This window comes from Mesoplodon densirostris, chromosome 3 (assembly GCF_025265405.1).
Source record: "Mesoplodon densirostris isolate mMesDen1 chromosome 3, mMesDen1 primary haplotype, whole genome shotgun sequence".
Classification (NCBI taxonomy): Eukaryota; Metazoa; Chordata; class Mammalia; order Artiodactyla; family Ziphiidae; genus Mesoplodon; species Mesoplodon densirostris.
The window spans coordinates 156,793,255-156,937,433 of record NC_082663.1 but is presented as its reverse complement, the minus strand read 5'-3'; the positions used below and the strand labels follow the sequence as shown (position 1 = coordinate 156,937,433).

General features: G+C 38.2%; 2 protein-coding genes across 4 annotated transcripts; one reads left to right on the top strand and one right to left on the bottom strand.

Moving 5' to 3' along the window:
* The first annotated feature begins 43,875 nt into the window (after window positions 1-43,875).
* On the top strand, window positions 43,876-64,919 carry LOC132485886 (dual specificity protein kinase CLK4-like). Of its 2 annotated transcripts, XM_060092490.1 has the most exons (14): window positions 43,876-43,900; window positions 46,709-46,869; window positions 51,697-51,751; window positions 52,337-52,504; window positions 53,555-53,645; window positions 54,041-54,107; window positions 57,046-57,162; window positions 57,255-57,421; window positions 57,616-57,710; window positions 57,961-58,090; window positions 60,866-60,948; window positions 63,767-63,846; window positions 64,569-64,659; window positions 64,746-64,919. In XM_060092490.1, exons 2-14 carry the CDS (start codon window positions 46,709-46,711, stop codon window positions 64,884-64,886), a joined length of 1,446 nt encoding a protein of 481 aa, XP_059948473.1. In that variant the 5' UTR covers window positions 43,876-43,900; the 3' UTR covers window positions 64,887-64,919. The 2 variants fall into 2 exon arrangements, with proteins under 2 accessions (XP_059948473.1, XP_059948472.1); XM_060092489.1 differs by lacking the exons at window positions 43,876-43,900; window positions 46,709-46,869; window positions 51,697-51,751; window positions 53,555-53,645 and having other exon boundaries at window positions 52,425-52,504.
* A 12,975-nt stretch (window positions 64,920-77,894) lies between these two features.
* On the bottom strand, window positions 77,895-98,894 carry LOC132485885 (dual specificity protein kinase CLK4-like). Of its 2 annotated transcripts, XM_060092488.1 has the most exons (14): window positions 98,870-98,894; window positions 95,901-96,061; window positions 91,019-91,073; window positions 90,311-90,478; window positions 89,170-89,260; window positions 88,708-88,774; window positions 85,653-85,769; window positions 85,394-85,560; window positions 85,105-85,199; window positions 84,725-84,854; window positions 81,867-81,949; window positions 78,969-79,048; window positions 78,156-78,246; window positions 77,895-78,068 (listed from the first exon to the last, which is right to left on the bottom strand). In XM_060092488.1, the coding sequence occupies exons 2-14, from the start codon at window positions 96,059-96,061 to the stop codon at window positions 77,928-77,930; spliced, it is 1,446 nt and encodes a 481-aa protein (XP_059948471.1). In that variant the 5' UTR covers window positions 98,870-98,894; the 3' UTR covers window positions 77,895-77,927. The 2 variants fall into 2 exon arrangements, with proteins under 2 accessions (XP_059948471.1, XP_059948470.1); XM_060092487.1 differs by lacking the exons at window positions 89,170-89,260; window positions 91,019-91,073; window positions 95,901-96,061; window positions 98,870-98,894 and having other exon boundaries at window positions 90,311-90,390.
* Window positions 98,895-144,179: the final 45,285 nt, after the last annotated feature.

The window sequence follows — 144,179 nt, the reverse complement described above, 5'->3', positions numbered from 1 at the left end:
ACTGAACTGAGGGGCTGAGGCCGGTGAGGTTAGCAAGGCATCTCAGCGTCCCTGCGGGTCTTAGAAAGCCCAAGAGGCAGGGAAAGGCGTACCTCGATTCTTTGGGTTCCCCTGTCCTTCCTTCTCGGGATTAGAGATACCCTTACAGTTCAAACTGGCAGAAGTTTGTAATCTTTGCCCCAATTGGGGTTTAAAAAGAAAAAGAACTGCCTCTGAAGCAGCGACATCCCTTCACTCACCCCCGCCAACCAAAGAGGAAATGCAGCCACGTGAGGGTAAAGAAGTCACGAATTCTTCTTTGCGTTGGGAAATCTAAATCCCTGGTTTTTCAGAAAGATCCATTCCCAGCAGGATCCAAATCCGAGTTCAGAAAGCGAAATGACTTGGAGTCCGAAATGGGTGTGCAGGGCGTAAGAGCAGGAGCTCTGGGGTGGCATAGCGGGGTGCACTGCTCCAAGCGACTTTGGAAACAATTAGGGTGCTCCTGCAAGCTACTGAAGACCGTGGGGCTGAACCATGGAGTTTCCGGGCGCTCCTAGAAGGCTGAGAGGTGAGGTCCCGGAGACCCTACTGGTCCGGTCTGGGAACGGGCGGGGCATGCTCAACGCAATGAAAACAACCAGGCCTAAGAAAGCGATGTAAGTCAGAGCACAAGATTGGTAAGATTGTTATATTAAATTCCTCAGCAAATCTGTGAGGATCTTTGGTTACTTTGGGACACTCTTTAACTATGGCTCGCAGTTCAGTTTTAGCCCAAGGAATATTTAAAGTTAAGGGTTTAACCTCTGGATCCTCAGAAAGCTAAATTCTAAAGGGACAGGTTCTGATAGATTCAGAGGAAAATGGGGTGAGGAGATTTTCAGGGGGAAAGGGAAGTTCAGCGAGGGAGTTAGTGTGGAGGAACTGAGGGTACAGAGGAGGAATAGGCAGTATAAAGGGGAAGGAAGAAGATGGCCCTGAAGGCAGGGCCTGAGCACAAGATCCCAGAGGAGGGGAACAAGATGGCGCTAAAGGCAGAGCCTGAGACAAAGAGGCTGCAGAAGAAGAACGTGAGGCTTCAGAAGCTATTTTTTCCTTCTTTAATCATTCGTTTGCCTCAATTAACCTTAAAATCTTATTTTGCAGAGAGGCAATTTTAGGCTCCTGATAACATTTGGAAGCCTCAAAATACCAATAAAAATAAGTGTTTTGTTCAGTTTTAGAAGTTTTATAGGTAAGGTTGTTCAGTTGGGTTTTAAGGAAGGTAAGTTTGGGGATTTCAAAGGTTTCCCGTAATTGCCTTTGGTTAGGTTAGTCTAATTTCAGAGTGCAGTGAGCAGCAGCTGGAAGCAAGACCATGATTGAACCCTGATTGCAGCATTGAGAGTGCCAGATCTTAAGCACTAGATCAGGAGGGCCAGCGGATAAATTCTGAGCCCCATTTCTTGTCTGCCTTGAAAAAAATTTTGACAAGGAGACAGAAGGTAGAGAGGAAAGTAGGCATATATTAGAAAAGCAGAGTACATGCCAACACAGGCAAGGTTGAGTTCAGAGAAAAGTCACGCCTCTGGGAAGTTTAAATCATTTGTAAGGGGGCAGTCTTCCAGGTCTTTGTTTTTCTCTGGCCAATCATCTTGCTTTGTCCTTTGACTCAGGGCCCACCCCTATGTGCACCCCTATGTGCACACGCATACTTTAGCCAAGATGGATTTTAGCACAAGGACCTTTGGGAAGTTAGTAAAACTTAGTATAGTCTGGTGTCCCCTCCCTTTTTGACCCCCGAGGATCCTATCTGCGCATGTGTAGTCAAGATCTCCCTGACCCCAAGGATGAGAAGTATGTGACCTCTTGATCTTTTGCCCAGGCAGTGCTTAGCCTATTCCTGATGTTATTTCTGTCTTGAAGTATAAACAGGAGGCTGGCTGTAAATGTCTAATCTGGAGCCCATCTATACCCTGCCTCAAGAAATATGTACAGGAGGCTAGTTGTAAATGTGTGGCCTGGGGCCCATCTATCTCCTGCCTCAGGTCCACATAGAAATGCACATGAGGAAGGACCACAGATTTTAAACATAGAATAGAAGGATAACTTACAAAAAACCCTAACAGCTCAAACAGCCTGTAGGCCTAACACCAGCCAGTTCCAAGGGCACGGCCTAGCTCTGAAAGACTCAGGCCAACTGCTTAACAGCACAGATCCAACAGAAGAGCCCCTGTTCCAATGGGAATCAGGCTGAAGGCAAGGGAATTCCAGTTGGAGCAGCCTGATTGCAAAAGAGCTGGGTCAATGTGCCAAATAAACAAGGCTTTAATCAGAGAGGACAAAGCCTTAATCTAGATCCTGAATAAAACCTGGAGATCCTCAAAGTAAAGAGGGCAGAAGCTCAGATCCAGGAGAAAGACTTCCCCTCAAACCCCAGGGTCCCAGCAAGCATCAATGAGGTTAGTGTTGGTATCACACTTGTTTGCTTGCCCACCTTCCAGTTGTCGGGGGTCTTCTCTGGGTCCCTGTGTGGGCCAAAATTGTTGACCTAAAATAGACTGCAAGTTATTTCTCCAGCAAAAATGGGTTTACTCCTGATCATCAAAGAACTGCAATTTGGCGTCTGCAACCATGGCAAGTCACATGCAAGTCTTTCACATAAGGAGAGAGGGGGAAAGGAAGTTGGGAGGGTTTTAGTAAACAAAGAGTTCCTTAGAGGAATTGAGAATTAAGAGTCTAGTGGCTTCTCATTTACTGAATTGTGACAATCGTTCGTTGGCTGAGCTCTTGCCAGACAAGAGGAGGAAGTCTTCTTCCTTTGGGGTTCCACTATGGTTGTAGAGTGTGAGAGCTTCCCCTTCTGGCCTCCTGGCTCTATTTTAGTTGAAGTTTCTGTTTATTAATTTTTTTTAAGATTTGCTTATTTTTGGCTACGTCGGGCCTTAGTTGCGGCTCGTGGGATCTTTGCTTGGGGCACGCGGGATCTTTCGACGTGGTGTACGGGCTCTTCGTTGTGGTGCGCGGGTTTCTCTCTAGTTGTGGGGTGCGGGTTTTCTCTCTCTAGTTGGGCTCCAGGGAATGCGGGCTCTGTAGTTTGCGGCATGCTGGCTCTAGTTGAGGTGCACGAGCTCAGTAGTTGTGGCATGCGGGCTTAGTTGCCACGCAGTGTCTGGGATCCCAGTTCCTCCAGCAGGGATCAAACCTGTGTCCCCTTCATTGCAAGGGGGATTCTTTACCACTGGACCATTAGGGAATTCCCCTGTTTATTAATTTTTACAGGCATCATCATCCTTTGATTGAGCATTACTGGGCCTCCTGTCCCTCCTGGCAAAGTTGCAGCAGGTGCTTCTTCCTTCAGTTTCTTTGACCATCATAACATAGATATATGTTATTATCTCTGTGTCTCCTTCATTGCTTTCTGCACATGTCCTAGGAGATATTTGTCAAAAACAAAACACTTCTCCTCTGTGTCGATCCCACTTTCACAAGTCTTCCTCTTAAACAAGTTTTACTGTCATTTGCACTCACACACATGCACACACACAAACATGTCACTTTATTTTCACTTTCCTAACAATAAAGAATATAAGGCAAAAAATATATGAGAATTGTATCACTTTTCCAATATTGCTTTTCAGGGGGGAGATTATGAGCTTTGTGAGAACTTCACTTGAATGTGTGGCCAACTATAGGGCTCCATTCACTAGTCCTGAAGGTGAAAAATCCTTCGAGGAGGTCGAGACTTTGGGCTTGTTTGGGAAATCCCAGGTGATTGCTGGGGCTCTGCCAGGTCCCTTGGGTGTGTACCAAGGACACGTTGATAGGCCACTTAGGAAGGTGTAGTCACTGGCATACCAGGATGTGGTTGTAGCACTCCAACCTGGGCTCAGTGGCCCTTCCCCATGGGACTAACTCTTGGTGCTGAAGGGAGCCATGGTGCCCTGAGGAAGATTCCCAAGAGCTCCAGATCCCCCAAGGATGCCAAGACCTTCAGTGGCTCTCCTCCAGAGAGCAGACAGAAGAAGCAGACCCAGGCTCACCAAGGGCTCTGGGGGCTTCCACTGGGGTTTTCATCTATGGGCAGGGAGCTTCCTGGGACAGAATGACCCTAACCCTCATCCCCCCTCTCCCTGTTCCCCATCTGCCCCAGGATGCTAGCAACAACTTCACCCTGTTTGAGGGCATGGAAGTCTCCAGGAGTCTCAGTGGAATACCATGATGCCCTGTTGGCATGATGACCCAGAAGCCAAGGGCACCTCTTACCCCACATTCCCCCAGAAACCAGTCAGGGGAGTCAAGATGCCCTAGATTCTAGGATGTGTCTCAGGAGCACCTGACTTATTCTCATAATTTCCTCTATCTTGTACAAAGGAAATAGTATATTTATAACTGATATATAAGGCTCTTGTCTAATTTGGTCATCAGTGTCTTCTCTGGATATGCTTCTATTGATTAATTTATTCTTGTTATTGTTGGAACTGAAGTATTTTATTTTTGAACTGGGACAAATGCTGTCAATTTTAATTATTTTTTAAAAATTCATGTATAATAGCTCAGAGGAAGAAGGTTGTCATCATGAACCTTTATATATGGTGAGCCCCCAAAACAACCATTGAACTTGGGGAAATAATTTATTTGTCCATCTTTTAACAGAATTCAGGGAAAAAATAAGACATAACTCTAATTTTTTTAAATCCTCATTGCCCTTTGCCTCTAGGTTTCTTTCTATACATTGAACAGATCATCTTCATACCACTTCAGGACCTAGGCATCACCTGTCCTTGGAATGTTCTCCAACAAGAAACGTTTTTTTGTCAATTTGTTTGTTTTTTTTAAATTTTTTATTGGCGTATAGTTGATGTAAAATGTTGTGTTACTTTCTGCTGTACAGCAAAGTGAATCTGTTACACATATATCTGCTCTTTTTTAGATTCTTTTCCCATATAGGTCATAACAGAGTACTGAGTAGAGTTCTCTGTGCTATATAGTAGGCCCTTATTAGTTATCTATTTTATATATAGTACTATGTATGTGTCAATCCCAATTTCCCAATTTGTCCCCTCCCCCATTTCCCCCTGCTAACCATAAGTTTGTTTTCTACATCTGTGACTCTATTTCTGTTTTGTAAATGAGTTCCTTTGTACCATTTTTTAGATCCACATATAAGCACTATCATGTGATACTTGTCTTTCTCTCTCTGACTTCCTTCACTCAGTATGACAATCTCGAAGTCCATCCATGTTGCTGCAAAAGACATTATTTCATTCTTTTTCATGGCTGAGTAATATTCCGTTGTATATATATATACCCTCTCTTCTTATGCACTCCTCTGTCGATGGACATTTAGATTGCTTCCATGTCTTGGCTATTGTAAATAGTGCTACAATGAATATTGGGGTGCATGTAACATTTCAAATTATGGTTTTCTCCAGATATATGCCCAGGGGTGGGATTTCTGGATCATATGGTAGTTCTATATTTAGTTTTTTAAAGAACCTCCATACTGTTCTCCATAATGGTTGTACCACTTTACATTCCCACCAACAGTGTAGGAGGGTGCCCTTTTCTCCACAACCTTTCCAGCATTTGTTGTTTGTAGACTTTTTGATGATGGCCATTCTGACTGGTGTGAGAGGACACCTCATTGTAGCTTTCTTTTTCAATTGGGGTATAGTTGTTTTACAATGTTGTGTTAGTTTCTACTGTACACAGTAGAAGTGTAGAGTTCCCTGTGCTTTACTGCAGGTTCTCATTAGTTCCTCATTGTAGTTTTGACTTGCATTTCTCTTAGAATTAGTGACCTTGAACATCTTTTCATGTGGTTTTTGGCCACCTGTATGTCTTCTTTGGAGAAATGTCTATTTACATCTTCTGCCTATTTTGTGATTGGGCTGTTTGTTTTTTTGACATAGACCTGCATGAGCTGTTTGTATATTTTGGAGATTAATCCCTTGACAGTCACTTCATTAGCAAATATTTTCTCCCATTCTGTGGGTTATCTTTTCATTTTGTTTATGGTTTCCTTTGCTGTGCTAAAGCTTTTAAGTTTAATTAGGTCCCATTTGTTTATTTTTGTTTTTATTTTCACTACTCTAGGAGGTGGATCAAGAAAGATAGTGCTGCAATTTATGTCAGAGAGTGTTCTGCCTATGTTTTCCTCTAAGAGTTTTATAGCCTTATATTTAGGTCTCTAATCCATTTTGAGTTTATTTTTGGGGATGGTGTGAGAAAATGTTCTAATTCCATTCTTTTACATGTAGCTGTCCAGTTTCCTCAGCACCACTTATTGAAGAGGAGTCTTTTCTCCATTGTATATTCTTGACTCCTTTATCAAAGATAAGGTGACCATATGTGTGTGAGTTTATCTCTGGGCTTTCTATCCTGTTCCATTGATCTATATTTCTGTTTTTGTGCCAGTACCATACTGTCTTGATTACTGTAGCTTTGTAGTATAGTCTGAAGTCAGGGAGCCTGATTCCTCCAGCTCCGTTTTTCTTTCTCAAGATTGTTTTGGCTATTCAGGGTCTTTTGTGTTTCCATTAAAAATTGTAAAAGTTTTTGTTCTAATTCTGTAAAAAATGCCACTGATAATTTGATAGGTATTGCATTCAATCTGTAGATTGCGTTGGGTAGTGTAGTCATTTTCACAATGTTGATTCTTCCGATCCAAAAACATGGTATATCTCTCCATCTGTTTGTGTCATCTTTGATTCCTTTCATCTTATAGTTTTCTGAGTGCAGGTCTTTTGCCTCCTGAGGTAGGTTTATTCCTAGGTATTTTATTCTTTTTGATGCAATGGTAAATAGGATTGTTTCTTTAATTTCTCTTTGTGATCTTTCATTGTTAGTGCGTAAGAATGCAAGAGATTTCTGTATGTTAATTTTGTATCCTGCAACTTTACCGAATTCATTGATGAGCTCTAGTAGTTTTCTGCTGCCTTCTTTAGGATTTTCTATGTTTAGTATCATGTCATCTGCAAACAGTGACAGTTTGACTTCTTCCTTTCCAGTTTGTATTCCTTTTATTTCTTTTTCTTCTCTGATTGCTGTGGCTAGGACTTCCAAAACTATGTTGAATAAAGTGGTGAGAGTGGACATCCTTGTCTTATTCCTGACCTTAGAGGAAATGCTTTCAGTTTTTCACCCTTGAGTAGTATGCTATATCATACATAATTTTTAAGTATGGCCTTTATTATGTTGAATTATATTCCCTCTATACCCACTTTGTGGGGAGTTTTTATAATACACAGATTTTGAATTTTGTCAAAAGCTATACCTGCATCTATTGAGATGATCATGAGTTCTTTATTCTTCAGCTTGTTAATGTGGTACATCACATTGATTTGTGGATGTTAAAAATCCTTGTATCCCTGGGATAAATCCCACTTGATGATGGGGTATGATCCATCTGATGTATTGTTGGATTTAGCTTGCTAATATTTTTTGAGTATTTTTGCATCTATGTTTATCAGTGATACTGGCCTCTAATTTTCTTTTTTTGTGTGTGATACCTTTTTCTGTTTTGGTATAGGGTGATGCTGGCCTCATAGAATAGGTTTGGAAGAATTCCTTTCTCTGCAGTTTTTTGGAATAGTTTGAGAAGGATGGGTGCTAACTCTTCTCTAAATATTTCATAGAATTCACCTGTGAAGCCGTCTGGTCCTAGAATTTGTTTGTCGGAAGTTTTTTGAAAAAAATTAATTAATTAATTAATTTATTTATTTATTTATTTATTTACTTATTTTAGTTGTGTTGGGTCTTCGTTGGTTCACGCAGGCTTTCTCTAGTTGTGACGAGCACGAGCTACTCTTCATTGCAGTGCATGGGCTTCTGATTGCAGTGGCTTCTCTTGTTGCAGAGCATGGGCTCTAGGCACATGGGCTTCAGTAGTTGTGGTACGTGGGCTCAGTAGTTGTGCTTCCCAGGCTCTAGAGCATAAGCTCAGTAGTTGTGGCACACGGGTTTAGTTGCCCTGCGGCATGTGGGATCTTCCTGGACAAGGGCTCAAACCTGTGTCCCCTGCAATGGCAGGTGGATTCTTAACCACTGCACCACCAGGGAAGTCCCTGTTGGGAGTTTTTTAAATTTTTCTTTATTTTTTCAATTTCATTAATAGTAATTTGTCTGTTCACATTTTCTATTTCTTTCTGTTTCACATTGTACATTTTGGTAATTTGTCCATTTCTTCTAGGTTTTCTGTTTTATTGGCATACAGTTTTTCATAGCAGTTAATTATGATCCTTCGTATTTCTGTGGTTTCAGTTTTAACTTCTTTTCTATTTCTGATTTTATTAATTTGAATCCTCTCTCTTTTTTTCTTGATGAGTCTGGCTAAAGGTTTATCAGTTTTGCTTATCTTTTTGAAGAACCAGCTCTCATTTCATTGATTTTTTGTTTTGTTTTGTTCTGGTTTTTTAGTCTCTATTTCATTTATTTCTGCTCTGATCTTTATAATATCTTTGTCTCTGATTACAGTCTTTGTTCTAAATTCTATTTTTATTATATAAGTATTGCTACAACAGCTTTCTTTTCATTTCCATTTGCAAGGAATACTCTTTTCCATCCTCTCACTTTTAGTCTATGTGTGACTTTAGATCTGAAGTGAATGTCTTGTAGGAAGCATATTTATGGGTCTTGTTTTTTTATCCATTCAAGCCACTCTATGTCTTTTGATTGGAGCAAAAATTCATTTACATTTAAAGTAATTATTGATAGGTATATACTCATTGCCATTTCAATTGTTTTGGGGTTGATTTGTAGTCCTTTTTCATTTATTTCTTCTTTTCCTCACTTCCCTTGTGATTTGATGACTATCTTTGGTGTTATGTTTGGATTCCTTTCTCTTTTGTATGTGTGTATCTATTATAGATTCTTGGTTTGTGGTTACCATGAGGTTTATATGTAACAACCTATATACATACATATATATATATATATATATATATATATATATATATATATATGATTATTTTAAGCTTAAAATCTCTTAAATTCGAACACATTTAACAATGCTGAATTTTTACTCCCCTCGTCCATATGTACTGTTTTCTGCATCATATTTTACATCAGTTTGTTTTGTGTATCCCTTAACTACTTATTATAGGTATAGATGATTTTACTACTTTTGTCTTTTAACGTTTCTACTAGCTTTATAAGTGGTTGATCTACACCTTTACTGTATATTGCCTTTACCAATGAGGTTTTTCCTTTCATAATTTTAATATTTCTAGTTGTGATCTTTACTTTTCCACTTAGAGAAATCCCTTTAATAATTCTTATCAGTCAGTTTAGTGGTGCTGAATTCTTTGAGCTTTTGCTCCTCTGTAATATGCTTTATCTTTCCTTCAAATCTAAATGATAGCCTTGCCAAGTAGAGTATTCTTGGTTACAGGTTTTTTCCTTTCATCACCTTAAATATATCATGCCACTCCTTTCTGCCCTGCAAACTTTCTGCTGAAAAGTCAGCTTGTGGTCTTACAGGAGTTCCCTTGTAGATATCTAGTTGCTTTTCTTGATTCTCTCTTCATCTTTAATTTTTGCCATGTTAATTACAGTGTCTTGGTGTGGCTCTCTTTGGGTTCATCTTGTTTGCAACTCTGTGCTTCCTGGACCTGGATGTCTGTTGTCTTTCCAAGGTTAGGGAAGTTTTCAACTATTTTGTCTTCAAATATGTTATCAGTCCCTTTCTCTCTCTCTTCTCCTTCTACGACCCCTATGATGTGAATGTTAGTATATGTGACATTGTTTCAGAGGTCTCTTAAACTATCCTTATTTCTTTTAATTCTTTTTTTCTGTTCAGCTTGGGTGATTTCCACTATTCTGACTTCCAGTTCACTGCTTCATTCTTCTGTATCATCTAATCTATTGTTGCTTCCTTCTAGTGTATTTTTTATTGGTTGTTGTATTATTCAGCTCCATTTGGTTCTTTATATTTTCTAACTCTTTGTTAAATTCTCACTGTGTTCTTCCATTCTTCTCCCAAGTTCGTTGAGCATCTTTATGATTATTTCCTTGAACTCTTTATTGGGTAGACGGCTTATCTCCACCTCACTTAGTTCTTCTTCTGCAGTTTAGCCTTGTTCCTTTGTTTACAACACATTCCTCGATCTCCTCATTTGGCCGAATTCTCTGTGTTTATTTCTGTGTATTAGGCAGTTCAGTTATGTTTCCCATTCTTGAAGAAGTGGCCTTAGGTAGGAGATGTCCTATGGGGTCCAGCAGCACCCTCCCCTCTGGACATCAGATCTATATGCTCTAGGGGTGCCCCCTATGTGGGCTGCATGGGCCTTTCTATTGTAATGGGGCTGACAACTGTGGGCATGCTGGTAGGCAGGGCTAGCCCCTGGGCTTACTTAGCTATTAGGCCCTGCTTTGTGTGTAGGCGCCAGCTTTCTGATGGGTGGCATCAGTTCAGAGTGTGCCTGGCTGCATGGCCTAGGGGACCTAGAGTTGTGGTGACCCACTGGTGGAAGGGGCTGGGTCCCAGCAGCTGGCTGTGAACCTTGGGGGACAAGGCCCAGGACTGGTGCTGGCCCACTGATGAGCAGGGCTGTGTCCCTTAGGGCTGAATTCTGAGCCTGGGGAGTCCTGGGACTGGTGCCAACCAGTTGGTGGACAGGTAAGCTCCCAGCACTATTAGGCCTGAGGGAGGACTCCAAATGGGGTTTGCCTGCACCAGTGTCCTCATGGTAGAAGGAACTTCCATAAATGGCTCTCACCTGTGTCTGTGTCCCCCGAGGGAGTCCCAGTTGCCTCTTGCCTCTCCAGGAGGCTCTCAAATATCAACAAGTGGATTTAACCCAATCTCCTTTCAAATTACTGCCTCCACACTTAGTCTTGAAGCATGTGAGATTTTTCATGTGCTGTATAAGAACAGAGTCTCTGTTTCCTACAGCTCTCCAACTCTTCCATACACAAGCCCCACTGGCCTTCCATGTCAGGCATTCTAGGGGTTCATCATCCTGGTGTAGGACCCCTAGGCTAAAGAGCCTAATGTGGGGCTTGGACCCCTCACTCCTTTGAGAGACCCTCTGCAATTATGATTATCCTCCAGTTTGTTGGTTGTGGATCTCAATTGACCATACCTTGTCTCCACCCCTCCTACCCATCACATCGTGGTTCCTTCTTTATATATTTTGTTATGGAATATCATTTGTGGCTAGTCTTTAGGTCATTCTCATCAATAGATTCTCTGTAAATAGTTGTAATTTGGCCTTTCTGGCAGAATATCTGTCTGGCAGAACATCTTCTGTCCATCTGTCCAAACATCCAGTCATCTGAGGTTTGTCCTTCTGTCTGATCATCCATGTGTCAGAACAGCCATCTGTTAGTATGTCTGTCCACCGTTTGGAACATTCATCTGCCTCAACATAGGTCTCTGTGTCTGAATACAAGCATACTGTGGAGATATTGTAGGTTCAGTTCCAGGCCACCACAATAAAGCAGACAATGCAGGAGAGTCACATGAAGTTTTTGGTTTTCCTGTGCATATAAAATTACATTCACATTGTACTGTAGTATATTAAATGTGTAATAGAATTATGTCTAAAAATAATGTATATACCTTAATTTAAATGTACTTTCTTGCTAAAAATTGCTAACCATCATCTGAGCCTTCAGCAAGTTAGTTGTAATCTTTGTGCTGGTGGAGGGTCTTGCCTCACTGTGGATGGCTGCTGACTGATCAGCATGGTGGTTGCTGAAGGTGACTGGGGTGGCTGTGGCAATTTCTTCAAATAAGATAATAATGAAGTTTGTGGCATCGATTGACTTCCTTTCACGAATGATTTCTCTGTAACATACAATGCTCTTCGGTAGCATTTTACCAAGAGTAGAACTTCTTTCAAAATTGTAGTCAATCCTCTAAACCCTGCCACTGCTTTATCAACTAAGTTTATGAAATATTCTTAATCCTTTGTTTTCATGTCAACAATCTTCATAGCATCTTTACTAGGAGTAGATTCTATCTCAAGAAACCACTTTTCTTGCTCATCTGTATGAAACAACTCCTCCATTAAGTTTTATCATGAGATTGCAGCGATTCAATCACATCTTCAGGCTCCACTTCTAGTGCTAGTTTTCTTGCTATTTCCACCACATCCGCAGTTACTTCTTCCACTGAGGTCTTGAACCTCTCAAAAAGTCATCCACGAGGGTTAGAACCTGCTTCTTCCAAATTCCTGTTAATGTTTATATTTTGACCTCTTCCCATGTATCACGAATGTCCTTAAATTTACTTCGCCAAGATCCATCAGAGGAATCACTACCGATGGCATCTATAGCCTTACAAAATGTGTTTCTTTCTTTCCTTTTTTTTTTTTTTTTTTGCTGTGCTGCATGGCTTGTGGGATTTTAGTTCCCCAAAAAGGGACTGAACCCAGGCCCTTGGCAATGAGAGCATGGAGTCCTAACCACTGACCACCAGGGAATTCCCCAAATGTATTTCTTAAATAAGAAGACTTGAAAGTCAAAATTACTCCTTGACCCAGAATGGATGCAGCCATGAAAACATTAATCTTGTTGTCCATCTCCATCAGAGCTCTTGGGTAATCAGGTGCATTGTCAGTGAGCAGTAATATTTTGAAAGGAGTCTTTTTTTCTGAGTGAAAGATCTGAACAGTGGGCTTAGAATATTCAGTAAACCATTTGAAAACAGATGCACTGTCATCCAGGCTTTGTTGTTTCATTTATAGAACACAGGCAGAGTAGATATAGCATAATTCCTAAGATCCCTAGGATTTTCAGAATGGTAAATAAGCATTGGCTTCAACTTCAAATCTCCAGCTGCATTAACCCCTAATAAGAGAGTCAGCCTGTCATTTGAAGACTTAAAGCCAAGCATCGACTTCTTTCTAGCTATGCAAGTCCTAGATGACATCATCTTCCAGTATGAGGCTATATTAAAAATCTGTTGTTTGATATAGCCACCTTCATTAATTATCTTAGCTAGATGTCCTAGATTACTTGCTGTATCTTCTACATCAGCCCCTGCACTTTGATGTTGTAGAGACAGCTACTTTCCGTAAACTCATGAATCAACCTATGCTAGCTTCAAACTTTTCTTCTGTAGCTTCCTCACTACTGAAAGCCCTCATAGAATTGAAGAGAGTTAGGACCTTGCTCTGGACTAGGCTTTGGCTTAAGGCAAAGTTGTGGCTGGCTTAATCTTCTATCCAGACCACTAACACTCTTTTCATATCAGCAATAAGTTTGTTTCACTTTCTTATCATTCATGTGTTCAAAGGAGTAGCACTTTTACTTTCCTTCAAGAACTTTTCCTTTGCATTCACTACTTGGCTAATTGTTTGGCATAAGAGGCCTAGATTTTGGCCTATTTGAGCTTTTGCTAGGCCTTCCTCCCTAAGTTTAATCATTTCTAGCTTTTGATTTAAAGTGAGACACATGTGATTCTTCCTTTCACTCGAATATTTAGAGGTCATTGTAGGCCTCTAGGTTGACCTAATTTAAATATTGTTGTGTCTGAAGGTAGAGAAAGGCCCAAGGAGAGGGAAAGAGATGGGGGAGCAGCCTGTCAGTGAATCCGTCAGAACACACACATTTATTAATTAAGTTCACCATCTTGTATGGGTGCCATTCTTGGCACCCCAAAACAATTACAATAGTAATATCAAAGATCACTGATCACAGATCACCATAACAAATTAAATGATAATGAAAAAGTTTGAAATATTGCAAGAATTACCAAAATGTGATACAGAGACACTGAGTGAGCAACTGGTATTGGAAAAACTGGCATAGATAGACTCACTTCATGCAGGGTTGCCACAAAACATCTGTCAGCACACCTGTCTGCTGAAATGTCTGTCAGAAGAATTGTTTGTCTGAACTTCCCTCTCTGTGAATAACTGTTCATCTGCCTAACTGTCCATTAGTGGGGACATCCATCCATCTGAACACTGGTCTGTCTGAACACCCATCTGTCCACAGGCCCATCTGTCAGAAAGTCTGTCTGCCAGAAAGGTTCTCTGTCAGAATGTGTGTCCATGTGTTTGAATGTCCATCTGTAAAAATGTCTTCCTGAATATGAATCTGTCTAAATATGAATCTATCAGAATATCCATTTTTCAGAAAGTCCATCTCAGAACATCTGTGTGTCAGAACACCCATCTCTAAGAATGCCCATCTGTCTGAATGTGTATCAATCTGTTCCAATGTCCATCTGTTTGTATGTCCATCTTTCTTAACTTATGTCCATCTGTCTGAACACCCACTGTCCGAACATCAGTCTGTCTGTGCGAACATCCATCTGTCTGCATGCTTATCTGCAAAAATGGCTCTCTGTCTGAACATCTATCCATCTGTCTAACCAACCATCTGTCTGAACATCTCTTCATTTTTCTGAATGTGAGTCTGTTTAAACGTCAGTCTGAACCCCTGTCCATGTGTCTGATAATCGTGTTTCTGAATGTCCGTGTGTCCAAAACTTGTCTGTCGGAACATCTGTCAATCTGTTGAAATCAGTCTGAACATCTGTCTGTCTGTTATACCAAGCAGGACTCTTTAGGACCCTCTCAGGTATACAAGCCCACCACCCCGTGCTCCGGCTCTCTTAAGTAAAAGGCTTTGCTTCAGGCTCCCCTGAGTCTCAAAAGCTGGCTCAAGAGTTAATGATTAGGAAAATGTGAACATGTAGAAACAAAGAATAGCTGTCAGGCAGGGAAACTGGTAAAAATTTAAACAATACATCAGCCATATAACAGAGCCACCAGACCTTCCATTTCTCACTGAAAGACATAGATAATAATGTCTGACACACATTCCTAAGTTGTTTTTACAGAAACCAGATTCCCACCAGATGGAAACTGCTGACCACAAGTACACAGACTCTGAACTCATTGGGACCAGAGGTTGATGATTCAGATTCTTGAAACTTCACCCTGTTACCTCACCACCAACCAGTCAGAAGAGTGTCCATGAGCTGATCAGATACCCTGAAACCCACACCCCTAATGTTGCCTTTAAAAACACTTCCCTGAATGCCATTAGGGAGTTCTGGTCTTTTGAGCAAGAACTGTCCTTTGTCTTTGCTTGATGCCTTGCAATAAGCACTTTACTTTCCTTCACTACAACCAGTGTCAGTAGATTGTCTTTGCTACATGAAGGGCATGTAGATCCAAGATTGCCAGTAACATCTGGACATCTGTGTGTCTGAACACCCATGTGTTGGCACACCCACCTGCCAGAAAGTCTGTCAAGGGAGGCATGCCTCATTGGAAGGCCATCTTTGGAGAAGAGCCTCCACACACCTTTATTAACCATTCTGGAGGCAGAATTGTGTGGTCTGCCATTTATTTGGGGCTGTGGACAACTTTCCTATTCTCATACATCAGGCCGCTCCAGGTTTTCAGTTTTTGCCTTAGTTTGTAGTATGTGGCCTCATGGCCAAGAGATGGTACTCAAGTACCCTTTAGATTTAAGGTTTGTTTTACATTTCATGAATCATTACCGTTCCGATTTAAGGTTCTGTTTTACTGGATTCCTTATGCCACTTACAGAGGCTGGCCACTGACAAACAGTTCTGGTTGACAAATCAGCTGAAATATGTCATTACCAGAATTCAAAGCCATGCCTAATGCTGGTCTCTGTGGGCTAAAGTACAGAGATTAGTGCATGGGGAAGCCAACTTTGCTCAGAACCAAGGGTCCAGTTAAAATGCTCATGTGCTGTTCTCCTCAGATTTTTTCCAGCAGACACATAAGAGATTAGGAAAAACAGAAAAATATAGAAGACAACACAAGCAAAACATTCTCTGACATAAATCATAGCAATGTTTTCTTAGATCAGTCTCTCAAGACAATAAAAATAAAAGCAAAAATAAACAAAAGGAACCTGATCAAACTGAAAGCTTTTGCACAGCAAAGGAAACCATAAAACTGGGAGAAAATATTTGCCAGTGATGTGACCAACAAGGGCTTAATTTTCAAAATAGACAAACAGCTCATACAACTCAATAACAAAAAAACAAACAACCCAATCAAAAAATGGGCCTAAATAGACCTAAATAGACATTTCTCCAAAGAAGACATCCAGATGGCCAACAGGCACACAAAAAGATGCTCAATGTTGCTAATTATTAGAGAAATGCAAATCAAAACTTCAGTGAGGTATAACCTCACACCAGTCAGAATGGCCATTATTAAAAAGTCTACAAATAATAAATACTGGAGAGGACTTCCCTGGTGGTGCAGTGGTTAAGAATCTGCCTGCAAATGCATGGGACACAGGTTCAAGCCCTGGTCTGGGAAGATCCCACATGCCACAGAGCAAATAAGCCCACATGCCACAACTACTGAGCCTGTGCTCTAGAGCATGTGAGACACAACTACTGAGCCCACGTGCCACAACTACTGAATCCCATGCACCTAGAACCCATGCTCTGCAACCAGAGAGGCCACTACAATGAGAAGCCTGTGCACCAAACCAAAGAGTAGCACCCACTCACCACAGCTCGAGAAAGCCCGCATGCAGCAACAAAGAACCAACGCAGCCAAAAAGTAAATAAATAAAACAATAAAATAAATCAAAAAATAATTAATTCTTTAAATAAACAAAGAAATAAATACTAGAGAAGGTGTAGAGAAAAGCAAACCCTCCTACACTGTTGTTGGGAATGTAGATTGGTACAGCCACTATGGTAAACAGTATGGATGTTCCTTTAAAAACTAAAAATAGAGTTACCATATAGAGTTACCAGCTATCCCAGTCCTGGGCATATATCTGGAGAAAACTATAATTCAAAAAGATACATGCATCCCAATGTTCATAGCAGCACTATTTACAATAGCCAAGACAAAGAAGCAACCTAAATATCCACCAACAGATGAATGGATAAAGAAGAAAAGAATATGTGATATATATATATAATGTGGACTATTACTCAGCCATTAAAAAGAATGAAATATTGCCATTTGCAACAACATGGACGGACCTAGAGATTATCATACTAAGTGATGTAAGTCAGTCAGAGAAAGACATATATCATATGATATCACTTATATGTGGAATCCAAAATATGATACAAAATGAACTTATTTACAAAACAGAAACAGAATCACAAACATAGAAAGCAAACTTGTGGTTACCAAAGGGGAAAGGGGAGGTGGGGGATAAATTAGGAGTCTGGGTTTAGCAGATACAAACTACTGTACATAAATTAGGTAAACAACAAGGTCCTACTGTATTGCACAGGGAATTATATTCAATATCTTATAATAAACCATAATGGAAAAGAATATATATATATATATATATATATATATATATACACACACACACACACACACACACACACACACATATATAACTGAATCACTTTGCTCTACACCAGAAACTAACACAACATTATAAAGCAACTATACTTCAATTTTTTCAATTAAATTTTTAAAAAAGAAAAGAAAAAGAGTAGACTGGAAATGTAAGGCATTTTTGACTCTAAATTAGAGGATGTTCAAGGATTTATTGTATTTCTTATTGGTGCATATTTGAAGAAAGTTTGTTTTGCTTTTCTCCTAAACATTACTCCTATAATGACATAAAATTAGTATATATGTAAAGGTTATCATCAAAACACTAAATGCTGCGGTACAGAGGCCCTTACAGTCAGCTCTTACTTTAATAGTATTAATGTTGATGATTTATGTACTTTCAGCTAATTCTTCTCTGTGTAAAGCTCACATTTTTGTATCAGTTGTTCCCCCAGGTTCATCACTGTTAGCAAACACGTTGATGTATTGTCATGAAAACAACCGTGCCAACGATAATAATACATACATAAGTGTAGGGTCCTGCGAATAAGAGCAGAGGATTTAGGAGACTGGAAGGTGTTGAGACTTATGGCACATGTCAACAGACACAGAGAAGATGAACTCCATTTAGGAGATGAAAACCAAAGGAGACATTTACAGACAGCAGGAATTACATGTTCTGATGTCTCTAAAAGAGCTCTCATGAGTAACAGAGATTGGATGAAGCCAAGCAAGGGAGTGGGAATTCCGCCAGGCACAAGAAGCTTCCTTCATCTCTCATAAGGTTTTGATCTCCTTCCCCTAGCATCTCTCCTCCACACACAGACATTCATAACTGTTCTCAAGAATGACTATGTGTGTTCACCCTCTCAACAGATATAAAGAAAGGGCACACTACCAAAACACCAGTTAATAAACAAAAGTTTGAACATATCCTGTCTTTAAGAAGAAAGGTACCATTGAGGGTGCCTGGGAGGGGATATATTGTCAAGCAACTGTGAGGACACATATACATATGCATATGTTTGTATGCATACATACAAATCTGTTGCGTGTGCATGTGTGCATTATTCCAGAGAAATAAATTTTTGTCAGAAATTTCATTACCAGAGTTGAGGAATACCCTCTAGAACCTTGCTATATAAAGTGTGGTCCTTGAGCAAGCACCATCATCACCTGGGAGCCTTTTAGAAACTCTCAGGCTCTAACTCAGACCCACTGAATCAGAATCTGCATTAACAAGATCCCTTATGATTCATGTACAGATTAAATGTTGAAAATGCTGATCTACAATACTTTTTTCAAAGAGCCTAATAATCACTCATGAAATCAGTTTAGGCTGTTGGAACCAGCCCTTGAAAGAAAAATCAGGACAGGGGGATGGAAGAAGAGATGGCAGGAGACAGAAAGAGAAATGGAGAGAAGGCGAATCAAAACAAATAGGAGATATGAGAGCATATTGCAGTTAATATGGATAAGTATTATTTCATGAGCATGTGGTTTCCAAGGTCACCATAGCAGAGGAGCAGATATGGAGGCTGCACACTGGCTTTATACAGCCTAAACCAGAAATCTATGAATGCCCACAGTCCGTTGGCCAGATTTAGTCACATGGTTCCAACCTCACTGCAAGGAATGCTGGGAAAAAGAGAGGAGCACATGAATATTCAGTGAACACTGTCTCCTCCACAACCCATGCACTGTTTTACCCCACAAACTTGAATGTGACTTCTATGAGAGATTTATCTGTTAGGCCTCCCTGCTGGATCCCCAGCCATGAGCTCTGTACCTGGCACAGAGTATGCCCTTGTTAAATGTGTAGAGAATGAATAAATGTGCCTTTACCATTAAGTTAACTAGATACTGAGATTACAAAAATAAATCTGATGCCGTTCCTCTTTTCAATGAGCTCCCAGGATTCCTCTCTCACATTTTGGAAAAAAACAGGTTTCAGAAAGTTCACCTTGCCATCTCTATATCTCTTAAGAACTTCCTTTGGCCTTAACTACATCAATCATCACTTCTCTCCCTTGGTCACTACTCTTACTCTACACATACAGGATTCTCCTGCTGCTCTCCAAGCGGCTTCACATCGTCCCAAACCTAAAAATACCTTCTCTCCCTTGGTCACTACTCTTACTCTACACTTACAGGATTCTCCTGCTCCTCTCCAAGTGGCTTCACATCGTCCCAAACCTAAAATAACCTTCTCTCAAAACTGCTTCCCCTACATGGCTCCACACCTCCCATTCACATGCCACAGTCTTCTATCCTCACCTATTTATACTCTATTTAAAATGCTTCCTCAAATGCTATTGGTGACATCCTAATTTTTAAAGCAGATTTACTGATATATAGTTCACATACCATACAATTCACCAACTTAAAGCTCAAAATTCAGTCATTTTTAGCATATTCACAGATATGTGCACTCATCACCACTCAATTTTAGAGCATTTTCATCACCTCAAAAAGAAACCTCATACCCTTTAGCAATCACTCCACATCTTCCCACCATCCCCTACCAGCCCTGAGCCATCATTAATATACTTTCTGTCACTCTATTTTCTTTCATATGAATGGAATCTTATAATATATGGCCTTTTGTGACTGGCTACTTTCCTTAGCATAATGTTTTCAAGGTTCACCCATGTTGCAGTGTGGATTAGTACTTCAATGCTTTGGGGTTTTTTTTGGTGTACATGGCCCTCTCACTGTTGTGGCCTCTCCCGTTGTGGAGCACAGGCTCTGGACCCGCAGGCTCAGCGGCCATGGCTCACGGGCCTAGCCGCTCTGCAGCATGTGGGATCTTCCCGGACCGGGGCATGAACTCATGTCCCCTGCATCAGCAGGCAGAGTCACAACGACTGCGCCACCAGGGATGCCCCCTTCAATGCTTTTTATTGCCAGATAATATTCCATTGTATGGATATGCCACATTTTGTTCATTATTCATCAGCTGATGGACATCTGGATTATTTCCACCTTCTGGGTATTATGAATAACACTGGTGAGAACATTCATGAACAAGTTCTTATGTGAACATGTGTTCATTTCTCTTGGATATATACCTAGCAGTAGAATTACTAGGTCATATGGTCATGTGGTAACTCCATATTTAACATTTAGATGCTATCAGACTGTACCATTTTAATTCTCTCAGCAGTGGACAAGGGTTCCAGTTTCTACATGTCTCACTAGACTAGTTATTCTCTAACTTTTTGATTTTAGCCATCCTAGGGGCTGTGATATCATACCTTATTCTGGTTTTAATTTGCATTTCCTTGAAAATGAAAGACTTCCTAACTTTTTAATTCATTTTTTCCCTCATTCTTTATCCAATGGGTCCTTTCTTTAGCTTTTAACACAATTCTTGACACAACTCAGTTCTCTCCCCTTATATGGTACCTGAGATCTGCTGCTCACCCCAGGTTCTGTTCCTGAATCTCTGGCCTCTTTTTCTCAGTCTCCTTCACTGTCTCTTACACCCACCCCATAAACTCTGCTGCCCCCCAGGGGCAGCATCCTCACCCATACCCATGTCCCTCCATTGTCCGTCCACTGACCCTGTCCATGCCTGTGCCTCCAACCATCACCCAGATGGAACTTTGGAATGTATATACTTCCCAGGTCTTAATACCAAATTTACTTTTAAATTAGTTTTAATAAGAAACCCAATTAAAAGTTCAATCAAATATTAATAAAACGTTCATGGCTAAGATGCACAGAAAATATTATAAACTCTAATTAGTGATATGATCCCTTCATCAAGCTATCAGTTAAAAATAGGTACATAGATAACATTATATATTAAAAGAAATCCCCAGATAAAAGAACATTAAGTTGTAACGTACTGTTTTCTCAGTGTCTTTGTGGTCCAAGAAGGCAATTCATGCTCTAGCCCAGGAGTCAGTAAACTTTGCTTAAAGAGCCAGATATTCGATATTTTAGGCTTTGCTGGCTATATGGTCTCTGTCATAACTTATCACTCCATCTTTGTAATACAAAAGCAGTTATACACAATATGTAAATAAATAAGCAAGGCTGATTTCCAATAAAACCTTGTTTCTAGAACAGGCAGCCAGCCCACGGGTTGTGGATTCCTGCTCTAGCGGATGTGATGACATCTGCATCACAGCCAGCAGGAGGAGGAAGGAGAATAGAAATGTATACCTTCAACATTTAGGAACATTTCTACTTACTTATCATTGCCTGAAATTTGTTCACAAGGCCTTACCAATCTGCAACAGAGTTGGCAAAATAGAGTCTTTAGTCTGACTATCAGCTGCTAAATATTGGGGAAGAGAACTATTACTGAGGAAGTAGGAAAGAGTAGATTTAGGGACAATTAGCATTCCCTGCATCAGTAAGCTATTTTTATGGGAGAAAGACACGTACTATATGATCTCACATGTAGAATGTTTAAAAAAAAACCAAGAGTGTTCATCGATACAGAGAACAGATTGCAGGTTGCCAGAGGTGAAGGTGGGGTGAGAGGTGGGGAGGGGGAAACACAGTGTGGGGGGAAGGCCAACATAGGTGAAGAAGTCAAAAGGCACAAACTTCCAATTATAAAATAGATAGGTCATGGAGATGTAACATACAGCATGGTGACTATAGTTATTAATACTGTATTGCATATTTGAAAGTTGCTAAGAAAATAGATCTTAAAAGTTTTATGACACAAACACAAATGTGTAACAACATATGGTGATGGATGTTAACTAGACTTCTTGTGATCATTTTGCAATATATACAAATATCAAATCATTACATTGTGCACCTGAAACTAATATAATATTATATGTCAATTATACCTCAATAACTTAAAAAATGAATATCAGGTAAAAGGGAAAATGAACCCCTACCATCAGAACATTCCACTATAGCTCCTGAAAATTAATATAATATTACTATTCCTAGGTTCATTTTACATTGGAATAAAATGAGAACATGTATCTTTAATAAAAAAAATCATTATTCTTATGTTGATCTAATTTTTCTGAAAAGTCTCTCTGGTAAACTTTCCCCAGCTTGGGATTGGCTTAAGAAAACAGAAGTTATGGAAACATATGGTCACTGAAGACAACTAATCCCAATCTACATGGCACATGAAGACATGAACAAAAGAATCAGCATTAACAGAATTCTTGGCCAAAAGCAGCCACATTTCTTATTTAAGAAAAATAATATGAAAGTGACATAATGCAACTTCACATTAAGGATGTTAACCAAGAATGGGACCCATCCCTTCACTAGATGCAGATATGGCTCCTAATATTCTAGTTGGGAAGCCTACACGTCATTCTTGCGGTTATATTTTGCAGTTCTATCATCTATTTTTCTCCACAAAATACTCTCTACCCTATAAGAAAGAGAACAAAAATAAGGAAAAGTGAGCTGTTGGCTCAAAAAGGTAGCTTCAACCTGATTGAGACCAAGAAGACCTAAAGTTGTCACCAGCCAGCTCAAAAACTTCTCTCAGGAGCTTCCATTCACTGAATTCCTTAACTCCCCATCTGAAATATCCTATCCCTAAATCTCTCAGAATGCCACCGCTTCCATATGTACCTAAGAGCCTGAGTTCCCTGTGATTCAGCTCAAAATATGACACTACCCTCACCCTCCTTCTCAGCTGTTTAAAAAGGCAATACTTATAACAAAGCAGGGAAGGGGGAAGAGGAGCAGGGAGAAAAAAAGAATATAGATCTACCACAGCAAAAAGGATGCAAAAAAAGGCCAGTTTTCCCATCACCCTTGTAAAATATCTTCATGCATTACCATGACATATCCCTCCCCCTTCATTAAACACACACACACACACACACACACACACACACACACACGGAGGAGGGGGATGTAGCTACCACCTCTTTATCATTCCCCAAAGAATCCACCCCTGTATTAGACACATAACCAGAATTGTGTGTTAGTGAATATGTTCATGCACAAACCTATTCAATCTTCTCATGTCTAGGTAGAGATCTCCAGTGACCCATCTGCTCTTTTACATGCCTACACTCCCATGTTAAAAAGGTATTATGCCCCCGAATGGTAAACACATATCACCTTTCCCTTGAACAAGTCACCTCTGGTAACTCTCCCCAGTGTTGCCCTATTCCCAAGGTCATGTCTCAGATACAGAAAAGAACTTTTCAGATCACTTTTGATGGTCCTCAGACAGCTATCTTGTGGTGCTCCTTGGACTGATGAATTAGCCTGCAGCAATGTGAAAGGGGGTAAGACAGTGAGACAAGATTTGTGAGCTCCATGTTTCTCTAGTATGACTCAAGTAATTCCCAAGACCAAATTATAGTCTATTGTGTGATGTCTCCACCATGAAGGGCATTTGTAAATATTTAGGATGGTTTTATACAACAAAGAATTATTAAGATGAAAGCATAATAATGGCATGTAATATATACATTCTCAGATTATGTAGATAACGGAAAGGTTTTTTTTCATTTTAAATTGTGAGATATAATGCATGCACAGAAAAGAACATATTGAAAAGTAGAAGCAAGGTTTTTGAAATATTTGGGGTTTTTAAGTTGTAACAGATATGTTCATTTTAAAGCAAGGTATATTTTTGTGCCTATTGACTTGGAAAACATTAAAAAATATCATCTTGTGATATAAAGTTTGTGGGGTATGTATCAGAAAGTCTTAAAAAATGTGTACACACTTCTACTGGAATTCCACTTCCAGGAAGTTATCCCAAGGAAATAATCTGACCAATGTATAATTATTTAGTTACAGGGGTTATTGCTATGTTTTTAAAAAATCATATTCCCAAATTGGAAAAAAAAATGTATCACAGAATCAATGAAATAAGTATAAAAGCAAATGTAAGATCTGGGAAGAAAAAAAAAGAAATGTATAGGCAGGGTTGACAAACTTTTTCAGTATAGGGCTAGATAGTAACTATTTTAGTCTTTGTGGATCATTCAGCCTGTCACAGCTTTTCAACTCTGCAGTTATAGTGCAAAAGCCACTATAGAAAATATGTAAGTGAACAAGCATGGCACTGTTGCAATAATACTTTATTTACAAAAAACAGGCTGGATTTGGCCACCCTGGCCATAGTTTGCCCACACCCAGGGTAAAGAAAACTCACAAGACAAATACATAAGCAATCACTAAGTCCAGAAAGAGTGCATAGCCAACATTCACAGGACTTAATTATAAGAGTAGTAGAAATTCAGAGGTTGACTTCTCAACCCCAGTAAGTCTTCTATGCCGTGGTCAGGACCCTATGTGGGAAGGGGTAGGACCTGACACTTGGAATAAGGCTATCTGAGTTGAGGCACTCAAGTATCTTGAATTCTTAGAATGCTCTGAGCCTTCTGGGCATGCAGAAGTAGCCTACTCTTCCCTGTAAAAGGCCAGTGCTTCTCACCATGCTTGAAGATACTGAGACTTCTGCTTCACAAGTCAGCATGCGCCTTACTCAGGGTCCTCCCACACCTCCCCTCAGGTGACCAACAACTAACCTGGCCAGGGAAGTCCTAGGCCTGTTAAGTGAAGAAAGGGACTGTGGGAAAAATAAGCTCCAGGACCTTGCCAACAAATACTGGTGAGAGCTGAAAGAGTATATATGGACCTGGATCCTCCAGGTACTAGATAAAGAGGCCAGGGTGAGCAGGTCGGTGAAACAGAAGCTTGGAGGAGGGAGAGTTTATCAATATGGGAGAACTCACCTGTGACACAGGATTTTAATATCCTGGCAAGGACCCTGAGAGACAAATCTAGTATGCTTCTAGAATTGCTCTTAGAAGCTTAGAAAAAGTGCCAGTCACACTATGTAAAGTACAAATGCTGGAAATGATGTGGAAAATGGTAGAGGAAGGAATCAAAAGACCCAGAAGTGGGCATGCTAGAGGGAACATATTCTATAAGACCAGAAAACTCATCAGCTGACTACGTGTTGTAGGAGGGCCTGGAGGATGCTGCCTTTACTAAAGTGATAAGAGAAGTGCTATTGAGAGGGTCACCAGCATCACCAAGAAGCTCAGTGGTGAATATCCTCCAGTGACAGCACTGCCATAGAAGAAGTTATTCAGAAATGGAGCTCAGAGCAGGAAATGGCTATGTAGTAGGTCTAGGCTTCGGTGTACACAGCCCTGCCACTTGGGCTATCCAAGCTGGCTGACCTATTGGTATTAGAGGTATCTGTGGTGGGGAAAAATATGCTATGAGGGGAATTTGTGCTCTATTTCCCCACAACTCTATGCTCCGTTGTTCCAGAGGTCTTCATTCTCAGAGGGAGAGTGCTCCCACATGGACACAGAAAGAGTCCCATAAAACTTTAAGCTACGACTGCTGCCCATTCCCTTTGTGCTGCTTGTGCCAAAGTCAGAATACTGACCCCGACCATTAGGAGGAGGCAGGATTGCTGTTACACGATGGAGACAAGAAGAACATGTTAGACACTGAGATGATCCACTTGGTGTTCCTGGGACTCTATTTTCCAGTCTTGACAGTAAATGGACAAGTATAACAGCGATGACCTGAGAAGGACACAGTGACTAGGGGCTCAGACCACACAGGGTTGAAGGTCTGACTTACTTCACCAGGTGAGTCACCAAGATCAGTAAAGGGCTAGCCAAAGACGAAGAGAATCTTTCTTTTCCCCTTGGTGAAATCTCTATTTTCCTACCTGGTATGTGAACAATGTGAACATGAGTCATAAAAGTCAGCTGCACTGAAACATTTCAGCCAGTTGTGGAAGAAGGAGAACATGGGTACCAGCTGTGACCTGGGAACCAGCTGTAGTGGAAGGTGCTATATATACTTCATCCCACTAGCCTACCTCTATTCCTCAGGAGAAGAGAACAACCAGAATCCTGGAAGAGTTGTTCTGGATGGAGTGGATTTATATGAAGGAGGTGGATCTGAGTAGTAGAAGAGGATAGAGTGTTACCCAGATCCCACTTCAGGACCAAGGCACTCGTTCCTCCAGCTGCTAGAAAGTCTGGGCTTTGCTGGCTTATAACTCATTCACTCTCCAGAAAACGCCTTCAGCCAAAAGAAGCTTCTTATCTGAAGTTACATGCTTTCCCTGGTGTCAGCCTACTTCTAATGGCTAGTCAATGTGTGAACATAAATATCTGGACTCAACTGGGACAACTGTGAAAGGTGACTTCAGAACTAGATTTCCTAAGAGGATCAGCTGGAGATCACCTCCACCCAACCCTGCTTCTCTTACATTTTTAGAGGTGTTATGCCCCAAAACATTCCTTAATAAACTTCTTACCACAAATCTCAGAGTCTCAGGGTCTGTTTCCTGGGGGACCCAACGTATAGATTTCTGTTTCTGGGCTCTCTATTCTGTTCCATTGGTTTACCTACCTTTGTGCCAATACCATACTCTGTTAATGACTATAGACTTACTATAATATTAGAACATGTCCCCTACCTTATTCTTCTTCAAGTCACTTGGCTATTTGGGCCCTTTGTAGTTTCATAGATCTTTTAGAATCAGCTTGTCAGTGTACAAAAAAAAGTCTCATTCTGATTTTAATTCTGACTGCTTTGAACCTAATGGGTCAATGTTTAAAGAACTGGCAGTTTTTTAAAAAAATATTGAGTCCTTCACCCAGTGAATTTGGTATATCTTTATTTAGGTCTTTCAAAGGTATCTTAGTAAAGTTTTTATCATTTTTGCCATAGAGGTTTTATGCATATTGTGTTAAGTTTACTCTCAGCTATTTGACTTTTTAAAAATATTTACTTATTTTATTTATTTAGGCTGCGCCGGGTCTTGGTTGCGGCATGCAGGATCTTTAGTTGTGGCATTCAGACTTCTTAGTTGTGACAGCATGCGACTCGTAGTTGCAGCATGCAGACTCAGTTGCGGCAGGCATGTGTAATCTAGTTCCCCAACCAGGGATCAAACCCGGGCCCCCTGCATTGGGAGCATGGGGTCTTACCCACTGGACCACCAGGAAGTCCCTCAGCTACCTGATTTTTTATGTTAATGAAAATGGCATCCTTCAAATTTAACTTTCCAACAATTTGTTACTTGCATATAGAAATATTTGATTTTTTTACATGATTTTACATCCATCCGACTTTTTCATAATTTATAGGTTATATTGAATTTTCTACATATATACACTAACATCCACCATTATGATAGTTTGTTTCTTCCTTTGAAATTCATTTATTTCTTTTTCTTGCATTGATGTGCTAGGATCTCCAGAAAAATACTGAGTAGTGTTGAAAAAAGCTTAAGGCAATGGAGAATAGCATAAGATGCAGCCAGATTTTGTAAAGCCTTATAGGTCATAGTAATGAATTTGGATTTGTTTTTAATTAAAATTTAAAATTATTGATAGCCTTATATAGAGTAATCAGTTTAATCTTTTTCAAAGATTACTAGAACTTCTGTGTGGATAATGAATTAAAGGAGAGTAGAGAGAGACCCAATTTATTTCATGGACACAGATACAAAAATCCTTTTAAAAAAAGTTTGCAAACAACCACAATGACCAAAATGTATAGATATGAAAGTTTTATCAGAAATGCAAAGGTAGCTTAAGTTAGAGAATATCTAAATATAATTTTTATGTTACTATAAAAAGCATATGACCATGTCAAAAGAAGCATAAAGAGCAAATTAAATGCCTACCAAGAATGTGTGTGTGTGTTTGTAAATTAAGCAAATTCGAAATAGAAGGCAACCACCTTAATCTAGTGAAAAGTTGCTACCAAAAACCTGTTATACATATCTATCTTAATGGCAAAATCTTAGAAATATTTCCTGTAAAATCAGACAGGACAGTGTTGCCCACTATTACTGCTTCTATTTATAACTGTCTTAGACATCACAGGAACAGAAGAAAAATAAGTGGTGTAATGGTTGGAACAGGTGAAACAAGTCCATTATTATTTGCAGATGATATGGTCTTATATATAGAAAATCTAAAAGAATCCAAAGACAGAAAATTAGACATAACAAGAGAGTTTAACAAAGTGACCAGACATAAGATTGATATTAAAAATCAATTGCTTTTCTCTACTCTAACAAATGTTAGAGCTGCATGCTCAGTATAGTAGCCCCTAGCCAATATGCTATTAGACACTTAAATTGTGACTAATCCAAATTAAGATGAGCTGTAAGTGTAAAATATATATCAGATTGCAAAGACAGTATTTTAAAAAATGTAATGTATTTTATTAATAATATTTATATAACCAAGTCAACATACAAAACTCAGTTGCATTTCTATACACTAGCAATAAACTAGCTAAAAATAATCAAATAAAACACTCCCATTTACAATAACATCAAAAACAATAAAATATTGGGAATTCCCTGGTGGTCCAGTGGTTAGCACTCTGTGCTTTCACTGCCGAGGGTGCGAGTTCAATCCCTGGTTTGGGAGCTAAGATCCCACAAGCCACGAGGCACAGCCAAAATAAATAAATAAATAAATAAATAAATACTTAGAAATAAATTTAACCAAGGAGGTGAAAGATCTCTACACTGAAAACTATAAGACAGTGATGAAAGAAATTGAAGAGAACACAAATAAATGTAAGAATATCCCATGTTCATGGATCAGAAGAATTAATATTGTTAAAATGTCCATACTACCTAAAGCCATATAGATTTGATGCAATTTCTATCAAAATTTCAATAGCATTTTTCACAGAAATAGATAAAAACAATCCTAAAATTCATAGGGAACCACAAAAGACCCCAAATAGCGAAAGCAATCCTGAGAAAGAAGAACAAAGCTGGAGACATCACACTTCCTGATTTCAAACTATACTAATAAGGCTATAGTAATTATGACAGTATGGTACTGGCACAAAAACAGACACAGAGACTCATGGGAACAGAATCAAGAGTCCAGAAATAAACCCACATGTATATGATCAACTAATACTTGACAAGAGAGCCAAGAACACTCATGGGGAAAGGATAGTCTCCTCAATATAGGGTGTTGTGAAAACTGGATATTCACATGCAAAAGAATAAAATCGGACCCCCCTCTTACACTTCTCACAAAAGTTAACACAGAATGAATTAGAGACTTAAGTGTAAGATCTGAAATCATAGGACTTCTAAATGAAATTACAGGAAAAATCTTCCTGGCATGGCTTGGCAATGAGTTTTTGTATTGGACACCAAAGCACCAAGCAACAGAAGCAAAAATAAACCCATAAGACTATATCAAGCTAAAAAGCTTCTGCACCAGACACACAAAAATTAACAAAATAAAAAGGCAACCTACTGAATGGTAGAAAATGTTTGAAGCCATATATCTGATGAGGGGTTAATGTCCAAAATGCATAAGAAGTCATACAATGCAATAGCAAAAAAACAAAAACAAATAATCCACTTTAAAAATTGGAAAAGGGCCTGAATAGACATTTTTTTTCCAAAGAAGATATACATGGTCAACAGGTACATGAAAAGGTACTCAACATCACTAATCATGGAAGTGCAAATCAAAACTACAATGAGATATCACCTTACACTTGTTAGAATGGTTGTTATCAAAAAAAGAGAGTGAGAGAGATAAGTGTTGGCAAGGATATAGAGAAAAGGGAATCCTTGTGCCCTGTTGGTGGGAATGTAAGTTGGTGCAGCCACTATGGAAAACACTATGGATGTTCCTCAAAAAATTAAACACAGAATTACCATATAATCCAGAAATCCAACTTCTGTGTATACATCTGGAGAAAATGAATTCACTGTCTCAAAGAGATATCTGCACCTCCATGTTCATTGCAGCATTATTCAAAATAGCCAAGACATAGAAACAACCTAAGTGTCCTTCAAAATTTAAATGAATAAGGAAAATTTGATATATGTACAGTGGAATATTATTTGGCTGTAATAAAGGAGAAAATCCTGCCATTTGCAACATGGATGAATCTTGAGGGCATTAACTAAGTAAAATAAGTCAGACAGAGAAAAACAAACACTATATGATCTCACTTATATGGACTGTACAAAAGCCAAATTCACAGAAAAAAAAAAAGGTAGCTTGGTGGTTGCCAGGGGCTGGGAAGTAGGGGAAATGGGGAGATGTTTGTCAAATGGTACAAGCTTCTAGTTATAAGGTACATAAGTTCTCTGGACCTAATGTACCGCATGGTGACTGTAGTTAACAATACCATATTGTATACATGAAAGTTGCTAAGAGAGTAGATCTTAGATGTTCTCACTGCACAAAAAATAATGGTAACTATATGAGGTGATGAAAGTGTTAACTAACCTTATTGTGGCAATCATTTCACAATATATACTTGTAGCAATCATCACATTGTACAACGTAAACTTACATGATGTTATATGTCAATTATATCTCAATAAAGCTGGAAAAACTATATAAGTTACATGTTTAAATGATAATTTGATATACTGGATTAAATAAAACAATTTAATATTAATTTTACCTGTTCTTTTTATGTTTTAAACATAAATATTAGAAAAAATTTAATTATACTCATGAAGAGTTTCCAGAAGAACAGATAGAAGACCTTGACAAATCTTTTCTCCCAAAGAAGCAACTAAAAAACTGATGAATTACTAGAAACAACCATTTCAGAACTCTAGAAATTAACTAAAGGTATACAAGTTGAGAAACATTTATTCAAGAAAAACTACTGAGCCTCGGTAAGAACAATAGGGTCTGTGACATTTTAACTTGGAACTTGTTCCATCCTCACTTTCCCCGACTCAGCAACATGGTATTATAGACCTTGCTGGTGCCAGAAGGGATTGATATGACTTGGAGTTCCAAGGAAAAGCCCCATGTCCACAGCTCTGTTAAAAACAATAGTGCTTGGTAGCAAACAGTCAAAGGCCAACACGGAAGCTGCCGAAGGCTGTAATAACAATAGGGGCAAGCAAGAGACCGGCCAAAAGTTTAAAATGAAGGGAATAAGACAGTTCAAATAAGGATATGAAAACTCTGACTTTTTCCTGCTGATTTGGAACGCTGTGCACATGGGTAGGCCTACATTCACACACAGGAAACACCAGAGAGGAGCCCAGTCTACTGTTCATATCTGACTGACATTTAGACCCTGTGCAAGCAAGAAGTGAAAGCCCAGGCAGACTTGTTAACTCCCTGAATTTTGAATGCATTCCCTAACCCATACATAGATCACCTTTGCACTGAATGGAAGCCTAACCAACTCAAAGTGATAGAGTAGGGTAATTAAATGGTTAATTTGAATATCCCACTGGAGGATTGAAGACAGAGAGAGAATTTTAAGGGAGTCTGCAAGACTGTTGTAAGCTAATGACCATGCAAGAAAAGAATCCAGTAACCTAGCAACAATCTACACTACTTGAAGGAAGACCAGGCACATTCAAGCACCAGGCACACTCAAGCCACAAGTCCTGATAATTAAAATGCAAGACAGTAGATATGGGTTCTGAATCTTGTTACATGAATTCAGGGAGTTAATGGTTCTTGAAGAGTAGCATTTCTGCATGTGGCCAAGGCAGGAATATAGGTGAAAGGGGAAAAAAACTAGGTGAAAGGGGACATTATACTGAAACCTGATATGAAGTACCATATTTTAGTATATGTTACCACCCCTCTGCTAATATACGTATGTTTAAATAGTACCATGACAGTCCCATTTAGACCATATAGGGCCAAAGGAGGAACTAATGATGTAAGCCTTGATATCTACCACAAAATGAGGAAGAAGGTGGTCTTCTCCCCTCCCCACTTTTTCTTTGATTATAAAAACATAGCCTGCTTTGTTCTTGGGGCTGCTGTGCTCCCTTGCCTGCCCATTTGTATCTCTTACAAGCATCCTATGCTAATAAGCTCACTCTTTGCCAATCACTTTGCCTCACACTGAATTCTTTCTGCATTGAGAAAAAAGAACCTGAGCTTCAATAAGTCCTGACACCAGGTGAGCAGTTTCAATTAAAAGACAGTGGGTTTGAGTCCTCTCTTCATGGGTTCAAGTCCCAATCTGAATTTTGGCTGAGTTCGAGTCACATTCAAGAAGGAGTGTGGTTTCAGCAACATTCAATCTGACTGACTACTAAGCTATGCTGACCCAAGGTAATCCCTAGGAAGCCAGAAATGACAACAACCCCAGGAGGTGGTATCAGAACAATATATTATCTAAAATGTCCAGTTTTCAACAACAACAAAAATAAGACGTGCAGATAAACTGGAAAGTGTGGCTATACACAGGATAAAAAGGCAGTCAATAGAAACTGTCCCTAAGAAAGCCCAGATATTGGGTGCAATACATAGAGACATCAAATAAGTATTAGAAATATGTTTAAGTGGAACCATATTTAAAGAGTTAAATGAAAGCTTGACAAAAAATTCACACACACACACACACGACCAAATAGAAATTCTGGAGTTGAGAAGTAAAATAACTGAAATGAAAATTTTACTAGAGGGGCTCAACAGCACAATTGAGGCTGCAGAAGAAAGGATCAGCTGAATTTCGTGTAGATCAATGTAGATTATTCAGTCTAAAGAACAGAAAGTTAAGGGATGAAAAAAAAATAATGAATGGAGTCTCAGAGACTTGTAGGATACCATTCAGCATATCAACCAACGTGTAATGAAAGTCCCAGAGGAGAAGCAAGAGAAAAAAGGGCAGAAAAAATATTTGAAGAAATAATGGTTGAAATTTCTCAATCTGATGAAAAACATGAATCTACACACCCAAGAAGTCAATGAAATTCAAATAGGATATAATCAATGTTACAACACTTTGACACATCACTGTCAGACTGCCAAAGGACAAAGAGAGAATCTTGAAAGTATGTGGAGTATCTTTTGATGTGCTTCTCAGTCATTTGTATATCTTCCTTGGAAAAAATGTCTATTCAGATCCTTCACCCATTTTTAAATTGGGTTCTTTGCCTTTTTATTATTGAGTTGTAAGAGTTCTTTACATATTCTATATACAATGCCCTTATCAGATATATGATCTACCAATATTTTCTTCCATTCTGAGATTGCCTTTTCACTTTCTTGATAGTGTCCTTTGAAGCACAAATGCTTTTAGTTTTGATGAAGCCCAATTTATTTTCTTTTATTGCTTATTCTTTTGATGTCATGTCTAAAGATATATTGCCGAATCTGAGATCCTGAAGATATACCACCCATGTTTTCTTTTAAGAGTGTTATAGATTTAGCTCTTAGCATTTAGGTCCTTGATACATTTTGTGTTAATTTTTGTATAAGTTATGAGGTAAAGGTCCAATTTTATTCTTTTACATGTGGTAATCTAGTTGTTCCAACATCACTTATTGAAAAAATTACTCTTTCTCTATTGAATGGCCTTGATGCCCTTGTCAAAAATCAGTTGAGTATGGACCTATGAGTTTCTGAATGCTCAGTTCTATTCTACTGTTTTAGATATCTACCTGTATGCCTTTACCCTTCCCCCATCTTCATTACCATTGCTTTGTAGTAAGCTTTTATATGGAGAAATATGGATCCTCCAACTTTTTTTTCAGGCTTGTTTTGGCTATTCAAGGTCCCTTGCAATTCTACATGAATTATAGGATCAGCCTGTCAGTTTCTACAAAGAAGCCAGCTGGGATTTTGATGCGGATTCCATTGCATCATTAGATTAATTGGGGGAGTACTGTCATCTTAACAATACTGTTCATCTTCTGATGAACATGGGATATTTTTCCATTTATTTAGACCCTCTAATTTCTTTCAATGATATTTTGTTATTTTCAGTATAGAAGTCTTCCAATGTTTTTGTGAAATTTGCACCTAAGAATTTGATTCCTTTCAATGTTATCATAAATTGAATTGTTTTCTTATTTTCATTGTTAGATTATTCATTTAAAGTGCATAGAAATACAATGGATTTTTATTTATTGATCTTGTATCCTATGACCTTGCTGGACTCATTTATTAGTTTTAATAATGCTTTATTGGATTCCTTGAGATTTTCTGTACATAATTTCATGTTATCTGTCAATGGATATAGTTCTACTTCTTCTTATTCAATACAGATGCCTTTTATAACTTTTCCCTGTCTAAATTGCCCTGACTAGAACATTCAGTACAATGTTGAAGGAAAATGATGTGCACAGACATCCTTGTCTTGTTCCTGACATTAGGTAGAAATCATCCAGTCATTTTCCATTCAGGATCATGTTAAACATGAATTTTCATAGGTGCTCTTTATCAGGCTGAGGATGCTTCCCTGTATTCGTAGTTTCCTTCTATTTATTTATTTATTTATTTATTTATTTATTTATTTATTTATGGCTGCATTTGTTCTTCATTGCTGCTCACGGGCTTTCTCTAGTTGTGGTGAGTAGGGGCTACTCTTCGTTGTGGTGTGCAGGCTTCTCATTGCGGTGGCTTCTCTTGCTGTGGAGCATGGGCTCTAGGCACGTGACCTTCAGTAGTTGTGGCTCACGGGCTCTAGAACGCAGGCTCAATAGTTATGGTGCATGGGCTTAGTTGCTCCACAGCATGTGGGATCTTCCCGGACCAGGACTGGAACCCATGTCTCCTGCATTGGCAGGCAGATTTTTAACCACTGCACCACAATGAAAGCCGTATTCATAGATTCTTGAGTGCTTTTATCACACTGAATTTTGTTAAATGCCTGTGTCTACTGAAATGATTAAGTGGTTTTTATCCTTTATTCTATTGATATGATGCATACCATTTTCTCCTCAAATAATTTTAAAAACAACTGCATAAAACAATAATTATAGTGCTCACTTCAGCAGCACGTATCCTGAAACAATTATGAAACATTGTTGGGCTCATAATGTTAAAGATATACTTTACATGAAAATAGCACAAAGGGGGGAGTAGGAAGAGAAACATATTTGAACAGTTTCTGTGTAATATTGGAATTAAGTTAACATTAATCTGAAATTGTTTTTTAACTTAAAATGCATATTTTATTCCTCACTTGAAAATATCTGTTTAACACAAAAGAAGAAAGTAAAAGAGGACAGAGGCACCAAAAAAGATATGAGATATATCCAAAACAAATACCAGGAACACCCCACCCCCACCCCAGTCAAAGCCTCCGCCAGGCAGCACAGGTCCTGGTGGCCTGCGTGCTGCCCCCGACAAAGCCTCCTTTGGCCATGCAGGCCCCAGTGGGCTGTGAGCCATCCCCCTCCAAAGCCTCCTTTGGCCATGCAGGTCCCAGTGGTTTGTGCCATGCCCATGGAAGCCTGCACCCCAGATGGCTTACACTAGCACACATGCTCCAGGCCAGCTTCAGGAGCAGAAGCTGGTGAGAGGAACACACGCAGAGGTGGGTCCGACAAAGCAGGTCCAGAGACCTACCTAGAGGTCTTGCAGGGCCTCCTGGGGAGTCAGGGGTTGACTGTAGCTCTCTGTGGGTGCAAGGACAATAATAGCGGAGGCACCAGGGAAATTTTTACTTTTTAAATTTTTTTTATCTTTTAATTTTATTTTTTACTTTTATTTTTAAAATATATTTATTTCTACTTTTTTGAACATAATCATATAACGCTTTTAATAAAGGCAAATAATATAACACAACAGGAGCAAGATAATTCAAAGGAACATCCAGGAACAAGCTTCACAATGTCCTTATTTGCCTGAAGACATGATTCATCATCTCTGAATGAAACTGCTGTTATTTGTGCTGATGTACATGTGCTTGTAGAAACTTGGTTTCAGGAGAGCTCAGGCAGAAGTTTCCTGCAGAGTCTAGTCACCTAGTGAAGATAGGATATCTAACTGATTACCTCAAGTGAAAATTATCAATAAACAAATTAGTCATACGTTCGACTCAGGAATTCTTTATTTTTTACAACTTTATTACAACTTTATTGGAGTATAATTGCTTCACAATGGTACATTAGATTCTGCTTTATAACAAAGTGAATCAGTTATACATATACATATGTTCCCGTATCCCTTCCCTCTTGCATCTCCCTCCCTCCCCCCTCCCTATCCCACCCCTCCAGGCGGTCACAAGGCACGGAGCTGATCTCCCTGTGCTATGTGGCTGCTTCCCACTAGCTATCTACCTTACTGTTTGGTAGTGTATATATGTCCATGCCACTCTCTCGCTTTGTCCCAGCTTACACTTCCCCCTCCCCATATCCTCAAGTCAAATCTCAAGTAGGTCTGTGTCTTTATTCCTTTCTTACCCCTAGGTTCTTCATGACATTTTTTTTCTTAAATTCCATATATATGTGTTAGCATACGGTATTTGTCTTTCTCTTTCTGACTTACTTCACTCTGTGTGACAGACTCTAGGTCTATCCACCTCATTACAAATAGCGCAATTTCATTTCTTTTTATGTCTGAGTAATATTCCATTGTATATATGTGCCACATCTTCTTTATCCATTCATTGGATGATGGACACTTAGGTTGTTTCCATCTCTGGGCTACTGTAAATAGAGCTGCAATGAACATTTTGGTGCATGACTCTTTTTGAATTATGGTTTTCTCAGGGTATATGCCCAGTAGTGGGATTGCTGGGTCATATGGTAGTTCTATTTGTAGTTTTTTAAGGAACCTCCATACTGTTCTCCATAGTGGCTGTACCAATTCACATTCCCACCAGCAGTGCAAGAGTGTTCCCTCTTCTCCACACCCTCTCCAGCATTTATTGTTTCTAGATGTTTTGATGATGGCCATTCTGACTGGTGTGAGATGATATCCCATTGTAGTTTTGACTTGCATTTCTCTAATGATTAATGGTGTTGAGCATTCTTTCATGTGTTTGTTGGCAATCTGTATATCTTCTTTGGATAAATGTCTATTTAGGTCTTCTGCCCATTTTTGGATTCGGTTGTTTGATTTTCTGTTATTGAGCTGCATGAGCTTCTTATAAATTTTGGAGATTAATCCTTTGTCAGTTGCTTCATTTGCAAATATTTTCTCCCTTTCTGAGGGTTGTCTTTTGGTCTAGTTTATGCTTTCCTTTGCTGTGCAAAAGCTTTGAAGTTCCATTAGGTCCCATTTGTTTATTTTTGTTTTTATTTCCATTTCTCTAGGAGGTGGGTCAAAAAGGATCTTGCTGTGATTTATGTCTTAGAGTGTTCTGCCTATGTTTTCCTCTAAGAGTTTGATAGTTTCTGGCCTTACATTTAGATCTTTAATCCATTTTGAGCTTACTTTTGTGTATGGTGTTAGAGAGTTAAGTGTCGACACTTTTTAAGAGGGACCTCATTAAAATGGAAAAGAATTTCTCATTTGACGTAGGTAATTTTTATGAAATTGCCAGGACTATCTTTTGAAATGGATTTTATTAATTGAAAAACTTTATTTTTTTTTTACCTAGAGTTTGATGAAGAGATGCTAAGTAATACTGAAGAATGGAAAGATAGTATTATGCACTTCAACAAATCAAATTGGAAGGTCAATTCTCAGTTACCAATTTTATGCCAACACATGTTCAGTATAGTGGGTCATAATGCTGATGATGAGAGTCTTTTTTCACTAAAGAATAGTAGTGGACAAAAGAATGAAATAAGCGACTTCCCTGGCCGTCCAGTCGTTAAGACTTTCCCTTGCAATAGAGGGGTTGCAAGTTCAATCCTTGGTCGGGGAGCTATGATCCCACATGCCTTGCAGCCAAAAAAAAACAAAAACAGAAGCAGTATTGTAACAAATTCAATAAAGACTTAAAAAATAGTCCACATTAAAAAAACTTTAAAAAAATGAAAGTTTATGTACAATTTAAATGGAACACAGATTATAACTGCATTAAATGTCTAAGCAAATTCAGGAACTGTTGAGATCCAAACCATCAGGAAAACATAATTAAAGAGATGTAATTTAGATATGTAGAGTTTGTTTCAGATAAACAATAAATTATTTTGTAGTAGAAGTATGTCCCATGTAATGTTTCTTTTATTTTAATATATGTAGTTGATTCTCGTTATTTGCAGGAATTAGGTTTTATAATGTTGCTGAAAACACTGAATTGGTGACTAGTTACTCATCACTCCTAGGAGAAATAAGGTTGGGTTTCTGTGAGCCTCTGGTTCACAATACTTTCATCAGCCAATCAGCCCATAATTTTTGAAATGTGGTTTTCTGTTTACAAATACCTCATCTAGGGCTTCCCTCGTGGCGTAGTGGTTGAGAGTCCACCTGCCGATGCTGGGGACACGGGTTCATGCCCCGGTCCAGGAGGATCCCACATGCTGTGGAGCGGCTGGGCCCGTGAGCCGTGGCCGCTGGGTCTGCACGTCCGGCGCCTGTGCTCCACAACGGGAGAGGCCACAACAGTGAGAGGCCGGTGTACCGCAAACACAAACAAACAAACCTTATCTAATAAACCTTGTTGATTCATTAACATTCACCTCATGACCAAAAGCACTATTACTCATGTCTGAATGAAGCTTATCTAACATTCATATTTTCTCCATAAGGTGCATGATAACTTTCTTGCCTTTAGAAACACTACATAGCACTTCAGCACCACACTTAGGGGCCATTTTAAACAGGGAAGCCACCAAGAAAAAGCACAAAAATGTACTATTAAATAGACTGCGGAAAAGGCACTTCTTTTCAGTATGAGAACTGGAAAAGAAGGCAGAGCATTGCCTTGCTTGACTTCAGCTGGGAATGTACACATTGAGAAATTTTTTGCTGCTCTGCTCATGCCCATGAATAAGCATGAAGGCACTATGAGTATTGATTTGGGGGGTTACAAATAAATTTTAATGAGTAGCTGAATCCACCAATAATGAGGATTGGTTATATATAAGTATTAATTGGTATGGACCTATTTCCACAATACATTGAGAAGAAAAGTTACAACATGAAACTTAACTAAAACTTTAGAAGCATTCCCTTTACAAACAGGAATAAGGCAAGGATGTCCCTTATTGTTGCTTCTAAGAGAGAGAAGGTGGTGAAACAGAATAAAGAACATAGCCCTTTGGGTCCAGGAAAAATCTCTCACTGGTGGTGAACTGGGATGAGGTTCAGATGGAGGTGAAACATCAGCTTATGCAATAGCTGGAGGCACGTGAATAGTATGGGGACAATTGCAGTTGTAAGAGTTATTGAGTTGTCTGCCTTTGGTCAGTTGTTTTAAAAGCTCTGAAAAAGGAAACTGAGAAGATCAGGTCAGCCAGCTGTCAACTTAAGGCACACTATTGACTCAGCTGTCTCCTGTAGCCACAGGGAAGACTGTGTTGAAAATTAGACCCAGGGCAACAAAGCTACAAAGTAAACTGAGTGCATAGCCTAAATGGTCTCCTAGGCTAAAGTTCAGAACTCTGAGAAGCACGTCTCTAATGTATTTAATATATTGTCTTTCCAATTCACTCTCTAACCTTTAGTTAAATATATACGTATCCTCGAAAACATGTGGTGTAGTTGCAGTTTTTAAATATCTGCCTAAATGATATTGTTTTATAAATCACATTTTATTCTTCATTCAACATTAACTTTTTAGGTCTATTTATATTGCTATATGTCAGTTTAGCATAAATTTAGCAAAATTGTTCATTGCTTTTAACTAATGTGTAGTATATATCCATTTTACTTATATCCATTCCCCTAGTTGAGTCCTAAGGAGATGAAAGCCAGTAAGAAATTATGTGTGATAAGAAATGATTGGGACCTTCAGAATTGTGAATTCTGATACAAAATTTCAGTTCTTTTTGTTTCTGTGCTGTACCCACCCTCTGGTATTCTCAAAATTTTAAGCCTATTCCTCATAAAAGGTACCTAGTCTTTGGAGAATCAAGGAGAAGTCTGTGTCAATACTTGGTACAAAATGTTCTGAAGCAAAGACAGCAACTGCAGATGAGATGGTATAAGGGAACTGAGGGATAGAGCCAGGAATGGGAATTTAGAGTGAGAGGTGACAGGAAGCCACCAGAGAAGTTAACACCTCTATAGAAATCATCAGAATACTCTGAAGGATACTGTACTTCCTACAATTACATGAAATAGGAGCTTGATATTTATACATTAAAATAAAAGGTAACCCCAGAAGATTTGGAGGCAAATATATATTACATGTTTTCATATGCTTATGTAGGATTCTACAATATTCATAGGAAATTTAGAATTTGGGAATTTAATTAGGCAAATATATTTTCCCTTCAGTGGTTTCACTGAATGGTTGATAGTTGAGACTATTGGTAGCAGGTGTTGAGAAACTAATTTATTAACCTAGTTCCAAAGCCCTTTCATTAGAGGTAGTGAAAATTGACAAGGAGATTGGAAAGATCAGCTTATCCTATTCCCCAAAGAACCTCTGAATTAAATCACTCCTGGCACCCCTCCACTCCCCACCTTTGATACACTGCAAAGTGCACTGTGTATCAGGGAATGTTTCTGGCACTGTTTGATGATTGGATCCTGCTTCATGGTGTGCTGTGTGACTCTCCTCACAACCAGTCTCAGGAAATATTGGAGAAACCTGGGATGTTATCCATCTTAGGCAGCATGGGATGCATGGGAGACCCTTTGTGACTTGCTGTTGAACAGTGAATAAGGCACCCTGGGACCTTTGATGACCTTGATGTGCTGGAGATAAACTGAGTCATTGTTTCATCATGAGGAGCCCTTGATGATATATCACCTTGAAAAGTGATTTTTTTAAGACGAACTCCTTTGATCTTGCTGAAAGATGAACTCAGCCTGGCTTCCCTAATGACTAAGTAAAGTAAGTTGTTTTGTACTTTGCTGTATGAGTTGAAGCAGCCAGTAGAACGGGTTAAACACAAGAGCTTTGGAGCAAGTAAGTCCTGAGATTGAATCTCGGTTCTGGTACTTGATAACTTGACTGCAAGCAAGTAACCAATGATCACTTTACAGTGTTGCTTAGATTATTAAATGAGATCATGTATACAAAGTAGTTAGCACCTAATGAGTATTTAATTGATAGCTAAAAACACAAAAAAATCTAATTAAATACAGATTGGTGATTATCAGTAATAGCAACTTAGAAATTATAAACCCATAAAGGTTTATACCTTTGTAAAGATTTCTCCATATAGCTGACAACTTTTGTTAAACGTAATTTACACAACAATTTAGACTTTTACTCTGGAACTCTGCTTTCAGGGATGACTGTTTCCTATATCTGAACTTAAACTTGTAGAATGTCTGTGCTAGAATATATGATAAGAATATTCCTCTGGTTGCTCTTCAAAGCTAAGATTTTCTTTATATATGGTTTAACTGAAGGATTTCTTAGACATACTTGTTCTTGTGTTAAGAGAAAGTTACCAGATTAGACAGTTTTTAGGGTGTTAGTAGTAGATTCTGAGAAATTAGACAGACTTTTTATTAAATCCTCTGACACAAGGTATTCATTTTCCAGGTAACTGACTTAATAGAAAGGGTTAAGGTGCCAGGTAAGATTATTAAGCCAACTGGCCCAGGGATTCTGGGAGTAAATTTCAACCTTTGATTTAATCCAACTTAACCCAACTGAGCAAAACAACCAAAAGCAGCTTCCATAAACAACCTACAAATATGTACTGGGTTGTACCACTGAGATACCAAAGATAATATAAATCAGGTCCTTGTCTCCAGTCGAAGCACATAAGCCACAGAGAGTAAATAGGAGCACCATACCTGTCGACCTCCTCCTGATCATGACACACTTTCAAATATTAGACCTTAATATTTAAGTGGCAGACAAACTTAAATATTCAAAAAGACACTAAAATAAGATAGCAGCAACTACAAAGCAGACTCCACTACTGGGTAACATTGTTTTGGGATGTCTATAAATCCCTCTGTAGGGGGCCTTTCCACTTGGCTGTCTTTTAACTTTATATTGTTGTTTGAGCAAAACTGTGCACTGTCCTGACCACATTCTCTTTTAGCCTCACAAGACAAAGATCCTTCATGTGCCAGGAAAAAAGGGGAACTTTTCTTTGCTGCCAGCTTAATTTATGCCTCTATATGCCTCAAGCTGAGTCCCACTCTACCTCGCAAGATGGCCCAGTCTACTCAGATAAACATTCCAGCTGATAGATGTCCCTGAAATAGTAGGTGTAATCAATTGTAGAACCAATACATTTCACACTATGGGCAAAATTGGTCATCATATTTTGGTGGTTCCAGGCACACCAGTGTGCCTTGGCCAACTGATTAAGGACCTCATCTCTAACCAGAGTAGTCAAGAGCAGGGAGATGGGTGGGAACTCATGTAGTCAGAGATAGCATCTTAGAGACAGACCTCAAAGGATGGGTAAGATTTACAATTGTAGATGCATAAATGGTGGCTATTCCAGGTGAGGAGAATAACGTCTGTTTCATTTACAGCATAAAGTATTTTCACTTCCAATTTTCCAATTATCTTTTCAACTTCACTTCTTCACTTCTTAACATGGGGTACAATCTCCATAACAATTCAATTTATCCAAAGTAGGTGGCACAAGTTTTCTACAATATTAGATCATGAAATGACAGGGCCCTCCTTTCACCTAACAAGGTACAAGGTACAAACCCACATGCTATTGGATTTATGCCTGCAAGAGTCCAACCGTGCCCTCCCAAATCTGATTTCTGACTTTCTCTTTTATCCATCGAATGTTTGTCAGAACACAAAATCCCCTTGACACTTTTCAGGACCAACCCTACCTGACTCCTTCCCAGCATTTGTCACTGTCAGCCTTTCCCTCATTTAAACCCTTCTCTCGCTTACTCTGACACCAAACTCTTGGTTCTCCTCTCCTTCTGATCATTCCTTCTCAGGCTCTTTTCCTCTGTCCCTTAAGTGCTCCCCAGGGCTCAGATTTTGGCCCTCTTCTCTCTTCTCACTCTACACGCTCACAAAGGGAAACTGTCTGGGGATCCTTAGAACTGTGAAATACCTTATTTGAGGTAAGCAAGCCCCTTAACGGGGCTCACTAGCTCTCAGACATTACTCTGCATTGGTTAAATAAAACTGACTCACAGGAATAAATAATGGGGAAAAGTTTGTTAGGGAAACTTCCAGCTTCCGAATCTGCCCAAGAGGCAGGGACCACAACAGGAAAAATTTTGTAAGGAGTCTCAACTGAAACTTATTTTTTTTGTTTTTATCAGGAACACAGGCCTTAAAAAGATAAGCACCTCTGAGCTTGTTTCCTAAGACATCTTATTTATCAGAATCCATTTTTAGACAGGACGTTCCAAGCGGGCTGGACTACACAATCGCGTTCACTGAGCTAACCCCAGCACCAGCCTGGGCCTAGCACCGAGCCGGTTAGGGGTTTGTCTATTGCACGGTGGCTCTGCCTGACTGTTCAGCCGTGCTGCGGCCCACTGGGGCGGGAGAGCAGGAAACGGAGCCAAGGTTGGCTCTGCTGAGAGGTGCTGCATTCAGAATAACTCCTCGAGTAGCAGCAGACACGTGCCACAGGCTTAAGTCGTCTCCTCCTGACTTCACCCAGGTTCTCCCGCAACGAAAACAATCTAAGGAGTCGCCTCAGCCACGGCACATCTCGGGGCCGGGACTGCTCCGCCCACACAGCAGCGTGGTGGAGGGCCGGGCGCGGCCCCGACGTCACACTTGGCCCCGCCCCTTAGGGGAGGGGCGTGAGCGCGTGAGCTCTGTTACATAGGCGCCTTCCTCCTATATAAGTGGTGCTAGAGGCTGACGGTGGGGTTTTGGGGAGATGGTTTTGCTGCCATTTTGTAGGGTGTTTGTTGCAGCGACAGGGAGAGGAGACGGCGGTTTGGAGACAGTTATTGGCCAAAGGGCCTTTTGCTTTTGAGGAGGTAAGGTTTCGGATAGGGTGTTCTGGGCTGGGCGGTTTCCCAGTCTTTTAGGTCTCGAAAGGCAGGTGTCGGAAAAACGACGGGATTCGGGGCCTCGGTGACCAGGGTTTCTTCGGGGCACAGCTCTGCTCGTGGCATTTGAAACCTAAAGTTGCCCCAGTGTCATGGTAGATTTAAAATCCTAGGGCGGAAAGGCCTCGGCTCTGCCGCTGACTCGTCTCAGAGAGGCCAGGCCACTCATATCACGGCTCCTTAGGCCCGTGACCCGTCCCACCGATCAGAGTGAGACCCTGCGAGAGCCTCCTAGAGCAAGTGTTGTCCTAGATCAAGCCTTACTCTGGGTCCCTGGCCTCGGCCGTTTGTAGCATTCTGGGATTTTCCGAGGTCAGACTTCTGCCTCTGAGTGCGCCAAAGGCCCTGGCCAGGTGCCCTGGTGGAGAGGCGGGGGGTGGGGACTGGGCGTCTGAGGAACTGCTAGTTTGCAAGTCCAGGTGGTGGAATTTAGCTCGTGCTTGTGAGAGGTAAATACGGAGAGGCTCATCCTTTGTGCAAACTGTTTTTGTCCTAAAGTGGAGCATAGTATTATTGCATCAGATGTGCATTTCTGATACTTTTGGATCACCCTGTCCTTGATTACTTAAGTAACCATGAAATGCTTATACTATTCTTAGGAAACAGCGCTCCAAACTGACCACGTCAACCACCTGGTCTTATTTTATAGGTATCTTTGTATGATTGTGCTCCATACATACACCCACAGGCTTCTTGTTATCCATTACATACAGTACTCTTGGAGCCATCTAATCATAACTTTAACCTTTATAGATATTTTTATATAGATAACGTCAAATTGTCGGGTAATATAGGGTGTTAAAGGGCAGTAGAGAATCAGGTTTCTAAGATGGATATAAACATCTGATGTTTATTGTATCTGATGTTTTTATTGAAGGACGTCCAATGATTCTAACATGTAGGATTCTTTGTTAATAAGAAATAGTGTGATAATTCTAGATAGTTTTTCTTTTTTTTTTGTATGCGAAGGAACCTAATCTGTATAACCTGGATCTGGGATTCTTCTCTTGGCCCCCTGAGAAAATATCTCTGAACAGTAGTGGTGGTGGTGGGGGGACGGCTTCCTAACAGCTGAATTAAATTTAAAGTAATGAACTTGGCTAGAGAAATAAAAACCTTTGGCTCTCCCAAGATGCTTATTTTAATATTTGCATATTGATAACTGCGGTTATTTAAGAATTCTGCCTTGGTGAGCTAGTTATGGCCTACTGATAGTAGAAGGAAAAAAACAAAACTGAAGCAGACACACGTGTTTTGCAAAAAATGCATTATAATAATCATAGTAATAAACCTCAGTCATCAGATGTTGTAATTTTGCTTGCTATGATTTAAGAATGCTTGACTAAACAATTTTAAAGAGTTCCTATGTGGTTAAAATATAATTTGGGTAATTGAAGGGTTAGAAGAATTCCACTAGAAGTATAATTTTTTTGATGGCTTTTCTGATGGTCTTTTGGCTCAGGTTAATTTGTAATGTCATTTATTTCAGTTTCCCATATTCAAATGTCTATGTAAATCAGAATGCTCACTTATCAATTTCCAGTGAGAACCCTGACTAGAGTTTTAGGATTTTTGTTGGACCTAAGAATCAACAAGAGAAGTGAGTTGAAAGATCTAAATATTTGGTGGCTTCGGTCCCTGATGGCATGATACCTACATTTTCTTAGGGAATACCTCCCAGGAGATGCCTCATTTTAAAGTCTTTTAATTCATTTGAAATCTTTTAAATTTTTTACTTGAATTTGTTTGCTTGTTACTGAGTCATTTGGGCTAACTGAAGGAGGTTAACTAAGTTGGTTTTGCTCCATTTTACCTGTTTTCAGCTCCTTGCTGAGTTGTGAACTTCACCCTCTTCAACAGTTTGGACATCACTGTTAAAAACTTGACTGCTTTGTGAAAGAATTAAGATTTGAGGAGGCAGAATGGGATGACATTGTTAGAACACAGATCCTGATCCTGAATGGATCCTGAATGGATCCTGAATGGATCCTAGATGGAGCCAAGGAATTGTCACAATTATCTGATTTCAGTGTGACCATATTCATCCTTATAGGTTCATTTCTTTAGTCACCCCAGATCTATAACAAATATGTTTAATTTTAAGAATGGTTGCAGGATGATCTGAAAATAAACAGTCATCTCCTATATTCTATCCCTAAGTGTTTCTCTGACTTCAGTTATTTGTATCACTGTATTTCAACAAAGCTGCATGACACTTGTGATATTTGTTTTAAATTAGTTCACATTTAAAGTTAACATCAATAACTTAATAATTTGATTATATCAATAACTTAAGAGATTAGTAATAATTTACCATAGAAAGAAGGTAATGATAAAAATAAAACGAAAAAAGTTATTAATTTCTAGCTAGATATTGTTGTCTACTGAAGGCTGTAAGCCTGAATCCTGACTCTTTTTTTAAAAATGGCAGTTAGCGAGTGTTAGTTGAAGATATGCACCAAGCTGAGAATATATCCAGAAGAATGGAAAGAAAGTGCATTAAGGTCTCACAGTGTTATCATTTAATACTAGGTGTGTATGCCACTTAGAATCATCTGACATACCAGTGGGATAGTGCCTCCATGCCTTGGGAACCATTACCTACGAAGATTTTAGAACCTGTAGGACCCCATGTGCTGGGGTTTTTCTATTTAATTAATATTAATGTGAAATATTTTATTTACTAAATATAACCATCTGTAAATTCCACAACTCACTTTTCATTTCCATTAACAGATGAGTCATTCCAAAAGAACTCACTGCCCTGACTGGGATAACAGAGAAAGCCTGGGACATGAAAGCTATAGTGGAAGTCACAAACGGAAGAGGAGATCCCACAGTAGTACACAAGAGAACAGACATTGTAAACCACATCACCAGCTTAAAGAATCTTATTGGTAAATTACGCTTGAACTAGTACCATTTTAACACTAATAGTTGTAATGACTTGTCATTAGCTTATATAGCTTTCATCTGTCAGATTGTTTTATAAATCAGTCAACAAATACTCATTCAGAAAATATTTACTGAGTGCCTATTATATGCTAGACACTGCTGTGAATAGAACAGAGTTCCTACTCTCACATATCTGTGTCCATTTGGGAGCTGTAGGAGACAGTTGATGGAGTCCCAGCTGCCAGTAATATAGTTGTGGGAAATGAGACACACGAAAGTTAAGTAAGTGATTAAAGGACCAGTGAGTGCCTTTAACTTGTATGTAGTAGGGAGAGCTGTACGTTGGGGCACTTATTTAGGGTTCCACAAATGAGAGCTAATGAAGGGTCGGGAAGAGTTCATCCAGATGGAAAAATAGCATGTGGTGTGTGAGAATGTTAAAGTGTGTTGGGGATTAGTTGCTTATACTGTATTCTACAGGTTATATTTGTAGATAAGGCCAGTGGATATGTTTGGGATTTTTAGAAGCTTGGCTGTTGTAAGAAGGACCTCATTAAAAATTTCCAATGGCATGTGTCCTGTTCTGTTGTATTCTTACCAGTGTAAAATTTGGAGGTACTACGTTTATATAGAATTGAAGGAATTTTTCAAGTTCCTAAATGATTAAACAAAGCCTAGGTGAATAGAGTTTCTTTCATTCTGTCCTCCGTTAATTTCCCTTTCTCAGTTGTTTTTGTTGGTTCTATGTTTTCTCCTTGTTTTGTGCAGATGTTCCACTGGGACTGTTTGCCAGATTGCTTTCTAAATTAGCCAACTGGCGTTATTTAAAAAACAGTATGCAATGTTTTTCCTTCTCCATGCCAAAACAGACTTGTTCTGTAGAACAGTGAGCTTGTTGTTAATCAGTGCAGACTAATCATTCTTCACACACTATCATATGGAGGGAAGAGGGAGAATCTATGCCAGGATTTCAATGACCTGAGCTAATTAATGTATTATACAAGAATATCTGTACCCTATATTAAGATAACTACAAAATACTCTGTAAGGCTTAACATATAGTACTAACCATTCATGGATTTATTATGCATTGTATGTGTCGAAAGGAAGTGATATGAATGATGAACAGTTATTCATATTCACAATTAACCACATAAAGATGATACTGAGTCAGTGCAATAACCACTAGGCCAATAGTTTCTTCTTTGATATTGGCACCAGAGATGTCTGGTGGTAATTGCTCTCCGTAATCTGGAGTAATCTAATAGTCATTTTCAAAATTCAAATCTTCATAAGAGTTTTTCTATTGTAAAATTATTGGAAAAAAATGAAAAATACAGAAGCATATAAAGAAGGTACTCTTGGTGGGATGCTAGTCCCTCATTTGGATGTAAAGTTATTTCTTCTGAAAAGTATCTTTGTATACAAATCTTTGCCTCTGAATATTTCCTGAAAATAGGTTCTAAGAAGGGACAGTTTCAAGTGAAAGGGTGTGAACTCTTATAAGGCTCTTGCTACATATTCACATATTTTTCCACATATTTTTCTAGAAAGTTTGTACCAAGTTACACTCCCTACGACATGCTGTCACCAGTCTTGTCTATTTTGAAATGCCAAGAATAGTGTTTTCTTTTCATTTGAATGTTTAAATTTCTGCTGAATTTGTCCTCTGTCATGTGCTTATTGAACACTTGAATATTTTTTTAATTGAAGTCTAGTTGATTGTGAACATTATTTTTGTATTCTTAGCCTATTTTTTCTATTAAAGCATATTTTTCTTATGATTTATCAGCGTTTTTATTGTATATCAATTATCTTACCTTTTTCCTATATATTTCAGAGTGTCTTTTCTTTCTGATTTGTAAGTAGCCTGTGAATTGCTCCCTCCCTACAGGCTTAATCAATTAATTCTACACAGGAAGACTGATGTGGCTGTGAACACTGTGAACACATTTTATATCCTTAAATGTCTTGTTGTAACATAGAGTATCAAGCCTTACACCAGTGATTCTCAAACTTTAGTGTGAATAGAATCACTTTGGAGGTATGTTTAAAATGCATATTACCAGATTATTCAGTGAATCTGACCTGGGGTCCAGGGATCTTCATTTTTAAAAATTCAGTATTTCGATATTGTTAATAAACAGACCACCCTTTGAGAAACACTGTTTTAAGCCCTTTAGCCTGGCATGCAAGATTTTGGATGATCTGTTCCCAGCTTATTTATTTGCCTATGTTCCCCTATGTGAAAATTGCTCTTGCTGAAATTGTCTACTTACTATTTCCTAAGTAACATGTAGACAAACTCATCTCTAAACCATTCTGGCTAAAAGTACTCTATAAATGTAAGATGGTAATATGCCATTTTTCTTTCCTGGCACCACTTCTACTTCCTACTTTATCCAAATCCTGATGTCCCTATAAGATGCAACTCTTCCCTTCTTTTTCACGAAATCTTCCCTGACCATTTTAAGCATTATGAGTTTTTTCTCCTAAGCACTCATATCCAGGCTTTTGGCATTTCCTGCATGGTTGAGTTTTGTTTTATTTTTGTGTGAGTAATCTCAAATTGAACAGTTATTTGTTGGCAGGGATTTTGCCTCATATATTTTTTATCTTCCACAGGACCTGTGTGGAAATAAAAACGAATGCCCATAGCCTCATTAGTCTTGGCTGTTTTAAAGAACTACAGTGAAATATTCACTGGACATTCAGTGACTATTTTTAGAAATTCAATCAGTCTGTTCATCCTGTTCACTCTGCCCATATAGCCTTTATAATTCTGTAGACTTTGTTTATATAATCTCTAAGCCTCGGTTGTTGTAGGCTGAAGAGGTCCTCATCTTTTTAGTTTATCCTCATAGTATTACTTCACTCCATGTTTGTTATTCTATAGATTATTTATGGATTATCAGCAGCTCTAATTTCATGCACTAGTCCAGCTAAGGATTATTAGTGTTAGAGTTTTCCGATACATTTTAGACTTTTATGGGAAGGATGCCTTACAGAATTAAACAGATGCCCTTTAGAGTATGGTAATTTCTAGTTTGACGTATTGTAGATCTCTCCCTTAACGGTTCCAAGCAACTGATCAGATCCCTGACTTAGACCCAGATTTAGACCCTAATATCCTGAGTTGTTTCTCCAATGGCTAGAACTTAAGGCTGACACTGGGGAAAGGGGGTTTCTGCATCTCCCCAGCCTGGATTTGATGCCAGCCCTGTTGAGTAGCAGTTTTAGAGATGCTTCTCCTTTATTTTTGCATAAACCAGCCTCCTGAGAAAAAAGAATGACAACATATTCTGGGAAAAAGAACGAGGTTAGTGAGGGCAGTCTAGTTAACATCTGTCACTCCATTGCCTGTCAGGATTATTTTAGCTGGTGTGTCTGACTGGGCAGGTGTCCCCTCTCTCCCTCAGTGCTCCACGTGCATCCCTCTTGAAGCTTCACACTGTTGAAAAGGATACTCATCCCAGGTAGAGAGGGGGTCGGGAAACTGGGTCAGTTGACTCTGTCTTTTTCTTTCCATCAAATCAAGGCTGCTTAACTGGAATCCATTGACTTCCTGAGGTCCATGATCTCTGAAATTCCTTGCCAAGTTTTGTTTACACATTTGTGCGTTTCTTAGGGGAGAGGGTCCATACCTCTCAATTAGATTTTCAAAGGGATCTGTAGATTCAGCAGTTAAGCACTATGGGGCTTACCTGGTGGTGCAGTGGTTGACAGTCCGCCTGCTGATGCAGGGGACGCAGGTTCGTGTCCCGGTCCGGGAGGATCCCACATGCCACGGAGCGGCTAGGCCCATGAGCCATGGATGCTGGGCCTGCGCATCCGGAGCCTGTGCTCCACAACGGGAGAGGCCACAACAGTGAGAGGCCTGCGTACCGCAAAAAAAATTAATAAAAAAAAAGGTAAGCACTATGGCACCAGATGATGCTGTTTTCCCTGAATTCTTGTTTATTTCACAAGCAGGAGTGACAGGAAATTCAAAATGCAAAGGGAAGTAGGGGGTTGGGAAATCCTAAGCAAGCAATTACAAGAACCTTTTCTCATTTGAGGGGCATATATTTTGGATATTTTTGGCACATGAAGCAGCCTTCAAACACTGTGTTGACTATTTCTCAGAAAGATACAGGAAGCTCGAAATAGAGGAGAGGAGATGGAATAGGTGGTGTGTAGAATAATACTGGCACATACAATAGGATTTAGAATGTGCTCTACAACCATGGCAAATCGTTTTCCTTCTAGGGATCTCAGTGTAGTCATCTGTACAATGAAAGGCCTGAAATATATTTAAGATTCCTTTTAGCTCTAATACACCTTTGGTGAAAGAACTCTGTGTGCCAGAGATACCTAACTTACATTAAGAAGGAAAGGAATCCTGTTTTGCCTGCCTCATGTTGTGTGTGGCTCTGCAAAAAGGAAGAGAGCTTAGTTACAGATGCATATATCATAAGATTGATGAATTTCAGAAGAGCAGTTTTGTGAATTTTTGGTCTTAACTTTCACCAGAAGGTAAAGGGACACTTAATCAAGTAAACACTGAATATGTTGAATGATTTGACCCAAGGTTTGTTCCTTCATAGCAGTATATATTAATAGAGATATATGTACCCATTTGCTTGTTGGTTAAAGTAAAATTATTTAAGTTTTGTGAGTTAAGCATAAATTCTAATTCATCAATTTGTATTTTTTTCTTTTATTGAGTTAGCTGTTGAAACCAGGAATTCTTGAGAGAATGTTTTATTTTAACCACGTTAAAATGTGGTTAAAGGTTAAAGCGTTCTAGAATGAAGAGAGTAATTTTAAATCCTTTAATGTGTTTGCAGTCATTATTTAGAAGCAAGGTTCTTGAATGAGAGATATTATCGGGACCAGAGACACATTGATGAATACAGAAATGACTACTGCAAAAGATATGTTCTTAACATTGATGAATACAGAAATGACTACTGCAAAAGATATGTTCCAAACATTGATGAATACAGAAATGACTACTGCAAAAGATATGTTCCTAGCATTGATGAATACAGAAATGACTACTGCAAAAGATATGTTCCTAACATTGATGAATACAGAAATGACTACTGCAAAAGATATGTTCCTAACATTGATGAATACAGAAATGACTACTGCAAAATATATGTTCCTAACATTGATGAATACAGAAATGACTACTGCAAAATATATGTTCCTAACATTCATGAATACAGAAATGACTGCTGCAAAATATATGTTCCTAACATTGATGAATACAGAAATGACTGCTGCAAAATATATGTTCCTAACATTGATGAATACAGAAATGACTGCTGCAAAATATATGTTCCTAACATTGATGAATACAGAAATGACTGCTGCAAAATATATGTTCCTAACATTGATGAATACAGAAATGACTGCTGCAAAATATATGTTCCTAACATTGATGAATACAGAAATGACTGCTGCAAAATATATGTTCCTAACATTGATGAATACAGAAATGACTACTGCAAAAGATATGTTCCTAGACGTTATCACACAGACGTTGAAAGCAGTTATCGAATCCACTGCAGTAAATCTTCAGTCCGAAGCTGGAGAAGCAGTCCTAAAAGGAAGCGTAATAGACAGTGTTCAAGTAATCAGTCACGTTCGGTATGATTGATTTTGTTTTTATTTTGGGGGGATACTTATTTGTGTGTAAAAGCTCTTACTGAGCCAATAAGTTTTAAAAAGTTTATAATACTATTTGAATATAATTGTGTTTATATTACTTGAATCCTTAAAGGAAACTTCCAAATTCTTACAACTAATCTGCATTTATTAGTTAGTCCTCATATGCCCACATTTACTCATTTTCTGCAGACCAGATCATGAGGTTCTTGATTTTAATGTTAAAAATATTTTTATCTTTTATAACATAATCATACGAAAAGATGAAGCACTCATCTTTTCTTTCATCTTAAACATTTTTTACTTTAAAAGAAACCCCTTTCCCAGTACTTGGAGACAAATGTAGAAAGTTGCACTGGCGGATACTTACCCTGTGTATAGCACAATCTGCAATTAGTTCCATTGGAGTTCTGAAAGTGGGTGCTGAAGGGGAAATTATTGTCCAGAAAGCCTGCCCTTTTTTTTACACTCATGAATCTTCACTTGTTTGCAGTAAACTATGAATTATTATTTTCCTCCCCAAGTTTTCTTCACTAGAACTATCATTGATTAGATCAAACATTGACATTAGCCTTTATTTTCCCCTTTTATTTTAATAAGTATGTTTAAAAATATTGCTAAGTATCAATTTGAACTAATCTTGACATTTTAAAACATCTTCTTGCCAAACTAGACATTTCAACTCACAGCATAGGCTATTTTATAACGAGATTAATAGATCATGACATTGCATTCTTTAAATTTCAGACTTCAATTAAGTCAGTATTTTAGAGACAATTGTGTTGTTTTTTCTATTGCCACTTTAAGTAACTTATCTGAAAATCTTGCCATGTTTTTCTTCTGTAACATAAACTGTGTCCTGTGAATTTCTGGGGACTGAATTTGAAATTGCTCCTGCCAACTGTTCGTGGCCTGGTGCTTATCTGAATGCCTGAATATCTCCCCACTGAATGAATTGCGTATTCTGCCCTGAATTCACTCTGCTATATTGATTGGCTGGACGACCTTGGTGCTGCCCACTTGCCGTTCCAGAAGAGCCACCAAAGGAAAAGATCCAGGAGTATAGAAGATGATGAAGAGGGTCACCTGATCTGCCAAAGTGGAGACGTTCTAAAAGCAAGATGTATAGAATATTTTTCAACACTTTTTAAACTTTGCAGACAGAATAATCTTTTTAAGAATAGTTTGTCAGCGGGGGGCTAAAGAACTCTTCATTGCTTTTTTGTTTTGTTTTTTGTGGGTTTGTTTGTTCTTTTGTATTTCTTCTTTTCTATAGAGTTTAAATATTTCTACTCTAAAGTTCCAAAATAATCAGTGGAATTTGAGATTAGAGCAAGAAAGATAGCTCTATCTAAATTATTTTTGTAGCAGCTGAAAATAAAATAATTTGAGGGCTGGAACCTTAATTATGCTTTAATAGAGAGCATTTGAAAAAATTCCACACTTAAGCATTCATTATTTGAATAACTGATAATTTGTACTCATGTACTTACACTTCTTTCTCCCCCCTCACTTTAGATGAAATCGTGAACACTTTGGGAGAAGGGACCTTTGGCAGAGTTGTAGAGTGCATTGATCATGGCATGTAAGTTTGTTGTTTTTCTTTTTTGAACATTCTGATATTTTTGGTGGAGAAGGATCCATAATTTAGATGAAATGGAATTTAAGTGGTAGCTATGTGTTTTCCTGGGAGGTATAAGTATTCAAAAGTTCTTGAACTGTGTATGATTTATTTACCATAAGTATGGATTTTGACCAAGAATGCTGAAAATGTTTATCAGATGGAGTTCATTGAAATTAATGTCAGTGTTCAAGTGAAGACTTTCCCAGAACTTAGGTCCTTAGCTTTCTATAAGAGATTTGGAGTGCTTTACCCTACTTTTGAATTGCAGAGACAATAAATTAGCATGTCTAATCTTCTTGGTTCAAAAACTTTTATTTCCAAAGGATAATATTTGCACGTTAGGGTTAGCTTCTCAAACTATAAATAAATTATATTACTTGAAGCCTACAGAATAAAGTCCAGATTCTTTAATGAGTTATACTAAACTTTTTGTTATTTGACCCTCTCTGCTTCATTTTCATGTTTTCCTCTAGGATCTCTATTCTGCGGTTGCAAATTTTTTTGTAAGTGAACGTCTTACAACAGTTTAGTGGAAACTGCACATTTCTAAATTGACATCTCAACTTTTCATCATAAAATAGTTGAGGATGTAATTTCCAGCTTATTGTAAATGCTGATTTTTAAAAAAACATATTTCTCTTTCTAAATATGTTTGGGGGAATCTAAATACAAAAGCTTGATACCTCCTGTCATCCATGAACAAACTTTGCTTGAATACTTAGAAATGCTTTATCTTGAACTTAACTTTTACTTCACTTTTCATAAAGAATATTATCCTAAGTGTCTTTTATTATCACCCTTTCCTCTCTATGACAAAAATGTGAACATAAAGTAAAATTTTAAGATATTTTGAAATACTTTGACTTAGGCAAGTTGCTAAGAATTCCCATCTATTCTTCACCCAGATTCCACAAATGTTAACATTTTACAGTGTTTAATCATTCTCTATATTTACATGTTATATGTATTTTCAAGTTTTGCCAGCTTATCTACAACCTGATTCACATTTCACTAGTTGTCCCATTTAGGTCTTTTAAAAATTTCTTGAGGTTCCAAGACTTGAGTATTTGAGATATTCCAATGAATAGTATTCAATTGATCAAGTACCAATCTGTTACAAATTTTGATACTTATTAGACCTAAAACATACAATGTAATTGAAAATATATCTTTTATTGAGATGGTTGGGGCCTTTAAAAAATGAGTTCCTGTGTCCATAGATAAATCTTACTGTTTTAACATTAAGTTTCCATTTTTCTTTTTTTTTAATTGACAAGTAATATGAAAGCTTATAAGTTTAAGTTGTATAACGTTGGTTTGAAACATTTATATACTGCAATATGATTACTATAGTAGCATTAGCTAACACCATTATCCATTTTTCATTTTTATAGCTATTAGCACTGTTCATTTTTATAGCATATTAGCAGTTAGAAAACTTGTCCATATGATGAAATAGATGAGACTAGAAGAAGTTTTGTCACAGCAGTTTTATAGTAATTCTTTTAAGTCTTGAGATATATGCTATACATCATAGGGAGATAAATCATTAAAAATTTATTTTGATGATTATATATCAGCCCACAACTTCATTGGGACCTTGTCAAAAGAAATGAGTTCGGAATAGGTTTGCTATCCAGCCACTAGAAAAATTTTTGCCTCAAAGATTTTTTTTTCTTTTTTATAAGCAGCCTAGGGCACAAACCTTGACATATTAATTTCACGTGCATGGGGTTCTCTTTTGTAATGTGGGAAGGCCATAGTGAAAAATGCAGGGTTGACTGCTGGCTTGTATTCAAGAAGATCAGGTTTAGAAAAGAGGACAGAAGGAAGATGACGATTTGGAAATCCTCTTCCTCAAAATCATTTACGGCTTTTTTCTTTGGCCGTGCCACGTGGCTTGCGGGATCTCAGCTCCCTGACCAGGGATTGAACCTGGGCCCACGGCAGTGAAAGCTCATGTCGTAAACCACTGGACCACCAGGGAATTCCCTCTGCACTTTTTAAGAAGTACTACAGATGCCCCGGTCTAAAACACGCTGCCATACATTGTTGCTATTTATACCTATTCGCATCAGTGAATGCACTAAACAGTTTTTTGGCTTGATGACTTATTGATGGTGTCTCCTTTGCCAGAATTATCTAACAAACTGATAGTTGTCTTTCTTCTCTGAAGAAGTCTGAGCTCCCCTAACTCTGATGGTTAGGCTCTTTCTTCTCTCTATTCCTTATACCAGGCACTTCTAACCTAATGATAAGTTGTTCAAGTGTCTGTCTTTTCCATTAGACTGTGAAGTACATGGGACAAGCTCTTTTTAACAGTGATTCCAATGCAACATCTGGCACAGTCGGTCTAGCCTGGTGAATGAGTAAATGTTTTCAGCAGTAGTATATTCAAGGTTTATATTTTTATCCTTTTTAAAAAAAAACTACTTATAAAATCTAGGTAAATTTAAACTTGGAAACAAACATTAACGTTCATAAGTATTAAGAGAAATCATCACTCTGTATAATGTATATTTTGTCAAAATGTTTTGAAAAAATATTTATAGATCTGCTATAATATACCCTGAAAGATTATTTTAGGAAAATAGCATAGAGTGATTGATACTTAACAAGATGATGCTTTAGAGCAGGGGTCCCCAACCCCTGGGCCGTGGACTGGTAGGAACTGGGCCTAACAGCAGGAGGTGAGCAGTGGGCGAGCGAGTGAAACTTCATCTGCTGCTCCCCATAGCTTGCATTACCACCTGAACCATCACACCCTCCCCCCAACCATGGAAAAATTGTCTTCCATGAAAACGGTCCCTGGTGCCAAGAAGGTTGGGGACAGCTGCTTTAGAGGATACATGTCTTCAACGCGCTTCTGTACATTTACCATTTTCATTTTGTTTTTAAGGGGTGGCATACATGTAGCAGTGAAAATCATAAAAAATATGGGACAATATCATGAAGCAGCTCATTCAGAAATCGAAGTATTGGAGCATTTAAATAGTACTGATCCCAATAATGTCTTGTAAGTAATAAACTTGGAACTGTGATCCATTATGTTACATGAAATAATCAGAATTCTGTGAACTGAATTATTTGTATTCTGATCTGTTTCAGCCGATGTGTCCAGATGCTAGAATGGTTTGATCATCATGGTCATATTTGTATTGTGTTCGAACTCCTGGGACTTAGTACCTATGATTTCATTAAAGAAAATAGCTTTCTGCCCTTTCAAATTGACCATATCAGGCAAATGGCATATCAGATCTGTCAGTCAATAAATTGTAAGTATACTTGTTAAATTTTTAAATACCAGTAAATTGGACAAGCAACATATCAAACCATTGTCACTAAAAATGCACGTTGCAAGTAAAGATGAAACCACTTTTGATCCCTACCTCTACTACGAATTCTCCTTTCCTCCGGTACAGATTAAATTTGTAAGTGAAACTAATAATGTCTTTTTGTTCTTTTGTAGTTTTGCATCATAATAAATTAACCCATACAGATCTGAAGCCTGAAAATATTTTATTTGTGGAGTCTGACTATGTAGTCAAGTATAATTCAAAAATGGTAAGTTACACTTGTTTTAATTTTGGTAGTTGTCTTTAAAATTAATTTAGCTTGGTGATCCTTGGATGAGGAATTTTACCTTTGAGGCTTATTATATCCTGACGTTTAACCCAAAAAGGGTAATCCTTTGCCTTTCTCATGGGGTTATTTTGAAAATCAAAAAGAGAATTCATGTGCAAGCCTTTTGGATAGTGCTATAAAATATTTCATATCTTTATTGATCTTTGTGTTTACTTAACTGTATCTCTAGAAACGTGATGAACGCACACTGAAAAACACGGATATCAAAATTGTTGACTTAGGAAGTGCAACATACGATGATGAACATCATAGCACTTTGGTATCTACACGGCATTACAGAGCTCCAGAGGTCATTTTGGGTTAGTAGATACCAGACTTCCTGATATTTTAATTGAAAAAGAGATTTTTTGTTCTCTATAGCTTTTATTGGGGGGCAGGTAGTTGGGGGATAGCTGTAATTTTCTTAGCAGTGTACAGAAAATGTTTTCTGTTTTCATAAAAGCTGTCTGGACATTGCTATAAATATTTTTCCTGAGTGGGAAAAATGTGATATCGTCTGTAAAGATATTCCAGGTGGTGGTTCTTTTTGAACAAGTCAGTCTTACAAGATCATAAGAGAACAAGCAGTATTGGCTAAGTCCATGACAGCAGTGTGATTTTGAAGCGATGTGGGCACCTCTTTTCGTCTCATCACAAAGCATGGTGCTGGGGAAAATGCTAAAGATTTGGCTGGCAGACGTCTAGATGTAGGGTGGATGGAGGTTAAGAGGAGAAGAAAGAGGGGCTAGTCTAAGAGGAGAGCTTCTTTGATCATCTTTGACATGGGAAAGCATGGAAAGGAAAATTAGTTAAGGTGCAGGGTTTTTCAATATTAATAAAAGGGAACTCAGTGAGGGAGAGCGCATCTTATGCCTCAAAATTTACAAGTTCGAGACCGAGTCATGTTGATAGAGCAAGGAAGTCAGAGATGGATTTGGGGGCTTGGAGACAGTGGGAAAAATTCAGATCAGGTGATATTGGGAGATAGTTAAATGGTATAAGCATATTACTTTGCCAAAAGTAAGTTTCAACCGAGGTTGGATAGTAAAACATCTTTGTGGAATCAGTCTTTTCCACTTTTTACCTTTTGTCGAAGAGGACTTGGTAGTTGAGAATATGAGTGTGAAAGCAAACTAATGACGTTTACCTAGAGTAAAGAATTAGTAAAAGGGACAGGAAATTAAGAATAGTATGTAGTGCTGGCTAGTAGAACTTTCCATGATGATAGAAATGTTGTATATCTGCACTATCCAACATGGTAGCCATTAGTAGCCACACGTAGACTACTGTGTACTTTCAGTATAGCCAGTGTGACTGAGGAACTGAATTTTAAATTAATTAGACTTTTAGATTTAAATAACCACATGTGGCTAGTGGCTACCACATAGGATAGCACAGGTTTGGAGCTCATCTTTGAGATTGATGTTACTAGGATTTCTGCTTAGTATGGTCTGAAAGAAGCTGCTGTGTTGCAGTAGTTTAGAAAATGTATTCATGGTTGAGGACTGAAGGCTGCAATGAAGGTAAAAGAATAGAGTGTGGGAAGAGATTGTGGACAGAGAGGTATTTTCAGAGCTTAAAAAGAGATAACTTGCTGTGTTTTATCAATTTTAAGAAGAAGATTTTTCTCCACATTTTAACATGTGAGGAAACATAAGACAAAACGGCATTTTTTCTTGGTTATTGGTTCATAAAACAGTGGTGTATCTTACAGTTAGTTAATGGCCTCCTCCTAGATTGCATAAGATACAGTGATTCTTAGTAATAATACAGTCCCATGTGTGGCCAGGCTGGGGATAGTTGATATAAATCTGAAATTGGGGTTATTGGTCTTTAGGAAAAGAAATGAACAGATGGGAAGATTAGAAGGGTTCTTTGTGTGTTTGTGAAGTGTTACTCCTGAGGATTAAGGCAGAATTAGGTTGAAGAGGAAGATGTTGTCAGGTGCCACCACTGAGGAGGGCAGTTGGTCTCATGTCTTGGGTGTTGGTAGTAAACAGAAGTTGGTAAAAGTGAATGATGTGAAATTCCAAAGAGTATGAGAGCTGAGCCATAAGAGAATGAGGTAGTTTACAGTCACTTGGGAGAAAGCTGGACTGGGAGACAGGAGTGGCTGGAAAAGAAAACTTTCATCTTAGATCCAAGCTCTATCATTTGCAGATTTTGTATGTGTTACTGTAAGTAGAAACCATGCTCCATTATCCTTTTGTTCAAGTGATAAGTACCATGAGGGTTAACAAAAATGGCTAAATCATAGTCAAGTTCCTTGAATATATTGTTTCTTCCTTTGTCTTTAAATTCAGTAATGTTACTGAAAGTAATTGAAATGTCTTTTAAAGTAGGTTTTATTTGTACATTATTTTTTTATTAAAAACTTAATCTATAAAAGGTTAAAACATCTGTATGGTTTAGGTTTACTCTTTTCCTTTCTAAATAGATAGAGACTTAAGGCTAGGTGTTTTTTTCTTTTCTGAATAATGTTACTATTGAGAATTCTGAAGGAGAAAATATATGATCATGTATAGACAACCTGAAAGTACATATATAGATACCTCTCTATGTGAACTTTAAATATCTGTATAATTCTGCTTATGGGTGACACTGCTTATAATATCCATTATAATTCTTACATAATTTATGTGACACTACTAGTTCTTTTAATGGAAGAAATAAACTCAGATATCAAGCTGATGGTAATTGCTAAGGGGTTAGTAATTACACTCTGAGGATAATTATTGACCTATGTTTGCACTAATAAAATGTAAAATTTCATAGAACAACCGTTAAGTGGGTATAACAGTGCTCCTCATTGCACAAGCAATTCAGAGACTATGGAATATTTGCTAACCCCTCTTACTTTCCATAAAATGCCTCCTCCCCCAGGTTAAAATACTGTAAGTTGATACAAGGATATGGAGGACTCTGAAAGCATACTGAATAATGTTTGGTATAAAACTAAAAATGTAAACCCTGAATTTACTCTCATATTCTCCTAAATGTGCTATATAAAGAGAGCACCCACATAGGAAAAGATATTGTGTATTGGCAATTAAAAATTGTTGCATACTAAAATGTTTGGTTTTGTTTTTAAATAGCTTTAGGTTGGTCTCAGCCATGTGATGTTTGGAGCATAGGTTGCATTCTTATTGAATATTACCTTGGTTTCACAGTCTTTCAGGTATGTATTTAGTAAATGTTACTTACTGATTCATAATGAGCTTTAATGTTAAAGGCATGTTAAAGTTTTTGTTTCCATATTGGAAAGTTGCCATAGTGTCATTATTCTTAAGATGTAAACTTCCATGTGCAAAATAGTCAACCTTCTCTAAAACCATAGTTGAATGAAATACTCTCAGTGAATGGTCATAATTCATTCTGCATGTGGAGCTTTTAAACACATGGTTCATATTGACTTCATATGATCCATTTTATTGTGATGCTCCTTCATAAATTTACATTAGTGTTACTATGGTCAGTTTTAATTCAGCTCTGGTTATGTTGCACTTTTATTAAAAGAATTCAGAAACAGTAAGTTGTATTAAGCATGTATGACACCCTAGGCACATTTCTAAGCACTGTGTGTATAAAAATGAAAAGACAGCATCTCTCTCCTCAAGGAAGACATACACAGGATAGACATGGGAAAACGTACAGTACAATATGATACTTGCTATAATGGAACAATGTAGAAGGGAACCCAGAAAAGGTGAACAGTTAAGTTTCCTTCGAGAAGGCATCACTGAGGAATAGGGAGTTTAATCCAAGCTATAAGGAAGAGTAAGGGTTTGTCAGAAAACTAGAGTGTGTGATGGCCATATCAGGAAGAAATGGTATTCATAAATGCAAGAGGCATAAAGGAAGAGCTACTCTAGTTGAGGAAGGATGAATAGTGCTGCCGGAGTGTCTTGGATAAATAGGAAAATGGTGTCAGTAGGCAAGTACTGATTCATAGTGGACTTGTTTGCCATAGAAAGGTATTTGTTTTATCCTCGGAGTCAGTGGTTTCCAAATGTAGACCGGTCTAAAATGAAAATGATTTTGTAGGGTTGCCGTCCTGGCTTTCATTTAGAAATTATCTCTCCTGTTTTTTTTTTTTGGTATTAAAATGTTCTTTCTATGAAATGATAATAGTTATTGGCTTACTTGGCAGAACAAAAAGGAGAAAATGTTATTTAGGTCTCTACTTGTTTTCCTCATAATTTTGCTTATGTCGGAAAACGAAAAGTCTTGAAAGCTTCAAGTGGTGTAACCATTGGAGAACTTTAAGAGGGTTGTGATTTGATCAAGGTGTGTTGTTGGATGGGGTGAGGGTGGTTAGGAAGTTCCTGGCTAATACTGTCAAGGTTGCTTTGAGGTTATGGCAATGCAGGATGAGGAGGGAGGAAGCTGTGATGAATTATAAGTCACTTAGGTGGCTGTTGCAGAATATATGTGTTCACTGCTATGGGGCACCTCACCAAACTTCTGTCTACTCCGTAGAGATCTGTTAAAAGTACTCTGAGTTTGTAGACAAGTTTGATATCTAGAACATAGCTGTCGGACATTTCTAGGGGGTGGTGTCTGGTTTTGTGGTAGTAAGCTATAGGGTCAAGGAAAAAGTTGAGCACAGTGCATGCTTTCTTCATTCTGACACATATAAAATCCTTCAGATGGTTTTATGATTGTAAATCATTCTGAGATCTTAAGCGTCGATGATTAACTTTGGTTTGAGATGTGGTTTATATTTTAATTCCACCCCCCAAAATAGTCTTCAACTAAGGAACTTTTTGAAGATAATGGAGCTTGTATTATTTATTCCTGTCATGACTTAAGAACATTTTGAAAGCAGTGTGCTAGGCACAGTAGTTAATGGATTTAAAAAGCATTGCACATAGACTCTGCTCTTCAGAGCAAGGATTGGCAAACTATATCCTATCTGATGCCTGCTTTAAAAAATGAAAAAGAATATGTGGTGGAGACCATCTGTGACCATCCAAGCCTAAAATATTTACTATCTGGTCCTTTATAGAAGAAGCTTTCCAGCCTCTGCTTAGGAGTGTACCATTTAGTTTAACAATTTATTCTACTTTAGCCAAAGCTCTGTTACTGTGTAATTTAAGAATATGAGTTTTGACTTGGGTTCACAGCTCAGGTTTCCTCATTGATGAGCTATATGAGCTTGAGCTAGTATCTTAACCTCTTTGAAAGTTATGTTCCCACAGTCCTAGCTCAAGGTTGTTGTAAGAATTATTGGGACTGTATTTTTATTGTCTAGGATTAGTGTTACAAAGTTGCTATCCATTGGGTGATGGAGGTTAGTTAAGCAACCGATAAAATGAGTAGCCAGGTTTTTGGTAATCTTCCCAGTCATCCCTCAGTTAAACAGTGCAAGTAATACAAATAAGGAAAAACTGTTCTGTTTTACATTAAACAAATTATTCGAACATTGTAAATCAACTGTACTTCAGTAAAATATACTTAAAAAGTTGTTCCTCAATCAGCTATACAAACCTTACCAATTCATTTCAGAAATCAGACAATCAGTGTAGCTCATTCAGTTTTATTCCATCTTTGAAGTAGAGTGTAATATAAATTGTATAGCTGTCTAATCTAGTCCTTTTATGGAAACACTATTTTCTTTTTTTTTTTTCTTAACATTTATTTATTTACTTTTTTTTTGGTTGCATTGGGTCTTCATTCCAGCACGTGGGCTTCTCTCTTTTTGCGGTACGTGGGTTTTCTCTCTCCACTTGTGGTGTGCAGGTTCCAGAGTGTGTGGGCTCTGTAGTTTGTGGCTCGCGGGCTCTCTTGTTGTGGTGGGCAGGCTTAGTTGCCCCGCAGCGTGTGGGATCTTAGTTCCCCGACCAGGGAGCGAACCCACGTCCCCCGCATTGGAAGGTGTATTCTCTACCACTGGACCACCAGGGAAGTCCCGGACACACTGTTTTCTTGTGTTATCCTTTTATGTGCGTGTAGGGAAATGGAAAGTGCTAAGTTTCTTTTTCCTATTTTTTTAGACTAATGATAATAAAGAACACCTGGCAATGATGGAACGTATATTAGGACCCATACCTACAGACATGATTCAGAAAACAAGGTATGCTTTTTAAGATTAAAGTCCTTATTGGGTACATGCAGTGGCCTATATTCAAACTATAGAAAACCCATCTTTGTTGTTATTGCTTATTCCAAAGACTGTAGATTTTGAATTCTTTTTCATGAAGTCAAGTTTTTGAAAAGTAATGCAATATTTACTTTGTGATCCAGTAAATAAAGTGGTGTTTTTATACTCAGGTTAACCTTTGCATAAATGTTTTCCTAGGTTGATTTAAAAATAATACATAGAGTAGTAAAAAGAGCTTGATTTTGGAGTCCTATCTAAATTTGAATTCCAGACTGTTGCAAACCACATGTACGTCTTTGGACAAGAATACTATAAGTGGTTTCAAAACATAGCTTCACCGCAGAAGTCATCCAGGGAATTGTTAACGATTTCTAGCCCCATTCCAGATCTAGTGAAATCAGAATTTACAGGAATGGATCTAGGAACCTCTGTTTTTGAAGCTGGCATTGTTTCACATATGGTACAACTTAGGTGGGATACTAAAACTTCAGAGGGTACAAGATTAGGAAAAATACCATATAAGGTAGCCGATATAATTATTGCTGAGATTTTTAGAAATTGTATGTTTATGTATATATAGAGAGATGTCTATGGTTCCATCTTTTCCCCCAATCCCCTGTTTGGGGCAGGGTAAGAATGTGGGTTTGGGGTTTCTTTTTTTCTTAAAATTTAATCCAGACTTCTCTTTCCTATAGGAAACAGAAGTATTTTCTTCATAATCATCTAGATTGGGAGGAACATAGTTCTCCTGGTAGATATGTTACGGGACACTGCAAACCATTAAAGGTAAAACAAAAAACAAACAAACAAAAAAAAACCTGTTTTAACTATTTTTTATTGTCTTTCTTAAACAAAGTCATTTTTCCCCTCAGGAATTTATGCTCTGTCATGATGAAGAACATGAGAAACTGTTTGACCTGATTCAAAGAATGTTAGAATATGATCCAGTGAAAAGAATTACCTTGGATGAAGCATTGCAGCATCCTTTCTTTGACTTATTAAAAAAGAAATAAAATGGAAATCAGTGGTCTTACTATACTTCTCTAGAAGAGATTATTTAAGACTGCGTCAGTCAACTCTAAACATTCTAATATTTTTATAAACCTTAAATTATTTTGTACAGTTAAGTGTAAATGCTGTATGTTTTGTATCAATTGCATAATTATCTTGTTAAGCAAATATGGTCTTGATAATGAATGAAATATAAAAGCTAAAATTAATTTTCCTTTTTTGAGATTAATTACCATTTTTAAAGACCTTTGGAATATCCTTTGTGTCCAGTGATTGATCTTGCCTTTTTGTACATGGAGGTTGACTCTTGGAAGTGATTTTTGTGTTTTGTTTTTTGGTTTTTTTTTTTTGAGTAAAAGGAAATCTTGACTACTTCATTCTTAAATGAATATTCTTTATTTACCTCAAACTTTCCTTAACTTTAAAAGATTTTTTCTGTAATTGTTGAACAGGTAATAAGTATTATTAACTTTAGGTAGGCAGGTATTAGAAACCAAAACCCATAGGAACTGTTTGCTGTTGGAATTTCATTAAATTGTAAGTATTGTGTTCTGTTTCATTGGTTGATGTCAGTGGTGGTAAGTAGCATTCATGGAAAGACATCCAACTTGTGCATCGTAATAGATTAATAAAACCACATACACACTTCGTTTAAGATTAAAGTCTAACTGGAAAGTTAGCTTGGAAAGTCCTGTTTTCCAATGGTTATTTATGTAGTTAGTCACAAACGTAGAAATAGGAATTCTGATGACTGAGGTTTTTGTTTTTAATGCCAAATCTTCAGGAGTCTAGAAATTGTCCAATATCTGTCTCCTTACCATATGAAGTATAAATACTTAAACCTCAGCCTATGAGACTTTATGGTTATTATTAAACAATTTGTATTTATGTTACTGTTTACTGGAAAAAAAAAAAAAAAGATGATTTGATCGGAGAACACTTGGGAAGGAAACTGCAGAAGTTTCCAGACCCTGATTGGTTAACATAATGAACTTTTTGTTTGTTTGTAGGTATTTTTTTCTGCTTACCTGTTTACACATGAAAAACTAAGTGGTAGGGGCTTCCCTAGTGGCACAGTGGTTGAGAGTCCGCCTGCCGATGCAGGGGACACGGGTTCGTGCGCCGGTCCAGGAAGATCCCACATGCCGCGGAGCGGCTAGGCCTGTGAGCCATGACCTCTGAGCCTGCGCATCTGAAGCCTGTGCTCCGCAACGGGAGAGGCCACAACAGTGAGAGGCCCGTGTACCACAAAAAAACAAAAAACAAACAAACAAACAAAACTACATGGTAAATATTAATTTAGTAAAAACAAAACAAAACAAAACTATTGATCAGTCTGCCAGGTAAAAATATTTTTTGTTGTAGAATTCATGATCGCTTATCCAGATAAAGTTTTTTGTTAAAAGTATTCCCATTTCTGAAGTGCATTACCAAAGATTTGAGTTTCATCTGTATTCTGAACACAAGATGCATGTAATTTTTTGGTATGACAAATGGTGATACCAAGTGGGTTTCTCTACATGATCCGCTGGTAGCATTTGCACATACAGTAAAGCTATGTTCCTGACATTGACTAGGAATTTAAGAAAGCTGAAATAAGTTTTGCCATAGAATCACTGCCTAAATTATTCTTAGGCCTCTGATGCAGTCCACATATAGTTCAACTATGTTATATGTTATAAGGTTTTTTTTTTAAAGGAGCATTTGATGTAAAGAAAAGGTTTTTCCTTAACACAGCAATCTCGTTATAGAGATTAAGAAGTCAGCCATCCTTTATTTTCCTCTCCATTTCCATACTGCTAGTGCCACTGTACTACCGAAGCCTCCTGACCTTTCCCGACAAGTGCTCCAGGTTCCCAAATTAATGTTTACTTTCTCCCCCATCAGAAACTCATTCCTTTGGAGTAGCTGATCTCAGGATATAGGAGGAAAGAAAACTATCCACACTCTTTCTTACTAAGAAGTTAATGATTGCTAACCCCTTTCCCTGCTGAAAAGTATTTACATTCTTCACTAAGGGTATTTGCTAGTTCCCAGGCCTAATTCATGGAAGTTTAGGAATTAAAGTGAAACTTCAGTGAATTAGGTAGGATAGAAGAAAAGTTTAGTGGTGAGGATGGTACCTCTGGTGTCATATGAGTGTCTCCTGCTAACCTTCCTTCCCATCTTTGGTGAACTCTCAGGTTCCTACTCTTATTTGCCTTTTTCCTTGTACTTCTGGACTCAATTTCTGAAAGCACCAGGTTTTTATTTGACAGTGTTGGGAGCTACAGCACTAACAGGAAAGGTTTAGAATGGCCAGTGTATAAATATGGATCATTTGTAACTGGGTATTTTCCCTCATGATTCGATGTCTCATAGTTTACTATTTCTAGAAATTCCATTGACGTCAAACCTAGTTTTAAAAGTGCAGCTAAATAGGTTATTTCCAGTGTTTTCTGCTACTGCTTATTTGCTCAGGTGTTCTCATCCATGCATTCATCAAAATTTTTGGAGTAGACGAATAAAATTGACTTATGCAGTTGACAGTAGAAAAATAGCCAGTGGAGTTTTGTAGTTCGTACAGCTGAAAACTATTCCTCTGAATAATCTTGAAGGGCTTGATGCTAGAGAAATTAGAAATGACTCAGCCACGACTCCTAATAATTGTGGCTGAATTGTGACTTAAACTCAGGTATCCTAGATTCTAGCATTGTGCCTTCTTGTGATAATACACTTTACTGAGTTAAAAACTTCAGTTTGATTCTTGTTCATGGTTCTGTGAAATGGGATGAAATGAATGTAATGGCTAATAGTTTAATTACTTGGATTCCAGTTTTCTCACGTTTTTCTTTAGTAGTGGATACATAGCTTCAACCATCAAAATGGTTAAAATGGTATGATAATTTGAAAATATACTCTGTTTTAAGTAGATAGGCAGATAACCTATATTTAAACTATCTTGACATCCTGGAATGAAGAAACACTTTGTCAGTTAGTGGCCTGGCTTTTTAACTCATTTCCACTGACTCCCACAAAATTTGGTGCAAGTAAGGTATTTTAAATTTAAACATCCAGGGACTTCCAGGGTGGTGCAGTCGTTAAGAATCCACCTGCCAATGCAGATGACGCAGGTTTGAGCCCCGGTCCGCGAAGATCCCACATGGCGGAAGCACCTAAGTTGGTGTGCCACAACTGCTGAGCCTGAGCTCTAGAGCCCGAGAGCCACAACTACTGAGCCCATGTGCTGCAAGTACTGAAGACCGCATGCCTAGAGCCTGTGCTCCTCAAGAGAAGCCACCGCAATGAGAAGCCTGCGCACCGCAACGAAGAGTAGCCCCCACTCACCGCAACTAGAGAAAGCCCACACACAACAATGAAGACCCAACACAGACAAAAAGAAATAAGTTTTAAAAAATTTGTAAATTTGAACATCTAGTACTTCATTTAACAAGCTGCATTTTCAGGGAATTCCCTAGTGGTCCAGTGGTTAGGACTCTGCTTCCACTGCAGGGGGCACTGGTTCAATCACTGGTCAGGGAACTAAGATCCCACATGCCAAGCAGCCAACAACAAGAAAAGACAACCTTTTCAAATAGAACAGAAGAATTCATGAGTCATTAACAGTATTAATAGCGTCAGTAATTGTTGGCTTAGTAGATTGCACGTTTGCAAATAAATAGGTAGAAACAATTTTAATTCTTAAAAGAGTTGATCAAATTAGTTGGTTAATTGGTTTTATTTTTTCCATATTTTCATAGAGGGAAGGTAAAGTTTTAAGTCAGGTTGGCTTTACAACTCCTTGGCCAGTCTAGCCTTTGCGGACAGTTTTATGTTAGTGATTTTTTAAAATAACATGCAAAAGTTGAATAATGAACCTCTAAATATATATAGCCCAGCTTAAAAAATCAAAAGCATTTTGCAAATTTTGTTTCATCAGTTCCCCAACTTATTTTCCTGTTGCATTTAAGTACAAATGTCAGATACCATTTCATCCATATTTCTGTACTGTATATCTTTTATCATGAGTTTCTAATGCGAGTATCACACCTAACAAAATAATTCCTTATCTGGAAGGGTCTATAAAGTTTCATGATTGTCTAAAGAGTTATTTTAAGTTAGTTTGAATCAGTACCGAGTCAGGGTCCACACATAGCTAATTTGTCTCAGATCTCTTAATCACTATGTGCCTTTTTCTCCTCTTTTTATTTCTTTGCTAATTGAAACTTGGTCATTTGTCTTCAGAGAATTTCCCATATTCAATATTTCATTGGAGTGGTGTCCTTTCCTCTAGTCCCCACTTATCCTGTAAACTGAGAGTTAGTGAAGTTTTTTTTTATAGTATTCCCTCTGATAAATACAGAAGGGATGTTAGAAATACACTGTGTTGCTACTCTTTATGAAATACTATATTTGGGCACCAATCATCAGTGGATGCTAAAAGCATGAGGGGAAAACTGATGGAGAACTTTAAAATGAAGGGATCAGGCTGAACCTCAGGTTGGCAACCAGATAGATGTGTTGATATGCGTCTGAGGTGATGCAATAGGAAATACACAGCACCTGTGGGGTATCACTGCCTTTAAAACAAAAACATTGAATTTGGATCTAGTCAAGCCTGTACATTGAAATTGAAATATAAAGAAGCATCCCGACCCTTTTTGTTCATTTCTTACCTGTCTGTTAAATCTTTGGGGTAGCAGTTGAATGAATTAAAAGAGCTCAGACTTCTTACTAGCATGGTTTCAACTTTAGTCCTAGGTCTTCTCTGTGTTTGGAGGAGTAAGTTACTTTAAAGTAACTGTACTTCCTTACTTGGAATTACTGAGGGATAATATCTGTTATCTAATAGCCAATGCAGGGGACACAGTTTCAATCCCTGGTCCGGGAAAATCCCACATGCCATGGAGCAACTAAGCCCGTGCGCCACAACTACTAAGCCCACGCACTGCAAATACTGAAGCCCATGCACCTAGAGCCCGTGCTCTGCAACAAGAGGAGCCACAACAGTGAGAAGCCCGTGCACCACAACCAGAGAAAGCCCGCACTCAGCAACAAAGACCCAACACAGCCAAAAATTTAATTTTTTTTTAATCTAGCAGATTACCTGGCTTTTAGTAGACCCACTAGTTAATAGCAGTTATGTACTTTGTTTTCTATAATTTTTTTAACCCCTAGTAAATAGCAGTTACTTTGCTTTCTATAAATGCTTTAACCCAGGTGACTTCATGTTTTTTAAGTTTTCCCAGTAATGTTGGTTGTTCCTCTTTAGGGCACCAGGAATTACAAAACTATCAAGAATTCTACTTTTTTTTCTTTTCTTATTTTTTATTTTATTTTATTTTTTTTGCGGTACGCGGGCCTCTCACTGTTGTGGCCTCTCCAGTTGCAGAGCACAGGCTCCGGACGCACAGGCTCAGTGGCCATGGCTCACGGGACTAGCTGCTCCACGGCATGTGGCATCTTCCCGGACTGGGGCACAAACCCGCGTCCCCTGCATCGACAGGTGGACTCTCAACTACTGCACCACCAGGGAAGCCCAAGAATTCTAGTTTTGACTCCCTATCATAGCAGTTTTTATTGTGACATTTCACTGAAACTGGAAGGGGGAATAGAATTTTCAAAGAATTTTCAAAGAATTTTTCTTTTTTTAACCAATCAAGAATGGTCACTTTTTTTTGTTTGTTTTTTTGCATTATGCAGGCCTCTCACTTTTGTGGCCTCTCCCGTTGCAGAACAGGCTCCGGATGCGCAGTCTCAGCGGCCATGGCTCACGCGTCCAGCTGCTCCACAGCATGTGGGATCTTTCCGGACCGGGGCACGAACCCATGTCCCCTGCATCGGCAGGCGGACTCCCAACCACTGCGCCACCAGGGAAGCCCTAAAAAATATTTTAAACTGTAAACAATTGAAGTATAATTGATTAACAATATTATTTTTGTTTCAGGTGTACAACATTATGATTCAGGAAACCATAAACAAAACAAAAATACAACCTATGGACTAGGAGAAAATATTTGCAAATGATGTGACCAACAAGGGCTTAATTTTCAAAATATACAAACAGCTCGTACAACTCAATAACAAAAAACCCAACTACCCAATCAAAAAATGGACCTACATAGACATTTCTCCAACGAAGACATCCAGATGGCCAACAGGCACACAAAAAGATGCTCAGCATTGCTAATTATTAGAGAAACGCAAATCAAAACTACCGAGGTATCACCTCCACCAGTCAGAATTGCCATCATCAAAAAGTTTACAAAAAATAAATGCTGGAGAGGGTGTGGAGAAAAGGGAACCCTCCTACACTGTTGGTGGGAACATAATTTGGTGCAACCACTATGGAAATCAGCATGGAGGTTTCTCAAAAAACTAAACTAGAACTACCATATGATCCAGCAATCCCACTCCTGGGCATATACCCAGAAAAGATGAAAATGAATTCTAATTTGAAAGGATACATGCACCCCAATGTTCATAGCATCACTATTTACAATAGCCAAGACATGGAAGCAACCAAAGTGTCCATCGACAGATGAGTGGATACACACAAACACACACACACACACACACACACACACACACGAATATTACTCAGCCATGAAAAAGGAATGAAAAATGGCATTTGCAGCAACATGGATGGACCTAGAGGTTATCATACTCAGTGAATAATTCAAAGAAAAATATCTTGATATCACTTATATGTGGAAACTAAAAAGATGATACAAATGAACTTATGTACAAAACAGAAATAGACTCACAGACATAGAAAATAAATGGTTACCAAAGGGGAAGTGGGGTAGGGATAAATTAGGAGTTTGGGATTAACAGATACACACTACTATATATAAAATAAATGACAAAGACCTACTGTATAGCACTGCGAACTATATTCAGTATCTTGTAGTAACCTATAATAGAAAAGAATCTGAAAAGTAATATATATATATATATATACACACACATATATATGTATATATATTACTGAATCACTTTGCTGTATACTTAAAACTAATACTTCAATAAAAATAAAATTCAAAGCTCATGATAAAAAAAAGGAGCACTGTTTTTTTTAAGTTAAAAAAACCTTAATTTTCACTTATATTTGTAATGGGAAACATTTTAAGTCACTGGGAGGAGGGGGAGCATGGGAACTCCTCCAAATCTACAATTAATCTTTAATCTCATTACATGTAACTGCTGTTGATAGTATCTAAAGAACTAGACCGATGAGGTGTCTGCTCCTTTGGGATATTTAGGATTTAGGATTAAATATCCCAAAGGGACAACAAATTGTCCCTTTACAATTAAATCTGTGCTAAAGTCTTTTAATTATATATAACTTCTCCCCAGAATTGCAACGTTTAAAAACAAACTGAAACCAGGAAAGAAGTGAATATAATAAAATATACCTGAATAGTTGACCATTCTTGATTGGTTAAAAAAAGAAAAATTCTTTGAAAATTCTATTCCCCCTTCCAGTTTCAGTGAAATGTCACAATAAAACCTGCTATGATAGGGAGTCAAAACTAGAATTCTTGGGCTTCCCTGGTGGTGCAGTAGTTGAGAGTCCACCTGTCGATGCAGGGGACGCGGGTTTGTGCCCCAGTCCGGGAAGATGCCACATGCCGTGGAGCAGCTAGTCCCGTGAGCCATGGCCACTGAGCCTGTGCGTCCGGAGCCTGTGCTCTGCAACTGGAGAGGCCACAACAGTGAGAGGCCTGCGTACCGCAAAAAAAAAAAAATAAATAAATAAAATAAGAAAAGAAAAAAAAGTAGAATTCTTGATAGTTTTGTAATTCCTGGTGCCCTAAAGAGGAACAACCAACATTACTGGGAAAACTTAAAAAACATGAAGTCACCTGGGTTAAAGCATTTATAGAAAGCAAAGTTACTGCTATTTACTAGGGGTTAAAAAATTTATAGAAAACAAAGTACATAACTGCTATTTACTAGTGGGTCTACTAAAAGCCAGGTAATCTGCTAGATTAAAAAAAAATTAAATTTTTGGCTGTGTTGGGTCTTTGTTGCTGAGTGCGGGCTTTCTCTGGTTGTGGTGCACGGGCTTCTCACTGTTGTGGCTCCTCTTGTTGCAGAGCACGGGCTCTAGGTGCATGGGCTTCAGTATTTGCAGTGCGTGGGCTTAGTAGTTGTGGCGCACGGGCTTAGTTGCTCCATGGCATGTGGGATTTTCCCGGACCAGGGATTGAAACTGTGTCCCCTGCATTGGCTATTAGATAACAGATATTATCCCTCAGTAATTCCAAGTAAGGAAGTACAGTTACTTTAAAGTAACTTACTCCTCCAAACACAGAGAAGACCTAGGACTAAAGTTGAAACCATGCTAGTAAGAAGTCTGAGCTCTTTTAATTCATTCAACTGCTACCCCAAAGATTTAACAGACAGGTAAGAAATGAACAAAAAGGGTCGGGATGCTTCTTTATATTTCAATTTCAATGTACAGGCTTGACTAGATCCAAATTCAATGTTTTTGTTTTAAAGGCAGTGATACCCCACAGGTGCTGTGTATTTCCTATTGCATCACCTCAGACGCATATCAACACATCTATCTGGTTGCCAACCTGAGGTTCAGCCTGATCCCTTCATTTTAAAGTTCTCCATCAGTTTTCCCCTCATGCTTTTAGCATCCACTGATGATTGGTGCCCAAATATAGTATTTCATAAAGAGTAGCAACACAGTGTATTTCTAACATCCCTTCTGTATTTATCAGAGGGAATACTATAAAAAAAAACTTCACTAACTCTCAGTTTACAGGATAAGTGGGGACTAGAGGAAAGGACACCACTCCAATGAAATATTGAATATGGGAAATTCTCTAAAGACAAATGACCAAGTTTCAATTAGCAAAGAAATAAAAAGAGGAGAAAAAGGCACATAGTGATTAAGAGATCTGAGACAAATTAGCTATGTGTGGACCCTGACTCGGTACTGATTCAAACTAATTTAAAATAACTCTTTAGACAATCATGTAACTTTATAGACCCTTCCAGATAAGGAATTATTTTGTTAGGTGTGATACTCGCATTAGAAACTCATGATAAAAGATATACAGTACAGAAATATGGATGAAATGGTATCTGACATTTGTACTTAAATGCAACAGGAAAATAAGTTGGGGAACTGATGAAACAAAATTTGCAAAATGCTTTTGATTTTTTAAGCTGGGCTATATATATTTAGAGGTTCATTATTCAACTTTTGCATGTTATTTTAAAAAATCACTAACATAAAACTGTCCGCAAAGGCTAGACTGGCCAAGGAGTTGTAAAGCCAACCTGACTTAAAACTTTACCTTCCCTCTATGAAAATATGGAAAAAATAAAACCAATTAACCAACTAATTTGATCAACTCTTTTAAGAATTAAAATTGTTTCTACCTATTTATTTGCAAACGTGCAATCTACTAAGCCAACAATTACTGACGCTATTAATACTGTTAATGACTCATGAATTCTTCTGTTCTATTTGAAAAGGTTGTCTTTTTTTGTTGTTGGCTGCTTGGCATGTGGGATCTTAGTTCCCTGACCAGTGATTGAACCAGTGCCCCCTGCAGTGGAAGCAGAGTCCTAACCACTGGACCACTAGGGAATTCCCTGAAAATGCAGCTTGTTAAATGAAGTACTAGATGTTCAAATTTACAAATTTTTTAAAACTTATTTCTTTTTGTCTGTGTTGGGTCTTCATTGTTGTGTGTGGGCTTTCTCTAGTTGCGGTGAGTGGGGGCTACTCTTCGTTGCGGTGCGCAGGCTTCTCATTGCGGTGGCTTCTCTTGAGGAGCACAGGCTCTAGGCATGCGGTCTTCAGTACTTGCAGCACATGGGCTCAGTAGTTGTGGCTCTCGGGCTCTAGAGCTCAGGCTCAGCAGTTGTGGCACACCAACTTAGGTGCTTCCGCCATGTGGGATCTTCGCGGACCGGGGCTCAAACCTGCGTCATCTGCATTGGCAGGTGGATTCTTAACGACTGCACCACCCTGGAAGTCCCTGGATGTTTAAATTTAAAATACCTTACTTGCACCAAATTTTGTGGGAGTCAGTGGAAATGAGTTAAAAAGCCAGGCCACTAACTGACAAAGTGTTTCTTCATTCCAGGATGTCAAGATAGTTTAAATATAGGTTATCTGCCTATCTACTTAAAACAGAGTATATTTTCAAATTATCATACCATTTTAACCATTTTGATGGTTGAAGCTATGTATCCACTACTAAAGAAAAACGTGAGAAAACTGGAATCCAAGTAATTAAACTATTAGCCATTACATTCATTTCATCCCATTTCACAGAACCATGAACAAGAATCAAACTGAAGTTTTTAACTCAGTAAAGTGTATTATCACAAGAAGGCACAATGCTAGAATCTAGGATACCTGAGTTTAAGTCACAATTCAGCCACAATTATTAGGAGTCGTGGCTGAGTCATTTCTAATTTCTCTAGCATCAAGCCCTTCAAGATTATTCAGAGGAATAGTTTTCAGCTGTACGAACTACAAAACTCCACTGGCTATTTTTCTACTGTCAACTGCATAAGTCAATTTTATTCGTCTACTCCAAAAATTTTGATGAATGCATGGATGAGAACACCTGAGCAAATAAGCAGTAGCAGAAAACACTGGAAATAACCTATTTAGCTGCACTTTTAAAACTAGGTTTGACGTCAATGGAATTTCTAGAAATAGTAAACTATGAGACATCGAATCATGAGGGAAAATACCCAGTTACAAATGATCCATATTTATACACTGGCCATTCTAAACCTTTCCTGTTAGTGCTGTAGCTCCCAACACTGTCAAATAAAAACCTGGTGCTTTCAGAAATTGAGTCCAGAAGTACAAGGAAAAAGGCAAATAAGAGTAGGAACCTGAGAGTTCACCAAAGATGGGAAGGAAGGTTAGCAGGAGACACTCATATGACACCAGAGGTACCATCCTCACCACTAAACTTTTCTTCTATCCTACCTAATTCACTGAAGTTTCACTTTAATTCCTAAACTTCCATGAATTAGGCCTGGGAACTAGCAAATACCCTTAGTGAAGAATGTAAATACTTTTCAGCAGGGAAAGGGGTTAGCAATCATTAACTTCTTAGTAAGAAAGAGTGTGGATAGTTTTCTTTCCTCCTATATCCTGAGATCAGCTACTCCAAAGGAATGAGTTTCTGATGGGGGAGAAAGTAAACATTAATTTGGGAACCTGGAGCACTTGTAGGGAAAGGTCAGGAGGCTTCGGTAGTACAGTGGCACTAGCAGTATGGAAATGGAGAGGAAAATAAAGGATGGCTGACTTCTTAATCTCTATAACGAGATTGCTGTGTTAAGGAAAAACCTTTTCTTTACATCAAATGCTCCTTTAAAAAAAAAACCTTATAACATATAACATAGTTGAACTATATGTGGACTGCATCAGAGGCCTAAGAATAATTTAGGCAGTGATTCTATGGCAAAACTTATTTCAGCTTTCTTAAATTCCTAGTCAATGTCAGGAACATAGCTTTACTGTATGTGCAAATGCTACCAGCGGATCATGTAGAGAAACCCACTTGGTATCACCATTTGTCATACCAAAAAATTACATGCATCTTGTGTTCAGAATACAGATGAAACTCAAATCTTTGGTAATGCACTTCAGAAATGGGAATACTTTTAACAAAAAACTTTATCTGGATAAGCGATCATGAATTCTACAACAAAAAATATTTTTACCTGGCAGACTGATCAATAGTTTTGTTTTGTTTTGTTTTTACTAAATTAATATTTACCATGTAGTTTTGTTTGTTTGTTTGTTTTTTGTTTTTTTGTGGTACACGGGCCTCTCACTGTTGTGGCCTCTCCCGTTGCGGAGCACAGGCTTCAGATGCGCAGGCTCAGAGGTCATGGCTCACAGGCCTAGCCGCTCCGCGGCATGTGGGATCTTCCTGGACCGGCGCACGAACCCGTGTCCCCTGCATCGGCAGGCGGACTCTCAACCACTGTGCCACTAGGGAAGCCCCTACCACTTAGTTTTTCATGTGTAAACAGGTAAGCAGAAAAAAATACCTACAGACAAACAAAAAGTTCATTATGTTAACCAATCAGGGTCTGGAAACTTCTGCAGTTTCCTTCCCAAGTGTTCTCCGATCAAATCATCTTTTTTTTTTTTTTCCAGTAAACAGTAACATAAATACAAATTGTTTAATAATAACCATAAAGTCTCATAGGCTGAGGTTTAAGTATTTATACTTCATATGGTAAGGAGACAGATATTGGACAATTTCTAGACTCCTGAAGATTTGGCATTAAAAACAAAAACCTCAGTCATCAGAATTCCTATTTCTACGTTTGTGACTAACTACATAAATAACCATTGGAAAACAGGACTTTCCAAGCTAACTTTCCAGTTAGACTTTAATCTTAAACGAAGTGTGTATGTGGTTTTATTAATCTATTATGATGCACAAGTTGGATGTCTTTCCATGAATGCTACTTACCACCACTGACATCAACCAATGAAACAGAACACAATACTTACAATTTAATGAAATTCCAACAGCAAACAGTTCCTATGGGTTTTGGTTTCTAATACCTGCCTACCTAAAGTTAATAATACTTATTACCTGTTCAACAATTACAGAAAAAATCTTTTAAAGTTAAGGAAAGTTTGAGGTAAATAAAGAATATTCATTTAAGAATGAAGTAGTCAAGATTTCCTTTTACTCAAAAAAAAAAAACCAAAAAACAAAACACAAAAATCACTTCCAAGAGTCAACCTCCATGTACAAAAAGGCAAGATCAATCACTGGACACAAAGGATATTCCAAAGGTCTTTAAAAATGGTAATTAATCTCAAAAAAGGAAAATTAATTTTAGCTTTTATATTTCATTCATTATCAAGACCATATTTGCTTAACAAGATAATTATGCAATTGATACAAAACATACAGCATTTACACTTAACTGTACAAAATAATTTAAGGTTTATAAAAATATTAGAATGTTTAGAGTTGACTGACGCAGTCTTAAATAATCTCTTCTAGAGAAGTATAGTAAGACCACTGATTTCCATTTTATTTCTTTTTTAATAAGTCAAAGAAAGGATGCTGCAATGCTTCATCCAAGGTAATTCTTTTCACTGGATCATATTCTAACATTCTTTGAATCAGGTCAAACAGTTTCTCATGTTCTTCATCATGACAGAGCATAAATTCCTGAGGGGAAAAATGACTTTGTTTAAGAAAGACAATAAAAAATAGTTAAAACAGGTTTTTTTTTTGTTTGTTTGTTTTTTGTTTTACCTTTAATGGTTTGCAGTGTCCCGTAACATATCTACCAGGAGAACTATGTTCCTCCCAATCTAGATGATTATGAAGAAAATACTTCTGTTTCCTATAGGAAAGAGAAGTCTGGATTAAATTTTAAGAAAAAAAGAAACCCCAAACCCACATTCTTACCCTGCCCCAAACAGGGGATTGGGGGAAAAGATGGAACCATAGACATCTCTCTATATATATATAAACATACAATTTCTAAAAATCTCAGCAATAATTATATCGGCTACCTTATATGGTATTTTTCCTAATCTTGTACCCTCTGAAGTTTTAGTATCCCACCTAAGTTGTACCATATGTGAAACAATGCCAGCTTCAAAAACAGAGGTTCCTAGATCCATTCCTGTAAATTCTGATTTCACTAGATCTGGAATGGGGCTAGAAATCGTTAACAATTCCCTGGATGACTTCTGCGGTGAAGCTATGTTTTGAAACCACTTATAGTATTCTTGTCCAAAGACGTACATGTGGTTTGCAACAGTCTGGAATTCAAATTTAGATAGGACTCCAAAATCAAGCTCTTTTTACTACTCTATGTATTATTTTTAAATCAACCTAGGAAAACATTTATGCAAAGGTTAACCTGAGTATAAAAACACCACTTTATTTACTGGATCACAAAGTAAATATTGCATTACTTTTCAAAAACTTGACTTCATGAAAAAGAATTCAAAATCTACAGTCTTTGGAATAAGCAATAACAACAAAGATGGGTTTTCTATAGTTTGAATATAGGCCACTGCATGTACCCAATAAGGACTTTAATCTTAAAAAGCATACCTTGTTTTCTGAATCATGTCTGTAGGTATGGGTCCTAATATACGTTCCATCATTGCCAGGTGTTCTTTATTATCATTAGTCTAAAAAAATAGGAAAAAGAAACTTAGCACTTTCCATTTCCCTACACGCACATAAAAGGATAACACAAGAAAACAGTGTGTCCGGGACTTCCCTGGTGGTCCAGTGGTAGAGAATACACCTTCCAATGCGGGGGACGTGGGTTCGCTCCCTGGTCGGGGAACTAAGATCCCACACGCTGCGGGGCAACTAAGCCTGCCCACCACAACAAGAGAGCCCGCGAGCCACAAACTACAGAGCCCACACACTCTGGAACCTGCACACCACAAGTGGAGAGAGAAAACCCACGTACCGCAAAAAGAGAGAAGCCCACGTGCTGGAATGAAGACCCAATGCAACCAAAAAAAAAGTAAATAAATAAATGTTAAGAAAAAAAAAAAAGAAAATAGTGTTTCCATAAAAGGACTAGATTAGACAGCTATACAATTTATATTACACTCTACTTCAAAGATGGAATAAAACTGAATGAGCTACACTGATTGTCTGATTTCTGAAATGAATTGGTAAGGTTTGTATAGCTGATTGAGGAACAACTTTTTAAGTATATTTTACTGAAGTACAGTTGATTTACAATGTTCGAATAATTTGTTTAATGTAAAACAGAACAGTTTTTCCTTATTTGTATTACTTGCACTGTTTAACTGAGGGATGACTGGGAAGATTACCAAAAACCTGGCTACTCATTTTATCGGTTGCTTAACTAACCTCCATCACCCAATGGATAGCAACTTTGTAACACTAATCCTAGACAATAAAAATACAGTCCCAATAATTCTTACAACAACCTTGAGCTAGGACTGTGGGAACATAACTTTCAAAGAGGTTAAGATACTAGCTCAAGCTCATATAGCTCATCAATGAGGAAACCTGAGCTGTGAACCCAAGTCAAAACTCATATTCTTAAATTACACAGTAACAGAGCTTTGGCTAAAGTAGAATAAATTGTTAAACTAAATGGTACACTCCTAAGCAGAGGCTGGAAAGCTTCTTCTATAAAGGACCAGATAGTAAATATTTTAGGCTTGGATGGTCACAGATGGTCTCCACCACATATTCTTTTTCATTTTTTAAAGCAGGCATCAGATAGGATATAGTTTGCCAATCCTTGCTCTGAAGAGCAGAGTCTATGTGCAATGCTTTTTAAATCCATTAACTACTGTGCCTAGCACACTGCTTTCAAAATGTTCTTAAGTCATGACAGGAATAAATAATACAAGCTCCATTATCTTCAAAAAGTTCCTTAGTTGAAGACTATTTTGGGGGGTGGAATTAAAATATAAACCACATCTCAAACCAAAGTTAATCATCGACGCTTAAGATCTCAGAATGATTTACAATCATAAAACCATCTGAAGGATTTTATATGTGTCAGAATGAAGAAAGCATGCACTGTGCTCAACTTTTTCCTTGACCCTATAGCTTACTACCACAAAACCAGACACCACCCCCTAGAAATGTCCGACAGCTATGTTCTAGATATCAAACTTGTCTACAAACTCAGAGTACTTTTAACAGATCTCTACGGAGTAGACAGAAGTTTGGTGAGGTGCCCCATAGCAGTGAACACATATATTCTGCAACAGCCACCTAAGTGACTTATAATTCATCACAGCTTCCTCCCTCCTCATCCTGCATTGCCATAACCTCAAAGCAACCTTGACAGTATTAGCCAGGAACTTCCTAACCACCCTCACCCCATCCAACAACACACCTTGATCAAATCACAACCCTCTTAAAGTTCTCCAATGGTTACACCACTTGAAGCTTTCAAGACTTTTCGTTTTCCGACATAAGCAAAATTATGAGGAAAACAAGTAGAGACCTAAATAACATTTTCTCCTTTTTGTTCTGCCAAGTAAGCCAATAACTATTATCATTTCATAGAAAGAACATTTTAATACCAAAAAAAAAAAAAACAGGAGAGATAATTTCTAAATGAAAGCCAGGACGGCAACCCTACAAAATCATTTTCATTTTAGACCGGTCTACATTTGGAAACCACTGACTCCGAGGATAAAACAAATACCTTTCTATGGCAAACAAGTCCACTATGAATCAGTACTTGCCTACTGACACCATTTTCCTATTTATCCAAGACACTCCGGCAGCACTATTCATCCTTCCTCAACTAGAGTAGCTTCCTTTATGCCTCTTGCATTTATGAATACCATTTCTTCCTGATATGGCCATCACACACTCTAGTTTTCTGACAAACCCTTACTCTTCCTTATAGCTTGGATTAAACTCCCTATTCCTCAGTGATGCCTTCTCGAAGGAAACTTAACTGTTCACCTTTTCTGGGTTCCCTTCTACATTGTTCCATTATAGCAAGTATCATATTGTACTGTACGTTTTCCCATGTCTATCCTGTGTATGTCTTCCTTGAGGAGAGAGATGCTGTCTTTTCATTTTTATACACACAGTGCTTAGAAATGTGCCTAGGGTGTCATACATGCTTAATACAACTTACTGTTTCTGAATTCTTTTAATAAAAGTGCAACATAACCAGAGCTGAATTAAAACTGACCATAGTAACACTAATGTAAATTTATGAAGGAGCATCACAATAAAATGGATCATATGAAGTCAATATGAACCATGTGTTTAAAAGCTCCACATGCAGAATGAATTATGACCATTCACTGAGAGTATTTCATTCAACTATGGTTTTAGAGAAGGTTGACTATTTTGCACATGGAAGTTTACATCTTAAGAATAATGACACTATGGCAACTTTCCAATATGGAAACAAAAACTTTAACATGCCTTTAACATTAAAGCTCATTATGAATCAGTAAGTAACATTTACTAAATACATACCTGAAAGACTGTGAAACCAAGGTAATATTCAATAAGAATGCAACCTATGCTCCAAACATCACATGGCTGAGACCAACCTAAAGCTATTTAAAAACAAAACCAAACATTTTAGTATGCAACAATTTTTAATTGCCAATACACAATATCTTTTCCTATGTGGGTGCTCTCTTTATATAGCACATTTAGGAGAATATGAGAGTAAATTCAGGGTTTACATTTTTAGTTTTATACCAAACATTATTCAGTATGCTTTCAGAGTCCTCCATATCCTTGTATCAACTTACAGTATTTTAACCTGGGGGAGGAGGCATTTTATGGAAAGTAAGAGGGGTTAGCAAATATTCCATAGTCTCTGAATTGCTTGTGCAATGAGGAGCACTGTTATACCCACTTAACGGTTGTTCTATGAAATTTTACATTTTATTAGTGCAAACATAGGTCAATAATTATCCTCAGAGTGTAATTACTAACCCCTTAGCAATTACCATCAGCTTGATATCTGAGTTTATTTCTTCCATTAAAAGAACTAGTAGTGTCACATAAATTATGTAAGAATTATAATGGATATTATAAGCAGTGTCACCCATAAGCAGAATTATACAGATATTTAAAGTTCACATAGAGAGGTATCTATATATGTACTTTCAGGTTGTCTATACATGATCATATATTTTCTCCTTCAGAATTCTCAATTGTAACATTATTCAGAAAAGAAAAAAACACCTAGCCTTAAGTCTCTATCTATTTAGAAAGGAAAAGAGTAAACCTAAACCATACAGATGTTTTAACCTTTTATAGATTAAGTTTTTAATAAAAAAATAATGTACAAATAAAACCTACTTTAAAAGACATTTCAATTACTTTCAGTAACATTACTGAATTTAAAGACAAAGGAAGAAACAATATATTCAAGGAACTTGACTATGATTTAGCCATTTTTGTTAACCCTCATGGTACTTATCACTTGAACAAAAGGATAATGGAGCATGGTTTCTACTTACAGTAACACATACAAAATCTGCAAATGATAGAGCTTGGATCTAAGATGAAAGTTTTCTTTTCCAGCCACTCCTGTCTCCCAGTCCAGCTTTCTCCCAAGTGACTGTAAACTACCTCATTCTCTTATGGCTCAGCTCTCATACTCTTTGGAATTTCACATCATTCACTTTTACCAACTTCTGTTTACTACCAACACCCAAGACATGAGACCAACTGCCCTCCTCAGTGGTGGCACCTGACAACATCTTCCTCTTCAACCTAATTCTGCCTTAATCCTCAGGAGTAACACTTCACAAACACACAAAGAACCCTTCTAATCTTCCCATCTGTTCATTTCTTTTCCTAAAGACCAATAACCCCAATTTCAGATTTATATCAACTATCCCCAGCCTGGCCACACATGGGACTGTATTATTACTAAGAATCACTGTATCTTATGCAATCTAGGAGGAGGCCATTAACTAACTGTAAGATACACCACTGTTTTATGAACCAATAACCAAGAAAAAATGCCGTTTTGTCTTATGTTTCCTCACATGTTAAAATGTGGAGAAAAATCTTCTTCTTAAAATTGATAAAACACAGCAAGTTATCTCTTTTTAAGCTCTGAAAATACCTCTCTGTCCACAATCTCTTCCCACACTCTATTCTTTTACCTTCATTGCAGCCTTCAGTCCTCAACCATGAATACATTTTCTAAACTACTGCAACACAGCAGCTTCTTTCAGACCATACTAAGCAGAAATCCTAGTAACATCAATCTCAAAGATGAGCTCCAAACCTGTGCTATCCTATGTGGTAGCCACTAGCCACATGTGGTTATTTAAATCTAAAAGTCTAATTAATTTAAAATTCAGTTCCTCAGTCACACTGGCTATACTGAAAGTACACAGTAGTCTACGTGTGGCTACTAATGGCTACCATGTTGGATAGTGCAGATATACAACATTTCTATCATCATGGAAAGTTCTACTAGCCAGCACTACATACTATTCTTAATTTCCTGTCCCTTTTACTAATTCTTTACTCTAGGTAAACGTCATTAGTTTGCTTTCACACTCATATTCTCAACTACCAAGTCCTCTTCGACAAAAGGTAAAAAGTGGAAAAGACTGATTCCACAAAGATGTTTTACTATCCAACCTCGGTTGAAACTTACTTTTGGCAAAGTAATATGCTTATACCATTTAACTATCTCCCAATATCACCTGATCTGAATTTTTCCCACTGTCTCCAAGCCCCCAAATCCATCTCTGACTTCCTTGCTCTATCAACATGACTCGGTCTCGAACTTGTAAATTTTGAGGCATAAGATGCGCTCTCCCTCACTGAGTTCCCTTTTATTAATATTGAAAAACCCTGCACCTTAACTAATTTTCCTTTCCATGCTTTCCCATGTCAAAGATGATCAAAGAAGCTCTCCTCTTAGACTAGCCCCTCTTTCTTCTCCTCTTAACCTCCATCCACCCTACATCTAGACGTCTGCCAGCCAAATCTTTAGCATTTTCCCCAGCACCATGCTTTGTGATGAGACGAAAAGAGGTGCCCACATCGCTTCAAAATCACACTGCTGTCATGGACTTAGCCAATACTGCTTGTTCTCTTATGATCTTGTAAGACTGACTTGTTCAAAAAGAACCACCACCTGGAATATCTTTACAGACGATATCACATTTTTCCCACTCAGGAAAAATATTTATAGCAATGTCCAGACAGCTTTTATGAAAACAGAAAACATTTTCTGTACACTGCTAAGAAAATTACAGCTATCCCCCAACTACCTGCCCCCCAATAAAAGCTATAGAGAACAAAAAATCTCTTTTTCAATTAAAATATCAGGAAGTCTGGTATCTACTAACCCAAAATGACCTCTGGAGCTCTGTAATGCCGTGTAGATACCAAAGTGCTATGATGTTCATCATCGTATGTTGCACTTCCTAAGTCAACAATTTTGATATCCGTGTTTTTCAGTGTGCGTTCATCACGTTTCTAGAGATACAGTTAAGTAAACACAAAGATCAATAAAGATATGAAATATTTTATAGCACTATCCAAAAGGCTTGCACATGAATTCTCTTTTTGATTTTCAAAATAACCCCATGAGAAAGGCAAAGGATTACCCTTTTTGGGTTAAACGTCAGGATATAATAAGCCTCAAAGGTAAAATTCCTCATCCAAGGATCACCAAGCTAAATTAATTTTAAAGACAACTACCAAAATTAAAACAAGTGTAACTTACCATTTTTGAATTATACTTGACTACATAGTCAGACTCCACAAATAAAATATTTTCAGGCTTCAGATCTGTATGGGTTAATTTATTATGATGCAAAACTACAAAAGAACAAAAAGACATTATTAGTTTCACTTACAAATTTAATCTGTACCGGAGGAAAGGAGAATTCGTAGTAGAGGTAGGGATCAAAAGTGGTTTCATCTTTACTTGCAACGTGCATTTTTAGTGACAATGGTTTGATATGTTGCTTGTCCAATTTACTGGTATTTAAAAATTTAACAAGTATACTTACAATTTATTGACTGACAGATCTGATATGCCATTTGCCTGATATGGTCAATTTGAAAGGGCAGAAAGCTATTTTCTTTAATGAAATCATAGGTACTAAGTCCCAGGAGTTCGAACACAATACAAATATGACCATGATGATCAAACCATTCTAGCATCTGGACACATCGGCTGAAACAGATCAGAATACAAATAATTCAGTTCACAGAATTCTGATTATTTCATGTAACATAATGGATCACAGTTCCAAGTTTATTACTTACAAGACATTATTGGGATCAGTACTATTTAAATGCTCCAATACTTCGATTTCTGAATGAGCTGCTTCATGATATTGTCCCATATTTTTTATGATTTTCACTGCTACATGTATGCCACCCCTTAAAAACAAAATGAAAATGGTAAATGTACAGAAGCGCGTTGAAGACATGTATCCTCTAAAGCAGCTGTCCCCAACCTTCTTGGCACCAGGGACCGTTTTCATGGAAGACAATTTTTCCATGGTTGGGGGGAGGGTGTGATGGTTCAGGTGGTAATGCAAGCTATGGGGAGCAGCAGATGAAGTTTCACTCGCTCGCCCACTGCTCACCTCCTGCTGTTAGGCCCAGTTCCTACCAGTCCACGGCCCAGGGGTTGGGGACCCCTGCTCTAAAGCATCATCTTGTTAAGTATCAATCACTCTATGCTATTTTCCTAAAATAATCTTTCAGGGTATATTATAGCAGATCTATAAATATTTTTTCAAAACATTTTGACAAAATATACATTATACAGAGTGATGATTTCTCTTAATACTTATGAACGTTAATGTTTGTTTCCAAGTTTAAATTTACCTAGATTTTATAAGTAGTTTTTTTTAAAAAAGGATAAAAATATAAACCTTGAATATACTACTGCTGAAAACATTTACTCATTCACCAGGCTAGACCGACTGTGCCAGATGTTGCATTGGAATCACTGTTAAAAAGAGCTTGTCCCATGTACTTCACAGTCTAATGGAAAAGACAGACACTTGAACAACTTATCATTAGGTTAGAAGTGCCTGGTATAAGGAATAGAGAGAAGAAAGAGCCTAACCATCAGAGTTAGGGGAGCTCAGACTTCTTCAGAGAAGAAAGACAACTATCAGTTTGTTAGATAATTCTGGCAAAGGAGACACCATCAATAAGTCATCAAGCCAAAAAACTGTTTAGTGCATTCACTGATGCGAATAGGTATAAATAGCAACAATGTATGGCAGCGTGTTTTAGACCGGGGCATCTGTAGTACTTCTTAAAAAGTGCAGAGGGAATTCCCTGGTGGTCCAGTGGTTTACGACATGAGCTTTCACTGCCGTGGGCCCAGGTTCAATCCCTGGTCAGGGAGCTGAGATCCCGCAAGCCACGTGGCACGGCCAAAGAAAAAAGCCGTAAATGATTTTGAGGAAGAGGATTTCCAAATCGTCATCTTCCTTCTGTCCTCTTTTCTAAACCTGATCTTCTTGAATACAAGCCAGCAGTCAACCCTGCATTTTTCACTATGGCCTTCCCACATTACAAAAGAGAACCCCATGCACGTGAAATTAATATGTCAAGGTTTGTGCCCTAGGCTGCTTATAAAAAAGAAAAAAAAATCTTTGAGGCAAAAATTTTTCTAGTGGCTGGATAGCAAACCTATTCCGAACTCATTTCTTTTGACAAGGTCCCAATGAAGTTGTGGGCTGATATATAATCATCAAAATAAATTTTTAATGATTTATCTCCCTATGATGTATAGCATATATCTCAAGACTTAAAAGAATTACTATAAAACTGCTGTGACAAAACTTCTTCTAGTCTCATCTATTTCATCATATGGACAAGTTTTCTAACTGCTAATATGCTATAAAAATGAACAGTGCTAATAGCTATAAAAATGAAAAATGGATAATGGTGTTAGCTAATGCTACTATAGTAATCATATTGCAGTATATAAATGTTTCAAACCAACGTTATACAACTTAAACTTATAAGCTTTCATATTACTTGTCAATTAAAAAAAAAGAAAAATGGAAACTTAATGTTAAAACAGTAAGATTTATCTATGGACACAGGAACTCATTTTTTAAAGGCCCCAACCATCTCAATAAAAGATATATTTTCAATTACATTGTATGTTTTAGGTCTAATAAGTATCAAAATTTGTAACAGATTGGTACTTGATCAATTGAATACTATTCATTGGAATATCTCAAATACTCAAGTCTTGGAACCTCAAGAAATTTTTAAAAGACCTAAATGGGACAACTAGTGAAATGTGAATCAGGTTGTAGATAAGCTGGCAAAACTTGAAAATACATATAACATGTAAATATAGAGAATGATTAAACACTGTAAAATGTTAACATTTGTGGAATCTGGGTGAAGAATAGATGGGAATTCTTAGCAACTTGCCTAAGTCAAAGTATTTCAAAATATCTTAAAATTTTACTTTATGTTCACATTTTTGTCATAGAGAGGAAAGGGTGATAATAAAAGACACTTAGGATAATATTCTTTATGAAAAGTGAAGTAAAAGTTAAGTTCAAGATAAAGCATTTCTAAGTATTCAAGCAAAGTTTGTTCATGGATGACAGGAGGTATCAAGCTTTTGTATTTAGATTCCCCCAAACATATTTAGAAAGAGAAATATGTTTTTTTAAAAATCAGCATTTACAATAAGCTGGAAATTACATCCTCAACTATTTTATGATGAAAAGTTGAGATGTCAATTTAGAAATGTGCAGTTTCCACTAAACTGTTGTAAGACGTTCACTTACAAAAAAATTTGCAACCGCAGAATAGAGATCCTAGAGGAAAACATGAAAATGAAGCAGAGAGGGTCAAATAACAAAAAGTTTAGTATAACTCATTAAAGAATCTGGACTTTATTCTGTAGGCTTCAAGTAATATAATTTATTTATAGTTTGAGAAGCTAACCCTAACGTGCAAATATTATCCTTTGGAAATAAAAGTTTTTGAACCAAGAAGATTAGACATGCTAATTTATTGTCTCTGCAATTCAAAAGTAGGGTAAAGCACTCCAAATCTCTTATAGAAAGCTAAGGACCTAAGTTCTGGGAAAGTCTTCACTTGAACACTGACATTAATTTCAATGAACTCCATCTGATAAACATTTTCAGCATTCTTGGTCAAAATCCATACTTATGGTAAATAAATCATACACAGTTCAAGAACTTTTGAATACTTATACCTCCCAGGAAAACACATAGCTACCACTTAAATTCCATTTCATCTAAATTATGGATCCTTCTCCACCAAAAATATCAGAATGTTCAAAAAAGAAAAACAACAAACTTACATGCCATGATCAATGCACTCTACAACTCTGCCAAAGGTCCCTTCTCCCAAAGTGTTCACGATTTCATCTAAAGTGAGGGGGGAGAAAGAAGTGTAAGTACATGAGTACAAATTATCAGTTATTCAAATAATGAATGCTTAAGTGTGGAATTTTTTCAAATGCTCTCTATTAAAGCATAATTAAGGTTCCAGCCCTCAAATTATTTTATTTTCAGCTGCTACAAAAATAATTTAGATAGAGCTATCTTTCTTGCTCTAATCTCAAATTCCACTGATTATTTTGGAACTTTAGAGTAGAAATATTTAAACTCTATAGAAAAGAAGAAATACAAAAGAACAAACAAACCCACAAAAAACAAAACAAAAAAGCAATGAAGAGTTCTTTAGCCCCCCGCTGACAAACTATTCTTAAAAAGATTATTCTGTCTGCAAAGTTTAAAAAGTGTTGAAAAATATTCTATACATCTTGCTTTTAGAACGTCTCCACTTTGGCAGATCAGGTGACCCTCTTCATCATCTTCTATACTCCTGGATCTTTTCCTTTGGTGGCTCTTCTGGAACGGCAAGTGGGCAGCACCAAGGTCGTCCAGCCAATCAATATAGCAGAGTGAATTCAGGGCAGAATACGCAATTCATTCAGCGGGGAGATATTCAGGCATTCAGATAAGAACCAGGCCACGAACAGTTGGCAGGAGCAATTTCAAATTCAGTCCCCAGAAATTCACAGGACACAGTTTATGTTACAGAAGAAAAACATGGCAAGATTTTCAGATAAGTTACTTAAAGTGGCAATAGAAAAAACAACACAATTGTCTCTAAAATACTGACTTAATTGAAGTCTGAAATTTAAAGAATGCAATGTCATGATCTATTAATCTCGTTATAAAATAGCCTATGCTGTGAGTTGAAATGTCTAGTTTGGCAAGAAGATGTTTTAAAATGTCAAGATTAGTTCAAATTGATACTTAGCAATATTTTTAAACATACTTATTAAAATAAAAGGGGAAAATAAAGGCTAATGTCAATGTTTGATCTAATCAATGATAGTTCTAGTGAAGAAAACTTGGGGAGGAAAATAATAATTCATAGTTTACTGCAAACAAGTGAAGATTCATGAGTGTAAAAAAAAGGGCAGGCTTTCTGGACAATAATTTCCCCTTCAGCACCCACTTTCAGAACTCCAATGGAACTAATTGCAGATTGTGCTATACACAGGGTAAGTATCCGCCAGTGCAACTTTCTACATTTGTCTCCAAGTACTGGGAAAGGGGTTTCTTTTAAAGTAAAAAATGTTTAAGATGAAAGAAAAGATGAGTGCTTCATCTTTTCGTATGATTATGTTATAAAAGATAAAAATATTTTTAACATTAAAATCAAGAACCTCATGATCTGGTCTGCAGAAAATGAGTAAATGTGGGCATATGAGGACTAACTAATAAATGCAGATTAGTTGTAAGAATTTGGAAGTTTCCTTTAAGGATTCAAGTAATATAAACACAATTATATTCAAATAGTATTATAAACTTTTTCAAACTTATTGGCTCAGTAAGAGCTTTTACACACAAATAAGTATCCCCCCAAAATAAAAACAAAATCAATCATACCGAACGTGACTGATTACTTGAACACTGTCTATTACGCTTCCTTTTAGGACTGCTTCTCCAGCTTCGGACTGAAGATTTACTGCAGTGGATTCGATAACTGCTTTCAACGTCTGTGTGATAACGTCTAGGAACATATCTTTTGCAGTAGTCATTTCTGTATTCATCAATGTTAGGAACATATATTTTGCAGCAGTCATTTCTGTATTCATCAATGTTAGGAACATATATTTTGCAGCAGTCATTTCTGTATTCATCAATGTTAGGAACATATATTTTGCAGCAGTCATTTCTGTATTCATCAATGTTAGGAACATATATTTTGCAGCAGTCATTTCTGTATTCATCAATGTTAGGAACATATATTTTGCAGCAGTCATTTCTGTATTCATGAATGTTAGGAACATATATTTTGCAGTAGTCATTTCTGTATTCATCAATGTTAGGAACATATATTTTGCAGTAGTCATTTCTGTATTCATCAATGTTAGGAACATATCTTTTGCAGTAGTCATTTCTGTATTCATCAATGTTAGGAACATATCTTTTGCAGTAGTCATTTCTGTATTCATCAATGCTAGGAACATATCTTTTGCAGTAGTCATTTCTGTATTCATCAATGTTTGGAACATATCTTTTGCAGTAGTCATTTCTGTATTCATCAATGTTAAGAACATATCTTTTGCAGTAGTCATTTCTGTATTCATCAATGTGTCTCTGGTCCCGATAATATCTCTCATTCAAGAACCTTGCTTCTAAATAATGACTGCAAACACATTAAAGGATTTAAAATTACTCTCTTCATTCTAGAACGCTTTAACCTTTAACCACATTTTAACGTGGTTAAAATAAAACATTCTCTCAAGAATTCCTGGTTTCAACAGCTAACTCAATAAAAGAAAAAAATACAAATTGATGAATTAGAATTTATGCTTAACTCACAAAACTTAAATAATTTTACTTTAACCAACAAGCAAATGGGTACATATATCTCTATTAATATATACTGCTATGAAGGAACAAACCTTGGGTCAAATCATTCAACATATTCAGTGTTTACTTGATTAAGTGTCCCTTTACCTTCTGGTGAAAGTTAAGACCAAAAATTCACAAAACTGCTCTTCTGAAATTCATCAATCTTATGATATATGCATCTGTAACTAAGCTCTCTTCCTTTTTGCAGAGCCACACACAACATGAGGCAGGCAAAACAGGATTCCTTTCCTTCTTAATGTAAGTTAGGTATCTCTGGCACACAGAGTTCTTTCACCAAAGGTGTATTAGAGCTAAAAGGAATCTTAAATATATTTCAGGCCTTTCATTGTACAGATGACTACACTGAGATCCCTAGAAGGAAAACGATTTGCCATGGTTGTAGAGCACATTCTAAATCCTATTGTATGTGCCAGTATTATTCTACACACCACCTATTCCATCTCCTCTCCTCTATTTCGAGCTTCCTGTATCTTTCTGAGAAATAGTCAACACAGTGTTTGAAGGCTGCTTCATGTGCCAAAAATATCCAAAATATATGCCCCTCAAATGAGAAAAGGTTCTTGTAATTGCTTGCTTAGGATTTCCCAACCCCCTACTTCCCTTTGCATTTTGAATTTCCTGTCACTCCTGCTTGTGAAATAAACAAGAATTCAGGGAAAACAGCATCATCTGGTGCCATAGTGCTTACCTTTTTTTTTATTAATTTTTTTTGCGGTACGCAGGCCTCTCACTGTTGTGGCCTCTCCCGTTGTGGAGCACAGGCTCCGGATGCGCAGGCCCAGCATCCATGGCTCATGGGCCTAGCCGCTCCGTGGCATGTGGGATCCTCCCGGACCGGGACACGAACCTGCGTCCCCTGCATCAGCAGGCGGACTGTCAACCACTGCACCACCAGGTAAGCCCCATAGTGCTTAACTGCTGAATCTACAGATCCCTTTGAAAATCTAATTGAGAGGTATGGACCCTCTCCCCTAAGAAACGCACAAATGTGTAAACAAAACTTGGCAAGGAATTTCAGAGATCATGGACCTCAGGAAGTCAATGGATTCCAGTTAAGCAGCCTTGATTTGATGGAAAGAAAAAGACAGAGTCAACTGACCCAGTTTCCCGACCCCCTCTCTACCTGGGATGAGTATCCTTTTCAACAGTGTGAAGCTTCAAGAGGGATGCACGTGGAGCACTGAGGGAGAGAGGGGACACCTGCCCAGTCAGACACACCAGCTAAAATAATCCTGACAGGCAATGGAGTGACAGATGTTAACTAGACTGCCCTCACTAACCTCGTTCTTTTTCCCAGAATATGTTGTCATTCTTTTTTCTCAGGAGGCTGGTTTATGCAAAAATAAAGGAGAAGCATCTCTAAAACTGCTACTCAACAGGGCTGGCATCAAATCCAGGCTGGGGAGATGCAGAAACCCCCTTTCCCCAGTGTCAGCCTTAAGTTCTAGCCATTGGAGAAACAACTCAGGATATTAGGGTCTAAATCTGGGTCTAAGTCAGGGATCTGATCAGTTGCTTGGAACCGTTAAGGGAGAGATCTACAATACGTCAAACTAGAAATTACCATACTCTAAAGGGCATCTGTTTAATTCTGTAAGGCATCCTTCCCATAAAAGTCTAAAATGTATCGGAAAACTCTAACACTAATAATCCTTAGCTGGACTAGTGCATGAAATTAGAGCTGCTGATAATCCATAAATAATCTATAGAATAACAAACATGGAGTGAAGTAATACTATGAGGATAAACTAAAAAGATGAGGACCTCTTCAGCCTACAACAACCGAGGCTTAGAGATTATATAAACAAAGTCTACAGAATTATAAAGGCTATATGGGCAGAGTGAACAGGATGAACAGACTGATTGAATTTCTAAAAATAGTCACTGAATGTCCAGTGAATATTTCACTGTAGTTCTTTAAAACAGCCAAGACTAATGAGGCTATGGGCATTCGTTTTTATTTCCACACAGGTCCTGTGGAAGATAAAAAATATATGAGGCAAAATCCCTGCCAACAAATAACTGTTCAATTTGAGATTACTCACACAAAAATAAAACAAAACTCAACCATGCAGGAAATGCCGAAAGCCTGGATATGAGTGCTTAGGAGAAAAAACTCATAATGCTTAAAATGGTCAGGGAAGATTTCGTGAAAAAGAAGGGAAGAGTTGCATCTTATAGGGACATCAGGATTTGGATAAAGTAGGAAGTAGAAGTGGTGCCAGGAAAGAAAAATGGCATATTACCATCTTACATTTATAGAGTACTTTTAGCCAGAATGGTTTAGAGATGAGTTTGTCTACATGTTACTTAGGAAATAGTAAGTAGACAATTTCAGCAAGAGCAATTTTCACATAGGGGAACATAGGCAAATAAATAAGCTGGGAACAGATCATCCAAAATCTTGCATGCCAGGCTAAAGGGCTTAAAACAGTGTTTCTCAAAGGGTGGTCTGTTTATTAACAATATCGAAATACTGAATTTTTAAAAATGAAGATCCCTGGACCCCAGGTCAGACTCACTGTATAATCTGGTAATAAGCATTTTAAACATACCTCCAAAGTGATTCTATTCACACTAAAGTTTGAGAATCACTGGTTTAAGGCTTGATACTCTATGTTACAACAAGACATTTAAGGATATAAAATGTGTTCACAGTGTTCACAGCCACATCAGTCTTCCTGTGTAGAATTAATTGATTAAGCCTGTAGGGAGGGAGCAATTCACAGGCTACTTACAAATCAGAAAGAAAAGACACTCTGAAATATATAGGAAAAAGGTAAGATAATTGATATACAATAAAAGCGCTGATAAATCATAAGAAAAATATGCTTTAATAGAAAAAATAGGCTAAGAATACAAAAATAATGTTCACAATCAACTAGACTTCAATTAAAAAAATATTCAAGTGTTCAATAAGCACATGACAGAGGACAAATTCAGCAGAAATTTAAACATTCAAATGAAAAGAAAACACTATTCTTGGCATTTCAAAATAGACAAGACTGGTGACAGCATGTCGTAGGGAGTGTAACTTGGTACAAACTTTCTAGAAAAATATGTGGAAAAATATGTGAATATGTAGCAAGAGCCTTATAAGAGTTCACACCCTTTCACTTGAAACTGTCCCTTCTTAGAACCTATTTTCAGGAAATATTCAGAGGCAAAGATTTGTATACAAAGATATTTTTCAGAAGAAATAACTTTACATCCAAATGAGGGACTAGCATCCCACCAAGAGTACCTTCTTTATATGCTTCTGTATTTTTCATTTTTTTCCAATAATTTTACAAAAGAAAAACTCTTATGAAGATTTGAATCTTGAAAAAGACTATTAGATTACTCCAGATTACAGAGAGCAATTACCACCAGACATCTCTGGTGCCAATATCAAAGAAGAAACTATTGGCCTAGTGGTTATTGCACTGACTCAGTATCATCTTTATGTGGTTAATTGTGAATATGAATAACTGTTCATCATTCATATCACTTCCTTTCGACACATACAATGCATAATAAATCCATGAATGGTTAGTACTATATGTTAAGCCTTACAGAGTATTTTGTAGTTATCTTAATATAGGGTACAGATATTCTTGTATAATACATTAATTAGCTCAGGTCATTGAAATCCTGGCATAGATTCTCCCTCTTCCCTCCATATGATAGTGTGTGAAGAATGATTAGTCTGCACTGATTAACAACAAGCTCACTGTTCTACAGAACAAGTCTGTTTTGGCATGGAGAAGGAAAAACATTGCATACTGTTTTTTAAATAACGCCAGTTGGCTAATTTAGAAAGCAATCTGGCAAACAGTCCCAGTGGAACATCTGCACAAAACAAGGAGAAAACATAGAACCAACAAAAACAACTGAGAAAGGGAAATTAACGGAGGACAGAATGAAAGAAACTCTATTCACCTAGGCTTTGTTTAATCATTTAGGAACTTGAAAAATTCCTTCAATTCTATATAAACGTAGTACCTCCAAATTTTACACTGGTAAGAATACAACAGAACAGGACACATGCCATTGGAAATTTTTAATGAGGTCCTTCTTACAACAGCCAAGCTTCTAAAAATCCCAAACATATCCACTGGCCTTATCTACAAATATAACCTGTAGAATACAGTATAAGCAACTAATCCCCAACACACTTTAACATTCTCACACACCACATGCTATTTTTCCATCTGGATGAACTCTTCCCGACCCTTCATTAGCTCTCATTTGTGGAACCCTAAATAAGTGCCCCAACGTACAGCTCTCCCTACTACATACAAGTTAAAGGCACTCACTGGTCCTTTAATCACTTACTTAACTTTCGTGTGTCTCATTTCCCACAACTATATTACTGGCAGCTGGGACTCCATCAACTGTCTCCTACAGCTCCCAAATGGACACAGATATGTGAGAGTAGGAACTCTGTTCTATTCACAGCAGTGTCTAGCATATAATAGGCACTCAGTAAATATTTTCTGAATGAGTATTTGTTGACTGATTTATAAAACAATCTGACAGATGAAAGCTATATAAGCTAATGACAAGTCATTAAAACTATTAGTGTTAAAATGGTACTAGTTCAAGCGTAATTTACCAATAAGATTCTTTAAGCTGGTGATGTGGTTTACAATGTCTGTTCTCTTGTGTACTACTGTGGGATCTCCTCTTCCGTTTGTGACTTCCACTATAGCTTTCATGTCCCAGGCTTTCTCTGTTATCCCAGTCAGGGCAGTGAGTTCTTTTGGAATGACTCATCTGTTAATGGAAATGAAAAGTGAGTTGTGGAATTTACAGATGGTTATATTTAGTAAATAAAATATTTCACATTAATATTAATTAAATAGAAAAACCCCAGCACGTGGGGTCCTACAGGTTCTAAAATCTTCGTAGGTAATGGTTCCCAAGGCATGGAGGCACTATCCCACTGGTATGTCAGATGATTCTAAGTGGCATACACACCTAGTATTAAATGATAACACTGTGAGACCTTAATGCACTTTCTTTCCATTCTTCTGGATATATTCTCAGCTTGGTGCATATCTTCAACTAACACTCGCTAACTGCCATTTTTAAAAAAAGAGTCAGGATTCAGGCTTACAGCCTTCAGTAGACAACAATATCTAGCTAGAAATTAATAACTTTTTTGGTTTTATTTTTATCATTACCTTCTTTCTATGGTAAATTATTACTAATCTCTTAAGTTATTGATATAATCAAATTATTAAGTTATTGATGTTAACTTTAAATGTGAACTAATTTAAAACAAATATCACAAGTGTCATGCAGCTTTGTTGAAATACAGTGATACAAATAACTGAAGTCAGAGAAACACTTAGGGATAGAATATAGGAGATGACTGTTTATTTTCAGATCATCCTGCAACCATTCTTAAAATTAAACATATTTGTTATAGATCTGGGGTGACTAAAGAAATGAACCTATAAGGATGAATATGGTCACACTGAAATCAGATAATTGTGACAATTCCTTGGCTCCATCTAGGATCCATTCAGGATCCATTCAGGATCCATTCAGGATCAGGATCTGTGTTCTAACAATGTCATCCCATTCTGCCTCCTCAAATCTTAATTCTTTCACAAAGCAGTCAAGTTTTTAACAGTGATGTCCAAACTGTTGAAGAGGGTGAAGTTCACAACTCAGCAAGGAGCTGAAAACAGGTAAAATGGAGCAAAACCAACTTAGTTAACCTCCTTCAGTTAGCCCAAATGACTCAGTAACAAGCAAACAAATTCAAGTAAAAAATTTAAAAGATTTCAAATGAATTAAAAGACTTTAAAATGAGGCATCTCCTGGGAGGTATTCCCTAAGAAAATGTAGGTATCATGCCATCAGGGACCGAAGCCACCAAATATTTAGATCTTTCAACTCACTTCTCTTGTTGATTCTTAGGTCCAACAAAAATCCTAAAACTCTAGTCAGGGTTCTCACTGGAAATTGATAAGTGAGCATTCTGATTTACATAGACATTTGAATATGGGAAACTGAAATAAATGACATTACAAATTAACCTGAGCCAAAAGACCATCAGAAAAGCCATCAAAAAAATTATACTTCTAGTGGAATTCTTCTAACCCTTCAATTACCCAAATTATATTTTAACCACATAGGAACTCTTTAAAATTGTTTAGTCAAGCATTCTTAAATCATAGCAAGCAAAATTACAACATCTGATGACTGAGGTTTATTACTATGATTATTATAATGCATTTTTTGCAAAACACGTGTGTCTGCTTCAGTTTTGTTTTTTTCCTTCTACTATCAGTAGGCCATAACTAGCTCACCAAGGCAGAATTCTTAAATAACCGCAGTTATCAATATGCAAATATTAAAATAAGCATCTTGGGAGAGCCAAAGGTTTTTATTTCTCTAGCCAAGTTCATTACTTTAAATTTAATTCAGCTGTTAGGAAGCCGTCCCCCCACCACCACCACTACTGTTCAGAGATATTTTCTCAGGGGGCCAAGAGAAGAATCCCAGATCCAGGTTATACAGATTAGGTTCCTTCGCATACAAAAAAAAAAGAAAAACTATCTAGAATTATCACACTATTTCTTATTAACAAAGAATCCTACATGTTAGAATCATTGGACGTCCTTCAATAAAAACATCAGATACAATAAACATCAGATGTTTATATCCATCTTAGAAACCTGATTCTCTACTGCCCTTTAACACCCTATATTACCCGACAATTTGACGTTATCTATATAAAAATATCTATAAAGGTTAAAGTTATGATTAGATGGCTCCAAGAGTACTGTATGTAATGGATAACAAGAAGCCTGTGGGTGTATGTATGGAGCACAATCATACAAAGATACCTATAAAATAAGACCAGGTGGTTGACGTGGTCAGTTTGGAGCGCTGTTTCCTAAGAATAGTATAAGCATTTCATGGTTACTTAAGTAATCAAGGACAGGGTGATCCAAAAGTATCAGAAATGCACATCTGATGCAATAATACTATGCTCCACTTTAGGACAAAAACAGTTTGCACAAAGGATGAGCCTCTCCGTATTTACCTCTCACAAGCACGAGCTAAATTCCACCACCTGGACTTGCAAACTAGCAGTTCCTCAGACGCCCAGTCCCCACCCCCCGCCTCTCCACCAGGGCACCTGGCCAGGGCCTTTGGCGCACTCAGAGGCAGAAGTCTGACCTCGGAAAATCCCAGAATGCTACAAACGGCCGAGGCCAGGGACCCAGAGTAAGGCTTGATCTAGGACAACACTTGCTCTAGGAGGCTCTCGCAGGGTCTCACTCTGATCGGTGGGACGGGTCACGGGCCTAAGGAGCCGTGATATGAGTGGCCTGGCCTCTCTGAGACGAGTCAGCGGCAGAGCCGAGGCCTTTCCGCCCTAGGATTTTAAATCTACCATGACACTGGGGCAACTTTAGGTTTCAAATGCCACGAGCAGAGCTGTGCCCCGAAGAAACCCTGGTCACCGAGGCCCCGAATCCCGTCGTTTTTCCGACACCTGCCTTTCGAGACCTAAAAGACTGGGAAACCGCCCAGCCCAGAACACCCTATCCGAAACCTTACCTCCTCAAAAGCAAAAGGCCCTTTGGCCAATAACTGTCTCCAAACCGCCGTCTCCTCTCCCTGTCGCTGCAACAAACACCCTACAAAATGGCAGCAAAACCATCTCCCCAAAACCCCACCGTCAGCCTCTAGCACCACTTATATAGGAGGAAGGCGCCTATGTAACAGAGCTCACGCGCTCACGCCCCTCCCCTAAGGGGCGGGGCCAAGTGTGACGTCGGGGCCGCGCCCGGCCCTCCACCACGCTGCTGTGTGGGCGGAGCAGTCCCGGCCCCGAGATGTGCCGTGGCTGAGGCGACTCCTTAGATTGTTTTCGTTGCGGGAGAACCTGGGTGAAGTCAGGAGGAGACGACTTAAGCCTGTGGCACGTGTCTGCTGCTACTCGAGGAGTTATTCTGAATGCAGCACCTCTCAGCAGAGCCAACCTTGGCTCCGTTTCCTGCTCTCCCGCCCCAGTGGGCCGCAGCACGGCTGAACAGTCAGGCAGAGCCACCGTGCAATAGACAAACCCCTAACCGGCTCGGTGCTAGGCCCAGGCTGGTGCTGGGGTTAGCTCAGTGAACGCGATTGTGTAGTCCAGCCCGCTTGGAACGTCCTGTCTAAAAATGGATTCTGATAAATAAGATGTCTTAGGAAACAAGCTCAGAGGTGCTTATCTTTTTAAGGCCTGTGTTCCTGATAAAAACAAAAAAAATAAGTTTCAGTTGAGACTCCTTACAAAATTTTTCCTGTTGTGGTCCCTGCCTCTTGGGCAGATTCGGAAGCTGGAAGTTTCCCTAACAAACTTTTCCCCATTATTTATTCCTGTGAGTCAGTTTTATTTAACCAATGCAGAGTAATGTCTGAGAGCTAGTGAGCCCCGTTAAGGGGCTTGCTTACCTCAAATAAGGTATTTCACAGTTCTAAGGATCCCCAGACAGTTTCCCTTTGTGAGCGTGTAGAGTGAGAAGAGAGAAGAGGGCCAAAATCTGAGCCCTGGGGAGCACTTAAGGGACAGAGGAAAAGAGCCTGAGAAGGAATGATCAGAAGGAGAGGAGAACCAAGAGTTTGGTGTCAGAGTAAGCGAGAGAAGGGTTTAAATGAGGGAAAGGCTGACAGTGACAAATGCTGGGAAGGAGTCAGGTAGGGTTGGTCCTGAAAAGTGTCAAGGGGATTTTGTGTTCTGACAAACATTCGATGGATAAAAGAGAAAGTCAGAAATCAGATTTGGGAGGGCACGGTTGGACTCTTGCAGGCATAAATCCAATAGCATGTGGGTTTGTACCTTGTACCTTGTTAGGTGAAAGGAGGGCCCTGTCATTTCATGATCTAATATTGTAGAAAACTTGTGCCACCTACTTTGGATAAATTGAATTGTTATGGAGATTGTACCCCATGTTAAGAAGTGAAGAAGTGAAGTTGAAAAGATAATTGGAAAATTGGAAGTGAAAATACTTTATGCTGTAAATGAAACAGACGTTATTCTCCTCACCTGGAATAGCCACCATTTATGCATCTACAATTGTAAATCTTACCCATCCTTTGAGGTCTGTCTCTAAGATGCTATCTCTGACTACATGAGTTCCCACCCATCTCCCTGCTCTTGACTACTCTGGTTAGAGATGAGGTCCTTAATCAGTTGGCCAAGGCACACTGGTGTGCCTGGAACCACCAAAATATGATGACCAATTTTGCCCATAGTGTGAAATGTATTGGTTCTACAATTGATTACACCTACTATTTCAGGGACATCTATCAGCTGGAATGTTTATCTGAGTAGACTGGGCCATCTTGCGAGGTAGAGTGGGACTCAGCTTGAGGCATATAGAGGCATAAATTAAGCTGGCAGCAAAGAAAAGTTCCCCTTTTTTCCTGGCACATGAAGGATCTTTGTCTTGTGAGGCTAAAAGAGAATGTGGTCAGGACAGTGCACAGTTTTGCTCAAACAACAATATAAAGTTAAAAGACAGCCAAGTGGAAAGGCCCCCTACAGAGGGATTTATAGACATCCCAAAACAATGTTACCCAGTAGTGGAGTCTGCTTTGTAGTTGCTGCTATCTTATTTTAGTGTCTTTTTGAATATTTAAGTTTGTCTGCCACTTAAATATTAAAGTCTAATATTTGAAAGTGTGTCATGATCAGGAGGAGGTCGACAGGTATGGTGCTCCTATTTACTCTCTGTGGCTTATGTGCTTTGACTGGAGACAAGGACCTGATTTATATTATCTTTGGTATCTCAGTGGTACAACCCAGTACATATTTGTAGGTTGTTTATGGAAGCTGCTTTTGGTTGTTTTGCTCAGTTGGGTTAAGTTGGATTAAATCAAAGGTTGAAATTTACTCCCAGAATCCCTGGGCCAGTTGGCTTAATAATCTTACCTGGCACCTTAACCCTTTCTATTAAGTCAGTTACCTGGAAAATGAATACCTTGTGTCAGAGGATTTAATAAAAAGTCTGTCTAATTTCTCAGAATCTACTACTAACACCCTAAAAACTGTCTAATCTGGTAACTTTCTCTTAACACAAGAACAAGTATGTCTAAGAAATCCTTCAGTTAAACCATATATAAAGAAAATCTTAGCTTTGAAGAGCAACCAGAGGAATATTCTTATCATATATTCTAGCACAGACATTCTACAAGTTTAAGTTCAGATATAGGAAACAGTCATCCCTGAAAGCAGAGTTCCAGAGTAAAAGTCTAAATTGTTGTGTAAATTACGTTTAACAAAAGTTGTCAGCTATATGGAGAAATCTTTACAAAGGTATAAACCTTTATGGGTTTATAATTTCTAAGTTGCTATTACTGATAATCACCAATCTGTATTTAATTAGATTTTTTTGTGTTTTTAGCTATCAATTAAATACTCATTAGGTGCTAACTACTTTGTATACATGATCTCATTTAATAATCTAAGCAACACTGTAAAGTGATCATTGGTTACTTGCTTGCAGTCAAGTTATCAAGTACCAGAACCGAGATTCAATCTCAGGACTTACTTGCTCCAAAGCTCTTGTGTTTAACCCGTTCTACTGGCTGCTTCAACTCATACAGCAAAGTACAAAACAACTTACTTTACTTAGTCATTAGGGAAGCCAGGCTGAGTTCATCTTTCAGCAAGATCAAAGGAGTTCGTCTTAAAAAAATCACTTTTCAAGGTGATATATCATCAAGGGCTCCTCATGATGAAACAATGACTCAGTTTATCTCCAGCACATCAAGGTCATCAAAGGTCCCAGGGTGCCTTATTCACTGTTCAACAGCAAGTCACAAAGGGTCTCCCATGCATCCCATGCTGCCTAAGATGGATAACATCCCAGGTTTCTCCAATATTTCCTGAGACTGGTTGTGAGGAGAGTCACACAGCACACCATGAAGCACGATCCAATCATCAAACAGTGCCAGAAACATTCCCTGATACACAGTGCACTTTGCAGTGTATCAAAGGTGGGGAGTGGAGGGGTGCCAGGAGTGATTTAATTCAGAGGTTCTTTGGGGAATAGGATAAGCTGATCTTTCCAATCTCCTTGTCAATTTTCACTACCTCTAATGAAAGGGCTTTGGAACTAGGTTAATAAATTAGTTTCTCAACACCTGCTACCAATAGTCTCAACTATCAACCATTCAGTGAAACCACTGAAGGGAAAATATATTTGCCTAAGTAAATTCCCAAGTTCTAAATTTCCTATGAATATTGTAGAATCCTACATAAGCATATGAAAACATGTAATATATATTTGCCTCCAAATCTTCTGGGGTTACCTTTTATTTTAATGTATAAATATCAAGCTCCTATTTCATGTAATTGTAGGAAGTACAGTATCCTTCAGAGTATTCTGATGATTTCTATAGAGGTGTTAACTTCTCTGGTGGCTTCCTGTCACCTCTCACTCTAAATTCCCATTCCTGGCTCTATCCCTCAGTTCCCTTATACCATCTCATCTGCAGTTGCTGTCTTTGCTTCAGAACATTTTGTACCAAGTATTGACACAGACTTCTTGATTCTCCAAAGACTAGGTACCTTTTTTGAGGAATAGGCTTAAAATTTTGAGAATACCAGAGGGTGGGTACAGCACAGAAACAAAAAGAACTGAAATTTTGTATCAGAATTCACAATTCTGAAGGTCCCAATCATTTCTTATCACACATAATTTCTTACTGGCTTTCATCTCCTTAGGACTCAACTAGGGGAATGGATATAAGTAAAATGGATATATACTACACATTAGTTAAAAGCAATGAACAATTTTGCTAAATTTATGCTAAACTGACATATAGCAATATAAATAGACCTAAAAAGTTAATGTTGAATGAAGAAGAAAATGTGATTTATAAAACAATATCATTTAGGCAGATATTTAAAAACTGCAACTACACCACATGTTTTCGAGGATACGTATATATTTAACTAAAGGTTAGAGAGTGAATTGGAAAGACAATATATTAAATACATTAGAGACGTGCTTCTCAGAGTTCTGAACTTTAGCCTAGAGACCATTTAGGCTATGCACTCAGTTTACTTTGTAGCTTTGTTGCCCTGGGTCTAATTTTCAACACAGTCTTCCCTGTGGCTACAGGAGACAGCTGAGTCAATAGTGTGCCTTAAGTTGACAGCTGGCTGACCTGATCTTCTCAGTTTCCTTTTTCAGAGCTTTTAAAACAACTGACCAAAGGCAGACAACTCAATAACTCTTACAACTGCAATTGTCCCCATACTATTCACGTGCCTCCAGCTATTGCATAAGCTGATGTTTCACCTCCATCTGAACCTCATCCCAGTTCACCACCAGTGAGAGATTTTTCCTGGACCCAAAGGGCTATGTTCTTTATTCTGTTTCACCACCTTCTCTCTCTTAGAAGCAACAATAAGGGACATCCTTGCCTTATTCCTGTTTGTAAAGGGAATGCTTCTAAAGTTTTAGTTAAGTTTCATGTTGTAACTTTTCTTCTCAATGTATTGTGGAAATAGGTCCATACCAATTAATACTTATATATAACCAATCCTCATTATTGGTGGATTCAGCTACTCATTAAAATTTATTTGTAACCCCCCAAATCAATACTCATAGTGCCTTCATGCTTATTCATGGGCATGAGCAGAGCAGCAAAAAATTTCTCAATGTGTACATTCCCAGCTGAAGTCAAGCAAGGCAATGCTCTGCCTTCTTTTCCAGTTCTCATACTGAAAAGAAGTGCCTTTTCCGCAGTCTATTTAATAGTACATTTTTGTGCTTTTTCTTGGTGGCTTCCCTGTTTAAAATGGCCCCTAAGTGTGGTGCTGAAGTGCTATGTAGTGTTTCTAAAGGCAAGAAAGTTATCATGCACCTTATGGAGAAAATATGAATGTTAGATAAGCTTCATTCAGACATGAGTAATAGTGCTTTTGGTCATGAGGTGAATGTTAATGAATCAACAAGGTTTATTAGATAAGGTTTGTTTGTTTGTGTTTGCGGTACACCGGCCACTCACTGTTGTGGCCTCTCCCGTTGCGGAGCACAGGCTCCGGACACGCAGACCCAGCGGCCACGGCTCATGGGCCCAGCCGCTCCACAGCATGTGGGATCCTCCTGGACCGGGGCATGAACCCGTGTCCCCAGCATCGGCAGGCGAACTCTCAACCACTACGCCACGAGGGAAGCCCTAGATGAGGTATTTGTAAACAGAAAACCACATTTCAAAAATTATGGGCTGATTGGCTGATGAAAGTATTGTGAACCAGAGGCTCACAGAAACCCAACCTTATTTCTCCTAGGAGTGATGAGTAACTAGTCACCAATTCAGTGTTTTCAGCAACATTATAAAACCTAATTCCTGCAAATAACGAGAATCAACTACATATATTAAAATAAAAGAAACATTACATGGGACATACTTCTACTACAAAATAATTTATTGTTTATCTGAAACAAACTCTACATATCTAAATTACATCTCTTTAATTATGTTTCCCTGATGGTTTGGATCTCAACAGTTCCTGGTTTTGTAGAATTTGCTTAGACATTTAATGCAGTTATAATCTGTGTTCCATTTAAATTGTACATAAACTTTCATTATTTTAAAGTTTTTTTAATGTGGACTATTTTTTAAGTCTTTATTGAATTTGTTACATTACTGATTCTGTTTTTGTTTTTGTTTTTGGCTGCAAGGCATGTGGGATCATAGCTCCCCGACCAAGGATTGAACTTGCAACCCCTCTATTGCAAGGGGAAGTCTTAACGACTGGACGGCCAGGGAAGTCCCTTATTTCATTCTTTTGTCCACTACTATTCTTTAGTGAAAAAAGACTCTCATCATCAGCATTATGACCCACTATACTGAACATGTGTTGGCATAAAATTGGTAACTGAGAATTGACCTACCAATTTGATTTGTTGAAGTGCATAATACTATCTTTCCATTCTTCAGTATTACTTAGCATCTCTTCATCAAACTCTAGGTAAAAAAAAAAATAAAGTTTTTCAAGTAATAAAATCCATTTCAAAAGATAGTCCTGGCAATTTCATAAAAATTACCTACGTCAAATGAGAAATTCTTTTCCATTTTAATGAGGTCCCTCTTAAAAAGTGTCTTGACACTTAACTCTCTAACACCATACACAAAAGTAAGCTCAAAATGGATTAAATATCTAAATGTAAGGCCAGAAACTATCAAACTCTTAGAGGAAAACATAGGCAGAACACTCTATGACATAAATCACAGCAAGATCCTTTTTGACCCACCTCCTAGAGAAATGGAAATAAAAACAAAAATAAACAAATGGGACCTAATGGAACTTCAAAGCTTTTGCACAGCAAAGGAAACCATAAACTAGACCAAAAGACAACCCTCAGAAAGGGAGAAAATATTTGCAAATGAAGCAACTGACAAAGGATTAATCTCCAAAATTTATAAGCAGCTCATGCAGCTCAATAACAGAAAATCAAACAACCCAATCCAAAAATGGGCAGAAGACCTAAATAGACATTTATCCAAAGAAGATATACAGATTGCCAACAAACACATGAAAGAATGCTCAACACCATTAATCATTAGAGAAATGCAAGTCAAAACTACAATGGGATATCATCTCACACCAGTCAGAATGGCCATCATCAAAACATCTAGAAACAATAAATGCTGGAGAGGGTGTGGAGAAGAGGGAACACTCTTGCACTGCTGGTGGGAATGTGAATTGGTACAGCCACTATGGAGAACAGTATGGAGGTTCCTTAAAAAACTACAAATAGAACTACCATATGACCCAGCAATCCCACTACTGGGCATATACCCTGAGAAAACCATAATTCAAAAAGAGTCATGCACCAAAATGTTCATTGCAGCTCTATTTACAGTAGCCCAGAGATGGAAACAACCTAAGTGTCCATCATCCAATGAATGGATAAAGAAGATGTGGCACATATATACAATGGAATATTACTCAGCTATAAAAAGAAATGAAATTGCGCTATTTGTAATGAGGTGGATAGACCTAGAGTCTGTCACACAGAGTGAAGTAAGTCAGAAAGAGAAAGACAAATACCGTATGCTAACACATATATATGGAATTTAAGAAAAAAAAATGTCATGAAGAACCTAGGGGTAAGACAGGAATAAAGACACAGACCTACTTGAGAATGGACTTGAGGATATGGGGAGGGGGAAGTGTAAGCTGGGACAAAGCGAGAGAGTGGCATGGACATATATACACTACCAAACGTAAGGTAGATAGCTAGTGGGAAGCAGCCACATAGCACAGGGAGATCAGCTCCGTGCCTTGTGACCGCCTGGACAGGTGGGATAGGGAGGGGGGAGGGAGGGAGATGCAAGAGGGAAGGGATACGGGAACATATGTATATGTATAACTGATTCACTTTGTTATTAAGCAGAATCTAATGCACCATTGTGAAGCAATTATACTCCAATAAAGTTGTAATAAAGTTGTAAAAAAAAAAAATTCCTGAGTCGAAAGTATGACTAATTTGTTTATTGATAATTTTCACTTGAGGTAATCAGTTAGATATCCTATCTTCACTAGGTGACTAGACTCTGCAGGAAACTTCTGCCTGAGCTCTCCTGAAACCAAGTTTCTACAAGCACATGTGCATCAGCACAAATAACAGCAGTTTCATTCAGAGATGATGAATCATGTCTTCAGGCAAATAAGGACATTGTGAAGCTTGTTCCTGGATGTTCCTTTGAATTATCTTGCTCCTGTTGTGTTATATTATTTGCCTTTATTAAAAGCGTTATATGATTATGTTCAAAAAAGTAGAAATAAATATATTTTAAAAATAAAAGTAAAAAATAAAATTAAAAGATAAAAAAAATTTAAAAAGTAAAAATTTCCCTGGTGCCTCCGCTATTATTGTCCTTGCACCCACAGAGAGCTACAGTCAACCCCTGACTCCCCAGGAAGCCCTGCAAGACCTCTAGGTAGGTCTCTGGACCTGCTTTGTCAGACCTACCTCTGCGTGTGTTCCTCTCACCAGCTTCTGCTCCTGAAGCTGGCCTGGAGCATGTGTGCTAGTGTAAGCCATCTGGGGTGCAGGCTTCCATGGGCATGGCACAAACCACTGGGACCTGCATGGCCAAAGGAGGCTTTGGAGGGGGATGGCTCACAGCCCACTGGGGCCTGCATGGCCAAAGGAGGCTTTGTCGGGGGCAGCACGCAGGCCACCAGGACCTGTGCTGCCTGGCGGAGGCTTTGACTGGGGTGGGGGTGGGGTGTTCCTGGTATTTGTTTTGGATATATCTCATATCTTTTTTGGTGCCTCTGTCCTCTTTTACTTTCTTCTTTTGTGTTAAACAGATATTTTCAAGTGAGGAATAAAATATGTATTTTAAGTTAAAAAACAATTTCAGATTAATGTTAACTTAATTCCAATATTACACAGAAACTGTTCAAATATGTTTCTCTTCCTACTCCCCCCTTTGTGCTATTTTCATGTAAAGTATATCTTTAACATTATGAGCCCAACAATGTTTCATAAATGTTTCAGGATACATGCTGCTGAAGTGAGCACTATAATTATTGTTTTATGCAGTTGTTTTTAAAATTATTTGAGGAGAAAAGGGTATGCATCATATCAATAGAATAAAGGATAAAAACCACTTAATCATTTCAGTAGACACAGGCATTTAACAAAATTCAATGTGATAAAAGCACTCAAGAATCTATGAATACGGCTTTCATTGTGGTGCAGTGGTTAAAAATCTGCCTGCCAGTGCAGGAGACATGGGTTCCAGTCCTGGTCCGGGAAGATCCCACATGCTGTGGAGCAACTAAGCCCATGCACCATAACTATTGAGCCTGCGTTCTAGAGCCCGTGAGCCACAACTACTGAAGGTCACGTGCCTAGAGCCCATGCTCCACAGCAAGAGAAGCCACCGCAATGAGAAGCCTGCACACCACAACGAAGAGTAGCCCCTACTCGCCACAACTAGAGAAAGCCCGTGAGCAGCAATGAAGAACAAATGCAGCCATAAATAAATAAATAAATAAATAAATAAATAAATAAATAAATAAATATATATATAAATAGAAGGAAACTACGAATACAGGGAAGCATCCTCAGCCTGATAAAGAGCACCTATGAAAATTCATGTTTAACATGATCCTGAATGGAAAATGACTGGATGATTTCTCCCTAATGTCAGGAAAAAGACAAGGATGTCTGTGCACATCATTTTCCTTCAACATTGTACTGAATGTTCTAGTCAGGGTAATTTAGACAGGGAAAAGTTATAAAAGGCATCTGTATTGAATAAGAAGAAGTAGAACTATATCCATTCACAGATGACATGAAATTATGTACAGAAAATCTCAAGGAATCCAATAAAGCATTATTAAAACTAATAAATGAGTCCAGCAAGGTCATAGGATACAAGATCAATAAATAAAAATCCATTGTATTTCTATGCACTTTAAATGAATAATCTAACAATGAAAATAAGAAAACAATTCAATTTATGATAACATTGAAAGGAATCAAATTCTTAGGTGCAAATTTCACAAAAACATTGGAAGACTTCTATACTGAAAATAACAAAATATCATTGAAAGAAATTAGAGGGTCTAAATAAATGGAAAAATATCCCATGTTCATCAGAAGATGAACAGTATTGTTAAGATGACAGTACTCCCCCAATTAATCTAATGATGCAATGGAATCCGCATCAAAATCCCAGCTGGCTTCTTTGTAGAAACTGACAGGCTGATCCTATAATTCATGTAGAATTGCAAGGGACCTTGAATAGCCAAAACAAGCCTGAAAAAAAAGTTGGAGGATCCATATTTCTCCATATAAAAGCTTACTACAAAGCAATGGTAATGAAGATGGGGGAAGGGTAAAGGCATACAGGTAGATATCTAAAACAGTAGAATAGAACTGAGCATTCAGAAACTCATAGGTCCATACTCAACTGATTTTTGACAAGGGCATCAAGGCCATTCAATAGAGAAAGAGTAATTTTTTCAATAAGTGATGTTGGAACAACTAGATTACCACATGTAAAAGAATAAAATTGGACCTTTACCTCATAACTTATACAAAAATTAACACAAAATGTATCAAGGACCTAAATGCTAAGAGCTAAATCTATAACACTCTTAAAAGAAAACATGGGGGTATATCTTCAGGATCTCAGATTTGGCAATATATCCTTAGACATGACATCAAAAGAATAAGCAATAAAAGAAAATAAATTGGGCTTCATCAAAACTAAAAGCATTTGTGCTTCAAAGGACACTATCAAGAAAGTGAAAAGGCAATCTCAGAATGGAAGAAAATATTGGTAGATCATATATCTGATAAGGGCATTGTATATAGAATATGTAAAGAACTCTTACAACTCAATAATAAAAAGGCAAAGAACCCAATTTAAAAATGGGTGAAGGATCTGAATAGACATTTTTTCCAAGGAAGATATACAAATGACTGAGAAGCACATCAAAAGATACTCCACATACTTTCAAGATTCTCTCTTTGTCCTTTGGCAGTCTGACAGTGATGTGTCAAAGTGTTGTAACATTGATTATATCCTATTTGAATTTCATTGACTTCTTGGGTGTGTAGATTCATGTTTTTCATCAGATTGAGAAATTTCAACCATTATTTCTTCAAATATTTTTTCTGCCCTTTTTTCTCTTGCTTCTCCTCTGGGACTTTCATTACACGTTGGTTGATATGCTGAATGGTATCCTACAAGTCTCTGAGACTCCATTCATTATTTTTTTTCATCCCTTAACTTTCTGTCCTTTAGACTGAATAATCTACATTGATCTACACCAAATTCAGCTGATCCTTTCTTCTACAGCCTCAATTGTGCTGTTGAGACCCTCTAGTAAAATTTTCATTTCAGTTATTTTACTTCTCAACTCCAGAATTTCTATTTGGTCGTGTGTGTGTGTGTGAATTTTTTGTCAAGCTTTCATTTAACTCTTTAAATATGGTTCCACTTAAACATATTTCTAATACTTATTTGATGTCTCTATGTATTGCACCCAATATCTGGGCTTTCTTAGGGACAGTTTCTATTGACTGCCTTTTTATCCTGTGTATAGCCACACTTTCCAGTTTATCTGCACGTCTTATTTTTGTTGTTGTTGAAAACTGGACATTTTAGATAATATATTGTTCTGATACCACCTCCTGGGGTTGTTGTCATTTCTGGCTTCCTAGGGATTACCTTGGGTCAGCATAGCTTAGTAGTCAGTCAGATTGAATGCTGCTGAAACCGCACTCCTTCTTGAATGTGACTCGAACTCAGCCAAAACTCAGATTGGGACTTGAACCCATGAGGAGAGGACTCAAACCCACTGTCTTTTAATTGAAACTGCTCACCTGGTGTCAGGACTTATTGAAGCTCAGGTTCTTTTTTCTCAATGCAGAAAGAATTCAGTGTGAGGCAAAGTGATTGGCAAAGAGTGAGCTTATTAGCATAGGATGCTTGTGAGAGATACAAATGGGCAGGCAAGGGAGCACAGCAGCCCCAAGAACAAAGCAGGCTATGTTTTTATAATCAAAGAAAAAGTGGGGAGGGGAGAAGACCACCTTCTTCCTCATTTTGTGGTAGATATCAAGGCTTACATCATTAGTTCCTCCTTTGGCCCTATATGGTCTAAATGGGACTGTCATGGTACTATTTAAACATACGTATATTAGCAGAGGGGTGGTAACATATACTAAAATATGGTACTTCATATCAGGTTTCAGTATAATGTCCCCTTTCACCTAGTTTTTTTCCCCTTTCACCTATATTCCTGCCTTGGCCACATGCAGAAATGCTACTCTTCAAGAACCATTAACTCCCTGAATTCATGTAACAAGATTCAGAACCCATATCTACTGTCTTGCATTTTAATTATCAGGACTTGTGGCTTGAGTGTGCCTGGTGCTTGAATGTGCCTGGTCTTCCTTCAAGTAGTGTAGATTGTTGCTAGGTTACTGGATTCTTTTCTTGCATGGTCATTAGCTTACAACAGTCTTGCAGACTCCCTTAAAATTCTCTCTCTGTCTTCAATCCTCCAGTGGGATATTCAAATTAACCATTTAATTACCCTACTCTATCACTTTGAGTTGGTTAGGCTTCCATTCAGTGCAAAGGTGATCTATGTATGGGTTAGGGAATGCATTCAAAATTCAGGGAGTTAACAAGTCTGCCTGGGCTTTCACTTCTTGCTTGCACAGGGTCTAAATGTCAGTCAGATATGAACAGTAGACTGGGCTCCTCTCTGGTGTTTCCTGTGTGTGAATGTAGGCCTACCCATGTGCACAGCGTTCCAAATCAGCAGGAAAAAGTCAGAGTTTTCATATCCTTATTTGAACTGTCTTATTCCCTTCATTTTAAACTTTTGGCCGGTCTCTTGCTTGCCCCTATTGTTATTACAGCCTTCGGCAGCTTCCGTGTTGGCCTTTGACTGTTTGCTACCAAGCACTATTGTTTTTAACAGAGCTGTGGACATGGGGCTTTTCCTTGGAACTCCAAGTCATATCAATCCCTTCTGGCACCAGCAAGGTCTATAATACCATGTTGCTGAGTCGGGGAAAGTGAGGATGGAACAAGTTCCAAGTTAAAATGTCACAGACCCTATTGTTCTTACCGAGGCTCAGTAGTTTTTCTTGAATAAATGTTTCTCAACTTGTATACCTTTAGTTAATTTCTAGAGTTCTGAAATGGTTGTTTCTAGTAATTCATCAGTTTTTTAGTTGCTTCTTTGGGAGAAAAGATTTGTCAAGGTCTTCTATCTGTTCTTCTGGAAACTCTTCATGAGTATAATTAAATTTTTTCTAATATTTATGTTTAAAACATAAAAAGAACAGGTAAAATTAATATTAAATTGTTTTATTTAATCCAATATATCAAATTATCATTTAAACATGTAACTTATATAGTTTTTCCAGCTTTATTGAGATATAATTGACATATAACATCATGTAAGTTTATGTTGTACAATGTGATGATTGCTACAAGTATATATTGTGAAATGATTGCCACAATAAGGTTAGTTAACACTTTCATCACCTCATATAGTTACCATTATTTTTTGTGCAGTGAGAACATCTAAGATCTACTCTCTTAGCAACTTTCATGTATACAATATGGTATTGTTAACTACAGTCACCATGCTGTACATTAGGTCCAGAGAACTTATGTACCTTATAACTAGAAGCTTGTACCATTTAACAAACATCTCCCCATTTCCCCTACTTCCCAGCCCCTGGCAACCACCAAGCTACCTTTTTTTTTTCTGTGAATTTGGCTTTTGTACAGTCCATATAAGTGAGATCATATAGTGTTTGTTTTTCTCTGTCTGACTTATTTTACTTAGTTAATGCCCTCAAGATTCATCCATGTTGCAAATGGCAGGATTTTCTCCTTTATTACAGCCAAATAATATTCCACTGTACATATATCAAATTTTCCTTATTCATTTAAATTTTGAAGGACACTTAGGTTGTTTCTATGTCTTGGCTATTTTGAATAATGCTGCAATGAACATGGAGGTGCAGATATCTCTTTGAGACAGTGAATTCATTTTCTCCAGATGTATACACAGAAGTTGGATTTCTGGATTATATGGTAATTCTGTGTTTAATTTTTTGAGGAACATCCATAGTGTTTTCCATAGTGGCTGCACCAACTTACATTCCCACCAACAGGGCACAAGGATTCCCTTTTCTCTATATCCTTGCCAACACTTATCTCTCTCACTCTCTTTTTTTGATAACAACCATTCTAACAAGTGTAAGGTGATATCTCATTGTAGTTTTGATTTGCACTTCCATGATTAGTGATGTTGAGTACCTTTTCATGTACCTGTTGACCATGTATATCTTCTTTGGAAAAAAAATGTCTATTCAGGCCCTTTTCCAATTTTTAAAGTGGATTATTTGTTTTTGTTTTTTTGCTATTGCATTGTATGACTTCTTATGCATTTTGGACATTAACCCCTCATCAGATATATGGCTTCAAACATTTTCTACCATTCAGTAGGTTGCCTTTTTATTTTGTTAATTTTTGTGTGTCTGGTGCAGAAGCTTTTTAGCTTGATATAGTCTTATGGGTTTATTTTTGCTTCTGTTGCTTGGTGCTTTGGTGTCCAATACAAAAACTCATTGCCAAGCCATGCCAGGAAGATTTTTCCTGTAATTTCATTTAGAAGTCCTATGATTTCAGATCTTACACTTAAGTCTCTAATTCATTCTGTGTTAACTTTTGTGAGAAGTGTAAGAGGGGGGTCCGATTTTATTCTTTTGCATGTGAATATCCAGTTTTCACAACACCCTATATTGAGGAGACTATCCTTTCCCCATGAGTGTTCTTGGCTCTCTTGTCAAGTATTAGTTGATCATATACATGTGGGTTTATTTCTGGGCTCTTGATTCTGTTCCCATGAGTCTCTGTGTCTGTTTTTGTGCCAGTACCATACTGTCATAATTAATATAGCTTTATTAGTATAGTTTGAAATCAGGAAGTGTGATGTCTCCAGCTTTGTTCTTCTTTCTCAGGATTGCTTTCGCTATTTGGGGTCTTTTGTGGTTCCCTATGAATTTTAGGATTGTTTTTATCTATTTCTGTGAAAAATGCTATTGAAATTTTGATAGAAATTGCATCAAATCTATATGGCTTTAGGTAGTATGGACATTTTAACAATATTAATTCTTCTGATCCATGAACATGGGATATTCTTACATTTATTTGTGTTCTCTTCAATTTCTTTCATCACTGTCTTATAGTTTTCAGTGTAGAGATCTTTCACCTCCTTGGTTAAATTTATTTCTAAGTATTTATTTATTTATTTATTTATTTATTTTGGCTGTGCCTCGTGGCTTGTGGGATCTTAGCTCCCAAACCAGGGATTGAACTCGCACCCTCGGCAGTGAAAGCACAGAGTGCTAACCACTGGACCACCAGGGAATTCCCAATATGTTATTGTTTTTGATGCTATTGTAAATGGGAGTGTTTTATTTGATTATTTTTAGCTAGTTTATTGCTAGTGTATAGAAATGCAACTGAGTTTTGTATGTTGACTTGGTTATATAAATATTATTAATAAAATATATTACATTTTTTAAAATACTGTCTTTGCAATCTGATATATATTTTACACTTACAGCTCATCTTAATTTGGATTAGTCACAATTTAAGTGTCTAATAGCATATTGGCTAGGGGCTACTATACTGAGCATGCAGCTCTAACATTTGTTAGAGTAGAGAAAAGCAATTGATTTTTAATATCAATCTTATGTCTGGTCACTTTGTTAAACTCTCTTGTTATGTCTAATTTTCTGTCTTTGGATTCTTTTAGATTTTCTATATATAAGACCATATCATCTGCAAATAATAATGGACTTGGTTCACCTGTTCCAACCATTACACCACTTATTTTTCTTCTGTTCCTGTGATGTCTAAGACAGTTATAAATAGAAGCAGTAATAGTGGGCAACACTGTCCTGTCTGATTTTACAGGAAATATTTCTAAGATTTTGCCATTAAGATAGATATGTATAACAGGTTTTTGGTAGCAACTTTTCACTAGATTAAGGTGGTTGCCTTCTATTTCTAATTTGCTTAATTTACAAACACACACACACATTCTTGGTAGGCATTTAATTTACTCTTTATGCTTCTTTTGACATGGTCATATGCTTTTTATAGTAACATAAAAATTATATTTAGATATTCTCTAACTTAAGCTACCTTTGCATTTCTGATAAAACTTTCATATCTATACATTTTGGTCATTGTGGTTGTTTGCAAACTTTTTTTAAAAGGATTTTTGTATCTGTGTCCATGAAATAAATTGGGTCTCTCTCTACTCTCCTTTAATTCATTATCCACACAGAAGTTCTAGTAATCTTTGAAAAATATTAAACTGATTACTCTATATAAGGCTATCAATAATTTTAAATTTTAATTAAAAACAAATCCAAATTCATTACTATGACCTATAAGGCTTTACAAAATCTGGCTGCATCTTATGCTATTCTCCATTGCCTTAAGCTTTTTTCAACACTACTCAGTATTTTTCTGGAGATCCTAGCACATCAATGCAAGAAAAAGAAATAAATGAATTTCAAAGGAAGAAACAAACTATCATAATGGTGGATGTTAGTGTATATATGTAGAAAATGCAATATAACCTATAAATTATGAACAAGTCGGATGGATGTAAAATCATGTAAAAAAAATCAAATATTTCTATATGCAAGTAACAAATTGTTGGAAAGTTAAATTTGAAGGATGCCATTTTCATTAACATAAAAAATCAGGTAGCTGAGGGACTTCCTGGTGGTCCAGTGGGTAAGACCCCATGCTCCCAATGCAGGGGGCCCGGGTTTGATCCCTGGTTGGGGAACTAGATTACACATGCCTGCCACAACTGAGTCCGCATGCTGCAACTACGAGTCGCATGCTGTCACAACTAAGAAGTCTGAATGCCACAACTAAAGATCCTGCATGCCGCAACCAAGACCCAGCGCAGCCTAAATAAATAAAATAAGTAAATATTTTTAAAAAGTCAGATAGCTGAGAGTAAACTTAACACAATATGCATAAAACCTCTATGGCAAAAATGATAAAAACTTTACTAAGATACCTTTGAAAGACCTAAATAAAGATATACCAAATTCACTGGGTGAAGGACTCAATTTTTTTTAAAAAACTGCCAGTTCTTTAAACATTGACCCATTAGGTTCAAAGCAGTCACAAGCAACATCAGAATGAGACTTTTTTTGTACACTGACAAGCTGATTCTAAAAGATCTATGAAACTACAAGGGGCCCAAATAGCCAAGTGACTTGAAGGAGAATAAGGTAGGGGACATATTCTAATATTATAGTAAGTCTATAGTCATTAACAGAGTATGGTATTGGAACAAAGGTAGGTAAACCAATGGAACAGAATAGAGAGCCCAGAAACAGAAATCTGTACGTTGGGTTCCCCAGGAAACAGACCCTGAGACTCTGAGTTTTGTGGCAAGAAGTTTATTAAGGAATGTTTTGGGGCATAACACCTCTAAAAATGTAAGAGAAGCAGGGTTGGGTGGAGGTGATCTCCAGCTGATCCTCTTAGGAAATCTAGTTCTGAAGTCACCTTTCACAGTTGTCCCAGTTGAGTCCAGATATTTATGTTCACACATTGACTAGCCATTAGAAGTAGGCTGACACCAGGGAAAGCATGTAACTTCAGATAAGAAGCTTCTTTTGGCTGAAGGCGTTTTCTGGAGAGTGAATGAGTTATAAGCCAGCAAAGCCCAGACTTTCTAGCAGCTGGAGGAACGAGTGCCTTGGTCCTGAAGTGGGATCTGGGTAGCACTCTATCCTCTTCTACTACTCAGATCCACCTCCTTCATATAAATCCACTCCATCCAGAACAACTCTTCCAGGATTCTGGTTGTTCTCTTCTCCTGAGGAATAGAGGTAGGCTAGTGGGATGAAGTATATATAGCACCTTCCACTACAGCTGGTTCCCAGGTCACAGCTGGTAACCATGTTCTCCTTCTTCCACAACTGGCTGAAGTGTTTCAGTGCAGCTTACTTTTATGACTCATGTTCACATTGTTCACATACCAGGTAGGAAAATAGAGATTTCACCAAGGGGAAAAGAAAGATTCTCTTCGTCTTTGGCTAGCTCCTTTACTGATCTTGGTGACTCACCTGGTGAAGTAAGTCAGACCTTCAACCCTGTGTGGTCTGAGCCCCTAGTCACTGTGTCCTTCTCAGGTCATCGCTGTTATACTTGTCCATTTACTGTCAAGACTGGAAAATAGAGTCCCAGGAACACCAAGTGGATCATCTCAGTGTCTAACATGTTCTTCTTGTCTCCATCATGTAACAGCAATCCTGCCTCCTCCTAATGGTCGGGGTCAGTATTCTGACTTTGGCACAAGAAGCACAAAGGGAATGGGCAGCAGTCGTAGCTTAGAGTTTTATGGGACTCTTTCTGTGTCCATGTGGGAGCACTCTCCCTCTGAGAATGAAGACCTCTGGAACAACGGAGCATAGAGTTGTGGGGAAATAGAGCACAAATTCCCCTCATAGCATATTTTTCCCCACCACAGATACCTCTAATACCAATAGGTCAGCCAGCTTGGATAGCCCAAGTGGCAGGGCTGTGTACACCGAAGCCTAGACCTACTACATAGCCATTTCCTGCTCTGAGCTCCATTTCTGAATAACTTCTTCTATGGCAGTGCTGTCACTGGAGGATATTCACCACTGAGCTTCTTGGTGATGCTGGTGACCCTCTCAATAGCACTTCTCTTATCACTTTAGTAAATGCAGCATCCTCCAGCCACTCCTACAACACGTAGTCAGCTGATGAGTTTTCTGGTCTTATAGAATATGTTCCTTCTAGCATGCCCACTTCTGGGTCTTTTGATTCCTTCCTCTACCATTTCCCACAGCATTTCCAGCATTTGTACTTTACATAGTGTGAATGGCACTTTTTCTAAGCTTCTAAGAGCAATTCTAGAAGCATACTAGATTTGTCTCTCAGGGTCCTTGCCAGGATATTAAAATCCTGTGTCACAGGTGAGTTCTCCCATATTGATAAACTCTCCCTCTTCCAAGCTTCTGTTTCACCGACCTGCTCACCCTGGCCTCTTTATCTAGTACCTGGAGGATCCAGGTCCATATATACTCTTTCAGCTCTCACCAGTATTTGTTGGCAAGGTCCTGGAGCTTATTTTTCCCACAGTCCCTTTCTTCACTTAACAGGCCTAGGACTTCCCTGGCCAGGTTAGTTGTTGGTCACCTGAGGGGAGGTGTGGGAGGACCCTGAGTAAGGCGCATGCTGACTTGTGAAGCAGAAGTCTCAGTATCTTCAAGCATGGTGAGAAGCACTGGCCTTTTACAGGGAAGAGTAGGCTACTTCTGCATGCCCAGAAGGCTCAGAGCATTCTAAGAATTCAAGATACTTGAGTGCCTCAACTCAGATAGCCTTATTCCAAGTGTCAGGTCCTACCCCTTCCCACATAGGGTCCTGACCACGGCATAGAAGACTTACTGGGGTTGAGAAGTCAACCTCTGAATTTCTACTACTCTTATAATTAAGTCCTGTGAATGTTGGCTATGCACTCTTTCTGGACTTAGTGATTGCTTATGTATTTGCCTTGTGAGTTTTCTTTACCCTGGGTATGGGCAAACTATGGCCAGGGTGGCCAAATCCAGCCTGTTTTTTGTAAATAAAGTATTATTGCAACAGTGCCATGCTTGTTCACTTACATATTTTCTATAGTGGCTTTTGCACTATAACTGCAGAGTTGAAAAGCTGTGACAGGCTGAATGATCCACAAAGACTAAAATAGTTACTATCTAGCCCTATACTGAAAAAGTTTGTCAACCCTACCTATACATTTCTTTTTTTTTTCTTCCCAGATCTTACATTTGCTTTTATACTTATTTCATTGATTCTGTGATACATTTTTTTTCCAATTTGGGAATATGATTTTTTAAAAACATAGCAATAATCCCTGTAACTAAATAATTATACATTGGTCAGATTATTTCCTTGGGATAACTTCCTGGAAGTGGAATTCCAGTAGAAGTGTATACACAGTTTTTAAGACTTTCTGATACATACCCCAAAAACTTTATATCACAAGATGATATTTTTTTATGTTTTCCAAGTCAATAGGCAAAAAAATATACCTTGCTTTAAAATGAACATATCTGTTACAACTTAAAAACCCCAAATATTTCAAAAACCTTGCTTCTACTTTTCAATATGTTCTTTTCTGTGCATGCATTATATCTCACAATTTAAAATGAAAAAAACCTTTCCGTTATCTACATAATCTGAGAATGCATATATTACATGCCATTGTTATGCTTTCATGTTAATAATTCTTTGTTGTATAAAACCATCCTAAATATTTACAAATGCCTTCATGGTGGAGACATCACACAATAGCCTATAATTTGGTCTTGGGAATTACTTGAGTCATACTAGAGAAACCTGGAACTCACAAATCTTGTCTCACTGTCTTACCCCCTTTCACATTGCTGCAGGCTAATTCATCAGTCCAAGGAGCACCACAAGATAGCTGTCTGAGGGCCATCAAAAGTGATCTGAAAAGTTCTTTTCTGTATCTGAGACATGACCTTGGGAATAGGGCAACACTGGGGAGAGTTACCAGAGGTGACTTGTTCAAGGGAAAGGTGATATGTTTACCATTCGGGGGCATAATACCTTTTTAACATGGGAGTGTAGGCATGTAAAAGAGCAGATGGGTCACTGGAGATCTCTACCTAGACATGAGAAGATTGAATAGGTTTGTGCAAGAACATATTCACTAACACACAATTCTGGTTATGTGTCTAATACAGGGGTGGATTCTTTGGGGAATGATAAAGAGGTAGCTACAGCCCCCTCCTCCGTGTGTGTGTGTGTGTGTGTGTGTGTGTGTGTGTGTGTGTTTAATGAAGGGGGAGGGATATGTCATGGTAATGCATGAAGATATTTTACAAGGGTGATGGGAAAACTGGCCTTTTTTTGCATCCTTTTTGCTGTGGTAGATCTATATTCTTTTTTTCTCCCTGCTCCTCTTCCCCCTTCCCTGCTTTGTTATAAGTATTGCCTTTTTAAACAGCTGAGAAGGAGGGTGAGGGTAGTGTCATATTTTGAGCTGAATCACAGGGAACTCAGGCTCTTAGGTACATATGGAAGCGGTGGCATTCTGAGAGATTTAGGGATAGGATATTTCAGACTGGGGGTTAAGGAATTCAGTGAATGGAAGCTCCTGAGAGAAGTTTTTGAGCTGGCTGGTGACAACTTTAGGTCTTCTTGGTCTCAATCAGGTTGAAGCTACCTTTTTGAGCCAACAGCTCACTTTTCCTTATTTTTGTTCTCTTTCTTATAGGGTAGAGAGTATTTTGTGGAGAAAAATAGATGATAGAACTGCAAAATATAACCGCAAGAATGACGTGTAGGCTTCCCAACTAGAATATTAGGAGCCATATCTGCATCTAGTGAAGGGATGGGTCCCATTCTTGGTTAACATCCTTAATGTGAAGTTGCATTATGTCACTTTCATATTATTTTTCTTAAATAAGAAATGTGGCTGCTTTTGGCCAAGAATTCTGTTAATGCTGATTCTTTTGTTCATGTCTTCATGTGCCATGTAGATTGGGATTAGTTGTCTTCAGTGACCATATGTTTCCATAACTTCTGTTTTCTTAAGCCAATCCCAAGCTGGGGAAAGTTTACCAGAGAGACTTTTCAGAAAAATTAGATCAACATAAGAATAATGATTTTTTTTATTAAAGATACATGTTCTCATTTTATTCCAATGTAAAATGAACCTAGGAATAGTAATATTATATTAATTTTCAGGAGCTATAGTGGAATGTTCTGATGGTAGGGGTTCATTTTCCCTTTTACCTGATATTCATTTTTTAAGTTATTGAGGTATAATTGACATATAATATTATATTAGTTTCAGGTGCACAATGTAATGATTTGATATTTGTATATATTGCAAAATGATCACAAGAAGTCTAGTTAACATCCATCACCATATGTTGTTACACATTTGTGTTTGTGTCATAAAACTTTTAAGATCTATTTTCTTAGCAACTTTCAAATATGCAATACAGTATTAATAACTATAGTCACCATGCTGTATGTTACATCTCCATGACCTATTTTATAATTGGAAGTGTGTGCCTTTTGACTTCTTCACCTATGTTGGCCTTCCCCCCACACTGTGTTTCCCCCTCCCCACCTCTCACCCCACCTTCACCTCTGGCAACCTGCAATCTGTTCTCTGTATCGATGAACTCTGTTGGTTTTTTTTTAAACATTCTACATGTGAGATCATATAGTACGTGTCTTTCTCCCATAAAAATAGCTTACTGATGCAGGGAATGCTAATTGTCCCTAAATCTACTCTTTCCTACTTCCTCAGTAATAGTTCTCCTCCCCAATATTTAGCAGCTGATAGTCAGACTAAAGACTCTATTTTGCCAACTCTGTTGCAGATTGGTAAGGCCTTGTGAACAAATTTCAGGCAATGATAAGTAAGTAGAAATGTTCCTAAATGTTGAAGGTATACATTTCTATTCTCCTTCCTCCTCCTGCTGGCTGTGATGCAGATGTCATCACATCCGCTAGAGCAGGAATCCACAACCCGTGGGCTGGCTGGCTGTTCTAGAAACAAGGTTTTATTGGAAATCAGCCTTGCTTATTTATTTACATATTGTGTATAACTGCTTTTGTATTACAAAGATGGAGTGATAAGTTATGACAGAGACCATATAGCCAGCAAAGCCTAAAATATCGAATATCTGGCTCTTTAAGCAAAGTTTACTGACTCCTGGGCTAGAGCATGAATTGCCTTCTTGGACCACAAAGACACTGAGAAAACAGTACGTTACAACTTAATGTTCTTTTATCTGGGGATTTCTTTTAATATATAATGTTATCTATGTACCTATTTTTAACTGATAGCTTGATGAAGGGATCATATCACTATTTAGAGTTTATAATATTTTCTGTGCATCTTAGCCATGAACGTTTTATTAATATTTGATTGAACTTTTAATTGGGCTTCTTATTAAAACTAATTTAAAAGTAAATTTGGTATTAAGACCTGGGAAGTATATACAGTCCAAAGTTCCATCTGGGTGATGGTTGGAGGCACAGGCATGGACAGGGTCAGTGGACGGACAATGGAGGGACATGGGCATGGGTGAGGATGGAGTCCTGGGGGGCAGCAGAGTTTATGGGGTGGGTGTAAGAGACAGTGAAGGAGACTGAGAAAAAGAGGCCAGAGATTCAGGAACAGAACCTGGGGTGAGCAGCAGATCTCAGGTACCATATAAGGGGAGAGAACTGAGTTGTGTCAAGAATCGTGTTAAAAGCTAAAGAAAGGACACATTGGATAAAGAATGAGGAAAAAAATGAATTAAAAAGTTAGGAAGTCTTTCATTTTCAAGGAAATGCAAATTAAAACCAGAATAAGGTATGATATCACAGCCCCTAGGATGGCTAAAATCAAAAAGTTAGAGAATAACTAGTCTAGTGAGACATGTAGAAACTGGAACCCTTGTCCACTGCTGAGAGAATTAAAATGGTACAGTCTGATAGCATCTAAATGTTAAATATGGAGTTACCACATGACCATATGACCTAGTAATTCTACTGCTAGGTATATATCCAAGAGAAATGAACACATGTTCACATAAGAACTTGTTCATGAATGTTCTCACCAGTGTTATTCATAATACCCAGAAGGTGGAAATAATCCAGATGTCCATCAGCTGATGAACAAAATGTGGCATATCCATACAATGGAATATTATCTGGCAATAAAAAGCATTGAAGGGGGCATCCCTGGTGGCGCAGTGGTTGTGACTCCGCCTGCCGATGCAGGGGACATGGGTTCGTGCCGCGGTCCGGGAAGATCCCACATGCCGCGGAGTGGCTAGGCCCGTGAGCCATGGCCGCTGAGCCTGCGGGTCCAGAGCCTGTGCTCCACAACGGGAGAGGCCACAACAGTGAGAGGGCCATGTACACCAAAAAAAAAAACCAAAGCATTGAAGTACTAATCCACACTGCAACATGGGTGAACCTTGAAAACATTATGCTAAGGAAAGTAGCCAGTCACAAAAGGCCATATATTATAAGATTCCATTCATATGAAAGAAAATAGAGTGACAGAAAGTATATTAATGATGGCTCAGGGCTGGTAGGGGATGGTGGGAAGATGTGGAGTGATTGCTAAAGGGTATGGGGTTTCTTTTTGAGGTGATGAAAATGCTCTAAAATTGAGTGGTGATGAGTGCACATATCTGTGAATATGCTAAAAATGACTGAATTTTGAGCTTTAAGTTGGTGAATTGTATGGTATGTGAACTAGATATCAGTAAATCTGCTTTAAAAATTAGGATGTCACCAATAGCTTTTGAGGAAGCATTTTAAATAGAGTATAAATAGGTGAGGATAGAAGACTGTGGCATGTGAATGGGAGGTGTGGAGACATGTAGGGGAAGCAGTTTTGAGAGAAGGTTATTTTAGGTTTGGGACGATGTGAAGCCACTTGGAGAGCAGCAGGAGAATCCTGTATGTGTAGAGTAAGAGTAGTGACCAAGGGAGAGAAGTGATGATTGATGTAGTTAAGGCCAAAGGAAGTTCTTAGGAGATATAGAGATGGCAAGGTGAACTTTCTGAAACCTGTTTTTTTCCAAAATGTGAGAGAGGAATCCTGGGAGCTCATTGAAAAGAGGAACGGCATCAGATTTATTTTTGTAATCTCAGTATCTAGTTAACTTAATGGTAAAGGCACATTTATTCATTCTCTACACATTTAACAAGGGCATACTCTGTGCCAGGTACAGAGCTCATGGCTGGGGATCCAGCAGGGAGGCCTAACAGATAAATCTCTCATAGAAGTCACATTCAAGTTTGTGGGGTAAAACAGTGCATGGGTTGTGGAGGAGACAGTGTTCACTGAATATTCATGTGCTCCTCTCTTTTTCCCAGCATTCCTTGCAGTGAGGTTGGAACCATGTGACTAAATCTGGCCAACGGACTGTGGGCATTCATAGATTTCTGGTTTAGGCTGTATAAAGCCAGTGTGCAGCCTCCATATCTGCTCCTCTGCTATGGTGACCTTGGAAACCACATGCTCATGAAATAATACTTATCCATATTGACTGCAATATGCTCTCATATCTCCGATTTGTTTTGATTCGCCTTCTCTCCATTTCTCTTTCCGTCTCCTGCCATCTCTTCTTCCATCCCCCTGTCCTGATTTTTCTTTCAAGGGCTGGTTCCAACAGCCTAAACTGATTTCATGAGTGATTATTAGGCTCTTTGAAAAAAGTATTGTAGATCAGCATTTTCAACATTTAATCTGTACATGAATCATAAGGGATCTTGTTAATGCAGATTCTGATTCAGTGGGTCTGAGTTAGAGCCTGAGAGTTTCTAAAAGGCTCCCAGGTGATGATGGTGCTTGCTCAAGGACCACACTTTATATAGCAAGGTTCTAGAGGGTATTCCTCAACTCTGGTAATGAAATTTCTGACAAAAATTTATTTCTCTGGAATAATGCACACATGCACACGCAACAGATTTGTATGTATGCATACAAACATATGCATATGTATATGTGTCCTCACAGTTGCTTGACAATATATCCCCTCCCAGGCATCCTCAATGGTACCTTTCTTCTTAAAGACAGGATATGTTCAAACTTTTGTTTATTAACTGGTGTTTTAGTAGTGTGCCATTTCCTTATATCTGTTGAGAGGGTGAACACACATAGTCATTCTTGAGAACAGTTATGAATGTCTGTGTGTGGAGGAGAGATACTAGGGGAAGGAGATCAAAACCTTATGATAGATGAAGGAAGCTTCTTGTGCCTGGCAGAATTCCCACTCCCTTGCTTGGCTTCATCCAATCTCTGTTACTCATGAGAGCTCTTTTAGAGACATCAGAACATGTAATTCCTGCTGTCTGTAAATGTCTCCTTTGGTTTTCATCTCCTAGATGGAGTTCATCTTCTCTGTGTCTGTTGACATGGGCCATAAGTCTCATCACCTTCCAGTCTCCTAAATCCTCTGCTCTTATTCGCAGGACCCTACACTTATGTACGTATTATTATCGTTGGCACGGTTGTTTTCATGACAATACATCAACGTGTTTGCTAACAGTGATGAACCTGGGGGAACAACTGATATAAAAATGTGAGCTTTACACAGAGAAGAATTAGCTGAAAGTACATAAATCATCAACATTAATACTATTAAAGTAAGAGCTGACTGTAAGGGCCTCTGTACCACAGCATTTAGTGTTTTGATGATAACCTTTACATATATACTAATTTTATGTCATTATAGGAGTAATGTTTAGGAGAAAAGCAAAACAAACTTTCTTCAAATATGCACCAATAAGAAATACAATAAATCCTTGAACATCCTCTAATTTAGAGTCAAAAATGCCTTACATTTCCAGTCTACTCTTTTTCTTTTCTTTTTTAAAAATTTAATTGAAAAAATTGAAGTATAGTTGCTTTATAATGTTGTGTTAGTTTCTGGTGTAGAGCAAAGTGATTCAGTTATATATGTGTGTGTGTGTGTGTGTATATATATATATATATATATATATATATATATATTCTTTTCCATTATGGTTTATTATAAGATATTGAATATAATTCCCTGTGCAATACAGTAGGACCTTGTTGTTTACCTAATTTATGTACAGTAGTTTGTATCTGCTAAACCCAGACTCCTAATTTATCCCCCACCTCCCCTTTCCCCTTTGGTAACCACAAGTTTGCTTTCTATGTTTGTGATTCTGTTTCTGTTTTGTAAATAAGTTCATTTTGTATCATATTTTGGATTCCACATATAAGTGATATCATATGATATATGTCTTTCTCTGACTGACTTACTTCACTTAATATGATAATCTCTAGGTCCGTCCATGTTGTTGCAAATGGCAATATTTCATTCTTTTTAATGGCTGAGTAATAGTCCACAATATATATATATATATATATATATATATATATATATATATATATATATATATCACATATTCTTTTCTTCTTTATCCATTCATCTGTTGGTGGATATTTAGGTTGCTTCTTTGTCTTGGCTATTGTAAATAGTGCTGCTATGAACATTGGGATGCATGTATCTTTTTGAATTATAGTTTTCTCCAGATATATGCCCAGGACTGGGATAGCTGGTAACTCTATATGGTAACTCTATTTTTAGTTTTTAAAGGAACATCCATACTGTTTACCATAGTGGCTGTACCAATCTACATTCCCAACAACAGTGTAGGAGGGTTTGCTTTTCTCTACACCTTCTCTAGTATTTATTTCTTTGTTTATTTAAAGAATTAATTATTTTTTGATTTATTTTATTGTTTTATTTATTTACTTTTTGGCTGCGTTGGTTCTTTGTTGCTGCATGCGGGCTTTCTCGAGCTGTGGTGAGTGGGTGCTACTCTTTGGTTTGGTGCACAGGCTTCTCATTGTAGTGGCCTCTCTGGTTGCAGAGCATGGGTTCTAGGTGCATGGGATTCAGTAGTTGTGGCACGTGGGCTCAGTAGTTGTGTCTCACATGCTCTAGAGCACAGGCTCAGTAGTTGTGGCATGTGGGCTTATTTGCTCTGTGGCATGTGGGATCTTCCCAGACCAGGGCTTGAACCTGTGTCCCATGCATTTGCAGGCAGATTCTTAACCACTGCACCACCAGGGAAGTCCTCTCCAGTATTTATTATTTGTAGACTTTTTAATAATGGCCATTCTGACTGGTGTGAGGTTATACCTCACTGAAGTTTTGATTTGCATTTCTCTAATAATTAGCAACATTGAGCATCTTTTTGTGTGCCTGTTGGCCATCTGGATGTCTTCTTTGGAGAAATGTCTATTTAGGTCTATTTAGGCCCATTTTTTGATTGGGTTGTTTGTTTTTTTGTTATTGAGTTGTATGAGCTGTTTGTCTATTTTGAAAATTAAGCCCTTGTTGGTCACATCACTGGCAAATATTTTCTCCCAGTTTTATGGTTTCCTTTGCTGTGCAAAAGCTTTCAGTTTGATCAGGTTCCTTTTGTTTATTTTTGCTTTTATTTTTATTGTCTTGAGAGACTGATCTAAGAAAACATTGCTATGATTTATGTCAGAGAATGTTTTGCTTGTGTTGTCTTCTATATTTTTCTGTTTTTCCTAATCTCTTATGTGTCTGCTGGAAAAAATCTGAGGAGAACAGCACATGAGCATTTTAACTGGACCCTTGGTTCTGAGCAAAGTTGGCTTCCCCATGCACTAATCTCTGTACTTTAGCCCACAGAGACCAGCATTAGGCATGGCTTTGAATTCTGGTAATGACATATTTCAGCTGATTTGTCAACCAGAACTGTTTGTCAGTGGCCAGCCTCTGTAAGTGGCATAAGGAATCCAGTAAAACAGAACCTTAAATCGGAACGGTAATGATTCATGAAATGTAAAACAAACCTTAAATCTAAAGGGTACTTGAGTACCATCTCTTGGCCATGAGGCCACATACTACAAACTAAGGCAAAAACTGAAAACCTGGAGCGGCCTGATGTATGAGAATAGGAAAGTTGTCCACAGCCCCAAATAAATGGCAGACCACACAATTCTGCCTCCAGAATGGTTAATAAAAGTGTGTGGAGGCTCTTCTCCAAAGATGGCCTTCCAATGAGGCATGCCTCCCTTGACAGACTTTCTGGCAGGTGGGTGTGCGAACAGATGGGTGTTCAGACACACAGATGTCCAGATGTTACTGGCAATCTTGGATCTACATGCCCTTCATGTAGCAAAGACAATCTACTGACACTGGTTGTAGTGAAGGAAAGTAAAGTGCTTATTGCAAGGCATCAAGCAAAGACAAAGGACAGTTCTTGCTCAAAAGACCAGAACTCCCTAATGGCATTCAGGGAAGTGTTTTTAAAGGCAACATTAGGGGTGTGGGTTTCAGGGTGTCTGATCAGCTCATGGACACTCTTCTGACTGGTTGGTGGTGAGGTAACAGGGTGAAGTTTCAAGAATCTGAATCATCAACCTCTGGTCCCAATGAGTTCAGAGTCTGTGTACTTGTGGTCAGCAGTTTCCATCTGGTGGGAATCTGGTTTCTGTAAAAACAACTTAGGAATGTGCGTCAGACATTATTATCTATGTCTTTCAGTGAGAAATGGAAGGTCTGGTGGCTCTGCTATATGGCTGATCTATTGTTTAAATTTTTACCAGTTTCCCTGCCTGACAGCTATTCTTTGTTTCTACATGTTCACATTTTCCTAATCATTAACTCTTGAGCCAGCTTTTGAGACTCAGGGGAGCCTGAAGCAAAGCCTTTTACTTAAGAGAGCCGGAGCACGGGGTGGTGGGCTTGTATACCTGAGAGGGTCCTAAAGAGTCCTGCTTGGTATAACAGACAGACAGATGTTCAGACTGATTTCAACAGATTGACAGATGTTCCGACAGACAAGTTTTGGACACACGGACATTCAGAAACACGATTATCAGACACATGGACAGGGGTTCAGACTGACGTTTAAACAGACTCACATTCAGAAAAATGAAGAGATGTTCAGACAGATGGTTGGTTAGACAGATGGATAGATGTTCAGACAGAGAGCCATTTTTGCAGATAAGCATGCAGACAGATGGATGTTCGCACAGACAGACTGATGTTCGGACAGTGGGTGTTCAGACAGATGGACATAAGTTAAGAAAGATGGACATACAAACAGATGGACATTGGAACAGATTGATACACATTCAGACAGATGGGCATTCTTAGAGATGGGTGTTCTGACACACAGATGTTCTGAGATGGACTTTCTGAAAAATGGATATTCTGATAGATTCATATTTAGACAGATTCATATTCAGGAAGACATTTTTACAGATGGACATTCAAACACATGGACACGCATTCTGACAGAGAACCTTTCTGGCAGACAGACTTTCTGACAGATGGGCCTGTGGACAGATGGGTGTTCAGACAGACCAGTGTTCAGATGGATGGATGTCCCCACTAATGGACAGTTAGGCAGATGAACAGTTATTCACAGAGAGGGAAGTTCAGACAAACAATTCTTCTGACAGACATTTCAGCAGACAGGTGTGCTGACAGATGTTTTGTGGCAACCCTGCATGAAGTGAGTCTATCTATGCCAGTTTTTCCAATACCAGTTGCTCACTCAGTGTCTCTGTATCACATTTTGGTAATTCTTGCAATATTTCAAACTTTTTCATTATCATTTAATTTGTTATGGTGATCTGTGATCAGTGATCTTTGATATTACTATTGTAATTGTTTTGGGGTGCCAAGAATGGCACCCATGCAAGATGGTGAACTTAATTAATAAATGTGTGTGTTCTGACGGATTCACTGACAGGCTGCTCCCCCATCTCTTTCCCTCTCCTTGGGCCTTTCTCTACCTTCAGACACAACAATATTTAAATTAGGTCAACCTAGAGGCCTACAATGACCTCTAAATATTCGAGTGAAAGGAAGAATCACATGTGTCTCACTTTAAATCAAAAGCTAGAAATGATTAAACTTAGGGAGGAAAGCCTAGCAAAAGCTCAAATAGGCCAAAATCTAGGCCTCTTATGCCAAACAATTAGCCAAGTAGTGAATGCAAAGGAAAAGTTCTTGAAGGAAAGTAAAAGTGCTACTCCTTTGAACACATGAATGATAAGAAAGTGAAACAAACTTATTGCTGATATGAAAAGAGTGTTAGTGGTCTGGATAGAAGATTAAGCCAGCCACAACTTTGCCTTAAGCCAAAGCCTAGTCCAGAGCAAGGTCCTAACTCTCTTCAATTCTATGAGGGCTTTCAGTAGTGAGGAAGCTACAGAAGAAAAGTTTGAAGCTAGCATAGGTTGATTCATGAGTTTACAGAAAGTAGCTGTCTCTACAACATCAAAGTGCAGGGGCTGATGTAGAAGATACAGCAAGTAATCTAGGACATCTAGTTAAGATAATTAATGAAGGTGGCTATATCAAACAACAGATTTTTAATATAGCCTCATACTGGAAGATGATGTCATCTAGGACTTGCATAGCTAGAAAGAATTCAATGCTTGGCTTTAAGTCTTCAAATGACAGGCTGACTCTCTTATTAGGGGTTAATGCAGCTGGTGATTTGAAGTTGAAGCCAATGCTTATTTACCATTCTGAAAATCCTAGGGATCTTAGGAATTATGCTATATCTACTCTGCCTGTGTTCTATAAATGAAACAACAAAGCCTGGATGACAGTGCATCTGTTTTCAAATGGTTTACTGAATATTCTAAGCCCACTGTTCAGATCTTTCACTCAGAAAAAAAGACTCCTTTCAAAATATTACTGCTCACTGACAATGCACCTGATTACCCAAGAGCTCTGATGGAGATGGACAACAAGATTAATGTTTTCATGGCTGCATCCATTCTGGGTCAAGGAGTAATTTTGACTTTCAAGTCTTCTTATTTAAGAAATACATTTGGGGAATTCCCTGGTGGTCAGTGGTTAGGACTCCATGCTCTCATTGCCAAGGGCCTGGGTTCAGTCCCTTTTTGGGGAACTAAAATCCCACAAGCCATGCAGCACAGCAAAAAAAAAAAAAAAAAAAAGGAAAGAAAGAAACACATTTTGTAAGGCTATAGATGCCATCGGTAGTGATTCCTCTGATGGATCTTGGTGAAGTAAATTTAAGGACATTCGTGATACATGGGAAGAGGTCAAAATATAAACATTAACAGGAATTTGGAAGAAGCTGGTTCTAACCCTCGTGGATGACTTTTTGAGAGGTTCAAGACCTCAGTGGAAGAAGTAACTGCGGATGTGGTGGAAATAGCAAGAAAACTAGCACTAGAAGTGGAGCCTGAAGATGTGATTGAATCGCTGCAATCTCATGATAAAACTTAATGGAGGAGTTGTTTCATACAGATGAGCAAGAAAAGTGGTTTCTTGAGATAGAATCTACTCCTAGTAAAGATGCTATGAAGATTGTTGACATGAAAACAAAGGATTAAGAATATTTCATAAACTTAGTTGATAAAGCAGTGGCAGGTTTAGAGGATTGACTACAATTTTGAAAGAAGTTCTACTCTTGGTAAAATGCTACCGAAGAGCATTGTATGTTACAGAGAAATCATTCGTGAAAGGAAGTCAATCGATGCCACAAACTTCATTATTATCTTATTTGAAGAAATTGCCACAGCCACCCCAGTCACCTTCAGCAACCACCATGCTGATCAGTCAGCAGCCATCCACAGTGAGGCAAGACCCTCCACCAGCACAAAGATTACAACTAACTTGCTGAAGGCTCAGATGATGGTTAGCAATTTTTAGCAAGAAAGTACATTTAAATTAAGGTATATACATTATTTTTTAGACATAATTCTATTACACATTTAATATACTACAGTACAATGTGAATGTAATTTTATATGCACAGGAAAACCAAAAACTTCATGTGACTCTCCTGCATTGTCTGCTTTATTGTGGTGGCCTGGAACTGAACCTACAATATCTCCACAGTATGCTTGTATTCAGACACAGAGACCTATGTTGAGGCAGATGAATGTTCCAAACGGTGGACAGACATACTAACAGATGGCTGTTCTGACACATGGATGATCAGACAGAAGGACAAACCTCAGATGACTGGATGTTTGGACAGATGGACAGAAGATGTTCTGCCAGACAGATATTCTGCCAGAAAGGCCAAATTACAACTATTTACAGAGAATCTATTGATGAGAATGACCTAAAGACTAGCCACAAATGATATTCCATAACAAAATATATAAAGAAGGAACCACGATGTGATGGGTAGGAGGGGTGGAGACAAGGTATGGTCAAGATCCACAACCAACAAACTGGAGGATAATCATAATTGCAGAGGGTCTCTCAAAGGAGTGAGGGGTCCAAGCCCCACATTAGGCTCTTTAGCCTAGGGGTCTTACACCAGGATGATGAGCCCCTAGAATGCCTGACATGGAAGGCCAGTGGGGCTTGTGTATGGAAGAGTTGGAGAGCTGTAGGAAACAGAGACTCTGTTCTTATACAGCACATGAAAAATCTCACATGCTTCAAGACTAAGTGTGGAGGCAGTAATTTGAAAGGAGATTGGGTTAAATCCACTTGTTGATATTTGAGAGCCTCCTGGAGAGGCAAGAGGCAACTGGGACTCCCTCGGGGGACACAGACACAGGTGAGAGCCATTTATGGAAGTTCGTTCTACCATGAGGACACTGGTGCAGGCAAACCCCATTTGGAGTCCTCCCTCAGGCCTAATAGTGCTGGGAGCTTACCTGTCCACCAACTGGTTGGCACCAGTCCCAGGACTCCCCAGGCTCAGAATTCAGCCCTAAGGGACACAGCCCTGCTCATCAGTGGGCCAGCAGCAGTCCTCGGCCTTGTCCCCCAAGGCTCACAGCCAGCTGCTGGGACCCAGCCCCTTCCACCAGTGGGTCACCACAACTCTAGGTCCCCTAGGCCATGCAGCCAGGCACACTGTGAACTGATGCCACCCATCAGAAAGCTGGCGCCTACACACAAAGCAGGGCCTAATAGCTAAGTAAGCCCAGGGGCTAGCCCTGCCTACCAGCATGCCCACAGTTGTCAGCCCCATTACAATAGAAGGGCCCATGCAGCCCACATAGGGGGCACCCCTAGAGCATATACATCTGATGTCCAGAGGGGAGGGTGCTGCTGGACCCCACAGGACATCTCCTACATAAGGCCACTTCTTCAAGATTGGGAAACATAACTGAACTGCCTAATACACAGAAATAAACACAGAGAATTCGGCCAAATGAGGAGATCGAGGAATGTGTTGTAAACAAAGGAACAAGGCTAAACTGCAGAAGAAGAACTAAGTGAGGTGGAGATAAGCCGTCTACCCAATAAAGAGTTCAAGGAAATAATCATAAAGATGCTCAACGAACTTGGGAGAAGAATGGAAGAACACAGTGAGAATTTAACAAAGAGTTAGAAAATATAAAGAACCAAATGGAGCTGAATAATACAACAACCAATAAAAAATACACTAGAAGGAAGCAACAATAGATTAGATGATACAGAAGAATGAAGCAGTGAACTGGAAGTCAGAATAGTGGAAATCACCCAAGCTGAACAGAAAAAAAGAATTAAAAGAAATAAGGATAGTTTAAGAGACCTCTGAAACAATGTCACATATACTAACATTCACATCATAGGGGTCGTAGAAGGAGAAGAGAGAGAGAAAGGGACTGATAACATATTTGAAGACAAAATAGTTGAAAACTTCCCTAACCTTGGAAAGACAACAGACATCCAGGTCCAGGAAGCACAGAGTTGCAAACAAGATGAACCCAAAGAGAGCCACACCAAGACACTGTAATTAACATGGCAAAAATTAAAGATGAAGAGAGAATCAAGAAAAGCAACTAGATATCTACAAGGGAACTCCTGTAAGACCACAAGCTGACTTTTCAGCAGAAAGTTTGCAGGGCAGAAAGGAGTGGCATGATATATTTAAGGTGATGAAAGGAAAAAACCTGTAACCAAGGATACTCTACTTGGCAAGGCTATCATTTAGATTTGAAGGAAAGATAAAGCATATTACAGAGGAGCAAAAGCTCAAAGAATTCAGCACCACTAAACTGACTGATAAGAATTATTAAAGGGATTTCTCTAAGTGGAAAAGTAAAGATCACAACTAGAAATATTAAAATTATAAAAGGAAAAACCTCATTGGTAAAGGCAATATACAGTAAAGGTGTAGATCAACCACTTATAAAGCTAGTAGAAACGTTAAAAGACAAAAGTAGTAAAATCATCTATACCTATAATAAGTAGTTAAGGGATACACAAAACAAAATGATGTAAAATATGATGCAGAAAACAGTACATATGGACGAGGGGAGTAAAAATTCAGCATTGTTAAATGTGTTCGAATTTAAGAGATTTTAAGCTTAAAATAATCATATATATATATATATATATATATATATATATATATATATATATATATATATATGTATGTATGTATATAGGTTGTTACATATAAACCTCATGGTAACCACAAACCAAGAATCTATAATAGATACACACATACAAAAGAGAAAGGAATCCAAACATAACACCAAAGATAGTCATCAAATCACAAGGGAAGTGAGGAAAAGAAGAAATAAATGAAAAAGGACTACAAATCAACCCCAAAACAATTGAAATGGCAATGAGTATATACCTATCAATAATTACTTTAAATGTAAATGAATTTTTGCTCCAATCAAAAGACATAGAGTGGCTTGAATGGATAAAAAAACAAGACCCATAAATATGCTTCCTACAAGACATTCACTTCAGATCTAAAGTCACACATAGACTAAAAGTGAGAGGATGGAAAAGAGTATTCCTTGCAAATGGAAATGAAAAGAAAGCTGTTGTAGCAATACTTATATAATAAAAATAGAATTTAGAACAAAGACTGTAATCAGAGACAAAGATATTATAAAGATCAGAGCAGAAATAAATGAAATAGAGACTAAAAAACCAGAACAAAACAAAACAAAAAATCAATGAAATGAGAGCTGGTTCTTCAAAAAGATAAGCAAAACTGATAAACCTTTAGCCAGACTCATCAAGAAAAAAAGAGAGAGGATTCAAATTAATAAAATCAGAAATAGAAAAGAAGTTAAAACTGAAACCACAGAAATACGAAGGATCATAATTAACTGCTATGAAAAACTATATGCCAATAAAACAGAAAACCTAGAAGAAATGGACAAATTACCAAAATGTACAATGTGAAACAGAAAGAAATAGAAAATGTGAACAGACAAATTACTATTAATGAAATTGAAAAAATAAAGAAAAATTTAAAAAACTCCCAACAGGGACTTCCCTGGTGGTGCAGTGGTTAAGAATCCACCTGCCATTGCAGGGGACACAGGTTTGAGCCCTTGTCCAGGAAGATCCCACATGCCGCAGGGCAACTAAACCCGTGTGCCACAACTACTGAGCTTATGCTCTAGAGCCTGGGAACCACAACTACTGAGCCCACGTACCACAACTACTGAAGCCCGTGTGCCTAGAGCCCATGCTCTGCAACAAGAGAAGCCACTGCAATGAGAAGCCCATGCACTGCAATGAAGAGTAGCTCGTGCTCGTCACAACTAGAGAAAGCCCGAGTGAACCAACGAAGACCCAACACAACTAAAAATAAGTAAATAAATAAATAAATTTATTTATTTATTTATTTATTTATTTCAAAAAACTTCCGACAAACAAATTCTAGGACCAGACGGATTCACAGGTGAATTTTATGAAATATTTAGAAAAGAGTTAGCACCCATCCTTCTCAAACTATTCCAAAAAACTGCAGAGAAAGAAATTCTTCCAAACCTATTCTATGAGGCCAGCATCACCCTATACCAAAACAGAAAAAGGTATCACACACAAAAAAAGAAAATTAGAGGCCAGTATCACTGATAAACATAGATGCAAAAATACTCAAAAAATATTAGCAAGCTAAATCCAACAATACATCAGATGGATCATACCCCATCATCAAGTGGGATTTATCCCAGGGATACAAGGATTTTTAACATCCACAAATCAATGTGATGTACCACATTAACAAGCTGAAGAATAAAGAACTCATGATCATCTCAATAGATGCAGGTATAGCTTTTGACAAAATTCAAAATCTGTCTATTATAAAAACTCCCCACAAAGTGGGTATAGAGGGAATATAATTCAACATAATAAAGGCCATACTTAAAAATTATGTATGATATAACATACTACTCAAGGGTGAAAAACTGAAAGCATTTCCTCTAAGGTCAGGAATAAGACAAGGATGTCCACTCTCACCACTTTATTCAACATAGTTTTGGAAGTCCTAGCCACAGCAATCAGAGAAGAAAAAGAAATAAAAGGAATACAAACTGGAAAGGAAGAAGTCAAACTGTCACTGTTTGCAGATGACATGATACTAAACATAGAAAATCCTAAAGAAGGCAGCAGAAAACTACTAGAGCTCATCAATGAATTCAGTAAAGTTGCAGGATACAAAATTAACATACAGAAATCTCTTGCATTCTTACGCACTAACAATGAAAGATCACAAAGAGAAATTAAAGAAACAATCCTATTTACCATTGCATCAAAAAGAATAAAATACCTAGGAATAAACCTACCTCAGGAGGCAAAAGACCTGCACTCAGAAAACTATAAGATGAAAGGAATCAAAGATGACACAAACAGATGGAGAGATATACCATGTTTTTGGATCGGAAGAATCAACATTGTGAAAATGACTACACTACCCAACGCAATCTACAAATTCAATGCAATACCTATCAAATTATCAATGGCATTTTTTACAGAATTAGAACAAAAACTTTTATCATTTTTAATGGAAACACAAAAGACCCTGAATAGCCAAAGCAATCTTGAGAAAGAAAAACGGAGCTGGAGGAATCAGGCTCCCTGACTTCAGACTATACTACAAAGCTACAGTAATCAAGACAGTATGGTACTGGCACAAAAACAGAAATATAGATCAATGGAACAGGATAGAAAGCCCAGAGGTAAACTCACACACATATGGTCACCTTATCTTTGATAAAGGAGTCAAGAATATACAATGGAGAAAAGACTCCTCTTCAATAAGTGGTACTGAGGAAACTGGACAGCTACATGTAAAAGAATGGAATTAGAACATTTTCTCACACCATCCCCAAAAATAAACTCAAAATGGATTAGAGACCTAAATATAAGGCTATAAAACTCTTAGAGGAAAACATAGGCAGAACACTCTCTGACATAAATTGCAGCACTATCTTTCTTGATCCACCTCCTAGAGTAGTGAAAATAAAAACAAAAATAAACAAATGGGACCTAATTAAACTTAAAAGCTTTAGCACAGCAAAGGAAACCATAAACAAAATGAAAAGATAACCCACAGAATGGGAGAAAATATTTGCTAATGAAGTGACTGTCAAGGGATTAATCTCCAAAATATACAAACAGCTCATGCAGGTCTATGTCAAAAAACAAACAACCCAATCACAAAATAGGCAGAAGATGTAAATAGACATTTCTCCAAAGAAGACATACAGGTGGCCAAAAACCACATGAAAAGATGTTCAACGTCACTAATTCTAAGAGAAATGCAAGTCAAAACTACAATGAGGAACTAATGAGAACCTGCAGTAAAGCACAGGGAACTCTACACTTCTACTGTGTACAGTAGAAACTAACACAACATTGTAAAACAACTATACCCCAATTGAAAAAGAAAGCTACAATGAGGTGTCCTCTCACACCAGTCAGAATGGCCATCATCAAAAAGTCTACAAACAACAAATGCTGGAAAGGTTGTGGAGAAAAGGGCACCCTCCTACACTGTTGGTGGGAATGTAAAGTGGTACAACCATTATGGAGAACAGTATGGAGGTTCTTTAAAAAACTAAATATAGAACTACCATATGATCCAGAAATCCCACCCCTGGGCATATATCTGGAGAAAACCATAATTTGAAATGTTACATGCACCCCAATATTCATTGTAGCACTATTTACAATAGCCAAGACATGGAAGCAATCTAAATATCCATCGACAGAGGACTGCATAAGAAGAGAGGGTATATATATATATATATATACAACGGAATATTACTCAGCCATGAAAAAGAATGAAATAATGTCTTTTGCAGCAACATGGATGGACTTCGAGATTGTCATACTGAGTGAAGGAAGTCAGAGAGAGAAAGACAAATATCATATGATAGTGCTTATATGTGGATCTAAAAAATGGTACAAAGGAACTCATTTACAAAATAGAAATAGAGTCACAGATGTAGAAAACAAACTTATGGTTACCAGGGGGAAATGGGGGAGGGGACAAATTGGGAAATTGGGATTGACACATACATAGTACTATATATAAAATAGATAACTAATAAGGGCCTAATATATAGCACAGAGAACTCTACTCAGTACTCTGTTATGACCTATATGGGAAAAGAATCTAAAAAAGAGCAGATATATGTGTAACGGATTCACTTTGCTGTACAGCAGAAAGTAACACAACATTTTACATCAACTATACGCCAATAAAAAATTTATAAAAAACAAACAAATTGACAAAAAACACGTTTCTTGTTGGAGAACATTCCAAGGACAGGTGATGCCTAGGTCCTGAAGTGGTATGAAGATGATCTGTTCAATGTATAGAAAGAAACCTAGAGGCAAAGGGCAATGAGGATTTAAAAAAATTAGAGTTATGTCTTATTTTTTCCCTGAATTCTGTTAAAAGATGGACAAATAAATTATTTCCCCAAGTTCAATGGTTGTTTTGGGGGCTCACCATATATAAAGGTTCATGATGACAACCTTCTTCCTCTGAGCTATTATACATGAATTTTTAAAAAATAATTAAAATTGACAGCATTTGTCCCAGTTCAAAAATAAAATACTTCAGTTCCAACAATAACAAGAATAAATTAATCAATAGAAGCATATCCAGAGAAGACACTGATGACCAAATTAGACAAGAGCCTTATATATCAGTTATAAATATACTATTTCCTTTGTACAAGATAGAGGAAATTATGAGCATAAGTCAGGTGCTCCTGAGACACATCCTAGAATCTAGGGCATCTTGACTCCCCTGACTGGTTTCTGGGGGAATGTGGGGTAAGAGGTGCCCTTGGCTTCTGGGTCATCATGCCAACAGGGCATCATGGTATTCCACTGAGACTCCTGGAGACTTCCATGCCCTCAAACAGGGTGAAGTTGTTGCTAGCATCCTGGGGCAGATGGGGAACAGGGAGAGGGGAGATGAGGGTTAGGGTCATTCTGTCCCAGGAAGCTCCCTGCCCATAGATGTAAACCCCAGTGGCAGCCCCCAGAGCCCTTGGTGAGCCTGGGTCTGCTTCTTCTGTCTGCTCTCTGGAGGAGAGCCACTGAAGGTCTTGGCATCCTTGGGGGATCTGGAGCTCTTGGGAATCTTCCTCAGGGCACCATGGCTCCCTTCAGCACCAAGAGTTAGTCCCATGGGGAAGGGCCACTGAGCCCAGGTTGGAGTGCTACAACCACATCCTGGTATGCCAGTGACTACACCTTCCTAAGTGGCCTATCAACGTGTCCTTGGTACACACCCAAGGGACCTGGCAGAGCCCCAGCAATCACCTGGGATTTCCCAAACAAGCCCAAAGTCTCGACCTCCTCGAAGGATTTTTCACCTTCAGGACTAGTGAATGGAGCCCTATAGTTGGCCACACATTCAAGTGAAGTTCTCACAAAGCTCATAATCTCCCCCTGAAAAGCAATATTGGACAAGTGATACAATTCTCATATATTTTTTGCCTTATATTCTTTATTGTTAGGAAAGTGAAAATAAAGTGACATGTTTGTGTGTGTGCATGTGTGTGTGTGTGAATGACAGTAAAAGTTGTTTAAGAGGAAGACTTGTGAAAGTGGGATCGACACAGAGGAGAAGTGTTTTGTTTTTGACAAATATCTCCTAGGACATGTGCAGAAAGCAATGAAGGAGACACAGAGATAATAACATATATCTATGTTATGATGGTGAAAGAAACTGAAGGAAGAAGCACCTGCTGCAACTTTGCCAGGAGGGACAGGAGGCCCAGTAATGCTCAATCAAAGGATGATGATGCCTGTAAAAATTAATAAACAGGGGAATTCCCTAATGGTCCAGTGGTAAAGAATCCCCCTTGCAATGAAGGGGACACAGGTTTGATCCCTGCTGGAGGAACTGGGATCCCAGACACTGCGTGGCAACTAAGCCCGCATGCCACAACTACTGAGCTCGTGCACCTCAACTAGAGCCAGCATGCCGCAAACTACAGAGCCCGCATTCCCTGGAGCCCAACTAGAGAGAGAAAACCCACTCCCCACAACTAGAGAGAAACCCGCGCACCACAACGAAGAGCCCGTACACCACGTCGAAAGATCCCGCGTGCCCCAAGCAAAGATCCCACGTGCCGCAACTAAGGCCCGACGTAGCCAAAAATAAGCAAATCTTAAAAAAAAGTAATAAACAGAAACCTCAACTAAAATAGAGCCAGGAGGCCAGAAGGGGAAGCTCTCACACTCTACAACCATAGTGGAACCCCAAAGGAAGAAGACTTCCTCCTCTTGTCTGGCAAGAGCTCAGCCAACGAACGATTGTCACAATTCAGTAAATGAGAAGCCACTAGACTCTTAATTCTCAATTCCTCTAAGGAACTCTTTGTTTACTAAAACCCTCCCAACTTCCTTTCCCCCTCTCTCCTTATGTGAAAGACTTGCATGTGACTTGCCATGGTTGCAGACGCCAAATTGCAGTTCTTTGATGATCAGGAGTAAACCCATTTTTGCTGGAGAAATAACTTGCAGTCTATTTTAGGTCAACAATTTTGGCCCACACAGGGACCCAGAGAAGACCCCCGACAACTGGAAGGTGGGCAAGCAAACAAGTGTGATACCAACACTAACCTCATTGATGCTTGCTGGGACCCTGGGGTTTGAGGGGAAGTCTTTCTCCTGGATCTGAGCTTCTGCCCTCTTTACTTTGAGGATCTCCAGGTTTTATTCAGGATCTAGATTAAGGCTTTGTCCTCTCTGATTAAAGCCTTGTTTATTTGGCACATTGACCCGGCTCTTTTGCAATCAGGCTGCTCCAACTGGAATTCCCTTGCCTTCAGCCTGATTCCCATTGGAACAGGGGCTCTTCTGTTGGATCTGTGCTGTTAAGCAGTTGGCCTGAGTCTTTCAGAGCTAGGCCGTGCCCTTGGAACTGGCTGGTGTTAGGCCTACAGGCTGTTTGAGCTGTTAGGGTTTTTTGTAAGTTATCCTTCTATTCTAGAGAAAGACCTCTGGGAAATAGGATCCCAGTTATCTAAACATTTTGAAGGAGCATTCCCCCCCACCCCTCAACCACAGGGGCCCTGGCTGAGTTTATGTTTAAAATCTGTGGTCCTTCCTCATGTGCATTTCTATGTGGACCTGAGGCAGAGATAGATGGGCCCCAGGCCACACATTTACAACTAGCCTCCTGTACATATTTCTTGAGGCAGGGTATAGATGGGCTCCAGATTAGACATTTACAGCCAGCCTCCTGTTTATACTTCAAGATAGAAATAACAACAGGAATAGGCTAAGCACTGCCTGGGCAAAGGATCAAGAGGTCACATACTTCTCATCCTTGGGGTCAGGGAGATCTTGACTGCACATGCGCAGATAGGATCCTCGGGGGTCAAAAAGGGAGGGGACACCAGACTATACTAAGTTTTACTAACTTCCCAAAGGTCCTTGTGCTAAAATCCATCTTGGCTAAAGTATGCGTGTGCACATAGGGGTGCACATAGGGGTGGGCCCTGAGTCAAAGGACAAAGCAAGATGATTGGCCAGAGAAAAACAAAGACCTGGAAGACTGCCCCCTTACAAATGATTTAAACTTCCCAGAGGCGTGACTTTTCTCTGAACTCAACCTTGCCTGTGTTGGCATGTACTCTGCTTTCCTAATATATGCCTACTTTCCTCTCTACCTTCTGTCTCCTTGTCAAAATTTTTTTCAAGGCAGACAAGAAATGGGGCTCAGAATTTATCCGCTGGCCCTCCTGATCTAGTGCTTAAGATCTGGCACTCTCACTGCTGCAATCAGGGTTCAATCATGGTCTTGCTTCCAGCTGCTGCTCACTGCACTCTGAAATTAGACTAACCTAACCAAAGGCAATTACGGGAAACCTTTGAAATCCCCAAACTTACCTTCCTTAAAACCCAACTGAACAACCTTACCTATAAAACTTCTAAAACTGAACAAAACACTTATTTTTATTGGTATTTTGAGGCTTCCAAATGTTATCAGGAGCCTAAAATTGCCTCTCTGCAAAATAAGATTTTAAGGTTAATTGAGGCAAACAAATGATTAAAGAAGGAAAAAATAGCTTCTGAAGCCTCACGTTCTTCTTCTGCAGCCTCTTTGTCTCAGGCTCTGCCTTTAGCGCCATCTTGTTCCCCACCTCTGGGACCTTGTGCTCAGGTCCTGCCTTCAGGGCCATCTTCTTCCTTCCCCTTTATACTGCCTATTCCTCCTCTGTACCCTCAGTTCCTCCACACTAACTCCCTCGCTGAACTTCCCTTTCCCCCTGAAAATCTCCTCATCCCATTTTCCTCTGAATCTATCAGAACCTGTCCCTTTAGAATTTAGCTTTCTGAGGATCCAGAGGTTAAACCCTTAACTTTAAATATTCCTTGGGCTAAAACTGAACTGCGAGCCATAGTTAAAGAGTGTCCCAAAGTAACCAAAGATCCTCACAGATTTGCTGGGGAATTTAATATAACAATCTTACCAATCTTGTGCTCTGCCTTACATCAGCTAGGTCATATGCTTGTTGGTGAAGGCCAGGCCCAGCATTGGATGAAAATTGCTGACTGGGAAAGTCCTGAAAGGTCTCTAGAATTAAAAGCAGGAGAGCAACCGTCTAACTTATATGGTCAGGCCAAGGCAATTTCTAGGTGACTTCATTGGGCAAGTCCTAGGGCTTTTCCAAAGCCTATTGATTGGAATAAAATTCAGGCTTACACACACAAATCTGACGAATCTGTTCATAGCTATTACAATCAACTTCAGATTATTTTAAAGAAAATTCTGGTCTTCCTTCAGATGTTGATCCCACCCAGGTAGATTTAACTCTGTTTATTAATGGTCTGAACCAGGGTCTTTCCTTTCTAGTAAAAAAGAACAGGATGGAATAGGAAATGATGTCCACTCCAGATTTAGTTAATCTTACAAACCAGCTCTCTCACACTCTAGATGAGTCACCTAAAAGGAAAACTGCCAAAATTCTGAATCGTAAACTTCAGCAAATATAGTTCCCTAAATGAAACAAAAACCCTCCTAGTTTCTGCTATTAGAGCAAAGAGCCAGGGCATTGGAAAAGAGATTGTTACAGATACAAGCCCTTCAGTCACCATCAGCCCTCTAACCAGGCTTTCCAACTTCCTCCCAATTCCCAGTTGTGGGGCTCCAAGAACTACAGGGGCTCTTCCCAATCCTCCCTCTTAATCAGCTTGGAGAAACATTCCTTCAGATTTGGGATGGGTCTCTTCTCATCCTAACTGACATGGCAGCCACCCTCTCGGTGCTCAACCCCACTACTACAAAGCAGCCCCTGCCTCGGAGTACTAATACAGTTCAAACAGTGGGCATCTTTAATGAACCTCAAGAGGTTCCTGCCTGTGAACTGATTCCCTTTCGTTTAGGCCCTTTGAGAAACACACACTCTTTTCTCCTTAGTTCCTCTGCCGCTATCCATTTATATTAGGCTGAGACTTCTTACCGAAGCATCATGCTAAAATTTCTCTCCCCTGAAAGGGGAAAATAATTTTGGAATTTGACAGTAGTTATCAAAGCAGCCAACCAGATGAATTAAATGACTCTGACATCTTTTATCAGCTCTGTCTCTGAGCTGATTCTGGAAACACTGATCCTTTGTCCCTATTGAATCAACAACCACCTCCCTTATAGGCAAAATCTCCAACTGATATTGGCAAAATTCACAGTGCATCAATTCAAATAGATCCCTCAAAACCTCTCCCAGAACTAATCAACATGCTATGAGTAAAGAAGCCTTTCATGGCATAAAACCCATAATAGGACATTACAAGTCTCAAAGACTCATTATTTCTTGTAATAGTTCCTGCAATACCCTTATTTTACTAATGAAGAAACCCAAGGGCCGAGGGTGGAGGTTTGTTCAGGACTTCAGAGCAATAAACAACATTGTCATCCCTCCACACCCTGTTGCTCCTAATCCTCATATTTCACTAACATCCATTCCCACTGGATGTAAATTTTTTATTGTAATTTGATTTATGAAGTACATTCTTTAGTATTCCAGTTGATGAAGATGGACTCTTGTCTATCGTTTTTGCCTTCACTTGGAAGAAAAACAATTCACCGTGACAGTAATGACTCAGGGTTTTACTGAGCTCTTATGTCTCAAAAATTCTCAAGGCTGATCTGGATAATGTAAAGTTCCCAGAAGTTCTATTTTGTTGCAACATGTGGATGATTTGCTTCTTTGCTCTCCTCAGACCGCTTCACAGGAAGACAGCACCCACTTCCTAAAGCTTTTAGTCTTAAAGGGACACAAGGTTGCCAAGGAAATATTGCCATTTGCCCAAACCCACGTTTGATATTTAGGGCATCTGATATCAGAACAAAAGCCATACCTAGTTCCAGATAGCTTTCATGGTGTCCTGAGTTTCCCAAAACCCCAATCTAAGCATTGACTGCAAGGTTTTTTCAGGCTAGTCAGTTATTGCTGAAAGTGTATTCCAAATTTCTCTGTTTTTTAAATTAAAAT

What these genes read in the sequence shown, in the direction of transcription:
- LOC132485886 (XM_060092490.1), top strand. Translation starts at nt 46,709, where the DNA reads ATGAGTCATTCCAAAAGAACTCACTGCCCTGACTGGGATAACAGAGAA. An exon ending in ATTATCGGGACCAGAGACAC is followed by an intron (nt 51,752 to 52,336) that starts ATTGATGAATAC and finishes TATGTTCCTAAC; the next exon opens with ATTGATGAATACAGAAATGA. An exon ending in TCAAGTATAATTCAAAAATG is followed by an intron (nt 57,711 to 57,960) that starts GTAAGTTACACT and finishes CTGTATCTCTAG; the next exon opens with AAACGTGATGAACGCACACT.
- LOC132485885 (XM_060092488.1), bottom strand. Translation starts at nt 96,061, where the DNA reads ATGAGTCATTCCAAAAGAACTCACTGCCCTGACTGGGATAACAGAGAA. An exon ending in CAAGTAATCAGTCACGTTCG is followed by an intron (nt 89,261 to 90,310) that starts GTATGATTGATT and finishes TTGCCGTTCCAG; the next exon opens with AAGAGCCACCAAAGGAAAAG. An exon ending in AGCTCCAGAGGTCATTTTGG is followed by an intron (nt 81,950 to 84,724) that starts GTTAGTAGATAC and finishes GTTTTTAAATAG; the next exon opens with CTTTAGGTTGGTCTCAGCCA.